We start from the raw sequence: 144,179 nt of genomic DNA, 5'->3' as shown, positions 1-144,179 counted from the left end.
TTAACCACCTCAAGATCTAAAAAACTCTCATCAGCACCAGAGTCAACAAGGGCTAACAGTTCATGAGACTGACCTTGGGTGGAAATCGTGGCATGTAGCTTGGTGCGAGGGCGAGGAGACAGGGGAATAGAAGTTGGACTCTCTAGAATACTCCTCCCATCTAGCGAGTCCTCCTGTTTAATGGACGGCTGGGGAAAGCTGCGAGGAGGTGACCAGAATCCCCACAATACAGGCAACACTGATTGGCGATCCGACGCCGGCGTTCATCTGGGTCCAACTGGTGACGACCCAATTGCATGGGTTCGACCTCTGGCGCCCTCTCTCGGCTACTCGTGGTTGCGACCACCTCCATTGGCTGGCGTCTCTCCCTCCTCCAATCTCTCAGTCGATTGTCTATGCGGATAGCCAAAGGTATCAGCTGATCCAGTGAAGTTGGCTCAGGGTACAAAACCAACTCGTCTTTGAGTAACTCACTTAGTCCTTTGATGAAGACGGCCTGTAGAGCCACTCTCCACTGCAAGCGTGCGGAACTCGATGGAATATTCCGTGACACTGAGCTGCCCCTGGCGGAGAGAAAGCAGGCTTGTGGAAGCGTCTTTACCGTTGATGGGATGGTCAAAAACCTTCTTGAGTTCGTTGCAAAAGACGCGTAGGTAGAAGCTGACTAGGCTTCCTCCTCCCAAACAGCTAAAGCCCATTTAAGAGCGTCTCCCCGTAGCAACCCAATGACGTAGGCGATTTTGGCTCAATCAGAAGAGTAGGAACAGTACTGTAGTTCAAAAACCAGACTGCACTGCAACAAAAAAGGCTGACAAAGTCCAAAATTGCCATCATACCTTTCGTGGGTAGGAACCATTGGTTCCCGTTCGGAATTAGCAAAGATCTGCTGACTCACGATTGGTTCGGCGGAGTGGAGGCAGTGAGGGTGGTGTTCAGCTGAGCCTGCAGGGTGGTGACGCAGGTGGAAAGAGCCTTGAGCTCCTCCATGACTCCCTGGAGGATATTTCTATGCTGGCCCAGAACCGAGCCCTGATTAGATAACTCCTCCCGAACTGAATTTAAGTCTGCTGGGTCTATACTGGCCGGATAGTACTGTCAGGATTTGTGACATGAACCCAGAAGCAGACTGAGACAGTTCGAAGTGATTGGAGATTGCCAGCAGCTGCGAGTAATCCAGGGAGTGGCCAGTCACACACACTGCACTGTGAGAAAGGAGAAACAGAGCGAGCAGAGGAGAGGGAGAGAGAGAGAGAGAGAGAGAGAGAGAGAGAGAGAGAGAGAGAGAGAGAGAGAGAGAGAGAGAAGCCTCCAGGGAAGCCCAGCTTGTCACTTCCCCACTAGTGGATTCGTGACAGTCCATTAACTAATACCATAAAGTTACATTAGAAGTATCACGCTAACTTAACCCAGCTGAATGTAACGTTACCTCTTGGTGGTACAGTTGATCACGGAGCTGTGGCTTACTGACAACTAGATATGCCGCCTTCCGGGTGTTTAAAATGATCTCATAATTCCGAGATCTTTTCTCGTAATTATGAGATATTTTCTCGTAATTACGAGATAAGGTGTTATGGTGAATGCAATACACTTCCGTAATCTCTGTAGTAGGCCTATTCTAAAACAATATCAGTCCCCATAGAATGTTGTTGTCACTGAAAACTATAGGTTAGGGTCCCTGTTAATGCTATTGTACCGTTGTATCCTTCAATTAATTGAGCAGATGAGATGGATATTGGAAGATATTTCAGCAGAGAGAAAGAGAAGCAGGAGATTGGCAGAGCAGTTGATCCTGAGGGAGCCGGTGTGATTGAGGTCAGTAGTGGTCTATAGGTTTAAGGATTGTTTTGTAACAATAAGCATTTTTTTGGCAGGCCTAAACTAAATTATTTCATTATATTTATTATATATGCTAGCTATATTCTAACCAATTTAACTTTCTTCATTAAATGGCTGTGATAAATTAAATAAATATGTAGATGTTGCCTAAATGTGACTAGGCTAAAGAGGAGCACATGCCCACAGATACCATGTGAAAATAAAATGAAAGCAATCCTACATACAGTACATACAGTATATAGAGTAATCATTACTCCAAATCTTTTATTCCTTCCGCCATCAGGTTATTGTATTTAGACAGTAGCAACTTTAAATGGGATCCGTATTAATAGCTTACATGATAAAGTATGCAGTGATGCCTATTATGCCTATTCTTTTCTTTTCATGTACTGCTGTTTGTCATATTTGTTTAACTTACCAGTTTTTGGACATTTTGGATGTTGTTTTATGTGACCAATTTGCATTTCAAAGTCATGAAATTAGCATCAGGGTTTTTTTATCTTAAATTATAAGACAGAAGGAACAGTAGAAAAGGAAGAAGAGGATATGTCTGTCACTTTTTACTTGTTAACATCTTGGTTTCTTGACTGGTTGTTGACATAAGTGTAGCTCTAATACAGTAACAAAAGATGTGAGTGCAAAGATTTTGCAAACGCAAGTTACAAATACCCTGGGGGCTAAGCCCCCCCTGTCTTTCAATCCTAGTGACGTCCCTGAGTTGAGGGATCCTTAGCATAAATATGTTGAAGACCCCTGGACTAGCGCATACTTGTGGCATGTAGGAGATATGGCGCAGGAAGAGGAGAAGAGATGTAACTGAAATAAGGACTATAGGATTAACAAAAATATCAGTAACATGTATCATAGGTGGAGGGAGAGGAAAAGGAAGAAAATGCATGTTTGAATCCTTGAGAGACTCTTGACTAATACAAAGAACATACTGGATGAAGAAGATAGAGTAATAGTTGAGCTCCAGAGGGAGGCAGCAATGCAACATTGCGGCTGCCGTAAATCATCACCGAAGAAGAAGACACGACGGAAGTGCAATGGAAAACATGGCGGCGTCCTCTGTTGACACATTTAGGGCAGTTCGATTACAGTCCCAGCCACTTTCCCAGTGTCCGCACTGACACTTTGGACACATCGCCGAAGCCACAGCTGGTGTTGTATGAAGTGTGTGGCAAGACAAGTCTCTAAACATGTTGACCCACTTCCAGCGCTGCTGCCTGCGCTGTTGTATAACGCTGCAGCCAGTGTTGAGGAGGCGGCCTGGCTGTAGATTCATGTCATCATCGGGACCCCCGTGGAGGCTCCTGTTCTTTGGCTCTGATCAGTTCGCTGTGGAATCTCTAAAACTCCTCACATCCAGCAGGTGCGAGTCCGACACAGAGCTCTTCTACACACCTTTCAGTGTTACACACTGCAATACACACTTCATTATACCACGTTTACGTATATGTAGATATATTAGGTGAACGAGACAAAGCGAGACATTAAAGGTTAAGATGCCTCAGTCAGTGACAGTCACCCACATTGAACAGTGAAATTATATATTTTTTACAAGGAACATGGGTTAGACTAGTTTTGTTTTTCTGATAGAAAGTAAGGGATTCTTAAGTTCTGAAGACTAGTTAGTCCAATCACTCAGACCACATTAGGAGATGGTCTGGGCTACATGGTTCCACACATTCTTATAGCAGTGAGAATGGGTGTGTCCTGGGCCACATTAAAGGGCAACTATTACATAGCATTTTCAGGGTAATACTTGTATTTTGTGTTTGTACTAGAACATGTTTACATGCTTTGAAGGTCCAATATGTAATATTTGTACTGTAATAAATCCCAAAATGACACCAATGCCTCATCAGATATTAAGGAAACATGTTAAACTGAAATACTATCTTTTCTGACAACAATGCTAAAGTCAGTATTTTTTCTTTTTGAAATTTACATTGCGTGACGGAATTTATGTTTATGTTTTGATCTGTGTGTTGGTATCAACTGCCCAGTTTGACAGCCAGGCCGGGTTGCCAGATATACCTGTAAAAACGTAAACCCAGCGCGCTACAGCTGTAACGGTAGTACAGCCATGAAAGCAGCACACAAACGAACAGGATCAACGGAGATAGATTCTACCCGACCTAAAAAAAAAAAGAAAACAGCATGTTTCTAACAGTTGCGTGACCAGAGACGTAACAACCCCCTGGTAAATATTGGAGATGTATTTGAAAGATGGAGACAGTTTAGATCCCAAAAGGACGCAGAATTGGCTTATTTCCTCCTGAACAGGTAAACATAGCTTCAGGCTAATTTATCACAGCCACTAGGGACAGGCATTTTATGTCATTTCAACATTTGTGTACTCACACTGAATTATATAGCTAGAGTACCCGAGTTGGTTACTCGCAAAAACAATTGAGACATAGCCAGTAAAGTGATCCCGACTGCTCCTGGCTAACGCCGCCATGCCGGCTGTTTACAACGTGTAGTTCAGCGTCTGGAGCCGACAAGTGTGAGTTATTTTAAGCCACGAGAGGGGGGCTGTAAATCGGGAAGAGAGGCCTGTGAGTTTGCAGTGTGTTTAGCGATTGTTGCCGTAATTCTAAGCCAATGAAGTGTGTTCCGTCGGCAAGGTAGTGGTATTTTTAGTGTTTCTTATTGTAATTCTAAGCCGAGGAAGTGTGCCCGACTGGCGTGTGGAGAGGACGGTTGTTGTGTTGTTAGCGGTTCATACTGTAATTTTAAGCCAAAAAAGTGTGTCTGTCAGTTGGTTACAGAGCTCTGCGTGAGCACGGGCTTTTATGACTGTCAATATAGCCAGCATCTAACGTTAGCTACTCCGCTGTGCTGTGGAGTAATGTCTGGCTATGTGAGACTAGCATCTAATGTTAGCTACTCCGCTGTGCTGTGGAGTAATGTCTGCTATGTGAGACTAGCATCTAACGTTAGCTACTCTGCTGTGAAGTAATGTCTGGCTATGTGAGAAAAGCAACATTGTTGTGAATGCTGCGGTCTCAGCCTGGCAACCCCCGTGAACTTCGAGTCTGGGCAGGAGGGAGCGGGGGAAACGACTCTCCAGTATTTTTAATTGGTAGTGTAGTAACTATTTTAACCGCTAGCTGCCAGTATTACATACAATATTACATATTGCACCTTTAATGTAAAAAACCCCACTATTTTCTCATACTGCCCATTGCTGCTGCACCTGTATAGAGCTCAACAGTCCCGCCCACAGCGGGTTCCGGAAGTAAAAATACAATGCAATTTCTCCATTGACAAATTGGAGTATAAGCCATAAAATGGTAACCGTCGATGGTAGACTTAACGGGGTGATAGAATGATTATATAGGGTATTTCACACTGTTCCTCCTATGGTCTCCTAATTGGGTATGTAACATTGGATGGGCTGAAAATGGCCTGGTTGATATTTTATTGGCCCTTATGCATCCCTGTGTTTTGGCCCTATTTGTAACAAGAGCTTTTCTTCCAAATATGATATGGTCATGAATATTTAGATGAGCTGCGCGCTGATTAGTTGAGCTAATCCCCCAATACACACACATTAGAGATGCGCGCTGATTGGTTGAGCGAATCCCCCATACACACACATTAGAGAAGCGACAGAATCTCATATTCCAAACACTGCAATGTTTAATTACCAAATTCACTTCTGAGTAGGGATGCACCTAAATATATCAATTTCAATTAAATGAATTTTGGTGAACACTAGCTAGGGGTTTCGTTAGCTGTGACTGTCCCTTCAATCTTAGCTATGTGTAGCTACAAATCACGGATAGTTAGCTTCATTTTCGGCGTAATTCGAGTATATTTATAGTTTGAATTTCGTCACGCCACTTATACAACATCTACCTAAAGATCTTATAAAGCTAACAATGGTGTCCGATTTCAAGTTAATGAATATTTGTGAACTGTAAGGGTTTCGTTAGGTGCGACCGTCCCTTCAATCCTAGCTATGTGTAGCTACAAATCACGGATAGTTAGCTTCATTTTCGGCGTAATTCGAGTATATTTACAGTTTGAATTTCGTCACGCCACTTATACAACATCTACCTAAAGGTCTTATAAAGCTAACAATGGTGTCCGATTTCAATTTTATAATTTTTTTGTGAATTTCAGAGGAATTCTAAGAGGAGGCTAGCTAGCTCTCATTGATAGAGCTAGCTCCATCCAGCCGCAGGCTCTATCAATGAGACTCGCGGACAAGAGGCGTTTATTTCACCGATCGTTTGTTTAAGTAACTCAACACATTATAATTACACACATTATAAGATTAACTGGAACCTGTGGTAAGAGATTGCTGACGTAACAAGCTCGCTGACCGCGCTCTCACTCACGCACACGGGGCATTTAGCAGGAAGAGGGGAGCTCTGTCCAGGCAACGCCGTTTGGTAGTCCATCAACCCACAAAACGGTGACTTTGCGCGGGTATGGAGTGCCGTGGGCTGCCAGCCATGATGGAGCTCAATCTACCTCACAGCAGGCCGTGGTCTGTGAAGGAAGGCAGGCCAGGCGGCGAGGCAGCTACACAGGCAGTACCGGCCACTGAACTCTGACACACAGCCGGACAAAATTTGCAATTGGACATACATTTTCGTAAAACGGCCCATATTTGACCTCTACATTGTTGATTTCTCGCATAAAAAAGTCTCAGAAGTGAATTTAATGGTAAAATAGCAAATGAACAATGTATACAATTTCTGAGATCTGCCCGACCTAGAGTCAGAAGACTAACTGATCTCAGGTCAGTTGTGTAGCCTATGCAAATGTTGGGGCATGACACAGAGAGAGACTAGAGCCAAATGAGGAGGAGCCGCCGAGTTGACGTCAACTAGGCGGCTTGTTGAGATTCGCCCGTTTTCAGAGGCAGTTTCAAATTGTGAGATTTGTAGAGGAAAGAGGTGTCAATGGGATTTAGAGGTTCTATGTATGTCCTAGTTACCCACTATACTGTCATTATTCAACTATGACAAGGTGAAATCGGTTTTGCATTCTATCACCCCTTTAAAACCAGCATGCCGATGTGACTAAGTGATTGTATATGCTCATATAGATGCCAAAAATCATGGGGCACCAACCTTGAGATAAACGTCTTTTATTCGCGATGTCTTGGATAAGTACTTCATTACCCACAATCCTGAACACTCCCACAATCCCACAGTGATGCCTCTGATTGGTGGAACTCATGCTGGGGAGGAGGGGGAGCTGCCTGCCCGATCTGTCGTGAGGACTTAAGACACTGCACGAATCACGATCTGTTCCACGCTTCTGCCGTTAGCCTCCGCCGGGAAGCTAACGTTAGTTTAGCTAACAGCTAATTGGGCTAACCGCTAGCCGACAGCTTGATTCAGTCTAAAATAACGTTAACTCAAACTAAACACTGGGGAAAGCAGGCTACAGCTGATGTAACAGCTGTTATATATTTTAATGGTTATTTTCAGGTAGGGCTGCTCGATTATGGAAAAAATAATAATCACGATTATTTTGGTCAATATTGAAATCACGATTATTTAACACGATTACTCATTAACCTTTGGATATAATGGATAGTGTACAGGGTATAATCTGTTAGTGTCCTTTATCTCACAGAAAGAGTCTTTGGATCAGAATAAAATCTGTTTTACTACTGTGAGTCAGTTCAGCTTTACAGATATCACACATAACGTTACACAGCTAATGAACAGTTCCACAGACATAACACAGTTTGCATCTCACATCACATGTTCACTCACTATGACCACTACAATAATGTCGCCGTCAGTGGTCTTATTTGCTAGCTAACCTTAGGAGAATCCAGCTCATAGACGGTACCTTAGAGTAACGTTACGTGAAACAGGTGATTTAACGTCCCTGCTCATTTACATACAGTTTAACAATAAAACTAAATGCTGAGGGAACATTACTATGTTTTTTCATTTTGTTTTTGAGCAGTATGCCTATGCACCCCCACTAAGCTGGACAAAGTTTTAAACAGTAAGTGAATACAGCGTGTCGGGGGAATACGTCTATAGACAGTATACTACAGCGGGGGGGCAAAGGCAGAGGGACCGCAGGGTTAGCCCTATTTTCAGGTTTTATTTTGAGGGTCTTTTAAAGTTATTACATACTGTCTCAGCTAGCAGTTAGCCCAATTAGCTGCTAGCTAAACTAACGTAGCTTCCTTTATTCAGTGGTGCGCGGTGGTTTATGGGATGAGTAGTTCCTTCGCTCTGAAATGACGATATGTACACAGTCTTGTACCTTTGAATTTTTTGGGATTTTCTGTTCGTTTATTCACTCGAAATTGTCCGTTGTATGCATATGAGTCACATACCATCTGGTTAGCCTAAGGCTTGATCTAAAACTCTTTATGTACGGATTTTTCCAGACGATTTTTCCAGACGTATTTAAATTTACTTCCGGAACCCAAGGTCTCTCAGAGGAGGGGCGGGACTGTTGAGCTCTATTCACCCTCTGTATAAGATGCTCTGTAGGAGTGCCTGTCTCTTTAAGCCCCCCTCCCGACAAAGCCCAGTCTGCTCTGATTGGCCAGAGTGTTCCTGGAATCTGAGCTTCGCCGCAGCCTCCGCTTTTGTTACACTAGCTAGCTAGTAGCAGCTGGAGCTAATGCAACGGAGTATAACGTTATAGCTTCATATATAATAAAAGGCAATAAAGGCTTCTAAACCAAATACTACACAACCGGACATGTCCCAGCAGTAATTTGACCCCGAAATTGGGGAGAAATGACCAGCATTGGCTGCCAAGATTACAGCTGTCTTGTGTTAGCATGCAACTACTTAATATTTAGCACTAGGCTAACGTTAGATTGTAATGGAACGAAGCAACACTTTCTACTGCCAAACATCGCAGATAAAGGTTTCTTCTGAACCAAACACTACTCAATCTGTGTATCATGTTTCAGCAGGAATGCGACCCGAAATTGGGGAGAATTTAACAAATTGGCAGCATAGATGACAACTTTCACTGCCGTTAGCATGTAGCTACTATAGTTACCAGTGGACACTAATAAAATTTAGCAGCACTTTCTACAGTCAATAATCACAGATAAAGGCTTTTTAACCAAATGCTACATAACCGGGAAAATGTTTAGGAGTAATGTGACCCGGAATTGGGGAGAATTTAAGAACACTAGCAGCCAAGATGACATGTCACTGCCGTTAGCACGTAGCTAGCTACATGCGACAATGTTAATATCACCGCAGTAGTAGAGTAAAAAAAACACTCCAGTCCTGCCTACCTGGAGCAGATGACCAATCATACCAGACCAGCTTAGAGTTGCTTAACACTTAGCCAAGAGTAGAAAAAATTGTTGAAACCGGAGCGTTCAGAACAGTTGGAAATCTGAACTCATGGGGATTTTCTCTAAAATACGTTTACCTCATTATTTGAGTTTTGGCCACGTTAAACATGAAAATCCGACATAACATTGTAGAAAGGTACAGAAAATGCAAATAAGCATAATATGTCCACTTTAAGGAGGTAGATGCTAGATCGAATCCGCTAAAAGTGTCGACATCACAGGACGTGCCTCGTTGCCTGCCTTATTCTGCCTCTGATTGGCTTACCCTGGTATTCTTACCCTAACCAATCCCCACGCCTAAACCTAACTACGTCGACACGTCTAGCGGATCCGATCTAGCATCTACCTATTAAGGACCGCCTACTCAACTGTGAGCGGAACTGCAAACTCGTTATCGCTGCCCACGTTTCCACGACGTCGGAGCAAGTCGGGATCAAGTTGCACACAAATCTGTATTTGCCAGCGATCGCCGGTGATCGATTCTTCAGGCCCCGCTCATCTCGAACGAGCCTACATTCTGTTGCCAGGTGGGAACACCTGGGGCACATTCAATCTCATAACGTGTACTGTTTTGCTGCGTTTCCGGGTTGAGCAACACGTTTCCTCCGAACGGTGTGAAACTGTGTGCAACGGCCTTTGAGTTATGTTTTCTCTCGTTTAGTGGCTGTGTCACAGGTGATACCCAATCAGTAGCTACGTGTATGTAAACTTGTGGTAGGCAGTCCGCTTGCGCATACAGCAGGGCCCCTATATTGCTTTTTTTGATTTTTCCCATAGTTTAGTGTGTTATAGAGTTTTTTATGTATCTAATAGATTTATAAAGCACAAAAAACACATTTCACTCCAAATGGAGCTTTCTCTCCCGCAGACAGCACTTTTTTCTCAAATGCCTTAAAATGCCTCGCCACATTCCGGTTTGAAATTCCAAAATTAGTGATGTCACTGATTGAGAAAGCCAGCCCAGTTTTTTATATGTGCTGCCCATAGGTGCTGCCTGAGCAAGCACAGCCCGCCCAGTGGCTTGTTTGAAATTGGTTGACCAATCACAACAGAGTGGGCCAGCTGACCAATCACAGCAGACTGGGTTTTTCAGGAAGGCGGGCCAAGAGCTCCGACAGAGTGTCAGGAAGAGGAGCTGCAGCAATGGCAGTATGAGAAACGTATGTTTTTTGAACAAAGCGTGTAAACCTACTGTAGTAGACCTCAAGAGTACAAATATGACGCTGAAAAGGAGTATAATTGGGGCTATTTAAATAAACAGTTTGCTAGGTTTTGACGGGGTTGAATGTGGCCCTGTACTCTTGTGATTGGAACACTTGGAACAGATGTTAAAACCAGGTCAAAAAAGGCCCCCAGGCTACTGTCAGAGATTAGTTTGTTTGTACAGGAAGCTGCCGTTGCAATCAAAGGCTTCTTGCATGTTCAATACATTTTCCCTGTGGCATTCCACTTTGTAGTAGTGATGGCAAGATGAAGCCTCATGAAGCATTGAAGCTTTCCAGCAAAGTGGTTCGCAAAAGGTTCATTTCTCGAGGATGCATTTGCTCACAATACCACCTGTTGATCAAAGAGTGTAAAACAGGCAGATATATTACAGACAGTGTTGCCACAGTTACTTTGAAAAAGTAACTTAGTTACTTTACAGATTACTTGATTTTAAAAGTAACGAAGTTAGACTACAAGTTACTTTTTTAGTTACATTCAGCAACTGCTGACAACACCCCCACAGCCTCAACATAAAAATGACAACCGGTTTACTGTGAGGCAGCTCGGCATTGCCAGTAGTAGGGATCTTGTTTATTATGGCACAAAAGAGAGCGAGTCAATGGTGTTTAAGGGCAGCATTTCCGCTACAACAGACTGCCCGATCAACTTCTTCAACTCTCCCCAACTTACTGGTTTTGCACCGAAGTCCATCTTTTGTTGTTTGGGTGGTGGGGGACCTCCTTCTCTCTGCTTCACACCTGGTGGGACTTGCTCTGTAAGTTTGATTGCAGTGCTGCGACTCCAAATGTTTCTTCAAATTTGACGTAGTGTTTTCGTAGCTAGATAGCACTTTGTCGCCATCAGCACAGAGTGTACAACGAAGCTTAATATTGCCGTCTTTAGCTGACACAAACTCAAAATAGTGACTGTATTTCCAGCTAGAAAACGTGCATCTCTCTCCTCCCTCCATTGTTGTTTACGTTTGTGTCGCTGCGTGGTACACGTGAACTGTCCACATGCTGAAAACGTGACTTGTCGCATTCACTCCCCGAGATGCAAGAAGAAAGCAAAAATATATATATTTTTACTAAGGAAAATGACAAAATTAGTAACGCACAGTGACTTGGATAAGTAACTTTAATCTGATTACTGGTTTGGAAATAGTAACGCGTTAGATTACTCGTTACTGAAAAAAGTGGTCCGATTAGAATAACGCGTTACCCAGTAACGTTACTGGCATCACTGATTACAGATGATCCAGTGATCTGTGATACACTGTATCAGATTGTTTTTGACTGAAGTTTGCGCCAGTAAAGACTTAGAAATAACGATGCCGGAAAAAATCTGGGCCCTACACTAGGGGTGGGGGAAAAAATCGATACAGCATAGTATCGCGATATTTTTTGTGGCAATACTGTATCGATACACAGATGCCAAGTATCGATCTTTTATGACATATGTGTTGGTCAGTTTGTCTGCTTGACAATCCCATTTTGCAGCAATAAAATTGAAGTGAGATGACCAAATATTGAAATGTATCTTTTTAGATAAAAGAGATGTTGACAAAATTGTCCTTTTCGGGACATCAAAAAAAGGTAATACATTGCAATATATCGCAAAATATTGCAATATGTTTAAAATCGCAATAATATCGTATCGTGGCGTAAGTATCGGGATGATATCGTATCGTGAGGCCTCTGGTGATTCCCACCCCTACCCTACACCTGGTGCAACACGGCGCAAAGCCCGACGCAAGTGTCTTTGCTATTTTAAGACCGTCCAGCGCCCACGTTGTTTAAATAGCAAATGCACCTTCGCCCATCTTTGCGACCATGGGCGTGCTGGTCTTACAGGGAGGTGTGTCCAGGTGAATTCTTGGCGTATTGCTATATAGCAAGCGGGAAGTGATCACGCCATTTACCAACAAAAACCTGGTCTAAAGTCCATAGCGCAGCATTTCATTGTTATTTTAACAGTAAAATGGGCCTAGGCCCGTGAACAGCGTGCGCCTAGGCGCACGCACAGGGACGCGCAGCAGCACACAAACATGCAAAAGATTAAAAATAAAAATATTACAATGTGAAATAGTATTATGATATGACCTGCTTTCAGATCTGCTGTGCGCTTTCACTTTACACAGCAGATCAGTTTCTTCTCTCCTTCCTGCTCAGCAAATCCACCATCATAATAGGGAAATATATAAAAAATAAAAGAGAATGGGAGATGTTACATTTTACATTTTTTTATTGAATGGGACATTCAATAAAATGGGAAACCATTGCGGCTAGCTAGCTACACTTTCGGCATAACTATAGTATATTTACAGTTTGAATTTCATCACGGCATTTATATTACAGGTTCTCCAAGGTCTTACAAAGCTTAACTAACACTTGTCCGATTTCGAGGTCTCGTTAGGAGGAGGCTAGCTAGCTCTCATTGATGGACTCCAGCTCACTGCGGGCTCTGTCAATGAGACTCGCGGACAAGAGGCATTTATTTCCCCAGTCGTTTGTTTAAATAACTCAACACACATATACATTATAAGATTAACTGGAACCTGCGGTAAGAGATTGTGGGCGTAACAAGCTCGCTGACCGCGCTCTCAGTCACACACCGGCCATTTAGCAGGAAGAGGGGAGGGAGAACAACGAGCTGCAGGCCCTGGAGATCTGTCAGGGCAGCGGCGTTTGGTAGTCCAGTCACCCAGAAAGGGTGAGTTTGCGCAGGTATTGAGCACCGCGGGCTGCCGGCCGTGACGGAGCTCAATTGAGCTCACAGCAGGCTGGGGTCTGTGAAGGAGGACAGGCAGGGCGGCGATGTAGCAACCCAGGCAGCACCGGCCGCTGAACTCCGACACACAGTCGGACAAAATTTGCAATTAGCCATACATTTTTGTAAAATGGCCCATATTTCAGCTTTAAATAGTTGATTTCTTGCATAAAAAAGTTTCAGAAGTGAATTTTGTAATGGAATAGCAGAGATCTGCACGACCTAGATTCAGAAGACTACCTGTTCTCAGGTCAGTTGTGTAAATGTTGGGGCGTGACTGTTCTCTTAATACATCCATGGGCGCGACAAAGGTACAGGTCCTGGGATGCTGACATCAACTTCTAGCTTTAAGATTAGCCCGTTTTCAGCGGCAGTTTCAAAATATGAGATTTTCATATTAAAGGGGTGTCAATGGGATTTTGAGCTTCTATGTATGTCCTATTTACCCACCGAGCTGTCGTTATTCAACTATGACAAGGTAAAATCGGATTTGCATTCTATCACCCCTTTAAATAATTGTCTAATTGTCAATTATTTTACATAATTGCGATTTCTTTGTTTTTCCACAATAATTGCTAAGATTAGCTTAGGTCTTAAGGTGTATGACTGGTAATTGTTGACAATTATATTGTTAAGCGCAAATATTTTTATTTTATTTTTTGGGGGCTTTTCCGCCTTAATTGATAGGACAGCTAGGTAAGAAAGGGGAGAGAGAGGGGGAAGATATGCAGGAAATCGCCGCAGGTCGGACTCCAACCCTGGACCTCTGCGTCGAGGCTAGGGCTGAAACGATTCCTCGAATAATTCGATTACAAAACATCCTCGATGCAAAATGACTTGTCTCGAAGCTTCGTTAAATCAATGTTACCAACGTTGTATCGCTGACGGACAGTGTTTCCGCTCGGAGCATTATTACTGTCGCACAGACGCGGCTCAGTCTGCTTCTGGCGACACATGCCAGAGCGTAAATAGCGAGGGGCTAAGAGAAGAGACAGGCTGGAGAAAACTACAGAAAGTGTCCAAAGTTTGGAATCAGTTCAAACGTAATTAAAACTAAAACTCTGTACAGTGTGTCTACTGCAAAATCAAACTAGCTTACCACGATAATAGCACGACACTCAGTGTTTTAGCATCTCAAGAGAAGTTCAAGGTGACGGTCGCCCTCGGTCTGGGGCTCCATGCAAGATCTCACCTCATGGGGCATCAATGATCATGAAGAAGGTGAGGGATCAGCCCAGAACTACACGGCAGGACCTGGTCAATGACCTGAAGAGAGCTGGGACCACAGTCTCAAAGAAAACCATTAGTAACACACTACGCCGTCATGGATTAAACGCAAGGTCCCCCTGCTCAAGCCAGCGCATGTCCAGGCTCGTCTGAAGTTTGCCAATGACCATCTGGATGATCCAGAGGAGGAATGGGAGAAGGTCATGTGGTCTGATGAGACAAAAATAGAGCTTTTTGGTCTAAACTCCACTTGCCGTGTTTGGAGGAAGAAAAAAGATGAGTACAACCCCAACAATACCATCCCATGCTGGGATGCTTTTCTGCAAAGGGGACAGGACGACTGCACCCTATTGAGGGGAGGATGGATGGGGCTGTGTATCGCGAGATCTTGGCCAACAACCTCCTTCCCTCAGTAAGAGCACTGAAGATGGGTCGTGGCTGGGTCTTCCATCATGACAACGACCCTGGATCCTGGAGTGGCCCAGCCAGTCTCCAGACCTGAACCCAATACAAAATCTTTGGAGGGAGCTGAAAGTCCGTATTGCCCAGTGACAGCCCCGAAACCTGAAGGATCTGGAGAAGGTCTGACCACTGCCAACCCGGCCTCGAGCGCAATTATTTCTGAAACAATTAATTGCACAGTAAATTTGGAATTGGTCTTAAATAAAGGTGTCGTTAGATTGCCAAGTCCCAATTTTCATTTCAATTCTAGTTAAAGGGAAACTTCACCGATTAGCATTAAGCTTTGTATCAGTAGAAACCTGGTAGTATTTTTGAATGACCATGCTTCCCTCCCTCATGTCCCCCTGAGAGGGGAGATCTCTGTATTGTGGGTCTGGAAAAAAGCCTCAGATGACGCAAAATGACGATTTTTGCGTCATCTGAGTTTTTTTTGCCCAGAGGCAAAAGACTACAGCCTGTACTAGGAGCCACTTCCGCATAGCCCAAAGGGGGTTGGACTGTCGGCTTTTTCCGGGGATTGCCGAGGAAAAAACGAGTGTCAGCCATCTTGAATCCTCACTTAGCTTCTCAGCAGGAGCAGAAACTGTTCATCCCGACGGAAATTTTAGAACAACAATTATGTGCATTCAAACTACCACACACGTGTACCACCGGGATACATTGGAACACATCGGAGAATATGCAGGACACTTTATTACAGACGCAATACTCGACACACTACGCGAGCTTTGCCTGCACGGAGACCAGCGGTGGTGCTCGATTCCTGTGGCCGGTAAAGTGACCTCATCAGCGGGGAGCGTTGAACGAGTTTGCCGGTGGAAAGCTAACGCTAGCCAGCCATCTGTTCACCAATCCTGCTTGCAAGTGTCCGCTCATTAAACAAACTGGACTACATCCAACTTCAACGAAACTCCCAACGCGAGTTCAGAGACTGCTGTGCTGTGTTTTTGTTGTTGTGGAAATATTGCTGTGGACAATCCAGCCTGCTGTCACCGGGTAAGACTACTAGTGGAGGTGGGCTGTGTTACCCCGGACTGCCAGTTGCAGAAATGGGGTGATTTGTATCCAACTAACTGCTAACTGCTGGTGGAGTTTGTGACTGTAAAATGCCGACAATTCTAGCTACATCCCACGCAAATGTACGGCTGCGTTTATACTCGATGTTTATACCACAGCCCACCAAGAGCTAATGCTAGTAGCTATGTGTTAGCCTTCTTTTATTACATGGCTTGGTTGAATTCTAATGTAGAATGCGGTCTGTTATTTCTTGATAACAGACCGTTGCTAAGGATAACACACCGTTGCCATGCATAGCAGAGCGTTGCCATGGACACAGTTCTGTTCTCTCTGGCGCTATCAATCAATCCGCTGAAAGAAGTCTGGATAATGTATCAGCTGTGGCCCAAAAAAAGCATGTTTTAAATGTGTAACACCACCATCAAACGTTTTTTCGTGTATATGGTTGAAATGACAATAAAACACACTTGTTGAGTTGATCGTCTCACTGTCTGTCTGTAAAGGGTAGGCGTGGCTTGGGAGTGGCCTCATACAGCAGCAAAGCAAGTGCATTCTGGGATTTGGTGTCTTTCATCCATATGAGCCAAAAACACATTTTCTGGCTTATCTCGGCCTAGAAGGCACCAATTTCAATTTTCTTTTCACATTTCTACTACATTAGTGACCCAATTTAAAGATATATATTCAGCTTTACAGCGGTGAAATTTCCCTTTAAGTCTAGTCACAGAAGTCTTAAAAACTGGTGACAATGGAATTTTTTGGACATCTTCATCTTGCAGCTCATTAAATGACTCTTGTACATAGGCTTCAACATGTTGGAATAAGGGAAGTGAGTGCATGGTAACTAACCTCCATGTTCTGTTTGTAGGATTTCCAGTGAAAGGATAGTGGAGTCCCTTGAAGTTGTTACTTTGTCTGGTAACGTCCCAGTGAAGAGGTTTGCTCAACAGAACCACCTTCCAGTCCACAGCTGGCCCCCTGACAATGTGGACGGACAGTTTGATGTTGGGGTGGTGGTCTCTTTTGGCTGTTTACTCCATGAGAGTCTGATCAACAAGTTTCCATAGTGAGCTTTTTTTTTTTTTTTTGTCTGTCTGTATGTTGTCTCTCAAATGTGATAACACCGTCCTCAGTACCTACTGAACCTAAACCCATAAGCTGTCTCATAGAAATCTTATACCTGCCAATGGAGGTCACTGAACCAAACTTTAAAGAAAAACTGCAACAATGTTTTATTTGGATATCTTTTGCCATTGATTCTATAGTTATAACATTGTGCACCAAAGAAATGGCAGACTTCAGTGTGTGACCACACCTCTGAAAATGGGTAAATGTCAGAAAATTACATCACTTTACTGTAATGTAGCCTTTCAAACCAGGAAAAGACAACACATGTCATATTACAATATCCAAAATTGAAGACGATATCTAGCCTCATATATCGATATAATATTGATATATTGCCCAGCCCTAATTTCACATCAGTATTACTGTAGATAATGGTCAAGAAGCTGCGATAACACTTGCATGTTATGGATTCAGTTTATAAAAAAATAACATAACACAGGCGTCTTCTTGTTCTTGTAACTACTGAGCTATTTGGCACTCAAGTGAGCGTGATGAGTGTGAACATTGTTTCATCAGTGCTAATCATTATTAGACTGTTGAGATGATCTGTCTCATCGGCGATATTATGTTACCTTACTGCTTTCTGCTTGTAGGACCAGTATACTTTCTAGTCAAGTAATCTATTTCCCATTCTGTGAGAGTTACACCATTGTACCAGAGCTTATAGCTTACATTTGGCTGGCTAGTTGACAAAAGTTAATTTATTGAGGGCTCGTCTGCTTTACTGTGTTGAATTAAGCCAGCTAGCTAGCTTGATAGCTACCAGTCACAATCTTTAAAATGATAAATATGCCCTTTGTTTTCTTAGACACCGTACAATGGCTGGGCAAAGGTAAGAGAAGGAGGAGGATATCTTCCTAAGTTTTCTCTTAAATATGTTCTTAAGAAAGTCCCTAAGAAAAGTCTACGTCGGATTCATGACGTGTTCTTAAACAACATAGCATGATCAGTCACCAAATAACGCAGTGTTAAAGTTTATGAGTGTTAAAGATATGAACGTGTGTTACGCTGCCTGGCGGAGGAGTAAATGAGTAAATTTTCACTTTTACCGGAGGCTGTATTACTGAGGGTTAGCAGCACTGCGCCTGGGCTCTGGACCACTGGAGCCGGCTTGGAAGCCGATGAAGGATCGGCGGTGCCCCATCAGGAAGACGTTTTGGCAGGGCGAAAAACTGATCAGAAAATGTAACGGAACGTTGGAGAAATGTAGTGGAGTAGAAAGTATAGACAATTGCTGCAAAATGTAAAGAAGTAAAAGTCAAAAGTATGCACTATTGATTCCACTTAAGTAAAGTACAGATAAGTACGTATACGAAAAATGTACTTAAGTACAGTAACGAAGAATTTGTACTTTGTTATATTCCACCACTGCATTTTGGCCCTATAAATAGCGTGATCAGTCACCAAATAACGCAGTGTTAAAGTTACTTTGCACACTATGATTTTTTTTTCAACAAATGATCAGAAATACATTATAGTACAATACTATCATTGTAATCGACTGTAGATTTAAATAAAATGCAGTAACCAATTATTTGGAGCAAATTGTCATCACTCAAATGTGTGTAAGAGTGCTCTTGAGTGTTCGTAGATCTTGTTCTTAGCTAAGAACAAATCCAAGATAAGAAAACATTAGTGAATGTCAGAATAAAGTAGAAGTAAAAAGTGCGCAAGTGGGGTTTAAGAACACATTTCTTCGTAAGAACGGTTGGTGAATGAGGCCCAATGTTTGTAAGGTTTGGCTACTCGCCAGCCTGCTGACTGATGCCTATCCCAGAGAGCTTCAGACAAAGACACTTCATTGAAGATAGACCGACCACCACGTGCAGTGGGTGCTTGGAACCCCAAAATACAATGTGAAATGTTTTACTGCAAAGCGTTTTTTTAATAGTTCTGCCATGTACAGACAGGACGTGAACATTGTATCGATAAATTAGACGCTGCGCCTGAGCCACATCATAAAACTACATAAAACAAAGACAGCTTTTAGTTAAATAAATTTTATGTTTTGTCCACTCAAGCTCCTTTGCCTGAGTGGTGGAGAGAAGACACCTGCCTGAAATTATTATCCAAACTGCGTTTGTGTGTTTGACCAACCGCTTTTTGATTGCAGCGGAATTTTGAATGTTCACCCCAGCCTGCTGCCTAGGTGGCGAGGACCAGCACCCATCTTCCACACCATCATGCATGGTGACACTGTGACAGGGGTCACAATCATCCAGATCCGCCCTCATAGGTACGTAAACGAAGGGAAAAGCTCAGTGTTCTTCCTGTTTTGTCCTTACAAAACATAAACGGATTAAGAATGTCTTCACATCGCAGGTTTGACGTGGGTCCCATTCTCCACCAGGAGCTTCATCAGGTCCCTGAGAACTGTACTGCTGAGGAGCTTGGAGCTTCTCTAGCCACGAAGGGAGCACATCTGGTGAGTTGCTGCTAGTGGATGGTTACCTTGTCCTCTTTCTAACAGGATTTAACATAGTTGCTGTATTTGTATTCTTGTTTGCAGCTGATTGATACGCTCATGACACTGCCTGAGAGACTGGCACATAAAAGGGAGCAAAAACAGACAGGTGCAACTTTTGGTACGTAGCTTTAAACTACATAGACACAGTCATGCTAAATATAAAACAGGAGGACTTCCTTTAACTTACACATTCATTTTCTCCAATAGCCCCGAAAATCAATGCATCCATGAGCTGGATAGTGTGGGAGGAACAGACTTGTGACCAAATTGATCGTCTGTATCGTGCCATCGGATCTCGGGTAATGAGGACTGATCTGGACTGACTCTGAGCCATGGAAGATGGTGTTGACTATCATCGTACTGATCCTTCTCTCTGCCATCAGATACCTTTGAAGACCACATGGATGGGCAGGACAATAAAACTTCTGGATTTTGTAGGAAAATGTCACATTTCATTATTAGGTAAGTTTGTCAGAATCAAATGTACCGGCCATGAATATATTTACAGTACATGTACAGTACACTGTTTTTTCAATTCAGGTTTTTGGAATATCCAGTTTGTAAATGTAAAAACCTGGTTTCAGAAAGTGAAATTAGCCTTAATCCTGTTACTGAAAGATTAATATGCTTTAATATTAAATATGCTATCTGATAGAAACTGGGATACTGTGACAACAACTATAAACCAAAAACCCGTTGACTTCCAGGTGAGGGAACTGGAAGTGCAAAAATGCTGTTAACTCATTTCCGGGTTTTAGAACTCGTTCCTGCAGCACTCTGTAAACAGCTTGGCTTAGCAGGGTGGCTGTGGTTTTGGAGGTAGTGGTTGCCCCTCAACCACAAGATTGGCAGTTCGATCCCAGGCTCCTCCGATCACATGTCAAAGTGTCCCTGAGCAAGACCCTGAACCCCAAGTTGCTCCCTGGATGTTGTATGTATATCTGTCTACTGCTCCCAATACTAAAGCCACCTACACATGATAAATGATTTGCTCTCTGCGCACCGCAAGGTAGGGTGCAGAGAGCAAAGCGCAGGTATTTTTCATCAAGGGTGGCATAGAAGCTATTTCCCGTTGCTAGATAACAACATGCTGTTATCTCATTGGTTGCGCTTTCAAAAGGTCAGCGGCAACTTTCGCTTTGTTCATTTCCAGAGGTTCAAGACGGTGTTTATAACAACTTTGAGTCATTCCATTTGAGTTCCATAGAGCACTGCAGTAAGCAAGGGTTTATACCCGATGAGGTGCATCAGACGATTCGTGCCTCCTCCGTCGCCCATTAATTCCTGACAATGGACACCTTGAAGGGCATTAACACTCTTATACCATGGTAACTTGCCAAATAGTTTGTTTTTAAACCATTAATTTATATTTTAATGCATTTTACAATCAAAATCTAAAGTTTTTTTCAAACAATAACTCTGTTTCCCTGGTTACACCTGAGGGTTTGACAAATACCTGGAACAATCATTTCCATCCAATAAGGTTCTTATGCAATGTAAATGTTTGCTGCTCCAGTAAATAGGATATATTTATAGTCCACTCAGCTCATAGAACCCTTAGCTCAGACAGCTACGAGCCAGAAAGCTAACGTTATGCTAGCAAGATTCAGAGTCAATGACATTGTGTATGGTTGACAAACCGTAATAGAATTTGACAGTATGTTTAACAACAAGACAAGCTAGCTATCAGCCATGTCATTGTCCCCAATTCAATATAAAGATTTTCAGTCATGTGGACTGTCGGCCGCAGCCTGAAGTAGCGACCTGAACAGCGACTGCCGTGAGAAATGATTGCTGTGGAACAAAGTCAGTTCAGAGTTTATTATTACTACTAGTGCAGTGCCCGTTGAAAATGTGCCTGTTTGGAATGGCCGATTGCTTGGCCTGTGGTATTGCTGCTTGTAGAATTCATCAAAACCAAATTGTAGCCTACCCCAAAATGACTTACAGAAGGACCCCAAACCACTTCAAATGCAACTCCCCTGTATACCCTACTACTGACTTACTAATCTACCTGACACAGAACGCTGCAGATTCAGAATGTAATCACAAAATATCACAATGAAAATGTGGAGAGTAATCAGACATTAGCAACATGGACTCATGGCAGTGCGCTGCCCACCCAGCCCATTATGATCGCTAAACAGCACATATCTGCGTTAATCACCACCAGAACCGGACCGTTTGTGTGTGCGCAGAGAGAGAGAGAGAGAGAGAGAGAGAGAGAGACCCGAGGTGGTACTCCTAACTTACAGATTTAACTGACAGAGAACGTTGCAGATTCAGAAACAAAATATCACAATGAAAATGTGGAGTAATCAGACATTAGCGTCATGGACTCATGGCAGTGCGCTACCCACCGGCCCTCCGCTAAACAGCACATATCTGCGTTCATCAACCACCAGAACCGGTGTGTGTGCGCGCGTGCAGAGAGAGAGTGTCATATGAGCGCTAAACAGCATGCGTTCATCATCCACCATAACCGGACCGTTTGTGTGTGTGCACAGAGAGAGCGAGAGATGGTGTTGTCTCGTGTCGTATGAGGGGTCCAAGCCCGAGGCGGTAGGCCTACTACTAACTTACAGATTTACCTGACAGAGAACGTTGCAGATTCAGAATCTAATCACAAAATATCACAGTGCATGCGTGCGTGCGTGCGTGGGTGGGCAGAGAGAGAGAGAGAGAGACGGTGTAGTACGTGAAAGATCCGAGTGAGTCACGACACAAACAGTGCTCAGTCAGTTTTTGCATACAGTGTGAGAGTGGGAGTGGCCAGCGGCTAGAGCATACCTGCCAACATTTGGTTTTCAAAATACCAACATTGCCATCTTGAGTTCAGCTTGCTTCATGTTTTCTGCCTCTGTCTGTTCTTTCATGATGAAGGATGAAATCGCCCGTGTGTCCTTATGTGCCTCTTCTGCACGATGGTTCCGCTGTGTTTTAATGTAATTTTCCCCGCCGTGCGCTCCATAAAAATCAATGCGACACACCTTACGAAAAGCGTGGAGGTTGTCGATCTGACTAGGTAAGATGCAGGGAATGAAGTTAACTTTTTTGACCACCAGCCACTTTGGCAGGTGGATTTTTAAATTCAATTTTTTTTTTATTACATTTTTACCAGCCAGTTTTTTTTTTTTTGCCTCATAAAAGGTGAAAAACAGGACTTGCTGTGTCTCTATGATCCTGTCCTATTCATGGTAGCCTACTCATGGACATTGCGCCGTCATCACGTGCTGTAGTAGGGGGGCCCGCCTTGATAATCCTGCATAGGGGTCCGGTGTTGGCTCGTTACGCCACTGCATATAAGAGATGAGAGGACTGACAAAATCAGGAGTAGCCTACGCGCACCACAACAACAAAAAAACGTTGCAACTTTTTTGTATAGTTCTTAAAAATAAAAAAATAAATAAAAAGGAAACTTGTTTTGGGGAGAATAATAATTAGTACTATTAATTAATTACTCTGGGCTGAGATTTTTGTAGGAACCTTACCAAAAAGGCTCAGGATGATGATGTTGGTATAATATGAAAACGGCTGGTGGATTTAAGACACAAAATAATAATTTATTGAATGAATCAAATATGAACATATCTGTCAGTGGCTTGTTGATCTTTACATTGTTAGTTCATTTCCTATCCTGGGCTGGGACTCACATTCATAAGGTTTCATATTGGACTTTAATTTATCATTGCACTTACAATAAAGTAGCTGTCCTCAATTTAGGTCATCCTGTAGGTCTCATCTGCGTTTTTTCCTGCATCCACTGTGTGTGTTTGTGTGTGTTTGTGTGTGTTTGTGTGTGTTTTGTGTGTGTGTGTGTGTGTGTGTGTGTGTGTGTGTGTGTGTGTGTGTGTGCGCGCGCGCGCGCGACTGACGCCTGGGACCTTTTCAGTCGCGGGGGAAACGGAGCAACAGCCCCGCCCGCTACAGACAGCTGACAAGATGAAACAGCAGCAAAGCAACTTTCAGAGACTTAAGAGTGAAAAATCGTAACAGCGTACATTGATGTTACAATGTATACATGTTGGCAGGACTGTCTGAAAAGTGTTGCACGGTCTTTCGCTGTACGTTTTGTTGGTAAATGTGAGATGTTCGAGTCACACACACGTCTCGTCTTCATAACATAAACAAGGAAATTAATTTGACCCGTTCTCCCTCCCGCTTGGTCAGTGGCTGCGCGATAGGGAGCCCCGGCTGTCAATCAATGTCTTCCAGTGATGCAGGCCCCTGATTGGGCCAGGCCCGTAAGCAACCGCGTACCCTGCTTACCGATAGTTACACATCTGAATCACTCAATTCTCATTGGCTACCCACCAAAGTGGCAGGTAGATTGACAGTGTTACCCGCCAATTGCAAAATTCACCCGCATTTGACGGCTGGGCGGGTGTTAATTTCATGCCCTGGTAAGATGCATGTAAATTGTTGCGCCCAACATGTTGAAATTTACAGCTATATTTTGATTTCTTTGCAGGAACACCACCTTCACCTGCCATCTTTATCGGCTCGCTTTCGGGTCTGAACTTTCCGCGAAGCTTGCGCAGAGATGAACTGCGCAACTGGGTTATAGGTTGCCAGGTTGACCAACGGGTTGAAAATTGTATATGGTGTTAGGATGCGTTTCATACAAGATCTTGCAACTGGTCAACATTAAACAAACCTATTGGTCTGATTATTTATAAAGGAGTTTGGGCCATGCAAATTACGGGAGTTTCCCGGGAGAAATAACAAACCAGGAGAGGTCCGGGAGATAGGGCTAAAAAACGGGAGAAACCCGGGAAAAACAGGAGTGTTGGCATCTATGGGCTAGAGCGGCAAAAGCCAATGTGTGCTTCTTTTTATATATATATATATATATATATATATATATATAGAGAGATAGAGATATAGAGATATAGATATAGATAGATAGATAGATAGATAGATAGATAGATAGATAGATATGCACTTAACACCCACACACACAGAGACAGACAGAAAGACGTTCCTGCAATTTATGGATGGATGGTTCGAAGGGGCGATGCAACTTACTTCTTTCAGCCTGTGTGTTAGCGCCATCCTGTGGTGTTCAGAGGACGAGACACTAAAGGACTACACTAAGTGTTGGAAAGAACAGATTCACATTTTCTTTTTCTTTTAATGTAGCACATTCATTCTGAATGGTAAACCGTCAGTTTGACTGGAACTCATTTAGTAGGTGTCCTATATCATTTTTTTTACAGCAAATCAGAATGAAGTATTCACCCAGACCTATGGTATAAGAAACATTAATATACACTTGATTGTATTTATTTCACTACTTGATGCACTCTTTTTGCCGACTGTTTATTTCTAACGTGACAGCTGCTCACTCTACAGCTCTGACTGTAGAGTCTGCTATCTGATAGATTAGGTCTGATGGTCTGACACTGTCCCATAATGGAAATCACTTTTTAAGCAAATAAAATGTTTTCTGTTGATTATATATTATCTGTGATAAATACCAATTGACTAACACATTTCTAACCAGTGTTGCTTAGATTTTCTGCATAGCTGTATAGGTTCTCGTTGCAAAAAAACCTGCACGGCTGTGTTCGCTGCCATAACTAATGTAACATTTCACCAGAACAAAGTTAACCTTTATAACGTATTTCCTCCACTGAGAATCTGTACTGCGTTTAGGGAATATCACCAGGAAAAGGCTAACGGATATATTCTGTCTCTAAACACTCTCCCTCCAAAGATGGTCTGAAACTCTAATGAGTAACCATGGCGACCTAGCCAGGTTAGAAGAGAGCCACATTTGTGACATTGAAAACTCTGACTTTAGGCTCAACATACCTCGCCAACCCACATATCCCGCTTCGTGGTACACCCTCAGGAGACTGCTGTTTGTCGTTAAAAGAAATCTAGTAAACTTTTGAATGGGGATATTTTCAGAACCAGAGGCTGCATCCTCTGAGCGATAGACTAGATGGCATTGAGATTTGACGTGTGTGCGTGTGCGGTTTCCCTATGCTACCCCAGTAATGTGCTTTGACCCTGAGCTGTCATCACATGTTTGCAGATCAAAGACGGAAACTGGTCCCTGGCACATTGAGCTATCAGAAGGAGTCCAACACTCTGGCTGTCTGCTGTAAGGTCTGTTAAACTTTGTTAGCTGTATTTAGTTTACTACTGATAATGACTTAAACCTGCACACCTGTCCCTCTTTACTCCAGCCCCAACACCATGTGAAGCATGAAATCATATAAATTCATTTGAATTTTTGTTTTTTTACATGATGTGTAAATGTCCTGAACAGCAGAATAATTCAGATGTGATAACTTGTGCAAATGTCCCACATATCACTCAAAATAATTTCACAGTAAAGCCTTTTTGACAAGCATGTTCATACTTTAATATATTAAAGCAGGGGTGTCCAAAATTTTAATCCCAGGGGCCAGATGGAGAAAAACACATTTCCCTTTTTTTTACTCATATTTTATTGATTTTTAGTATAAACAATAAAGAACACAGCGCAGCGTCAGTGGGGTACATGTTCTTAGTATTAATACTCAAATGTCTCTGACATCAAAGTTTTTGGTGGTGACTCTGTATTGTGATTGGTATTCTGTCAATTTTTCGCATTTCTTATCATATTTTGCTTGCTGGAGTCTCAATATATACGTCAGTCTTTCCATGTTGAGTATCTCCTCGACTACGTCCAGCCAGTTCCTCAGAGTGGGAGGGTCCTCTCTACACTATTTTCTGGTGATTGCCTTCTTGGCTGCAGCCAGCAGAATTTTAACCAGGTATCCGTCTTCATGTTGTACTTTTTCCCCTGTCAGGTTACAGAGATATAATATCTCACATGTCTTTGGTAGTTCACATACCAGTATTGTTTTCAATTCCACCCACACACCATTCCAATAATTTCTGATTTTAGTACATTCCCAAAAAACATGGGTATGACCTACGTTCTGCTCCCCACACCGTCTCCAGCATGTTTGTTGTGTAGATGAAAATGTGCTCTTTGTTTTGGGAGTAATAAAGAACCTGATCATATTTTTCCAGCAAAATTCTTTCCACATCCTGGAGTTGGTGGTGGTTCGCTGTACATCACATATGTTAAACCAGTCCTCCACAGTTATTGGTATTTTACTTTCTTTTACCCATCTGTCTCTTATATACAGTGTAGAAGTTCCTCTGTTCTTGTCTAGACCCTGGTACAGTGCTGAAACCACCTTTCCAATATTGTTTCTATATGCCTTACATAGTGTTATAGTTATGTTGTTCAGCTCCTGAGGAATCTCTGGTTTTATTTCTTTCTCAAAGAAGTCTCTAATTTGGTAATACCTAAACTGATCGTAATCCTCCAGACCATATTCCCTCTTTGGTTTTTGAAAGCTTTTAATTTTTCCCCGATCAATTATTGTGCATATTGCTGTAATTCCCTTGTGTATCCATTGTTCATAAATACTATCCATTGCTCCTGGTTTAAATTTAGAATCACAAGTCGGCCATCTCCTAATCACTGTAAACCAGATTTCCAGAGTGAATGGAGTAATTGGATCAAGCATATTCTTATACTTTTTAAACATGTCCCTTTTTGCAATCATACTTTGGATATGATAACCCTCTCTTTTTAATTCAATATCTTTCCTCCTTACAGTATACTCAGGATCACACCAATACACCAAAGGTCGGATCTGTGCAGCATAGTAATATTCTAAGTGGTTTGGTAAGCTAACCCGCCCCTGTCCCTAGGAATCTGAAGAGTTGCGTACTTTATCCTCGGCCTTCCACCCCATATGAACCGTGAGATTTTTTTGTTCCATTCTGTGAATTCTGATATGGGATTTCCGTTGGTAATGATTGAAACAAATATAAAATTCTCGGTAACACATTCATCTTTATGATTTCTATTCTAGAGCTGAAATCCAATGTTAGCGCTGACCATCTTTCCATATCTTTTTGAATGTCTTGATTTAGAGTCCCATAATTAATTTTGTACAGTCTTGTTAAGTTTCTACTAATAATTACACCTAAGTATTTAATTTTTTTGCTTCCCATTTGAATTTATATGCTTGTTGAATGGCTTGGGGTGGGGTATAATGTATGGTTAGTACCTGTGTTTTTGTCACATTGAGTTTATAACCTGACAAGTAATAAAATGAATCCAGTCTTTCCATAAGTCTTGGAAGACAAACATCCGGTTGTTTTAGACTGATCATAACATCATCTGCAAAAAGCCCGATTTTATGTTCTGTGCCCTTCACCTCTATCCCCGCTATACCTTCATCTTCTTTTATTGCTTGGGCCAAAGGCTCGATGAAAATCGCAAAAAGAGTTGGAGATAAGCAACAGCCCTGTCTCGTAGATCTTTCCAGTTTGAACCAGTTAGCAGCCATTTATTTTAATTCTAGCCTTCGGGTCCTGGTCAAGTGTTTTAATAATGTTTACTGAGTCCATTTCCCCATTTTCACAGAAATGTTGACGTTTGGTAAACTGTAGATAGTAAGTGTGCAGCATTACTCATTTGTCTTACGAAAAGTCAAAGCTTCACAACAAATTGTTTCATGTATGCATACATTTTTACTGAGTGCGGTTGATCTGAAAAAATTGCCATTGCTGAGCAGCCAGGCTAGCTGCCAATTGACCTATGGCTAAACCACGCCCCCAAACGCGATGAGCCAATCACAGTGGGCATAACTAACCCAATACACTCGGACATTCTCTGCTTCAACGTCCATTGAAATGCATTGCAGTTAGTCCGTTTTCATTCGTTTTTATATGTTTTTTTCGTGACATTTTAAGTTTAAAATGGTCAAACGGTGTGCATGGGGTACATGCAACTCCGATACTAGGTATCCCGAGAGGCTGGGCGACGGTGTCTATTTTTTACCCGTTCCAAAGCCACATCTCAACCCAGATAAGTGTCTGCTCTGGATTAAGTTATGCGGTAGACCACAACAACAACTAAACGTGAATAAAATCAACAAGGACGTCTACATCTGTTCTAAGGTAAGTCAACAACGTATTTGAACGTTATCTTTAACATCTCTAACGTAACGTTAGGCTAACGTTAGCATAACATTAGAAAACATTAGCCTAACGTTAGCTTCTAGCTGCGTTGTACATCATGTTACTTTGTTTCCTAGGAGTTCAATGGCCTGTTATTTAGTTTTTGTACTTTGGCAATCGTACATGATTGTTAGCTGTCTCTAGTTATACTAACGTTAAGGACGTTTTGGAGCTTAACTTCATTAAGTTATCTATAAATAACCGAGATAACAAATGTTAGCAATGTTGTTCTGAATGATTCATGTAAATACTGTAGCACCAAACTAACGGAGAGGTACTCTTGGTAACGATGGTAAAAAGGCTTGACCTGGAAACGTATGCAACTTAGACCTGTACATGTTTAATTTGATCATGAACCATTGATTTGTGCTGATTTAGTGTGAGTAATAACTCCTAATAAAATGCTATGTTTTGTTTAAGCATTTTGTCAATGGAGGGCCCAGCACTGAGTTTCCTCATCCTCACCAAGCTACAAGAACTGGATCTACTGTAGGACAGAAGTGTCGTCTATCTCCAAAAAAGAGGTACCTCAAACGCGTGTTGGGTGCACACATACATGAACACGAGGTTCAAGTCACACTTGATCATTGATGACATAATATGAAGCTGAAGGCAAAAATCAGAAAAAGGATCTGCACACTGTTAAAAAAAATCCCAGCAGCTTTAATAGCAGAAAACATTGGGTTTTAAGAAACATTTTATGACATATTATGAATCCACTTAATATTGATTAATCCATAAAATAATCAAAACACATTGATAATGAAAATAATTGTTTTTTTCAACCCAAATGATGTTATTTTTCTTTCATTTACAGGTGTGAATCAGCTCCCAGAAGGACCAAGAAGGACAGAAAAATCAGGAGAGGAGGTGAGACCTATTTCTTGGGACAAAAGTTATTTACATGAAATTCATGAAGCTTTGCAATCATTGAATTGATGAACAGGACATCTTTATGAACTCTCTCAATGTACAGATCTGCTCTTGTGTAAAGGACAAAATCACAGAAATCAAGTCCACTTAAAAGCAGCTGTCCTTGGATTTGATAATAGCAGTTGTGGCTTTTTGATACTTTGATGTCTTGTCCATTGTTGATGACATAGAAGTCTTTGATAGTTGAGGCAGCTTCTTCTATGGTCATGTATCTTGATCCAAAGGGGCACTTAATTTCAAGCAGTCCAGTTTCCCCATCATCACATACAATAGCATCTGGGGTTGCACCAAGAAACAGCAGCTCTGGCTGTAGCATTAGGCCAGCATTGTGTACATGTCTAGATGGATATTTCTCTTGGTAGAGCTCCTTTGCCTTTGGCTCACTGGCAGTGCCATAGCTCGTTGCCTTTGAGGTGAAGGGTTTGGGGTAGTACATCGACTGGATGAATTCCTCTGTAACTTTTTTTCTTTTCAATATTTTTCCAAAGTTAGAGGCTGTCAGCCTTCCCTCACGATCTTTATGCCATTTCTCACAGGCAGCCTGTGCCTTTGTCGCCACTTGAATTTTCCTTGCTTCTTCAAGTTTGAAACTCTGATTGACTTGTTCAGTAGGTGTTGGTAGAGAGATGTCTGGGGAGAGAGGCCTGGGGATGTTGTTGGAACAGGATACGGGCAGGGATGATGCCGGCTTGTTTAACACTGGAAGCTACAGGAAAAGGAAATTGAAGTTATGACAAATACAGAAACAGCAGATATTACAATATAACTAATAATAACAACATATGAGAGGGAGTGCTCGGTTGTGGTTATTGGCACTGGTGTGCTGCGGTCTTAAGGTATGCTATTTAGTCAATTCATAGTAAATCATTCATTTTTCCTTTTTTTTTCCAACACTATTTTCTCTTCCAAATTTTAAAAGCATTTATGTTCCATGGTTACACAGTTTTCATTGTTTTATTTGTTTCAAATATTATGTGCTCTATCATGTGTACACTTTAGTTGTAATCATTTTACTGATATGTTGGTTGGTTTGTGACATTTGGCTTGTACCAGAACATCTTTATGTTTTCCTTCATTCATTTTAAACCATAAATTTATATTTGCAGTGCCGCTAGAGGATGAGCAACCACCCGTGCAACAGCAGCCAGAGGAAGTGCCAGAACATCTGGACCAGCATCCGCCACTGGAGCTGCCCTCAAGGGAAGTGGAGCAAGAGCTGCTGACATTAAGGACTATGCTGGCCCAGAAGGATGCTGAAATTGAAGAAATTTAGCCCCCCTTTTGCTCAGTCAAACAAACAAATGTCTGCCGCTGATGTACTCAAAACAAAAAAGATAGCTGCTCACAGAGTTCATGTGGAGAGAGCTATTGCCAAAATAAAGAAATTCAAAATTGTATCGGGGAGAATACCCAACATCAGGGGCCTGTTTCACAAAAGCAGAATATCTAAATCCAGGATAACTGATAAAGCGAGGCTTGACCTAGTCTAATCTGTGCATCCTGGCTTGGTGCGTTTCACGAAGGCCAAGCCAGGCTGAGGAGGAGCGACTAGGTTGAGCCAGGCTGAAGTAATTCAGATAGATGCGCGTCCACTGCTTTCCTCAAAAGACCGCGAGGTCGATCACAGATTTAGTGATGCCAAAATGGAGAATACGTATTGTACATACTTTATACAGAGTGAGCAGCAGTTCTTGTGGAAGTATGATGACGTGAAACACGTAATTTGTATAAAAAGAAAACACGGCCGCTGTAGTAAAACAGCGAGAAAAGCGCAGCAGACGATCACGGACCGACTGAATGCGTAAGCAGCCTAAACATAACTAACCACTGCTCTGAATTGAAACCGTCATAATCATACCATTCAAGGATTAGGCTACTAATCATTTTCACAAATTAACAGTTGTACTCTTTGCCTTGAAATTTACCATCAAGATCAATTTTCTACAACGCTAAAATATGATGCGTAAATATCTCTTTCACTCTGTTCCTCTCTCTCTCTCTCTCTCTCTCTCTCTCTCTCTCTCTCTCTCTCTCTCTCTCTCTCTCTCTCTCTCTCTCTCTCTCTCTCTCTCTCTCTCATGGGCTAAAATATAAATTTCCTAAGTCATATTAACTTCCACTGCTCGCTTTTAATGCAAAGTGTAGCATACAACTGTTCGTTTTTGCAAATGACAGTGACTCATTGAATGGTTTCAGTTAAGAGCAGTAGTTCATAAATGGATATTTTTAGACTAGCATTCAGTCGGTCCGCTATTATCTGCCACGCTTTTTCTCGCGTTTTTTTTTATTTTTTATAGAGGACGAGTTTCTTTCTCTACATATTATATGCCTTGCTCCCTCATATACTGTATGGACATAGAAAATAAAGACACTGAAGAAATTGGGACTAAAATCTAGAAACTATAAAGATAATTAAGTGTTCCATTCATGTTTACAGTGTGTTATAAAAAATAATGGTCACAACTTTAACTAATAACTTTTCTTAAATGAACAGCAATATGCTGTATTTTAATCCAGGCTGATAATAACAATAGGGTAAAACCAGTGCTGGGTGAACAGAAAAGGTTCCAGGATTAAATAAATCCTGGCTGTTAGCCTGGTCAGGAGCAGGCTAGCTGCACAGAATAAATCTCCATGGTGATTTATGTGCTTCCGCTTTTGTGAAACAGAGTCAAGGCTAAATTGAGCCAGGATAACTGGGAAATCCCGGCTTAATCCCTTATCCTGGTTTTGTGAAACAGGCCCCAGGTTGGGCAACATAAATCAAATTTGGTATGTTGTAAGCATGCTCTCAAATTTTCAGCCTCACATATTATAGGCTAGTTATCCTGTATTTCTCTGTGTTGAGCAAGGGATTTAAAATGTCAAAAAGATGGCTCATCTGAAATAATTTTATTGTACGTGTGTATATATGTGTAAAGATTTTTTTGTGACTGGAATAGTTGTATTTGTTGATGATCTACTGTGATTAGCTGCAAGTGTTGCACATTTTGACCTCTGGGGGTCCCGCATACATCATTATGCGAAATGATGTAGAGGAATGCACATTGCTTGAATGTTTTCAATGTAAATAAAAATAAATTGATCAACTGTTAGCTGTCATAGTCTACTTATGTAGATATGAATATTTGAACCATCTTTCCTCCAGATACTGTGCAGTGTGCAGACTGTTAGTGTATTATTTACCTGGTAACTCAAACCACATCCGATTGGAAGTTCCTTTCCCTGTACTGTCACCCTAGCAGCTAACAGGTAACTTATTGGGGCCCCGGTCATGTTTTTTATGACATCATATACGTCTGCTCTCATACCTGACTCTTTCCTAAAAAAGGCAGCAAGGTTGTTTTAGGTAATGTATTGCAAGACATGAGCTTCATAGTCACTCACAATGTTACAGTCATACTTGGATATTGTAAAGTACATGCAGCATCACAAAGATGAAAACATGCTGTTTCTCTGAGTTCATGAAGAGAATATGAATGAATGAAAATAAAACACACAGACTGTTTAACTGCACAATAAGTACTTTGCCCACCACTGTGTAGGCTACTGTACATGACATCAACCTATGATTACCTGTTTGGGTTGTAGGAGCAGATGACCGGCTTCTTTTTCCGTTTAGCTTTTGCTTTGGCAACCACCACAGACGTGATAGGTTGGCCGCTTGTGATCCGCTTGCCTCTCGGCCAATGCCACTGCTGGGCCTGACTTGTACAGGACAGCTGATCTCTCCCCCGCAGCCGGCCAACATAGTGGAATAGACCAATATGGGAGCAGTAACCCGGTTCCCTATGGATTCATCCCAATGATGTGTCAGATCAATGACATGGAACTTGTTACTGTTAACAGATGTTTAGCAAAGCCTAGTATATTACAAAACGCTGCTTTAGCAGAAGAAAAATCTAGCTATGCTAATACGGAGCTTTACGCTAGGTTTAGATGAAAAATAAGCTAGTAGCAATTACCATAGCATATTTTACAAGTCAAGTTAGATTAATACATTGAAAGTAATAATAAATTAATAAATTGAAAGTAAATCACACTTCTTACCCTGCAGTGCATGAACAATGCTGATCCTCTATCTTGTTGTCTGAGATGGTGATGGCAACGAGATGCGGTTTATCACGTTTACACTGTGACCTGTACATTTTTGCCTGGAGCTGAAGCTTTTTATCGACCTTCTCAACAATAAAATCATTAATATAACCCTCCAATGCATAGTTAAGGCCCTTTTGGTGACTTCGAGATGATATATAATCTTTCTGTCTCCAAAAATCATCAATTGCCTCCTGAGAAATGTCTCCTACTGTGACAGTTGCCATAGCGACTGTCACCGAATGTTGATTGTTTGTCCGAGTGAGTGGAGGGGGCGTGGTTTAGCCATAGGTCAATTGTCCAGGTAGGACTTGAAGGACTTGTGTTTTGTTTCAAAATGTCTTCTTTCTTTATATTCCTTAAACACAGCAATTGTCTCTTGGCAAATTAAACAGGCACACTTCCTGACTTCAACTTTGTCATAAATAAAATTGCCACTGCCTGCCGATGGTGTCGCTCACCTCATTGGCTGGCTTGAGTCAATCCAAGACGAGCCAGTTCACACAGTTGCAACTTTTCCCTGCAACGTTCTAAAGCGGTTTTGTCTTATAACAAATCTTTAGTCTGAGCTTGGCTTTTCTCTGGTTTAAATATTATTCCACTTAATCATACTGCGTAATTAATTATATTATGCTGGGTAAATTGTTCCACACCTGAAGCCCGTTCCAGTCCAGCTAGGGACCTTTGTTGCATGTCATTTCCTATTTATCTCCCCATCATTTCCTGTCCTCTCTCTACTGTTGGCTAATAATGAAACAAAATCATCATAATGAACATTTCCAAAGCGTTTATTATTAGTACAATAACAAAGTCATGTCATAGGCTACTCGCACATAAGAAGCTGGGTCCAATCTGGTTTAATAATAGCCAGACAGATTCTTCTTAGAGGATGGAGGAATGAAGGGGTGCCTTCAATCCAGGAGTGGGCTTGTGAAATGCCTAGAGACAAGGGCAGACTGGCCATCTGCATACCAGGCACTTTCCTGGTGGGCCGATGTGCTTTTTGGGCCGACCGCCGACACTTTTTCTTATTTATTTATTTTTCGTCCAGCCTAAAAAAGAAATTCTGACAGACCCATGAAACGCGTAGCTCAGCGGCCCATTTGTTGTTTTCTTAATTGACACTGGACTGGCCCAATCATATCTTTAAACAGCACCCTCTTTGGGATTTCTGCCTGCATGCAGTTTCAGTGTGCATCTGCCAGGCTAAAATAGTGATGGAGATCATGGAGAAGAAACGCAAAGGAGGTGCAGAGAAGCTGCGTGAGAAAAAGAAACAGGCCCTTCAGGCAGACGCTGCCAAATGTGTCAAATTGACAGACATGTTTTCGTCAGTAGCAGGACCATCATCAGCTCCCGTGGCTGATGATAGTGGTGGTGGGCAGTGGCATGCACAGTGAGGAGGAGACTCGGGATGAGAGGGACAGAGATGAGGGAGTGAGGGTAGAACCTGCGGTAAGCAGAACTCCCCTTAAAACACTTTGCCCCTTCATAAACCTGAGCCAAAAGCAAGTGGTGGACAAACTGTCGATGATAACACTCTATATCTATTTTTTTGTAATGTCTTGAATATTATGGTTATTATTTCATCTAGTTATTATTACATCATTTTGTGGTGACGATGAGTGGGGTCAGGGTTGTGTTCATGTTATGAGGTGTATGTAGTGTTTTGTTATAAATCAAAATAAAAACTAATAATCTAACAAAGAAAGTATGGGGTTTAGAGCTGTGGAAACCAGACAACAGGTGAACATGAAGGAAGTGTAATTTGTACGAACAGCAAATTAAAACGAGCAAATGAGAAAAGAGGATTCTTACTAAAATATATTCAAAAAATATGAAAGAAACCAGGAAAATGAAGAATAATGGCCTATCTCTCATAAAATGTGTTTCAAATAAAAGCCTGGTTCTAACCCTGTAATGTTTTGAATGTAGCACTCCATTCCTTCTGATGTACATTATTTCTTTAGATTAGTGTCATTCTGACATTTTTTGTGGTTTTGTGTTTATCTATTAATTGCATTATGGAAATAATAATGTACATTTTCCAAAGATAATTTTCATTTGTTCAAAAGAGGAAACAGGTCCAAGGCACTCTTTTTGCAAAAACATACATTTAAAAAGCCTTTATTTAAATGGCTATTTCATACTGAAATCTTAGATGGGCAGCAACCCACGCGTAGCGGCAAAAAACTGCCTTCTTCAGGATGTAGCCCTCAAGACACAGTTTCCCCTTTAGTAGACACCTGGTAATTGTAATTGTAAACAGGCCTTGGACTGGTTAGCCATGAATGAGTCGATTATCATAAAACCAGCTGATAAAGGAGGAGCAGTGGTGGTAATGAATAAGGTCAAATATGTTGAATAGGCTTCACAGCAATTGGAGTACCCTGAATATTATCACAAACTGTCCTCTAATCCATTAAGTAACACACAGGAGACATTGAGAGGAATGCTTTCTACAGCTAAGGAAGAGGAGTGGATTACCAAACAAGAGCATGATTTTTTTTAATAGTGTGAACATCCCAGGATACCCGCTTTTACATGCTCCCCAAGGTTCACAAGAATCTTGAGTCTCCTCCAGGGAGGCCTATTATTTCATCAAATGGATCCCTTACAGAGCCTGCCTCTCAATTTGTAGACTTTCATATCAAGCACCTGGCTCAACATCCTTCATCCCTCCCTTCATACATCCAGGACACCACTTATGTTTTGAAGGTCCTACATGAAATGAGAATTCCTGCTGATTGTTTCTTATGTGTGTTCCATGTTCCAGGATGGCTGGGTGGGATTCAAGGCAGTGCTGCTGAAAAAAAGGCTGACAGCGGCTGATTTCTTTAATGGCTACCTGCATCAGACAATGCAGAAGAAGACACCCTATCAGACAGCCGAAGCTCTGTTTGTCAGCAGAAAACAAGCAACTGAAGAGCATCAGATGTCAGCGTCGTGATGCAACAACAATTTATTTTTTCCTTAATGTGAACACTGCAGACATGATTTTACCTATTGGAATTTACTGAAGTGAATGTGTTACTCTTGTCTGTTTTAAGACATCTGCATGTACAGTATATTTTCTGTATGTGTACTACACTGCTACAACTATACTAATCATTTATTTGCAATAAATACAATTGATGAAACTTTTACATTTTTTTGTTATAACAGGCATATCATGTATTGCAGTCGTGCAGCTAGGAAAGTAAAAACCAATGGCAGCTTTACCAACATTTGATATCACACTTGAAACGAGCAGAAGGCCTGTGCCACAGTTCTGAGGTTCGCATTTGATAAACGAGGTACTGAAGAGTAAGTCTTTATAGATGGGAAATACAATTTATATACATTTTTATATTATATTAATATATTATATATAAGCTAATTTGCAGCCAGTGCTGAGAACAGAGTGGTATGATGTGCACAAATTTGCTCCCGCAAATTCTGGTAACATCACTGGATTATGTACAGCCAACATGTATATGCTGAACAGCAATGGACCACTTGGGGATTCTACACGTTAATACAAGTTCCTTAGACACAGAGAAAGATGCTGCTCTTTTGGATTATGCAAATCAGCCAGGCCAATGCCTCAAGCCTTTTCATTACTGGGGCAGCTGTGGCTTAGGTGGTACAGCGGTCCCTACCAATCGGAAGATTGTAGGTTCAATCCCTGGCCCTGGCAGTCCCATGTCGAAGTGTCCTTGGGCAACACAGTTTCACTCCCTACTCATCAAATGTCTGACGCATGGTCAAGGACCCCTGGCATTAAGTTCTAACGAAAGAGGTGTACCTTTTGTGGGTTTTTTTCAACGTGGGGCTCTGTCAGATTGACATTCATGTCACCGTCTGATATAGACGAAAGAGAAAACACGGACCCTTAACTCAAACTCTGTGGCATTATTGGTATTTTTAGCCCAAAAAACGCTGTTTTAATCAACATTTATTCACGAGATCTTATTGGTCTAATTCGGCCAGAGAAGCTGGTTTGCTTTGTTTGATATTTTTAAAACTATAATGTTACATCAACATTTCTTTAGATGTTATCATGGTATTCATTTCTTTATTTTAATATTATTTTGGTCTTATTACCGGTGAAATATTACAGTATGCTGTAAAACGGAACACTACGATATGAGCCGAGCTGATCGCATTCAAAGCCGATATCCCACAATGCACTGCGGGCATTCATTCAGAGATTCTGACAGCGATCAGCGGGTCTTTAACGACAATATCGCTTCAATGTAGTATAGCCTAGAAATTAAATACATTTTGCTGATAATAATTCACCTGCTAAGAAGGATCCTATAGCCTAATTCTCCAAACTGACTTATAAAAAAACATTTAACAGTCCCTCCAGAAAAACGTGAATATGCCATCGCATAATTCAATGCATAATCTGCGTGAATATGCCATCGCATAATTCAATGCAAAATCTGCCAAAGTCCGCATATTTATACAGGGGCCGCATTTTTTCAAATACGCCGCACTTTCGCCGCATAAATTACCCGATTTCCGCACAAAATATGCGGGGCTTGCATGATTTCATAAGCCCTGCATTTTCGTTGCAAAAAAGTCACATATATCTTAGCAGAAAGTTGAAAAATGTTGCGTTTACTTCACACAAGAGCAGCCATTTTCCCCTGTTGCCATGGGAACATTATGAAGTGACGTAATTACGCGACGTGAACATCATCGAAAAGCAGGGTGTTGGGGGAATCACTTTCTTTTTCTCTTTTTCATCAAACCACAGTTTTTGCAAGTTCCCGCAATTTCATCGCATAAAATTGCATAAATATCCCGCATATTCCATCGCATTTTTTAAGAAAATGTGCCGCATAATCAAGAATTTTTGCCCGCAACAATCACAAATAAACACACAAACACACACACACCTGTTAACCTACAGAAAGAAATGCTGCTGTCAATGTCATCGCTTGTGTATCAGATAATAAAATGGTGACGCTATCACACGATGACTCTAGTGTGTGCCCTAATAAAATGAGTAATTGTGGCCGCTCCAGCTTGTGAAGTTACCACGAAATGTCACTACTTCAAAGTTAGCTGCCGCTGCCACAAATTTAGCTTGCCTGCTGGCTGTTTTCATCCTGGAGGAGTCGTTAACTAGCAGCTCCAGCTAGAGGCTACTATAACAAACCAAATGTGTTACATGTAGGGGATTAAAGCACCCAAATAAAGGTAAAGGTACTTTATTGTCACATACATATAAATGTAGCGAAATTCATTCTCTGCATTTAAACCATCCCTCAAGGGAGCAGTGGGCAGCCAATCACAGCGCCCGGGGACCAACTCCAGATCTGAGCCAGTGCCTTGATCTGACTGGAGATTAGTACATGTTTTTAATGGTGGGGGAAACCGGAGCACCCGGAGGAAACCCACGCAAGCATGGGGAGAACATGCAAACTCCACACAGTAAGGCCCGGAACGACCTGGATTCAAACCTAAAACCTTCTTGCTGTGAGGCCACAGTGCTAACCATTGGGCCACCATGCTGCCCAAATGCAGAGAGAGGCAGGCAGGCAGAAGGTTTGAGCTCAAGGGTTTAATGGCAACAAAAAGCGGCAGCACAGAGACTGGAAAAACACAGGGAAAAATCCACAAGGAAAAACTCTGAAAAGAACACAGGGAAGATTCCAAAAAACCACTTGACAGGATAAAGCCACAAACTAACACAAAACGATCTGACAAAAGACAAAGGGAACACAGAGCCTAAATACATGAGGTAATGAGCAAACAAGGAACAGGTGAGACAACAGGTGAAACACGGCGGAGCAGGACAATGAGACAGGCGGGAAAACACAGGAAGTAAAACTAGACGGGACAAGACAGAAAACCAGACTATCAAAATAAAACAGGAACCAGAAATAATCATCAAAGAACAGGAATACACATTACAAACAAGAATGCACAATCAAAACAGGATAAACAGAAACACACAATGAACAGGGAAATAAGGAAACGACAGAGAACAGAAATATACAGAATAAATATACAAAACAGGAAACCTACAGAAATAACAACAGGCAACAGAAATGTCCAAAACCACAACAAAATGCGCATTCATGCATGCATTCTCATTCACTTCAAAAGCCCACTTACCGGCACTTCAACTTCCAACATTCTCTTGCTCTTGCTGGCCGCTGACCACCGCCGAGTTGCGACGGACTTTGTGTCCAAGTGGCGCGCCAGGCAGAAATGCGGACATGCGTCACACTATAACCCTGGTCATCATGTGATATGAAGGTTTAGGTCGTTTTATCTAGCTAATTATTGTTGTTAAATATTCTTCTTAAACGGACCACTTGTGGGTCAACGTCAAAAAATATGGACAAAAAAATATGGACAAAAAAAAGGGCACTTTGGCCTAGAGGGCAAAAGGGGCAGGTGCTCGAAACACCCGTAGACCCCCTCCCTCCCCCCACCCCCTCTGCACGTGCATTATAACTGTATGTAACACCATGTGTGTGTAGTTGTAGTATTTGAATTACAATTACATTATTATCAGACATGCCAATGTTCTTGGTTTGTGCCACTAATGTCTGCCCCTCTGCACACAGGTGAGTACAGGGGGAACCAATGGGATTTTGAGTTGGGAGTGCTGTCTGGAACAACACTGTAGTGTGGTTATACAACACTGGTCTATGCACACAGTGCAGCTTTGATGCAGCTTAACAGGGGTACTTCAGTCACACCTGGAAGAAGAGAAACTGAAACAAAATACTCTTAAACTTCAGTTTGCTTTGTATTGATTTCATTAGGGTAAAAATAAATAACTGCTATTTTAAGTAGTGTTTTATTATAGTAGTGAAATTGTACTTACAACTTTATATACAGACTAATATGAATTTTATTATTTTTATACTAATGTTATAAGAATTTAGAACAATATCTGAAAAACATACAAAAGTGATGTAAAAACAGATACAAACAATACAGTTTCTTTTGTTTTTCAGTTATATTACGGTTTAGGTTTTACTATTGGCTCTAACATTTCTGAAATTATCCAAATTCCCAGGAACATGGTTACCAAATGAGGAAAAATATAAAAGTGGGGTCATTAAATACACACATACTGTCCGTCATATGTTGTTCAATCTAGCTAAACTAAAGAAAATCTATTTGTTTACGGACATCAAGTCGTAAATCTGTCGGAAATCTGTCCAAGCAACAACATATCTGAGTCCAAGCAGAACGTTTGAGCACAAGCAGAGCGTAATATCAGTGAGAAATGCTCTCAAATTGAAAGAATGTGCTCTTGAATAAAGATAGGAATATAACTCCATAGTTCCTCCTCATTCTCCAAACTTTGAACAACTGTGTTAGTTCAGTGATTACTGTGATGATAAGTGTGCTGTGATCTTTGATTGTTTCTCTGGATAGCTGTGGCTATAACGCTAACTTTACCGTTGCTCAGCCCATTTTCACATCACCTAAAACAACTCCACTGGTTTTCCATCTCCCACCGGATCACCTACAAAATCCTTGTCCTCACCTACAAAACCCTCCACCATCTGGCCCCCTCATACCTCACTGACCTCCTCTGCCCCTACCAACCCTCACGGTCCCTCAGATCCACCTCAGCCGGTCTCCTCTCCATCCATAAGTCCAACCTCTGCAGTCTTGGGGACAGAGCCTTCTCCAGGGCAGCTCCCAGGCTCTGAAACCCCCAAGAGATCCGCACCTCTGAGTCCCTCACCATCTTCCAGTCCCACCTCAAGACCTATATATTTACCTCTGCCTATCCTTAGCCCCACGCTCCCCTCCCTTTTCATTTGTGCCTGAATCTTGTTTTGTTTGGTTTTATTTTGTTTTGTTTTGCCTTGTTTTTGTTTTCTACCTTTCCCTGTAAAGCGACTTTGAGTCCTTGAAAAGCGCTATATAAATTCAATTTATTATTATTATTATTATTATTACTCTGTCATAGCATGCTTCAAGAAGTCAACCATCATTCCTTTTCCCAAGAAAACAAGACCAGCCATCCTGAATGACTACCGCCTAGTGGCACTCACCTCTGTAGTGATAATAATAATAATAAATTGAATTTATATAGCGCTTTTCATGGACTCAAAGTCGCTTTACAGGGCAGGGTAGATTATAAAAACATAACAAAACAAGTAGAACAAAACAAGATACAGATGAAAAAGGGAGGGGGGCAGGTGGACTATGGGTAGGCTGAGGTGAAGAGATGGGTCTTGAGGCGGGACTGGAAGATGGTGAGGGACTCAGAGGTGCGGATCTCTTGGGGAGGGAGTTCCAGAGCCTGGGAGCTGCTCTGGAGAAGGCTCTGTCCCCAAAAAGCGCCAGGTTGGACTTTTGGATGGAGAGGAGACCGGCTGAGGTGGGATCTGAGGGACCGTGAGGGGTGGTAAGGGGAGAGGAGGTCAGTGAGGTATGAGGGGGCCAGATGGTGGAGGGCTTTATAGGTGAGGACCAGGATTTTGTAGGTGATCCGGTGGGAAATGGGAAGCCAGTGGAGTTGTTTTAGGACTGGAGTGATGTGGTGCCAGGATTTGGAGCAGGTAATGAGGCGGGCGGCTGAGTTCTGGACCAGTTGGAGTCGGTTGATGTTGGTAGAGCTGATGCCGAGGAGAAGTGAGTTGCAGTAGTCCAGTCGGGAGGAGATGAAGGCGTGAATGAGTCTTTCAGCAGCGGGGGGTGTGAGAGAGGGTCTGATTTTGGCGATGTTGCGGAGGTGAAAGAAGGAGGTTTTAATGACTTGACGGATGTGAGGCTCAAGGGAGAGGGTGGAATCAAAGATAACGCCAAGGTTGCGGGCCTGGGGAGATGGGGAGACAATGGTGCCGTCGATGGTGAGAGTGGGGTTATTGGTTTTGCTGAGTGTGGATTTGGAGCCGATCAGAAGGAATTCTGTTTTGTCGCTGTTGAGTTTGGAGGAAGTTGTGTTGCATCCAGGTTTTAATAGCTGACAGACAGGAGTTGATGTGGGAGAGGGGAGGATTGTGGGGGATTTGGTGCTGAGGTAGATCTGGGTGTCGTCAGCATAGCAGTGGAAGTCCAGGTTGAAGTGGCGGAGTATCTGACCAAGAGGGAGGATGTAGATGATGAAGAGGAGGGGGCAAGCACGGAGCCTTGGGGAACACCTTGAGTGACTGTGGCTGTGGCAGAGGTGTGGTTGTGGAGAGAGATGAAATGGGATCTGTTGGAAAGGTAGGAGTGGAGCCAGCTGAGTGCAGCAACCGCCGATACCGAGGTCTTTGAGTCTGGTGAGCAGGATGTTATGGCTCACAGTATCGAAGGCTGCACTCAGGTCGAGGAGGATGAGGATGTTGAGGGAACCGGTGTCAGCAAAGGTGAGGAGGTCGTTGAGAACTTTGAGGAGAGCGGGTTTCTGTGCTGTGTAGGGGGCGAAAACCAGATTGGAGAGGTTCAAAAGGTTATTGGCAAGAAGATGGGTTTGTAGCTGTGAGGCGACTATGCGTTCCAGGGTTTTTGGACAGAAAGGGGAGGTTGGATATTGGGCGGTAGTTGTTGAGAGAGGAGGGATCCAGACCAGGTTTTTTAAGGATTGGGGTGACAGCGGCAGTTTTGAAAGCAGAGGGGACAGTTCCAAGGGACAGTGAGGAGTTGAAGAGGTTAGTGAGGTAGGGGCATAGGACCGGGAGGCAGGACTTCAGAAGTGGAGTAGGGAGGGGGTCAAGGGAGCAGGTAGTGGGTTTGGAAGAGCTGATGAGTTTGGAGATTTCAGGAGGAGTGACTGGGTTAAACTGGGAGAGGAGGAAGTGTGGAGGAGGGGTCGGGAGGTCTGGAGGGATGGAGAGAGGAGGGTCCAAGGTAGGTGCTGGAGTAGATCCTGGAAGGTCAGATACAGGGATAGGGATTTGTAAATGAGATTGATTTTGTCAGTGAAAAAGTGGAGGAATGAGTTGCAGAGATCCGGAGTAGAGGTAAGGAGGCTGTTGGTCCGAGGCTTGATGAGGTTGTTCAATGTGGAGAAGAGGGTTCTGGGGTTTTGGCAGGGGTCGGTGAGGATGGTGGAGAGGTAGGCAGATTTGGCAGCAATGAGGGCATCTTTGTAGGCGATGAGATGGGATTTATAGGCTTCATGATGGACTGTGAGGGATGATTTCTTTGTCAGACGTTCAAGTTGGCGGCCAGTTTGTTTCATTTTCCGGAGTGCAGGTGTGTACCAGGGTGAAGAGGTGTTAAAAGTGACGGTTTTTGTTTTGAGGGGGGCCAGGGTGTTGAGGGAGGTAGACAAGGTGGAGTTGAGGTGGTCTGTGAGGTCATCGGGTGAGGTGAGGGTTGAGTCCAGGTGGAGAGTGGTGGAGAGCAGGTCAGAGAGATGGTGGGGATTGATAGATTTGAGGTTGGCGGAAGGTGATTTCTCTGAGGAGGCGGGGGCGGGGTTGGAGAAGGGATGGTGAACCGTGATCACTTTGTGATCAGAGAGGGGAAAGAGGCATGGATGGAGGTCGAGCACTGGTTGGTTGGTGGAGCAGACCAGGTCGAGGATGTGACCTTTTCATGGGTGGGGAATGTGACATGTTGGGTGAGAGAGAAGTTATCCAGTAAAATTTTGAATTCTGATGAGAGCTTGCATGTGGGGGAGTCCATGTGGATGTTTAAGTACACCAGTAGCAGCAGACGTGGGAGAGAGATGAGGCTAGTGTGAGGAGTTCAGTAAAATCAGAGAGGAAGGAGGGATTTGGTTTAGGTGGCCGGTAAATGAGGATGACTGTCATGGAGGAAAGAGTTTTGAAGGCGGAGATATTCAAACGATGATACTGAGGGGAGGGTGAGTTCTGTGATCCGGAAGTTCTGATTGAAAATGACGGGGAGGCCACCTCCACGGTGGGAGGGGCGGGGTTTGCAGATGTAGTTGTAGCCAGGGGGATGCTTGGTTGAGGGAGAAGAAGTCGTTGGGTTGTTGCCAGGTTTCTGGTGAGCAGAAGGAAGTCAAGAGTGTTGTCGAGGATTAGTTCATGGAGGGCAGGGGCTTTATTGTTGGGCGCATCGGGTGTTGAGGAGGGCAAAGTTGGCATGGTGAGAGGGTGGTGGGATGGGGGCAGGCTGGAGAGATCTGAGGTTGTCCCGGTTAGCAGTGCGTGTGGTCGTGGGGTGTGGGGGTATTGCAGTTTGAGGGGGACAGTGAGCCGATTAGCAAATGATTGGAGAGTATGATTGAGTGTATGTGAAGTGGGGAAAGCACTGTAGTCCGGTCCGGGTTTTCTGTGTAGCCTGATGATGCGTTCAGCCCTATGTGAACCAGTGGGTGAAGCATTCAGATGACGTGGGACAGGTGCAACAGAGCGGGCAGGTGACCAGATGGATGGAATGGATTGTCCGTGGTGGAAGAAAACAAACTTGGCGGCGCAGAGCTTCTGTGGATGTAACGGCGCCGACGTAGAAGTCCGAGCTGTTTGATGACTGGGATGCAGGATGGAATGGAGTAGTTGACGAATTGGACCAGTTGCAGAGTTGAATATTTGATCATGATGCCGAAGCGGAGGGACGGAGAGCCCGCTGATAGTGGTTAGCCGTGGGCTAGGAGCACAGAGGTGGAGGTGGAGATGGATGAATGAGGTGATTGCCAAAATGATCCACAGCATGACCGGGGGAGAGGAATGTCTAGTCTTGGTCGCTCGCATCTGGTGGAGGTTGCCTATGAGGAGGAGGTCAGCACGGGTTAGCCGCCGGCAGCAAGGATTTGCCGCCACGCGTTTGGTGAACGGGGGCAGCTAGCTAGCGGCTAACCGACGAGGCAAGAGTCCGGTCAAGGAGCCCCAGGCGGCTTCGGGAACCAGCAGAGAGACTGTCCAGAGGTACAGAGGCTGACCAGAGGTAGGGGGTACAGTGAACACAAACACAAGAGAATAGCAGACGAATAGCAGACGAATAGCAGACGGAGAAGCAGCGAATAACCAGCGCCAGCGTCCTCTCACGTCGGTTGGAATTTGTGACAGAAATGCTTTTGAACTGGTCAAGGATTACATCTGCTCCTCACTACCCAGCACAGTGGACCCATTACAGTTTTCCTACCAACAGATCAACGGTGCCCTTAATATCAACAGGTCCTCAGGGGAGAGGATTGACAGCTGTGCACTAGTTAATCTGGGAACCAGCAAATCTGCTGACCTCATGTTTTATTTTCTCTGGAAGATAGTGATGTGATGGTGATACGGGGCGACTAGCTAGTGGCTTTGGTCTAAAACTGTGAGATAACCATGCCCCATACATTTAAAATTATTACACGGCTTGGTTGAATACTTGATTCTGATTGGTCAATCACGTCTGATAATTCTGCATAACAGAATGCTGCCATGTATAGCAGAGCGTTGCCATGGACACTGTTCTGATCACTCTGGAGGACATCCATCAATCTGCAGAAAGAAATCTGGTTAATTAATCGGCTGTGGCAAAAAGTGGGGAAAATCCAGGCAAGGCAAGACATCTGGTGAGCGCATATCGCTTCTTTTTCATACAGTGTAGGATCGCTACACAATAACTTCAGCCGTAGGGACAACGGTTACATTGTAACATCGTGTTTCCAAGTGTGTCAAATGCAGCGCCTGGGCAAGAACGAGATGAATGAGGACAGAAACATCCATATAAATATTGCCAAAGAAGTCCCATTCACTTTGTCTTTTAGGCTACTTCACCGTCAACGGAAATGTTCAGTTTAATGCCAAGTGTCAAGTGTACTTCGTTACCTTACTTAAAGGGATACTTCAGCGATTTAGCATTCAGCTTTGTATCAGTAGAAACCTGATAGTATTTCTGAATGACCGTGCCTCCCTCCCTCATGTCACCCTGAGACGAGAGATTTCTGCATTTGGGGCCTGGAAAAAATCTTCCGATGACGTAAAATGACGATTTTTGCGTCATTGGAAGATTTTTGGGCCAGAGGCAAAGGACTACAGCCAGTAGTAGGATCTACTTCCGTATGTTTTCAACACGCCCACAGGGGGTTGGACTGCCGAGTCTGGCCGAGGTATTTCCGATAAAACGACTGTCAGCCATCTTGAATCTTCGCTAAACAGGCTTTCGGTTTTCAGCAGAAAACATTTACAACAATTATCTGCATTCAAACTACCAGACGTGTGTACACCCGGATACATCGGTACAGATCGGAGAATATGGAGGAAACGAATTATTACAGACGGAATACTCGGCACACTTCGTGAGCTTACGCCTGCACGGAGACCAGCGGTGTCGCTCAATGCCGCTAAGCCGGCTAGGGGACATCCTCCCGGCTAGGTGGAAAGCTAACGCTAGCTGTCCACCTGTCCCAGCCATCCTGCTTGCAAGTGTCTGCTCATTAAACAACAAGCTGGACTACATCCTCCTTCAACGGAAACTCCTGCTGTGTTTTTGTTGTTGTGGAAACATGCCTGAACAACCGAATTCGGACCGGGACTATCCAGCAACGGCATCCGGGCGGGCGCGCGCCCCGTGGAGTTGGACTGGTGTAGAAATAAAAATAGCAACTGCTAACTGCTGGTGGAGCTTGTGACTGTTAAATGCCGACCATTCGACATTCCACGCTAATTCACGCCTGTGTTTATACTCCGTGTTTAGCTACACCAATGCTAGTATGCGTTAGCTGAACTTTACGGATCCTGCTTGCAAGTGTCCGCTCATTTAGACCACAAACTGGACTACATCCAACATGAAAACATGCCTGAATAGTGTACCGGACTGTCCAGCTACCAGGACTGCTAGCCCTCCGAGCTAGAGATGCTCTGTCGCCGGGTAAAAGAGGTGGGCTGTGTTAACACCGAGTGGTGCAGAAATGTGGTGATTTGTATCCATTTAACTGCTAACTGCTGGTGGGGTGGTGGCCTGTTACCGCCAATTCTACATTACACACTAATTCCACGGCTGTGTTTATGCTCGGTGTTTACAAGCCCACAGCGCTAATGATAGTATCGTTTAGCTGAACTTTCACGCAGCAGAAAAAGTGTGGTGTACTAAATGTAGCCTGTTTCGTTGTCGTTTTTATATAATTTCGTTTTTATATATGTTAAATGTGTAACACCACTTGAGTCACGATGAAACGTTGTTTTCGTGTATATGGTTGAAATGACAATAAAACACGCAGGTTGAGTTGAGTGCCCCTGTGCGGTCTGTCGTCGGTCCGGTAACGTGGCTTGGGAGTGGACTCAAAGCAACGAAGCAGGTGCATTCTGGGATTTGGTGTTTTTCATCCATATAAGACCAAAACACATTTTCTGGCTTTTCTCGGCCTAGAAGGCACCAATTTAAAAAAAAATTTGACATTTCTACTACATAAGTTACCCAATTTAAAGATATATTCAGCTTTCCAGCGGTGAAATATTCCTTTAAGTTGAAATTTTGGGTATGTATATTTTACTGGAGTAATTATTTTACAGCAGACGTTTTACTTCTACTCTTTACATTTTCACACAATTATCTGTACTTTCTACTCCTTACATTTTAAAAATAGCCTCCTTACTCCTATTTCAGTTCGGCTTGTTTTCATTCCGGCTTGTCATTGTTCAAAAACACACACACACACAAAAAAAACAACCTATTCAGATAAATTGCGCCATCCGGATAGAGTGAATTTGATTGTGGTTGGATGAGAAGTATAAACATATACCATTCCGACACCCTATTGGTTTGTACGCGATCCATCGCACCTGTACAGACCCGGTGCTAATTAGCACTAGTGCCTTAACAATAGCAACACGGATTTCGGTGCCTTATTAGGTGCCACTTAAATGACTGCGCTTCTCTCTGATGCTCCAAAAACGGACGTTAGAGGGAACTGAAACATCGCCGGACAGGACGCTAGTCAACACTAGACTCGACAGCAGGTAACATTAGCCTACCGTTAGCTTGCAGCTGGAGTAAACATGGTATTTATATATACATTATATTTTTGAACAGACAAATACAATTGAACAAGGTGCTCCTTTTTTAAATATATATATATATATATATATATATATATATATAGAGAGAGAGAGAGAGAGAGAGAGAGAAGAGATGTGTCACATTGTTCAGCCCTTCTGAGTTTGCAAGTATGATTTTAATATAACATTATAGTCATTATGGCCTTTAGAAAAATGGCCCAATTTTTTTATGAAGTTGGGGTATACAGGGCACTATAGGCCCCTGTGGTGAGGGCTAAGCTTTTTTCCTTAATGGCATTTTTTTCCCCTTACGTTACTTTTACTATTATACTTTAAGTAGTTTTGAAACCAGTACTTTTACATTTTTACTTGAGTAAAAAGCTTGAGTTGATACTTCAACTTCTACAGAAGTCTTTTCAAACCCTAGTATCTATACTTCTACTTCTACTAAACCTCTGGTTTAATGTGAATTATAATGCTAAGTAGCCTAGGCTACAGAGTTTACATTGCTATGGATGCAGTGTTCCAAACGTGGAGACAGAACTAACTATTTTCTTTAGAGCAAGCAATACAATCGTATTAAAAAAATAAAATCCTTTTTAAATCAAGTGTATGTCAAATTATTTAATTATTTGGTAAGTAGCCTCGTAATAACCTTTACGTCATGTAGGGTCCTACATCACCCTGTCGGTGTTGTATTTGCTATAATGACCGGCTCTCTCTACATTATCATATTTATTTAATTATGTATGTATTTATTTAATAATAAATGACATGGCAACCTTTGAAAGGCCAACTGATCAATTTTTTTTTTTTTAACCTGTCAAATGTATTTGAGGTTTATAATACAGGTTTGGTCATACCACACACTACTTCATTTACTGCATTTTATGTATTTGAGCCCTATTTGTCAATTTGTTCAATAGATAATATATTTGTTTTATTAGTAATGTTAAATGTCTTTATTGAGCTATTTCATTTCTAGTGAAGTTGATTGTTTCAAATGTTGATTGATCAAAACATTAGGCCTACATTTAAGTTATCTATGTATGTGTACTTATTTTTGTCCTTGTTCTGCTGCAATATACGAATTTTCCCTCTAAGCATCAATAAAGGCTTTTAGCAATAACACATAAACCACATCAAGAGCTTGTTGGAAATTAGGAAATGATTGCGCATTATGGTCTTTTTTTACAGTCTAAGGAAGGTATGGACTGTACCACGTTACACTTTAACCCAGGGAATTGTCACGTGCACTTACACCGACGACTCAAAGAACACTATATACCAATTATCGCTCATGTTTTTCTATTGATAAATAATCTTCATACAGCTATTAAAATATATCTTGAAGCAAATAGCACATACAATGTTGTCTCTTTTCCAGCCCCCTGGCCCCTCCACCCCCTGGCCCCAGCTTTGGTTCAGCAGGAGAGAGAGACTGCCATTTTACACAGCTAGCTAGCGAAATGTCTGAAGTGACAGACCACAAGTTACTCACCTATGTAGCTAGTAGTCGGCTTGTCTCCAAAAGTACAGCATGATTAACGATATATCCTAAGCAAACATCCAAAACGACATTTTGTTTTAAGCACAAGTCATATTAACAGTGGCGTAAAAACACGGGTAAGTTGGTCATTTGAAGTTATCAAACGCTATTCTAGCTAGCTAACGTTACCATACCATAACATACCCACGGTGCTTGTGTGGTCGATCATTTAGCTAGCACTAGTGCTTGTCCAGTCTCAATGTGGGCCGAACGGCAGTTTAATAATATGACAGTTTACATAGCTTACTGACAGTGATGTGTTTATGAAATTACGTCATGATAGTTTCTCTGGTTAAATAACGTTAAGCTATGCATGTTTCTGGTGCCACCGTTAACCAGCAACGGTACGAGCTGTGCTTTTGAAAGGTTTGCTGTTTATCCTGTATATCATACCCAAAAAGAGAATATTATGTCACTGGCACTCCTCCCACATATAGGAGGATCTGTCATCACTCGCATAAAGAAGGCTTGCTGGTAAAAGCTGAATCAAAAGACTTCTGGCAAAAGTTATTGGTACCAAAGTCTAAAGAGAAGTGGTGCTTTAAAGTGTATGTGTTTTTAATGTTGAGCAATCACATAATTATATAATTAACATGTAAACAAAAGAGGTATTAGAACAAATCTGTTTTTTTAGAGGTGGACAAATCGCTTTGAAATAGGACCATAATGTGCCCAACAGCACAGCCGCAGTAAGGACTCAACAGTAAAACTACAGCCTTTTACACAGAGATTCCGCAATACTGCTGTACAGAAGATCCGCCTATAGACCCTCTGCAAACCACGTGACCACGCCATGACGGACGACAGAATCACCGGAAGCACAAGTTAAACAGTGTATTAGACGGGCAGAAAGTTTCATTAGTTTCAATCAGTTTAAAATAAATAACACTAAATAATATAATAATAATACTATCTTCTTCTTTATGGCTTCTTCTATTGAACAACAAGTTGGCATGCCGTTATCAATCGAGGTAGGGCATCTGGTAGGTGCTCACAAAGAGCAGTATTTTGAGAAGTTGGAGATTGCAGGATTGGATACAGACCCTTACCTTCTTCCTCCCTCCGTTTTCACAGACCTCATTAAATCGCAGTCTTCTCAGCTTCAGTCCACACGATCTGTACCACTATGTGGAAAATGGGGTATCCCCATACACTGGTGCTGATCTCAAAGCTTTTAAACACATCAAGGATTATGGCGTTTCATAACACCGAGACAGTTAGCTGCCCTCTGAGCCAAGCCAACTACTGTATAACACAGCTTTGACTCACACGACAGATCATGATCAAACTCATGATGTGAATAACTTGTACTAACATTTGAATTTCCCTTTGTATTAAAAGCAACCTCTGAGCAGGCTAGTGTATTTCAACAGCTGACTTCGGGTATAAATAACACAAGTTATCTTGGAAGCTAACGTTAGCTAGCAATTACCTCTTGAGCTCAATGCAAAGTCTGCAGCCAGCAGCAAAGACAAACTCCCCTTAGAGCCACATAAAGTGAAATTGAAGGGAGGTTGTGCACCATTCAAATACGAAGACAAACTTAACTAAATAGGAGCGGTTTAGGCAGGCTAACGCGCTAGTATTATGTGGCTAATAGTTAGCTAGCTCTACGTTGAGAGTGATTTAATATGGGCCAGTTTGTGATACATTAAATATCGAAGGAACCTTAGAAGTGCGTTCCCCTTGTTAACACAATGACTCAAACCAGACATAACACAAAGCCTACAGAAGCCCACCGCACAACAAGAAATTTCATTTTATTATATGAGTGAACACTCAAACTGCTCCGTCTGCAGCATAGCTCTTCCGCCGTCCGTCATGGCGTTCATAATTTGTGTGAGTAGAGTGTGACGTCACGTGCAAAGGGTCTATAACCGGCGTTGCTTTTTTTTTTACACAGTTCCTAGTTTGGGTCAATGCAAGTACGTTTCCAAGATAAAGCTTGACATCTGGTGCGTTATGTCTGCTTTGCCCCTTCCCTTCCGCTCTTTGTATGTTGTCCTTGTCAAAACCCCAGTTTTTAAGAAAATTTGGATCGTGCAGGTGTAACGTGAATGGTGTAGCTAGGTGGCGAGAGCTAGCAGTTAGCCGGTTAGCTCAAAGTGTTGTCAGACAACTTTTTACACTGATACTTTACAACACAACATCGACCATACAACGCCAGAGGCCTGTACTACGAATCAAGATGCCCCGGATTTATTTCAGTTACCCGGCTTCACCTAACCTAACATCCGCGGTCCCGCATAAGCTGTATCACGACGGTGGTTAACAACTAGTTCAATCAACCCAGGGTTTCCCAATCCAGCGATGCACGCATTCCCATAAAAGAGGCGGTGTTTGCACACCATTACCAATCGCAAACATCTACCAGAGCCGCATATTTTACATAAGAAGAGCAAAACTATAATTCTACATAAATATTAGTGATGCACCGAAATGAAAATTCTTGGCCGAAACCGAAAACCGAAAAAAGAGGAAACCAAGACCGAAAACCGAAACACCGAAAGAAATTAAGCCAATTATTAGTACCATTGCATATATGGCTATGACTGTGTACTAACTTTACTAAAATCAAGGCATTGCAATTGTATAAATTAATATTAAAGTTTAATTAAAAAAATATCTAGCAGAAATATGGCTACAATCTGATAGTCACATACAGTATACAGTAGCCTAAGAACAGAATAGCTTACCTATTGTTGTTATTATTATTATTATTATTTGAGGCACTTTCTTGCAGGATTTCACTGAACATATCAGACAACGAGGGTGCATGCCCCTCATCTGGTGCAGAGAGACGAGTCTTTTTTTCTGCGCTGCTCCGTGCGCGCTCCGTCTCCGTTTCCAAGCGGGTTCTCCGCATCCATCACGGCCTGGATCATTTCTCGTGCGCCCTGCTTTATTTCCGCATCCAAGTAATGGTCTTTATAATGCGGAGCAAGTACAGTCGCGATGAAGTGCAGAGGATCTGAATAGATCTCACTGAAACGTGTGCTGACAGACTCTAAGAGCGTACTTTTCACTCCGTGGTCCGTCTCAACCTCTTTGCTTAGGAGACGCTTTGCAGGTGGATCGGGTACTGACACACGTGCAGGTCGCGGTTTCTGTTTGCGTCATCACAACATTTTCGGCTGTATTGTTTCGGTGATAAAATTATTTCGGCCGAAAACCGAAAATTTTCCGTGGCCAAATATTCGGTGCATCCCTAATAAATATGAAGAACACAGACACGATTTTTCAGGCAAAACGCAATACAGTCACTGCTTCCTAAAACAGGAAGGAAAGCTGGCAAAAAATAGCAGACGCTGTAAATGTGTAAATCACAAGGCTTATCAATAACACTTCCCCATCAGTCAGGCACAAGACCTGACCATACATACACTTGTGCTTTCCATAAACTGTCGTTGCTTTAGCCTATTATTTCAGTTGCAACCCTGGCACTGGTAAGCGATCGTGAGAGAAAATAAAAAAATATAAAAACATAATTTAAACCGATGTGCGCATTGGCAACGCATGGGTCAAGAAGCCAACAAATAGCCTATACGTAATTCCCTCTGCTGAAAGTCTTTCATAACAATCAGGGTGGGAAATTAACTTTTTTGCCCACTAGCCAAAGTGGTTGGTAGTTGGTGGAGGCCCAATTTTACCAGCCACTTACATTTTTTACCAGCCACTTTTTCCGGAATTCAAATTTATAAAAGAAAGTGCACTATTATACTTTTAATTGCTTTAATAAATTACTTATTATTAATACATATTTTATTAATATAAATTTATTTATTATGTGTCAGTAGCTTGTTGATCTTTACATTGTTAGTTAATTTCCTATCCTGGCCTGAGACACACATTCATACGGTTTGATAAAGGACTTATTGGACTTAAACTTATCATTGATCTTACAATAACAAGTGTAGCTGTCCTCAATTTAGGTCATCCTGTACGTCTCATCTCCGGTTTTTCGTGTGTGTGTGTGTGTGTGTGTGTGTGTGTGTCTCGTCAGTCGCGGGGTAGAACTGAGCAGCAGAGAGCCGACAGGATTAAAACGGCAGCAGCTCCTTAAACATCATTACATTGACGTTAAAATGTATACAGGTTGGCAGGACGGTCTGAAATGTTTTGCATGGTCTTTCGCTGTACGTTTGTCAATGCACCACTTGTTCGAGAAGTACCTTCTCTTTTTCTTTACTTGGCTCTCAACTGTTTGTACATCCATAGCTACTGCTGACTCCGCGGCGGGCCTCTTAACACCGGGGATATGTCGCCACATTTTTTAACAGATAATGTTCCTTTCGTCTGTACCTCAGCTCAGCTAGCTAGCTACATGTGTCACGGACTAGTGCTGAAAACTAGCTGCTCGACTATGCGTGGTCAAAGCCCCGGCTGTGAACAGTTTCATTTCCTGTAAGTTCTTCACAATAAAGGTCCTCCGTTATGTTGGTATTTGAATGTTTTTATTATGAAGCAGCAAAATCTGGACATTTTGGGGATTCATTAACAGTAACGTAACGCGACTCCTATAAGCATTGTGCATTCTTACTTAATAACAGCATTCTTTGACAAAAACTGTCCAATCCGTTACAAGGAATGTTTTACAATCCACCTGCCACGGTGGCTGGTAAACAAGGCAAAGTCACCCGCCACTTTGAAAAAATACCCGCCATTGGCGGGTGGCGGGTGCTAATTTCCCACCCTGATAACAATACCCATCAGGTAATGTTAACGGGGTTAGTCTCGGGGTCAGTCTCTGAATGTTTTAACTTTTATGAGCGCACCTCTCTCCGTGCACCGAGCTCTACCGGATCTTCTAAGAACGGTCATCAAACGAGTATTGATTGGTCAGTAGCAGGGTGAGAAATTAGCATCCGCCACCAGCACACACACACACACACGGTGGATGCAGGAAAAACCGGAGATGAGACGACACGATTACCTAAATTGAGGACAGATACGCTTGTTATTGTAAGTTCAATGATAAGTTAAAGTCCAATAACTACCTTATCAAACCATATGAATGTCTGTCCCAGCACAGGCCAGAATAGGAAATTAACTAACAATGTAAAGATCAACAAGCCACTGACACATATGTTCACATTTGATTTGAATAAATTATAATTTTTTGTCTTAAATCCACCAGCCATTTTCATATTATACCAACATTTGCAGCATCCTGAGCCTTTTTGGTAAGGTTACTAGGAAAACTCGGCCCAGAGTAGTTTTATTCTCCCCGAAACAAGTTTCCTTTTTATTTTTAAAGAACTATACAAAAGGGCAACTTTCACTGTCTCTCGCAACTTCATTGCAAGAAAAATACAAAAGACATCGCAACTTTTATCAAAAGCTCCCGCAAAATCAGGCATTTTGGGCCACAACAATCTCAAAAAAAGGCCGTGAAATCCTGGATGGACTGTTTAATGCTATGTTACTGAGAGATGAGTCAATATTGTTTTTGTTCATTAAACATGTAGGCCTACAATTACTGAAGAATATGACCAAACTGACCAAACACAATGTTACCATGGTCTCACAGGTGTTTTTTCACATCACTTTTTATTTGCCTGTATTAATAAAATATGTATTAATAATAATGTATTGAAGCAATTCAAAATATGCTAGTGCATTTTCTTTTATAAATTTGAATTCCGGAAAAAGTGGCAGGTAAAAAATATAAGTGGCTGGTAAAATTGGGGCATCCACCAGCCACTGTGGCTAATTTCCCCGAGCAGGTTAGGTGTTCAGCATAAGTTACCACAGCGATTTAACCCGGTAACAAGTAATCCACCGTTGTGATACACAAAACCCTGGGTTGAACCTGAAGTTACCTTCAGTGGTGTAAATCTTCCGGAAATCCGGCTTTTCCGACCTGAAAATGAGACTCTCGTAAATAATTTTTTTTAGGGGGGGGGGGGGTCCGCGCATGCCACTGGTCGGGTATTGGTAAACATAATGACCGGGTTGCAAAATTACGAATCCCACTATGGCCACGCCAGGGGTTGGGGTTAGGCATTTGACCTTGAGTGGTTAAGGTTAGGATAGCCGATTGGTCAGGGGATAAGACCTGAACAAATCGGGTTACGTTACCTTGCGTAAGCATGGATGCCGCCTGGCCAATAGTAGTGATTGAAGGGCGGATCTTGGCGTAGGAATCGTAATTTCACAGCCGGGAAAAAGAGCTCTACGCAGCGAACAGATGTGCTGGGCGAGCCGTCGGTGGAAGCTAACAGAAGCTAGCTGGCGTAAGCTGACAGCTGAACAGGTGTTTCAAAGCTACCAAGTGATCGGCGGAGACAGGGAGTACATGTACTTGAAAGAGTCCGGCAGTCATGACAGACGAAGGTCCAGTTGGGAGTTTGGATGGAGAGTCCACTGAAGTCCACTGTGGTCTGAAGGGATAATCCTCGCTAGATCACTAGCTTGCGGTAACAGTTAGTCGGGAGGTTGACAGCTAACGTTAGCCAGCTGAAGCTAACAGTTGATCGACGGTGAGTAACGTAGCTACGCTACACAGGCTGGCAGCAGCACAGAGTCCAGAATTGATAAGTCACAGCAGGGGATAGAAAGGTGTTGAGAATGACCAACACCTAATCTAAAACTTAGGGTACTTAATTTACTAGAAAACACAACAAAATATCAATTTCGCAGATTGTGAAGCGGTGATATTCACGTCAGCGTCCTCACGTCCAACATAAAAAAAAATTTAAGAGGTAAATAGCTACATGTTTCTGAGTATCTTCAAGGTATATGGACTTTTATCCCTTGTGTTGTCCTCGGATCAAATTTGACCCTTTTGAAAAAGTTTTTTATATCAGAAATATGGGTTTCAAACCAAATTGCAGAAAATTAACATGGATGCATGGATATCAGACATGAAAATCACTCACCTTTCGGTGAAATTCGCCGTTTTGAAACCAAAATAGGTGACTTACGTGAATCGTGTAGATTCGATGAGAAAATGTTTAAGGGGGAGGGGGGGTTAAGTACTCAGGCCTGGTGCCTGATTTCTGGCGTATGACTATTTTAGAAAAATATATAAATTAAAAAGTCTACATGGGATTTGTTTTGATGCGCTGGATTTAACCAATCATCGAACTTCCACCTACCAATGAAACGAGTTCTAGCCAATCGGATGCAAAGTAGGGGGTCTCTCGCCGAAATGAGAGCGGTGCCGGGGCGGGGGTCCGGGGGGGAATAATGCTTGCTAAAAGCTACAACGTCCGCTACTCTGAATAGTAGTATGTTATCGGTAACGTTCACCGCCACCGCGACTGTTCCTTTACTGACCAACCGTGATACAAACCAATACATGTGTGCACGTTCATAGCGGAACATGATTTGTCATTAAAGATGGCCACTGTGTAAAAGCTATCTGAAGCCCAAACTGCCTTGACAAAGCTGTCTGTTTGGAATTAGCATGGCAGGTATTTAAAGTCTAGACGTCTAGCTATATGAAAAGATAAACAATGCAATGTTTTTAATAAATGTAAATAAAGCAGCTAATATCAACATGGACAAAATCATGAATGCTAATTCGCTTTTTTGATGATGACCTGGCCAAAGTAGTAAAGTTTAGTTTTCACAATTATTCATTGTAGGATTATGATATTATTGCAATATGTAAATCCACATTGACTCTTTATTTAACATATGTTTGGAAGAAGTAAAAATGTATCCAAAACTTTTTAGTTTTTAAAAATTATGACTTTTATTATTGTGTAATGTCAGAAGAACTGTTTTGCCAGTCAAATTAACTTTAATGAGTGCATATTGAATATTACACTGTTGGTTGGCAAAAAATGCATCTCAAAATTCATCAGATTGATGCTTTAAAATATGGAATATTTAATATTTTCTTCCGGGGGAGCATGCCCCCGGACCCCCCTAGAGGGGTAATATCCTTCTCAACTTTTTCACCCCTGACTCATTTTCATGCCCGGGATATGTTTTATGGGTTCCATACAACATTATATGCAGATAAAATTAATGATAACGTTCATTGAATTTTGGTTTGTTATATTCAATTTTATAGCATTTGAAGAAAAAAAGCTGTACACCACCAGAACTAATGTTTTGTAGCTACTGGACTTTGTCATTGTACAGTAGAGAGAGAGAGAAATAAAGCTTATTTTATGATTGTTTCATAGTGGTTACGTTCTGAAGCACAAATAAATAACCTTACCTTAACAGATGATTTAGTGGAGACAGATGCTCTTTTCTCCTCTCCATTTCATTCATTGCAGCAGTAAACAAGGAAGTAGGGTTACTCTAGTACCGATTTATGACCATTTTAAGACGAGGGAAGAACATTTATCTTTGTTTGATTTAATTAAATGTAAAGTTAGGCTTTGCTGTCGGCTTCCCGCTGTTGTTGAGATGCCTGTGAATACCCAGCGTAAAGCAAAATCTATGTTGTTTTTTTTTCAAAGTGTGTGGCGACCTGTGACGACTGTGCCCCCCCCACCTTGCATTTCCAACCAATCACATAATTTGTCCCGTCCCGGTTGTTAGAAACCCTGGTTGTGTACAATTCACATTGAAATCGACCCTTGTCTGACCCTGGTCCAACTCACCCCTCGACCTGAGTCGTGAAGCTGAGTTGATCGATTTCAAACAGTCAACCCTGGTTGAACCCTGTGTATGAATAAACTTAAAAGAAACTCTTTATTAATCGTCACATACAGTAATATGTAGTGAAATGCAATTACTGCATTGAACCCAGTATTAGGAGCAGTGGACAGCTACATTTAGCGTCTGGGGAGCAACTCAGGGTTTAGATCTATCTATTTATCTTGCTCATGGACACTTTGACATGTGGCCGGAGGATAGGATCGAACCACCAATCTTGTTGTTGAGGGGCGACTCACTTTACCTCTAAGACAAAGCCACAAGGGGTATATGATAAATACATTGCATTTCCTGTAACTTCACAATTAAAATCTCCCAATGGTTTGCCAGTGGAAAGCTTTTAATGTGAGGCAGCAGCAGCAGAAATGTTTATATCAGCATTTTATATACAGCATTTACTATACAGTTCTGAACTTCTGACACATTTGAAAGCAATTACTAAACCATAAAACAATGCTTATATCTGAAAGTGCGAACAAGAACATAGTAGATAAACTAAAATCCAAAACCACAGAGATTTTGTGCTATCAGGTGTGAATGTTTATCTGATAAACAGGTGGCACCTTGTTTGGCAGCCTCAGCCACCAATGTGTAAAGCACTTTGAGTAGTCGTTAAGACTAGATAAACGCTATATAAACGCAGTCCGTTTACTTAAAACAGAGCTTTCTCTGTAATCCACAGCACAAGCATAACACAACCTATGGAGGCGGGACCATCATGGGTTGGTTATGTTTGGCCTTACAGCAGATCGGCTCCTTCCTTCTGTGAGCCACTATTGAAAACGCATGTCATCATAGCTTTACTTGGCATGGAAAGACCCTATAAGTTGAACTCTGTTGTGATATGGGCCCATGATCTTAGCGGTAGTTCTTCATCAGTCTTGTAGTAGTTAGATAGTTCCTGTTTTTTTCCACCTGTCTGTGTTCCACTTTAGCTTGATTCATGTGTTGAGTGTTACATGTGTAAATATTTGTTGTTTGTATTTATTTGTAATTGTTTTTGTGTGTCTGGTTCTGGTGTGTTGTGTCCTGTGTTTGTGTTACTAGTTGTATTACAAGGCCCTGATGGATAGCCTGGAGCCTGAAACCCTGTATGTGTCTCCAGAGCAGACTGGACAGCCCACACTCCCCCTTCCTTCCTCAGAAGTCTCCAACTTGGCACTCGGGGGGTAAGAAGCTTTAATAGCAGTTTGGGGGACAACAGGGGGTTATAGAAAATCTGTTAATACCATGCAGCCATATTTCTTTCTCACACAGTCCATCAATCTGTCGTAGTTAGGGATGGGCATTCGATAAAATTTTCTTCGTCGATCGTCGGGAGAAATAATGATCGACTATCAATTAATCATTAATATTTTTATATTAAAATTCATTATTTTACTTTTCATAAATAAAAAATGCAATGAAAATACAAAAATACAGCGTGTTTTTCCTCGATGAGATCTTAATAACAAGAAGAACAACTTGTGGCAGTTAAACTGGAGGTTATAGATATAGATTATAGATATATGCACTGCGGTGCGGCGCTCTGAAGCAGCAGAACCTGTAGCTGCGAGCCGGCGTTCTTAAACAGAATGTAAACTATCCAAGGCACGGGACAAAGCCTAATAAAAAATAACCAGTAGGCTAACTCAGATACAACTTCTGCACCAGTCTACTGATGTGTTTTGAGAAAGATAAGCATGTTGACATGATCTGGGGTGAGACACAACCGCTACCTGGTGACTGTCAGTCCAGCCGCCGAAAACAGCTCCTCAATGCTAACGCCGAGTTTATGCTAGTTTGAGACTGAGAGCAGGGTGCACCGCGGCCGCGACCGACATTAACAGGCTCGGATACACTTTGTTTAGTGGTAGGCTACATCATTTGAGTCGTGGCCGTGTTGTACTTATACACGGCATCTCAGTGTTTGCAGTGAACTAAGTTGTTTAAAAAAAATAAATGGTGCCACGCCACACTTCGCCGTGTCCTCTTCATGATTACTTTTGAAATCAAAACGGAAACTCTCAGCCAGGTAACTGAGTATGGAGTCAAATATTGCCCCCGAGTGGTAAAATGTTTAATTGCTGCCAATAATTAATGAATTGCTTCAACGCAACCAGTATTACAACCAGTATTAATTTAATCGATGACAAATTAACGTCATCAACAAAATTCTTAATAATCAGTTATCGATTGTTGATTAATCATGCCCATCCCTAGTCGTAGTTACTACCTGTTGTTAGCATGGCTCCATGGTTTCAAAACATGTCATGACCACCTAGACTCTAAATACATCTCATCTGCTATATTAGAAATTGGTTGTAGTGATTGTTTGAAAACCACAATAACTGAACATCCTCTAAGCCTGGCTTCCCTGCATCTGTGTAACGTGTGTATCTGTGAATTCTCAGGTATAGGACACACCTATAGCATACACAGGCTCGTACTCGTATTAAAACAGTTTGCCTAAAGAGTTAACACGTTTCGTCAGTCTTAGACTTTAATGTCCCCGAGAGGCAATTTGTTGTACAGTACAGGCATATTGACACATAATCCACAACACAAACTGTTTATCTAACACATACACACATTGAATAGCTTGTGTGACTTGAAAGTAGACCAAATGACCAGTTGAAGTCCTTGAAAGTGTCCAGATTTGTGTATATACAGGGCTCCAGACTAACTTTTAGCCTTGGTTGCACTGGTGCACCTAACTTTTTTATTTAGGTGCACCAGCACAAAATTTAGGTGCACCCAAATATTTCCTTGCGTCGCCATTAATGCTAAATGGCGATACACGATATATAGCTCTGTATTTTTTTTTTTTACAAAGTGGGCTAAATGTTCAGTTTTAAGTCAAAGCCAATTTTCACAAGCTCTTTTATTAAAACAGATTGTGATTAAAATAAAATGCAAAGACAGGGTTTCCTTTACCAGTTTGAAAATATACAGCTGCAACACATGTAAATGAAAGTTATCTGAAATAAATAGCCTAGGATATAAAACATATATATATATATATAATTACACATACATATATATACATACACACAGTACAGGCCAAAAGTTTGGACACACCTCATTCAATGTGTTTATTTATTTTCATGATTATTTACATTGTAGATTCTCACTGAAGGCATCAAAACTATGAATGAACACATGGAATTATGTACTTAACAAAAAAGTGTGAAATAACTGAAAACATGTCTTATATTTTCGATTCCTCAAAGTAGCCACCCTTTGCTTTTTTAATAACTCTGCAAACCCTTGGTGTTCTCTCAATGAGCTTCATGAGGTAGTCACCTGAAATGGTTTTCACTTCACAGGTGTGCTTTGTCAGGGTTAATTAGTGGAATTTTTTTCCCTTATTAATAAAAAAGCAAAGGGTGGCTACTTTGAAGAATCTAAAATATAAGACATGTTTTCAGTTATTTCACACTTTTTTGTTAAGTACATAATTCCATATGTTTTTATTCATAGTTTTGATGCCTTCAGTGAGAATCTACAATGTAAATAGTTATGAAAATAAAAAGGAAACTCATTGAATGAGTGTGGTGTGTCCAAACATTTGGCCTGTACTGTGTGTGTGTGTGTGTATATATATATATATATATATATATATATATATGTATATGTATATATATATATATATATATATATATATATATATATATATATATATATGTATATGTATATTTATCAAAGCTCCTTCACTTGTTTTCAACAACAATAACAGACCGATTAAAAGAGAAAGAGGACGCCCGGATAGCTCAGTCGGTAAATATAGAGGTTCGACTCCGACCTGCGGCCCTTTCCTACATGTCATTCCCCCGTCTCTCTCCCCTTTCATGTCTTCAGCTTTCCTATCAAAATAAAGGCCGAAATCTTAAAAAAAAAAAAAAAAAAAACAGACCGAAAGACATAGTGGGGGGAGAGAGAGAGAGAGGGGGAGTGCAATGGACTGAAACGTATGCTACTCAGAGAGTGACGGCTGACTCATTATGAATATGAAAGCGGCGTTACACCCGTCTTGTGTAGGCTATGAAATGTCTGTATCGTCACTGCATTTTTATGAACTATGATCCAGCAGGCTCCGTCTTACATGCCATTACTCAACGAACTGAAGCTAGTTGCATTTAATAACTTCTAATGTGTTTTTCGCCGTGGCGGCCGCAATAACAGAGAGTTACCAGCAGCAACACTGGTACCAATACAGGTTTCCCTCTAATACTTAACAATATACAGCTGTGTTAATAACAATTCAAACTGTGGACAAATGTAAGCAGTTTGGACCGGTGGCGCTGTGTCTCTCCATGTTGCAAGGGAGCCGTGTGTGAGTGAATGAGGGCGGGGCTGCGCGGAGGAGAGATCCAAACACAGGCACGGCTTAACAGAACCATATCGATATAAACGACATCGCTTCGTTCGTGGAGAGGCAGTGGATGCGAGGACGTTAGGTGCACCGGTGCGACCTAGGAAAAATCTTAATCGCACCCTTACAAATTGTGGTCGCATTTACGACCAAATTGGTCGCACTCTAGAGCCCTGATATATACTAACATCATTGACACCTTTTCTGGAACTCCTCCCATTGCATGCACAACCTTAAAGTGATGGTTTGGAGTAATTTCACCCTAGGGTAATTTGCACCATGACCTCGAGCCAAACACCCCCCAGAAGCTTTTTTCACCTGGGTCGAACATTGGGAGAGTTAGCATAGAGTAGCGTTATCAGCTGAATAGCTTAGCGCAGGGGCTAATAGATCCACATTTGTATCTCGTAAATGATCCCACTAATAATGCCCGAAATGATACCAAACTTCTACACTAGTACAAATAGGTTATGCACTCATAAAACGATGGATTGGAAAGTTTGTAAGTATACCAGAAGTTTATGTAAATAACACTTGCCTGTTGGCTTCTTGTCTCTGCTGCTGCTGCTGCTGTTACTACTGGGCAGTAAGAGTGCTTAGGGACGTCTACAAATTACAACACCAAAAAGAGATGCAACAAAAATATTTATTAATTTAATGATTAAATAAGGTAATGTCTCCAAACTTACCTCAATTATAACTTGTCTCCTGCTAGTTACACTACAGCACTTACTTAAAAAAAAAAAAGTTAAATTAATAAATATTTTTGTTGCATCTCTTTTCGGTGTTGTAATTTGTAGACGGCCCTAAGCACTTTTACTGCCCGTTAGGCAGCAGCAGCAGCAGAGACGAGAAGCCAATTTTTTTTAATATATATCAATAGTTTCTTTTGAGCTTAGGGTGCTATTACACATGTTTAATTAATTTGGTCCGGACCAAGGTTAAAAATTATACATGGTAATACATGTAATACATGGTTAACAGGTATGTTTTAGTTTTGGTCAGTTTCATGTTCACAGTGACAAACCAAGAGGAGTAAACAAAGTTACAGACTGATACTGATTGGACAGTTTCAGTGACTGTCATCCTGCATCATGAGGACTCACATGTGGAAGTCAAATTCTGGTGATTGCTGCTGTCAGTCAGTTATGCAGTTTTGCAGCACTTTTAATTCTCATGTATATTATGCTCTCTGGTGTTGCAAAGAGCTCACAAATAGATAAATAATTATAAACATTATTAGTAAGACTACTAATCGACCGCATATTATGAGTGATAATAAAAGGGTAAAGACGGTACGAAAAAGAGACGTCTTGTACAGCAATACTTAATGATCTGTCAAACTAAACGCAGTAGGATACAAACATGACAGACCACAGTTTTAACTGCTTTTGACTGATTTGATCAGGGAAAATCCCTGCACTCACGCACATACTGTATGTGTGTTGCCTACCACAGCTACTGTATCATGTCACATGATGACATAAATAATGGGCAGACCTCCACCCTCCAAAAGACATCTTTAGTGGTGGCTCTCAGTGTTTCCTTTAGGATTTTTTTTAGCAGTGGGGGCAGGTCCGAACACCGCCCCCCCCATGAAACGGAACTGACACTTCGCTGCAACACAAACAAATATATTTATTCACCTCTATTCACACACACAATGAGGCATATTTTCAGTTGTGATTGAACTGTATTTTTTGAGTTACTATATAGGCCAACTTTGATCTTGACATATAGGCTAAGCATTCTGTAGCAAATAACAATAAACCCACTATTAATTACATTATCTTAATGCAGTGTAACTACTTCAGCATGTAAATAATGCACCTAAAATACAAACGTGAGCAAGGGTGTTCAGCAATCGCTATTGAATCAACAGCCACGTGCAATTTAGCTAGCAGGTGAAGAATACAATTTGCAAGACCAGTTAAATGAACTGCCAACATAAGTTATGTTTTATTTATATATATATATATATATATATATATATATATATATATATATATATATATATATATATATACATACACACACACACAGTACAGGTCAAAAGTTTGGACACACCTTCTCATTCAATGTGTTTCTTTATTTTCATGACTATTTCAATTGTAGATTCTCACTGAAGGCATCAAAACTATGAATGAACACATATGGAATTATGTACTTAACAAAAAAGTGTGAAATAACTGAAAACATGTCTTATATTTTAGATTCTCCACCCTTTGCTTTTTTGATAACTCTGCAAACCCTTGGTGTTCTCTCAATGAGCTTCATTAGGTAGTCACCTGAAATGATTTTCACTTCACAGGTGTGCTTTGTCAGGGTTAATTAGTGGAATTTTTTCCCTTATTAATAAAAAAGCAAAGGGTGGCTACTTTGAAGAATCTAAAATATAAGACATGTTTTCAGTTATTTCACACTTATTAAATATGTGTTCATTCATAGTTTTGATGCCTTCAGTGAGAATCTACAATGTAAATAGTCATGAAAATAAAAAGGAAACGCATTGAATGAGAAGGTGTGTCCAAACGTTTGGCCTGTACTGTGTGTGTGTGTATGTGTATGTATATATATATATATATAGTAACTGATTACTGAAGTTATCAGAAAAATGTAATCTGATTACAGTTACCTGTCACTATTTTTTACACGCAGTCCGCTGAAGTGCTCACTCCCTTCATGCAAACTTGACGGAGAACTATAGGGTAAAAACAGCATCACTGCTTGAACCCAGTATTAATTTTAATATACATTTTTTAATATATATTTTTTAATATTAATATATAACACACCGAATCAGTCAGCACCTTGGCATGTTGTTGACTGCTGAGCATGTTTGTAACCGCTAGGCTACTGACAATTCTATCTTCACTTCAACTGACTTTAGCCGTTTCGATAACAGATACTCGATTGTCCTGCTGTTACAGAAGTGAACTAACTACAGACAGTTACCTTGTTCATGGACTTACTGCAGAATGAATAAAGGGGAAACACAATGGGTAAGTACCCATTGTGTTTCCCCTTTATTCATTCTGCAGTATCAATCAATAATGGATATAGAACAGAGGGTTTTTTTAATGCTAAAAAAGTACCCAAGTGGGTACTTTTTTAGCATTAAAAAAACCCTCTGTTCTATATCCATTATTGATTTCTATCCAAACCATTTACACTCACAAAGATTTAGTTTAAGCTTAGTTTAGACCCATTTTTTCAGTTGCTGAAAGTGTGACAGCTGTAGAGCACTTGTGGAAGAAGGTCAGTCTTTGTACACCTAACAGACGGTCGACTCCGGGTAACTAACACCTACTGGGTAGCTAGATTCAGAGTGAGTAGATTGGGCAAAGCAGGCTTTCACTAATTGCAGTGTCGGTATTTCTCATATTGTGTGTTATCACAGCAGTGTTGTGCTTTGGCCTCTTCAGCTCCCATTCCACTGCTGCCAGTTTTAGGAATTGTGCAACACTAGCTCAAGTATGCGATTCAAACACAGGACAAGTTTGCAAAAAAAGTCCTATCCAAGTTCCATCACCTAATGTGCGCTAAAATGATAATGTAAAGCTGGTTAAGCTGTGGTTAGCACACCATGTCTACCCATAAATTGTTGGATTCAGGGTAAATGTAGTTATTTGCTTTAAAGCCCATGTTGCAAGTTAACCACCACTGTTGATTAATAGGTACATATAGCACTCAATATATGTATATCATTGTTAAAAATGTCTCCAAATAGTGTTAAAGGCCAGTTTTTGTCAGGTTTTTGGTATTAGTGTTTTTTTTTCCGTAATTCGGTGATGACGTCACGTTGGGGAGACGTGTATCAGCCTAGTACTAGAACTATGGTGACTGACTGGGATCAGGAAGAGGGTTTTTTACTGTCCGTGAATAGCACCAAGTGAAAGTCAATGTTTTATTTATATCTAGTGACAGTGATCATGTCGTTAGTTCAGATAAGTACCGGTAAACTTATCTAGATCTAGAAAATACAAGGCATCATGCTAGCTATGTGCTAACTTGCCAGTCCCACCTGTGAAATCCTCCGATGGTTGTAAACACAGATATGATTGATATCATGATTAGATATCTCACGTTTTGATGGTAGCCTACTAGCTCCAGTAACAACATATTTGCCTGGTGTTTATTTATTACTTGGACGGGGATGCTGTTCAGCTTTTCACAAGTTTAGACAGCTAGCTAACGATACGCCGACGCTTCGCTAACGCGCAACAGCATTAGCCTAGCCGGCTAGGTAAATATTACAACTGCCTTCGGAGTTTCCTATATCTGCGTCCACGTTGTCAACATAAGACTTGTGGCGTTAGTGCTCCTTTTGTACCATAACTTTATTGAATGAAACGTTAAACTTCGCTCCTACGAGATGGTTTTTGTTAGTTAGTTAGTTATACACAAAGCTAACTGGCTATAGTTAGCCTGTACGTATGCTAGCGGACATTAGCTAATGTTGCATAGCCAGCAAGCAGCTTCGGGCGAAGCCAACCCCGAGCTAACACATCCATGTGTCTCCATTTCAAAACATCACTGCAGATTGACTGCTTTTAACAGCAGATTTAACAGTTGATTGTGGCCAACATACTGTCGCGGTTAGCTCGCCGAAACTACCGCCGATTGCCGGGTTGCTGGCTGGCTACGCAACGTTACCTAATCCCGCGCTAGCATAGCGACAGGCTAACTATAGCCAGTTAGCTTTGTGTGTAATGTTACAAAAATAAAAGTATGATACAAAAGGAGCACTAACGCCACGTCTTGTGTTGACAAACGTGGACGCAGCTCGAAGGGCAGTTGTAATACCGGTATTTAACTAGCAGTCTAAGCTAACGCTGTTGCGCTTAACGTTAGCAAACGTCGGCGTATCGTTAGCTAGCTGTTTAAACTTGTGAAAAGCGAATAGCATCCCCGTTCCGCTGCCTTCTTCACTTCCCCAAATATTATTATTCACATAATAAAGACACATTGACTCGGTCGGCACAAGAGCCATATTTTGCCAGATCAGTGGCAGAAACCGCGGACGGACAGTGAACCGAGACGGGGCTTTGCCTGTCGTCTCCCCAACGTGACGTCATGCAATGCATTGTGGGGGAAAGACAAACCGCTGTAAAATAGTACCTACTTTTTCGTGTTATATTCTGTTTTGTGATACCTAACAACATCAAATACATGAATACCAGTTTAAATGTTTATTACCAACAAGCAATTACCACAAATTCGTTGGAAAATTAAACTTGCAACATGGGCTTTAAAGCTATCCAGAAATCCTAATTTCTTTGAAAAGATTTAGTACAACGCCTCTAGAAAGATGTTTTTGTCATATCATAAATTTGTGTGTGTGTTATTAGAAATATGCTTTGCTGAGATGATTGAGTGCTGTCATGTCACAAACTAAAAAGCACCAGTCTGTGGAACAAAAGTAAAATTGATATACTAAAACTGAAATCAAAAACATTGTGCAGCAGTTAAGGGTTATGTTGAGTCCAGCCAACAACTACCTGAAGGCAGGTTAGCAGATACTGTATTCCAAGTGTTATCCCTGGAGTTTATCTAATTTCATAGGTGTGTGTGCACTGTGGGATGCACAATGACCAAAGCCAGTGTCATTTGTCCAAGGCTCCCTTTGGTTTTTACACACATTAATCACACACAAACCAGTGCAGCCTGTAGGACAACAGGGTAAACACAGCCCCCCTCAGGCCGGAACCTAATTGTTAGCCCCCTGGTGTGGCTAGTCCAGGGATTAGCTACTGGCTGGGGAGTACTATTCACTCTCTCTTTCATTCCCTCTGCCCACTGGGCCTTATCACCATCAATCTGACACCATGTTTATCTGACGCTGCAGCCAGATCTGCTGGCCTAGGAGAAATGTTCACAAAGGCCATGGATCATCAGCACTTTGATTGTGGGACCCCAAATGGCCATTACTTTCTCTGGCCCCAGTGATCCCAGCAGCTCTCCATGATCTCCATGCTGTGGTTACTCCCAGTCCCAGAACCTGGAAAGCCAACCTGAAGGCCTGTCACTTTGTGTCTGTTATTTGTCCTCTTCCATCTCAAACAAAGGCAGTTCCTCAATTAGATTTTGTTTGTTGTATTTGTGTTTCAGTCGTGGGTTCTCCATGTGCATTGGTTTGTTGCGGCACACTGTTTTTCTCTTCCTTTTGTGCACTGTCACTTGCCTTATTTTACCCTTCGCCAGGGACTTACCAACAAGTGTACCATCTGGATTTTACCACCGGCCTCTGATCACTGTGTCAATTTAGCTCCATTGTCGTGTTCTGGTCAAAGAAGAAGAAAGAAAAAAAATTCTCCATCATGGCTTCTTTTAAGTTGGATTTTCTCCCCGAAATGATGGTGGACCATTGCTCTTTGAATTCTAGTCCTGTGTAAGTAACTTGCTCTGGCCAGCTTTGTAAGTATTATATGTTCCCTAAAGTTGTCTTGTGTCTCTGAGAATCAACTTGAATGGATTGGTCTGTTTTAGGGTCTTTATTGTGATTTTGTATATAATTAGTAATAATCATGAGCAGCTGTGTTGTGTGTGTGTCAGGGTGATAATAGGCATTTTTTATCCACATAGCACTCCAGTGTACTAAGAGGTGGTGTGGTACCTTCCTATGTGCTTTATTTAAGGCTGGGTATTGTTATCAAATGGTATTCTTCTTAGGAGACCTGTCTCAGATTCTTGGCATATTATCTGTTCAAGAAACATCAAAGTGACACAAAGTCCTGTTCCGAGTAGGCTGCTCAAACAAACTAATGTTAACAATGAATGCCTCTCCCATTTAAGTCATTTTAACCACATTGTCAATATTTTACTTTCCCAAAATAGTCTTTTGAGCAAATTTCCTCTGTTGTCATCCCTGAAGACTGTCACAGTGCATTAATGCAGTAATTAATACTGATTATTTTGTCAGTATTGTGCATCCCCGTACTGACTTGTCCACTGGTTAGGGCTGGGTATCGTTCAGAATCTTTCGATCCGGTGCCAATTTCGATACCTCAGTTTCGATACCGATTCCTAACGATACTTTTTTTCGATACCATATGTTTTAAAATCCATTTCAACATCAACAAAAATACATTAAACACAAAGCTTTTATTTTCCACCTTAATTCAGAATTCCACCTTAAGAATCAAAAGAGTTATCAAAATTAAAAAATTCTGGTAAAACTGCTCACTCAGAGTAACATTAATAAAAGTGCATTGCTTTGCAAGCTCAGCCTGTCAGTCAGTCATCAGGGCAGAGAAACCACCGTTGTGGCTGCTTGTAAGATGAAGTGTAACGTCAACAGCACGGCGACCGCTTTCGGCTCGCCATTAATATCATATCGCAGCAAACGCTGTCTGCGTGAAGTTTTAAAAAACTGTAACCACACTTGAAACCAACCGTGACTCTCTGTGACTTCAACAAAACTGCAGACAGTTTACTCCGTCCGCACCTCTCCGTGTGCGTGTCGGTCGGAGCTCCGCTCTGTGTCAATATGCAGAGAGGACAGATAAGCTTGCGCTTACGTGCTCAGACGCTTTTGGAACCGAAATTTGGCACCGAAAGATAAAGAATTTTTCGATACTCATAGGATTGGAGTATTTTTTTCGATACCATAAAAGTATCGACGTTCGGTACCCAGCCCTACCACTGGTAGAGCTGACTTTTAGGCCTGTACGTTGGTTGCCTTGGTTTCACATTCCTAGACATGGAAAACTTAGATAATGAGGTGACACAGGGACATTGGTAGATATGAGGATTTTGTGAGAACAAAGACGTGTGTGTGTGTGTGTGTGTGTGTGTGTGTGTGTGTGTGTGTGTGTGTGTGTGTGTGTGTGTGTGTGTGTGTGAGTGAGAGAGATATATGTCTCTGTTGCTTAAGTTTATACTGGTATTATCAGTATATTTTGTAAGAAGAAAATACATTTTAAATGCATACATTTTATTTGTAGAGGACTTTTCATTGAGAAATCAATCCCGAAGTGCTATAGAGTAAAACAAGATTAAAAAGAGAAGTAGCTTTTTGAGTTAGGGAGAGGCATTTCCGTGGATGCCCTGATGGGTGAGTAAGGAGATTTTGTACGTGATCCTGTATGAGACAGGAAGCCAGTGGAGTAAGTGAAGGATGAGTGTGATATTTTCGTATCTTCATTAGGATCCTAGCAGCTCTGTTTTGGATGTATTGTAGTTTTTGAGTCCTGATGAGGAGAGCATTGCAGTTGTCCAGCCTTGAGAAAACAAAGGCGTGGACGTGGAAGTTTTTCAGCATGTGACAGTGTGTGTGGGACAGAATTTGACAATGTTTCAAGGTGGGGATAACACTGTGGAGTTCAAATGAAAAGATTGGTTGAGAAAAAAAACACATTTGGAACACAATTTATTTAAGTTGTTATGGTGAACTTATAGGATATGATATCAGGATACAGAGTTTAATGATTGTGCAAGAGCTGTCACATTTTTTTAAATTTTTTTAATACAAATCACAATTTATGCCTAGAAAGTGGCTTACACAACTGAGGCCCCAGGAGTGTATCCATACTTGTTTTTTTCGACTGGTCTGTATTTTATGCTGGCTTTTATTTGTTCGTCACAGCCACACCCCCAGTCACTATTTGAGACCCGGCCTTCATTCGAGAAAATATGGTAGTTTGACCAAGACACATTGCCGTGTACACCCTCCTCGTGCCACTTATTAATGCCAAAATATAAACAAGAAATGGTGGGAGCGGCTGTGGCTCAGGTGGTAGAACGGTTGTCTACCAATCGGAAGGTCTGTGGTTTGATTCCTGGCCCTGCAGTCCCATGTCAAAGTGCCTTTGGGCAAGACACTGAACCCCGAATTACTCCTGATGCTGCGCAACCAGTTTATGAATGTGTGTGAGTGGTGAATGGTACTGTTCTGTGCAAAAGCACTTTGAGTACTCATTAAGACTAGAATAGCACTATATAAATACTATTTACAATTAAATCCCAATTTGGGAAATGAAGAGGAAAAATGCAGCAAATAATTCATGGTAGATTTAATAAGAAAAGTATACCTTATTGTAATACTTTTTTGGAACATCTTATTGCTTTAAACAACATACAAAACATACAGTTTACAACATGAACACATCCCCTCCCTTCCTGAAAAGTTCCTGGACCTTATCACAGGACCATATGACATGAAATAATTGTCCGTGTCTTACATTTCCAACAATTTGGTGTGTCTCTTAATCCAAGTCTAAACAATCTGGAGGGAGTCCAATAGAAGCGATGCATAATCTTGAACTGAATAAGTGTCACCCTCAAATTGTGTGACATAGTTTTAATATTCTTACAAATTCTGTCCCTGTCCTCATTATCCAGTGTGATATTCAGATCCCTTTCCCATGTCTTTCTTAAAGGGCTGACCAAGCTCCATCCCCCAGGTTCTAAATCAGTATAGAATAATACCCAGAAGCCTCGTGACCTTTCCCATAGTTCATTAGCACCTTATTGAAACATTCCGGGGGTTGCAGGGATAAAGAACTGGATCCGAAAGTCCCCATTAACAGATTGCAATGTTGCAAATATCTGACAATTGAGACCTAGGGATTCCAAATTGCTGTACAACATCCTCAAAAGATTTTAAAATGCCACCAAGATACAAATTCCCCAACAATTACATTTTTTTCAACCAATCCCTCCAAAAAAAGGGACATGCATAACTGTGGCAGTGTTTCCTCTATGTTGATAGCATAGTGGCGCTGCGCCACGGTAAACTTTCCAGCGCCACGGTATCAGAAATGGGTCAGACGCACAACAGGGTTTCCGCTATGTACACCACGCACCACCGTTCCTTCGGCTGTTTATGAAAAGTGATAAAGTCGTAGAGCCGTCTGCTCTCCAGAACTTAAGCGAACTGTCATTCGCTCTCTCTCCCCCTAGGGTGAACAGAGCAACTGGAACAGTGACAGGACGTCATCACTTATGAAGTCATGGAAACCAAATAAACAACAGGGCGAGTACTACTTCACACAATAAGTGATAAACAGTGACAAAAGCCATGACATGAAATCCGCACTCAGCGCGTCCCGTGAAATTTGACAGCTACAGTTTATTGGAAAATAGTCTTGGGCACACTGACTTTGAATTTACTGTTTATCAGACCCCAGATGAGACAAGAAGCTCCCTCTGCCTCTGACTCCCGTTGCAGGAGAACGCTGTATTCCTCTGACACGCTGTATTAACGTTACTGTTTTAAAACCGTTTTCCAGGTTAGTGGGGGTGCATACCACTCAAAACCAACATGAAAAATGTAGCTAGTAATGTTCACTCAGCGTTTAGTTTTGTTGTTAAACTGTGTGTAAAATGAGCAGTGACGTTAAATCACCCTACGGTACCGTCTATTTGCTGGATGGTTTCAAGGTAACGGTCGGCAGCTAACATTAGCAGATAAGCCCGTACACTGACGTAAATTTCAATTCAAATTTCTAGAGGAAACACTGTGTGGATTCCGCCAAATACTTGATGAAGTATTTAGATATGGATCCAGTTCAAACAGCCGGGCCACTTTAGTCCAAATTTCTTTTAAATGAGAGATTATCGGATGTGTTTTTGCCTCGCCAGGCTTTGTGAGGGTGATAATGGGGCAAGAACAGATTGCTCAATACAATACCAGGGTGGAGTTCTCTCAGGAGAAAGTGACCAGTGGGCCAAATGCCTTAAGTTAAAAGCATAGTAGTAATACAACATCTTTGGTAGACCCAAAACTCCTCTATCAACCGGTCTTTGTAGTTTATTAAAATGTAGCCGAGTTTTTGCATTGTAACATTGATATTATTGGTTATCGCATTGGTGTCGGCTGCAGTTGTTCGTAATTTGTTAGAAATGGGTGTTGTGCTGAGAATAGACATTGCATGTCTATTTCTGGCGTAACATCACTCTGCTGCTTCTTGGTGACTTTGTAAACAAGAGTTAAATATATTTACTTCCAGCAATGACGGAGCAACGCTTTAAACGTAAGTAACAGCTTCCAACCAGTAGATGCAATTAAATCTGTATAAAAAAAAAACTGTGTTGCACAGTGAAATGTGTTTACAAAAATTGTTTTTTTATTTTTTTTTATTTTACCTTTATTTAACCAGGAAAGTCCCATTGAGATTAAAAACCTCTTTTTCAAGGGAGTCCTGGCCAAGAAGCAGCAAAAGAGTTTCAAACATACAATACAATTACATACACATAATGAAAAACAGTTACAAAGGATCGACTCAAGTGTTCTCAATCTGGACTTAAAAGCGTTCAATGAAAGTAATTCAGTCAATTTCCAGTCTTTTTGCAACATGTTCCATGTGTGGGGGGCTGAGTAAACAAAAGCCCTTTTTCCCAGTTCTGTACGGGCAAGTGGAACAGCAAGCAACAAAAGATCATTCGAACGCAAACAATGAGAGCTAACACTCCTCCGTGAGATTAAGTTACAGATGTAGGATGGCAATAGACCAAGCATGGCCTTATAAATGAAAGTATACCAGTGACCCAGCCTCCTGGAGGACAAAGAAGGCCATCCCACTCGAGAATACAGTTCACAGTGATGGGTCAAGACCCTACAATTAGTAATGAACCGCAGAGAAGCATGATATGCAATGTCAATCTTATGGAGACATTTAGCAGAGGCATTCATGTACAACAGGTCTCCATAGTCTAAAATAGATAAAAATGTTGCATTAACAAGGCGCTTTTTTGCCTCAAAAGAAAAACTGAATTTATTACGAAAGAAAAAGCCCAATTTAAGTTTAAGCATTTTCACAAGATTATCTATATGGGGCTTAAAAGTCAGGGAGTCATCAAGCAAAATACCAAGATACTTGTAGGTGTGAACCATCTCTATGACATTTCCCTCAAGAGTGGACACTAAGGGAGTAGATTGAGGGACCTTCTTAGTGTTTGAAAACAACATTAGTTTGGTCTTTTCAGCGTTAAGAACCAGTTTTAGCTGGATAAGTGTGAGCTGGACCACATCAAAAGCTTTCTGCAGAGATTCTACAGCTTTGGCAGGGTTCAATCCAAAACAGTAAATTATTGTGTCATCAGCGTAAATATGCATATTAGCGTCAGAAACGTCTTGTCCTAAATCATTAATATACATGATGAACAGGAGGGGTCCTAATATAGAACCCTGCGGCACCCCCTTGTGGACATTCAAAAATTCAGAACACAGACCATCACATTTAATACACTGGGTCCTGTCACTCAAATAATTTGTGAACCAGGAAACAACATGATTAGACAGTCCCAGACTTAAAAGCCTATGCTTTAAAATAACATGATCCACAGTGTCAAAAGCTTTTGACAGATCAATAAAAAGGGAAGCCCAATATTGTTTTTTATCAAGAGCAACAAGTATATCATTTATCACTTTTGTAGCAGCCGTGATGGTGCTGTGTTTTTTCCTAAAGCCGGATTGCAGTTTAGAGAGTAGGTCACTAGAGTACAGGAACTCTTTAAGTTGATCACGAACAAGAGATTCAAGAAGTTTTGACAAAACACACAAATATGATATTGGCCTGTAATTCGTTAAAACAGCTGGATCACCTCCTTTTAATAAAGGGGTAACAAAAGCAGACTTCCAAACAAGTAGAATTTCTTTGTTTTGGATTGAAAGATTAAAAAGGACCGTAAGTGGTTGTGCTACATAATCAGCTGCTATTTTCAAGAAGTAGGGCTCTATCAAGTCCGGTCCTTTTGGTTTCCTATGATCTAATGTTTTGAGAGCTTTATGCACTTCCTGCACAGTAAAAGGCACAAAATTAAATACTCTCCAGAAGACATTTGAAGCTCTCTGTAGGAAGTCACAGGGGCCACTCCTGTGGAGTCAAACAAAGAACCAGAAGCTACGAAATGGTTGTTAAAGCTATTTAAGACCTCGGTCCTATCGTAGACAGGGACAGAGTCTTTTAAGACATATTTTGGAAGAGCCTGAGGTCTTCTATTTACAGATAGAGACTTTATCACTTTCCAAAATTTCTGTGGATTGTTGAGGTTTTCTGTTGTGACAGATAAGTAATATTCTGATTTAGCCTTCTTGATAAGAGAAGTACATTTATTTCTTAAATGCCTAAAATTAGACCAATCAGATGGAGAATCGCCTTTTCTGGCTTTGGCCCATACCACATTGCGCTGATGGATGGACTCTGACAATTCTGGAGAAAACCAAGGGTTCTCTCGTCCCTTGACTCTGAATTTCCTAATGGGAGCATGTTTATTTACAATCTTCATAAAACTCTCCTTGAAATATGCCCAAGCCAGCTCAACATCTGGCAACAAACTCAATTGCCCCCAACTAACCAAAGCTAGATCATGATGAAAGGCTTGTTCATTAAATATTTTTAAATTTTTCTTACAAATAATACGCGGATTGCATTTGGGGATTTTAGTGTTCCTGCAAGTAGCAACAACGCAATGATCACTCAAATCATTGCAGAACACACCCACTGATGAAAACTTATGAGGAACATTTGTTAGGATTAAATCAATCAAGGTAGACTTATTAGGACTCTTTACGTTTGGCCTTGTAGGTAGGTTGACCAACTGGCTAAGGTTAATAGAGTCACAGAAGGATTTGAATTCACCAGAAACTGCATGTAGCCAATCCCAATTCAAATCTCCAGCCAATAAGAGTTCATTGTAATTTAATTTTGACAAAAGATACTGTAAGGATGATAATGCTTCCTTGATGGCAGATGGAGGCCTATAGCACCCCGCGACAGTTATAGACAGGGACTTAACTATTTCTACATTCAAAGCCAAAAACTCCATTTGCTTAGAAATAGATTCAGATAGAACAATTGATACATCAAATCTTGATTTTACATAAATGGCTACGCCACCACCTTTTTTAGGCCTATCTCTACGATAAACATTGTATCCAAATATGGCAATGTCATCATTAGAAATAGATTTGGATAACCATGTTTCAGAAATGATCACAATATCTGCATCTGTCAATTTCACCCAAGTTCCAACGCTGTACAAACTCCTGTCCAATATTAAAAAGCAAAGTTCATTGGGTACCCAGGAAACCAAGTGTGAAGTAGATCGGATGAACGGTTCATGAGATATTTGAAAGACAACACACACACACACACACACACACACACACACACACATACACATACACATAAAGAGATTCCCTGATTTATAGTTAGATGAGGGCACTTGTTTCGCACTTGCATCAGAAAGAACGCATTATTATAGGTGGGTGCATTCAATCACATCCACTACTTCCACCCCCTTTAGTCACAGAGCTCTCCTCCGACGCACTGATAGTTTGGAAATCCTGTGGACAGAGTATTGTATGTATTGTTGAATGGGACTTGGAAGAAAATTATTTTTAAACTTTACTTTTGAACGTGAAAAATTTCTATCACATGTTGCTCATCACAGACACACATCAACCTTTATTATAATTAAAAATGTTGAACTCCAAGCGGGATTTTGGCTAGACCCATTAAAATAATAAATAAAGATGACGTGCAGGTGTTTAGGTTTCAGGCGCCGGGTAAAAAGACTGGCAGGAATGCACAGTTCTAAAAGAGTTATAAGCGGAGCGAGACATTTTAAGATTCACCATGGAGTGTGCACTGTTCTGAATGTCTCCAAAACGCCTGTTTATGTGAAGAAGACACTGTGTAGAATAATTAATCAATACATAATGTTTAATGTGTAGCATACATAAACACAGGGGTTCTGTGGTTACTTTACAGCAATCTTAGGCTGCTTGCACAAAATGTAACCACTGGATCTGCCGTGCTTTATTGTGGCTTGGCAGTAGGGCTGGGCGATATATCGATATAAACAAATATATCGATATATTTTTAAATGAGATATGGAATTAGACCATATCGCATATATCGATATAGTTCAAATGTGATCCTTGCTCCCATAGATATGTCGCCGTGAGGTTCTAAACATACGTCAAAACCCGCCGCCATCTTGGAACAGGGGGCCGAAGCATTCAGATCAACGCTAAAGATGCCGGACTTTTGTACTGCTTAATTATGTTCGATAGAGGAAATGAAAAGAACAAACAGCAATGGATAACATTTAACAGGTGACAATGTGTTTTATGATTATATATGCCGCCTCGACCAGCAATCTGAGCTTCCGCCGCAGCGGAGGCGGAGAGCCCGTGGCCGGCCGCAGCGTCTCTTCCCCGGGCAAAACACAAGCCGCCTCGCTGCTGCGCCGGTCCCCGCTGATCCAGATCGGACCAGCCAAAGACAGAGTGGTGATCGGTAGGATCTTACACGTAGTCCAGGACGAACTGTATGTCGATATCGGCGGAAAGTTCCACTAAGTTTGCCGGCGGCAGGCGGACGGAAAGAAGCTACAGCGGGGCAGCGACCGTCTGCGGCTGCAGGATCTGGAGCTCAGTGCCCGTTAAAATTACATGTAACGCATAAATACATACAGAAATAAATAGTGGAGGAATGAGCCTGGACATTTCAGTCTGTTTAAACTTCACCTTGAAGCAGAAACTCTTAGTTCAGAAGGGTGAAGTTTCCGTTTGGACTCAGATCTGTGAACCGATCATAATAAATTTCTTTGTTTTGTAGTCGATAGTTCATCTTAAGTTTATTTAAGTGGAAGCAGTATCAAGTGGAAGAATGGGACTATAACCTAGGCTTACAGGCATGAGGCATTACATTTTGAACAAAGTAGATTATATTAATATCTAAAGCTTAATTGACCTTTGGAACGAATCACAAATAGCCTATGGAGCTTTGATTTCAAAAAAGGTACTCCTGTTATACAGTATTTAGGTTTACATTTTATTGTTATTTGAACAGCTGAGCATTTAATAATGAACCAGGTGAAGAAACCGGTTTATTATTTATTTGATTTTGCAACTGTTTCTATGAAACTACTTGTGACATGTCATATTTGATTTGGGCTTTGACTGAACATTTGCTCTCACTTCGCGGAAAAAAATATCGGGATATATATCGTATATCGATATTCAGCCAAAATATATCGGGATATGACTTTTGGTCCATATCGCCCAGCCCTACTTGGCAGTGACATCACTCCAGTTATGCAGACTGCAGATGGAACAGATACTTGCTGCCTTCAGATGGCTGGAAAGAGTCACATGTAAAGGAAAGGCCTTCTGTATTGTACTAATGCACCCCAGAAAACGTGTTATCCAATGTAAAACCCAAGTTGGTGCCCTTGTGTACATAAACCTTTAAACATATATACACAAAGTATGTGCAATGTCAGTGTAATTTGACTTTTTAGATATAGTGCAAGACTTGGGTTTTTAGTGGAAAAACTGTTACTTATTCTGCTGCCCACATGTGGCCAAAGTACTGCCATACCAGATGCTTAAAGGACAATTCCACAATTGCCATCCAAACTGGCATCATTAAGTCCTCCATCACCAATTCGTACGCTGCTGCCACCTCCAAAGGAGGGCAGACTGCAGAGTATCATCCGCTCCGCTGAGAAGGTGATTGAATGGAATCTGCCGTTCCTCAGGATCTGTACGTCTCCAGGACCCTGAATTGGGCAGAAAATATTCTGGGGGGGGAACAGTTTTCTTCCGTCTGCAGTGGGGATTGCCTGAACATGGATCGGGATCCCCATTGACCATGAATAACAAAAATAAGTGTAAAACTAGTGGTAATAAGTTGGTATTAGTAATCATAGTGAAAAATAGTGTCAAACGTTGAAAAAAGTGAAAAAAAAACATTTAAAAAAGTGCCGAAAAAATATACAAAACCGCTAGAAAATGTGTCAAAAACATAAAAAAAGGTCTTAATTTTCTATTTTGACCCGGTAGGACAACAAGTGCATGGTCGACGGGAAGACAACACAAGGGTTATTGTAATATAATTTGATAGGAACAAAACTGTTCAATCAAAATCCTAAACCCCTCACCCCCCCCCCCCTTTTTTTTTTATATGTTTAAAAATGTGCATTATCTCCTTATTGACAAGCAATGTATAGGGTAAAAAAACGAGACCAACCTGATTCATAGCTATTGGCATAACAAGCTCTGTATGGCCATGTAAAACTTACTGTCTGTGAATTGACCGCTGGCAAAGGAATCTATAAGTTATTGTTCTGCTTGTTCAAACAGGTGTATGATTTACATATTGTATACCTTACTAGAGGTTTTTCTTTTGGTTAAGTAAAATATAACCAAATGTAGGGGGCACTGCTCATGTTGCAACCTGCAGCAGGTGTGCTTGTGTCTGAGAGTTTTCTGTGTTCGCAAGGCCCGGTCTATATTAGACTGTACAGACCACCTCCTACACTCTGAGTTCGTAACACTCCCCTCAGGTCGCAGATTTAGAGTACCCCGGTTCAAGAGCATAGGAGTAAAAACTCCTTTGTTCCATGTGCAATAAATCGGCTTAATTTGCACATGTAATGTAGTACTTTCTTTTTTTTAAGTTTTTAGAGATTGCTCCAGTGGCGATAAATACCTACAGGAAACCTTTTTATATTCATTCAATATTCATTGTATTGTTGTCCTGTCTATTTGTATGTTGTTTGAGTGTGTTTATTTTTATCTTTCACTCATGACTGCATATCAAGTTTCCCCTAATTTATTCCATACCTGTATCTATTTCTCTTGCACATTCGTTCACTGAAAAATCAGAGACTTGACTAATTTACCCAGCATGCTGTTGAATTGTTGCAGTTAGTTGTTTTTTTTGGAGTGTGAAAAAGAGTAAAAAAAAAAAAAAAAGAGTAGATATTCTCAGAATTCTGACTTCATTGACCTTAATATCATGTTGCCCTAATCCTCTTCTGTATGTATGTATATGTGTGTGTGTGTGTGTGTGTGTGTATGTGTGTGTGTATGTGTATATATATATATATATATATATATATATATATATATAGTACAGGCCACACCTTCTCATTCAATGCGTTTTCTTTATTTTCATGACTATTTACATTGTAGATTTTCACTGAAGGCATCAAAACAATGAATGAACACATATGGCATTATGTACTTAACAAAAAAGTGTGAAATAACTGAAAACATGTCTTATATTTTAGATTCCTCAAAGCAGCCACCCTTTGCTTTTTTGATAGCGCTTGGTGTTCTCTCAATGAGCTTCATGAGGTAGTCACCTGAAATGGTTTTCACTTCACAGGTGTGCCTTGTCAGGGTTAATTAGTGGAATTTTTTCCCTTATTAATGGGGTTGGGACCATCAGTTGTGTTGTGCAGAAGTCAGGTTGATACACAGCCAACAGCCCTATTGGACAACTGTTAGAATTCATATTATGGCAAGAACCAATCAGCTAAGTAAAGAGAAATGAGTGGCCATCATTACTTTAACAAATGAAGGTCACTCAGTCCGGAAAAGTGCGAAAACTTTGAATGTGTCCCCAAGTCCCCAGTCGCAAAAACCATCAAGCGCTACAACGAAACTGGCTCACATGAGGACCGCCCCAGGAAAGGAAGACCAAGAGTCACCTCTGCTGCTGAGGATAAGTTCATCCGAGTCACCAGCCTCAGAAATCACAAGTTAACAGCAGCTCATATTAGAGGCCAGATGAATGCCACACAGAGTTCTAGCAGCAGACACATCTCTACAACAACTGTTAAGAGGAGACTGCGCGAATCAGGCCTTCGTGGTCAAATAGCTGCTAGGAAACCACTGCTAAGGAGAGTTAACAAGCACAAGAGATTTGTTTGGGCCAAGAAACACAAGGAATGGACATTAGACCAGTGGAAATCTGTGCTTTGGTCTGATGAGTCCAAATTTGAGATCTTTGGTTCCAACCGCCGTGTCTTTGTGCGACGCAGAAAAGGTGAACGGATGGATTCTACATGCCTGGTTCCCACCGTGAAGCATGGAGGAGGAGGTGTGATGGTGTGGGGGTGCTTTGCTGGTGACACTGTTGGGGATTTATTAAAAATGTAAGGCATACTGAACCAGCATGGCTACCACAGCATCCTGCAGCGACATGCCATCCCATCCGGTTTGCGTTTAGTTGGACCATCATTTATTTTTCAACAGGACAATGACCCCAAACACACCTCCAGGCTGTGTAAGGGCTATTTGGCCTGACCTGGCCTCCACAGTCACTGGACCTGAACCCAATCAAGATGGTTTGGGGTGAGCTGGACCGCAGAGTGAAGGCAGAAGGGCCAACAAGTGCTAAGCATCTCTGGGAACTCCTTCAAGACTGTTGGAAAACCATTTCAGGTGACTACCTCTTGAAGCTCATCAAGAGAATGCCAACAGTGTGCAAAGCAGTAATCAGAGCAAAGGGTGGCTACTTTGAGGAATCTAAAATATAAGACATGTTTTCAGTTATTTCACACTTTTTTGTTAAGTACATAATTCCATATGTGTTCATTCATAGTTTTGATGCCTTCAGTGAGAATCTACAATGTAAATAGTCATGAAAATAAAGGAAACTCATTGAATGAGAAGGTGTGTCCAAACTTTTGGCCTGTGTGTGTGTGTGTGTGTGTGTGTGTGTATGTATATATATATATATATTACACTCACCTAAAGGATTATTAGGAACATGATACTAATACCGTGTTTGACCCCCTTTCATCTTCAGAACTGCCTTAATTCTTTGTGGCATTGATTCAACAAGGTGCTGGAAGCATTCTTTAGAAATGTTGGCCCATATTGATAGAATAGCATCTTGCATTTGATGGAGATTTGTGGGATGCACATCCAGGGCACGAAGGTCCCGTTACACCACATCCCAAAGATGTTTTATTGGGTTGAGATCTGGTGACTGTGGGGGCCATTTTAGTACGGTGAACTCATTGTCATGTTCAAGAAACCATTTTGAAATGATTCGAGCTTTGTGACATGGTGCATTATCCTGCTGGAAGTAGCCATCAGAGGGTGGGTCCATGGTGGTCATAAAGGGATGGACATGGTCAGAAACAATGCTCAGGAAGGCTGTGGCATTTAAACGATGCCCAATTGGTACTAAGGGGCCTAAAGTGTGCCAAGAAAACATCCCCCACACCATTACACCACCACCACCAGCCTGCCCAGTGGTAACAAGGCATGACGGATCAATGTTCTCATTCTGTTTACACCAAATTCTGACTCGAAATCGAAACTCATCAGACCAGGCAACATTTTTACAGTCTTCAACTGTCCAATTTTGGTGAGCTTGTGCAAATTGTAGCCTCATTTTCCTATTTTTTGTGGAGATGAGTGGTACCCGGTGGGGTCTTCTGCTGGTGTAGCCCATCCGCTTCAAGGTTGTTCGTGTTGTGGCTTCACAAATGCTTTGCTGCATACCTCGGTTGTAACGAGTGGTTATTTGAGTCAAAGTTGATCTTCTATCAGCTGGAATAAGTCTGCCCATTCTCCTCTGACCTCTAGCATCAACAAGGCATTTTCGACCCCCAGGACTGCTGCATACTGGATGTTTTTCCTTTTTCAGACCATTCTTTGTAAACCCTAGAAATGGTTGTGCGTGAAAATCCCTGAGCAGATTGTGAAATACTCAGACCAGCCCGTCTGGCACCAACAACCATGCCACGCTCAAAGTTGCTTAGATCACCTTTCTTTCCCATTCTAACATTCAGTTTGGAGTTCAGGAGATTGTCTAGACCTGAACCACACCCCTAAATGCATTGAAGCTGCTGCCATGTGATTAGTTGATTAGATAATTGCATTAATGAGAAATCTTACAGGTGTTCCTAATAATCCTTTAGGTGAGTGTATATATATGTATATGTGTGTGTGTGTGTGTGTGTGTGTGTGTGTGTGTGTGTATGTATGTATGTATGTATGTATGTATGTGTGTATGTGTGTGTGTGTGTGTGTGTGTGTGTATGTATATATGTATGTGTATGTATATATGTATGTATATGTATATGTGTGTGTGTGTGTGTGTTAAGTTTTATATATATAAGTTATAAGTGTGTATTAGGAAATAAAGATTTGTTTCTAGCCTCCATCTAATGCTCTGGTATTTTGTCTTTGTAGTGGGAAGAAGATGAATGGTTCTCTGGACCACCCCGACCAACCAGATGTTGATGCCATTAAGATGTTCGTAGGACAGATTCCACGGTCCTGGTCTGAAGAGCAGCTTCGTGAGCTGTTTGAGCCTTATGGAGCAGTGTATGAGATAAATGTTCTCCGAGACCGCAGCCAGAATCCCCCACAGAGCAAAGGTCAGACCGTAGTATATAACGTATAATAACGTGACTTGCGCACACACACTGTAGTAGTCTAATATGTAACCTGTAAATTTGCAGTGCAGTATATAATTGAACTCGGTTGCAGTTTCTCTTCATTAACAAAATGTATTTGGTAGCGACTAAGAAACTAGGTGGACTTGGGTAATATTACATTATCGGTGTGTCAAAAACTTGCTATGGAAAAAAACTTTCCAAACTCTTCTTGTTGCCTTTATAAAGAACCCCTGTATTCAACTCAGAAAATGTTTTGGCTTATGTTTTTTGTGTTCAGTTGTTCTTTGAGGAAAGGGAAAAATATAAAATATATTCTCTTTCTTTTTTTATTAAAAGTTTTTGGATTGATGGGGACCTCATAATGACCTAGTGGTAATGCCAAACTGTTGTTGGCCCAGCATACCCTCCACATAGCAGATGAATGAGCTTTACAGACCACATCTAGTGGTCATCCACTGAGTCAGGTGTGTGACACAGGTGTCTTTTTCATTCCCCGGCAGGCTGCTGTTTTATAACGTACTACACTCGCAAATCAGCCTTGGAAGCACAGAATGCTCTGCACAACATGAAGATTCTGCCAGGGGTAGGTGGCAGCCTCTTTAATCTGTCCTTTCAATGCATGCTGGTTGATATAAAGCCATGAGCTCTGTTTTGACATGGTATTAACTTCAAAGCCACTTGTCATGTGTACTGAGTAGGGCTGGGCGATAAATCGATTTTATCGATTAACTTGAATGTGTAGTTAACATCGATTTGTTTAAATGAAAATAGTTTTCTCCTTAACATCCGCCAACGCTCCCCTCTGGGCTCCCGTAGTTCCGAACGTACGTTTGCCATAGAGATACACAAACAACATAGCAGCGACAGGGACTAACATTAGTTCTTTTCTTAACTAGTCGTTTCATTACTTACTTAACCGTAATCTCCACTGAAATGACCAGCAGCTCGCGGTGCTCTGTCCCCGGCTGACAGTCACCTATTCTCGGATAACTGAACCACCAACTAAAGCCTGACCTGACGGAGCACCAGAGTCGGTGTTGAGGAACTCTGTTGCAGCTCAACACATCTACTAAATGCCGCTGATATGACCAAGCTGTGACGGAGGTCTGTCGCGGCTTAAACAACTAGCAATCACCGCTCTGTAGCACGGAGCTCCTCTTCAATGTTTTTTTTACCGCTAGTTAATATGAAGGAGCTTGCTACAGGTATGCTACATTCATGAGACCATTGGATGTTAATGTACGTTACTCAGCAACAGGTGAAAATAGGGGCAAGGTTGCGCGACTAAAGTCAAAATGACTTGAAGTGAATTACCTGTATGTGTGAAAACAGCTTTATCTCGTGCATCCATTTTATTGTTATATTTCCCCAAAATTGACATGAATAATCATAATGGTATACATGTCCCGTGTGTGTATGAGTCAAAACAAAATAAAGTTAAAACTTGTTTTGAACAATTCCTTTGCCATCTGCAGATTGATTTTAAGTAGAAAAAAAATATATCTATTTAAACCTTAAATCAGATTTTTTTGTGAAAAAATCGGGTATTTTTTTTCTTAGGCCATATCGCCCAGCCCTAGTACTGAGGCTGAGGGACAGTGAGGTTGGTTATCCTCCGCAATCAGGCTAATTGACACAAGATGATCTATATTCTCACTATGGTTATGGTTAACAGTGGTTAGAGGACTTGCTCTTCATCCACTTGGTTAATGGCCTAGCTCCTGCTTGGTACATATTTTGATCCCATACTGAGTGGTTAAGCATTTGAACAGGATAAGTTATTTCTGCCAAAGCTAGAACGGAAGACTAGATAGTTTCATTGCTCATTTCATTTCATTGCAACTTCAAGAGGTTGAAAGAATAGAAGAAAGGATAGTAGGCTAGTAAGTTGACATTCTCTTTTTTTACCAAAACTGTAAAGCCCTACTTATGGCCCAGGTCAATTTATGCATTAAATGACAAACTCTTAAAGTCTTAACATCCAATTATGAAAATACAAGAACTTGTTACTATAATTTGCTACTGGCTATAGCTTTAATGTATTAAAAGCACTGATATAATAAGTTAGTAATTGGTAGAAAGCCAAACAAGGCTGCATACAACATATCATAAGTGGCCCTCCTTTACTATGACTCTATTCCCCAATCATGATTCTATCTTATGAAACTATTACCAAGGACATGGAATCTCTGCCAATATTACTGAAAAACATCCACAACACAGATGTGCATATTACAGCATTATGAGTGTTAATGTGTTGTTGCCTCGTTCAGATGCACCACCCAATACAGATGAAGCCAGCTGACAGTGAGAAAAACAATGGTAAGGATTTTCTAGCATTTTCATCTGTCTTCTCTTTCCATAAATAATACAGTAAACAGGACAAATAATGTTTACACTGATGCTGTTTTCGAGGCCTCCGTCTGGCGGAGCGCATCATTTTAATATGGGCATTATATACCGTAGCATAGTGTTTTATATAGTGTTTATTTTTACACCTTTAAATGGTTTGTTTTATTTTTTTTTTAAATGTTTGTTTTTATTTTAAAGCATGTTTTAACAATTTTGAAAGGTGCAATAGAAATACAATTTTACTAATTACTATATAGGCCTACAGTACAGGCCAAAAGTTTAGACACACCTTCTCATTCAATGCATTTTCTTTATTTTCATGACTATTTATATTGTAGATTCTCACTGAAGGCATCAAAACTATGAATGAACACATATGGAATTATGTACTTAACAAAAAAGTGTGAAATAACTGAAAACATGTCTTATATTTTAGATTCCTCAAAGTAGCCACCCTTTGCTTTTTTGATAGCGCTGCAAACCCTTGGTGTTCTCTCAATGAGCTTCATGAGGTAGTCACCTGAAATGGTTTTCACTTCACAGGTGTGCCTTGTCAGGGTTAATTAGTGGAATTTTTTCCCTTATTAATGGGGTTGGGACCATCAACACCATCAGTGTTATGCAGAAGTCAGGTTGATACACAGCCGACAGCCCTATTGGACAACGGTTAGAATTCATATTATGGCACGAACCAATCAGCTAAGTAAAGAGAAACGAGTTGCCATCATTACTTTAACAAATGAAGGTCAGTCAGTCCAGAAAATTGCGAAAACTTTGAATGTGTCCCCAAGTGCAGTCGCAAAAACCATCAAGCGCTACAACGAAACTGGCTCACGAGGACTACCCCAGGAAAGGAAGACCAAGAGTCACCTCTGCTGCTGAGGATAAGTTCATCTGAGTCACCAGCCTCAGAAATCACAAGTTAACAGCAGCTCAGATTAGAGACCAGATGAATGCCACACAGAGTTCTAGCAGCAGACACATCTCTAGAACAACTGTTAAGAGGAGACTGCGCGAATCAGGCCTTCGTGGTCAAATAGCTGGTAGGAAACCACTGCTAAGGAGAGGCAACAAGCCCAAGAGATTTGTTTGGGCCAAGAAACACAAGGAATGGACATTAGACCAGTGGAAATCTGTGCTTTGGTCTGATGAGTCCAAATTTGAGATCTTTGGTTTCAACCGCCGTGTCTTTGTGCGACGCAGAAAAGGTGAACGGATGGATTCTACATGACTGGTTCCCACTGTGAAGCATGGAGGAGGAGGTATGATGGTGTGGGGGTGCTTTGCTGGTGACACTGTTGGGCATTTATTCAAAATTGAAGGCATACTGAACCAGCATGGCTACCACAGCATCCTGCAGCGACATGCCATCCCATCCGGTTTGCGTTTAGTTGGACAATGACCCCAAACACACCTCCAGGCTGTGTAAGGGCTATCTGACCAAGAAGGAGAGTGATGGAGTGCTACGCCAGATGACCTGGCGTCCACAGTCACCGGACCTGAACCCAATCAAGATGGTTTGGGGTGAGCTGGACCGCAGAGTGAAAGCAAAAGGGCCAACAAGTGCTAAGCATCTCTGGGAACTCCTTCAAGACTGTTGGAAAACCATTTCAGGTGACTACCTCTTGAAGCTCATCAAGAGAATGCCAAGTGTGCGCAAAGCAGTAATCAGAGCAAAGGGTGGCTACTTTGAAGAAACTAGAATATAAGACATGTTTTCAGTTATTTCACACTTTTTTGTTAAGTACATAATTCCACATGTGTTCATTCATAGTTTTGATGCCTTCAGTGAGAATCTACAATGTAAATAATCATGAAAATAAAGGAAACGCATTGAATGAGAAGGTGTGTCCAAACTTTTGGCCTGTACTGTACGTGCTCCATGCACAGAACTATTTGTCATTTACATTTAGATTAATTCCGACACGTGTAGCTTTTTAGATACAATCAAGTAGATGGGTATAAAAAGGCATGCCATCACAATGCGTAATGACGCATAATGGCTGATTTTGCACTGTTGGAATATGGGCAAATGGAAGGATTCGGAGGTAACGAATCTTTAGACAGCAAGAAGACTTGCTGGCAAATGAGGACGAATGGCTTATGAGGCGGTTCTGACTTCCTCGAGCTGTCCTGTTGGAGATCTGTGCTGTTTTAGGCCCAGCATTACAGAGAGGAGCACTCGGAGAAACCTCGCTGTGCCAGTCCCACTTCAAGAGGGGTCTGCTCCGGTGTCCCGTGGGAACACATTCTCGATGTAGCGCTAGACGCTTTTTTACATCAACTTTAATTTAATTATTATTTAATTATCGGACAATTTCTCACTGCCTGACCTTCTGAGGTTGTGGCATTAACTGCGTCTGCAGCATGCGCTCTACAGCTTTTTGGCATTAGTAATGCCCACACTGTGCCATCCAAACATTTTCTCCTCTTTTCCACCTCTCCAACAAGAACTTTAACTTCACATTGAGTGAAATTCCTTTTTTTGTTTTCCTCTCTGCTCATGTCGGTATGAATGAATATTAATCAGGTGCGTTATATGCAGCTGTGGGCGTGATATGAATCCGCAATAGCTGCGCCATATTTAGAGTGGATTGTGATTTTTATTTATTTATTTTTTTTTAAAGTGAAACCGGTGTAGGACGTGCGTACGCACGGTTTTATAAATCAGAATATTTCCATGCGTATGCACGTCCTATGTTTCGTCCGTATGCCACTTTTGACGCAAATTCGCCGCACCGTTTCATAAATGAGGCCCCAGATCTGTTGAATTGGGATTGTATGAGCTACTTCTCCATAGCTAGTGTGTTAGCTACAGTAGATGGCAGTCGGCACGACCCCAGTTTGGAGAAGCAGGTCTCTAAAATCCATTTAGCTCCTGCCCCTGTCCACAGCCATCTACTGTAGCAAATAAACTAACTAATGGAGAATTACCTCATATAGCCACACTTCTAAAAATCTGAACTATCCCTTTAATGACTATAGGTTTGAGGAACAGTTGTGACAAAGTAGGCAGGTAGATGAACACTCATAATTCTTAAAGCTTTAGTGCGTAACTTTTGTTATAATGATGAACGTCACACTCAAGCCATTGCCAAATGAGGTGATACAAAGTTAATTAAGACTATCACCTCCACACAACTCCCTCTGTATATCTCAGTATGGTTGTGTTTAGAAATTGGTGTTGTCTGCCGACTTGTAGAAACTCGAGTAAAGATAATTTTTTAATCCTCCGTGTCCTGCTTGGCTACTAGCAACTGTGTGAAGTAGGGGTGGGGGTGAAGTGCGATCACAGAAGGCTTGCGTCATGTGGATGCACCGACAGAATTGTTGTCATTACTTAAAATTCCTCATGGGGGTGACAGAAACTACGCACTATAGGCTTAAGTTACTATCCCTTTTGTTTGAGACACAATACAGGTTGTCTGCACCAGCCAGTATTTCATTGCATTGAGATAATGTCCTTGTTCAACCCACAATTGAATAATTTACAGCACGTATATGTGGTAATCTGAATGGGACAGAGGCTGTGGGTGGTTGTTAGACAAGTGGGAAAACATTAAGTACTATTTCTGCCTCTAGATAGGACAAATGGCTTCTGTGCATTCAGCTGTGCTTGTAGCTGAGTATGATGCAGTTCAAGGTTATCATGACAAGGAATAATCTTTCTCTTTTAAAAATGTCTTTGAGTTATGCATGTTTTTTCATTTGTTCTCCTTTAGTAGATCTGAGCTGTGTCCACACTATGGATACGTTAGAAAACATATCTTTCAAGTTGACTTTCTTCTACATGCTATAGTTCCATTTTCTTTTTATCTTAAGTATAAGTATAATGTTTATCAATATAAGACTGGCCCTTTCAAATGTATCCACTCTAAAGAGCTGCATTATCCAAATGATCCGCTATCATGTGGGCATGACTGTACACATATTCATACTGCTGAGAAAACAAGTAAAGTGCCTTGTAAGTATAGGGTCACAATTTCACAAGTCAAGTAAAAACAATAGTGAGGTGCCTACATGAACATTGAAGGATAACATAAGTTGCAAAAGAGCCACAATTAAACATATGTGTATGTTGATGTTATATTTCACCATTTACCTTGACACAAAGCAGGTGTGTTTGATGTTGTGGTTTGTTGAATACAGCAGTGGAGGACAGGAAGCTGTTTATTGGAATGATCTCCAAAAAGTGTAACGAGAATGACATCCGACTGATGTTCTCACCATACGGACAGATAGAGGAGTGCCGGATACTTCGAGGCCCTGATGGACTCAGCCGTGGTAAGGCATATTCTGTTCTTACACTCACAAATGCAAGCTCTTGGGGTAATTATCGGGTCTCTATAAATTATAGTGTGTTCTAAACATACTCTAATCCTCAAGTGTCCTGAGATAACGTCTGTGGTTGTTGCAGCAGCACAAGGACAGCAATACAGATGAATAGAGAAAGTAAAATAAATAAATAATGAGGTATATAAAACTAGAGCATTTGGAGACAAAAATTACAAGGTAAAGTGAAAGTGGTGTGATAGTGGTAATAGTACCACTGTCAGGTCAAGTCTATGTTAATAGTGTACACCAGACTTTCTTTTTTAATTTTTGGGCATTTCTCCTTTTATTGGATAGGAAAGCTGAGATATAGATATAGAGAGCGGGGAAGACATGCAGGAAAACCGTCACAGGTCGGACTTGAAACCTGGACCTTCTGCGTCGAGGAATAAACCTCTGCATATCTGCGCCCGCTCAACCATCTGAGCTAACGGGCCACGTGTACACCAGACTTGAGCGGCTATAATTGATTTGTCGTTAAATAACAATGTATCAAATGACAATGTAAAAAAAACAATATGACAATGTTAAAGAGGTCAGTCATAGTCACGAACTTTCAGAGAATTATCAGCTGAATTTGCAGCTCCCCTTAGCTTTAACAAGCTATATAGGAAAATCCAGCTCATTCTTTAATCCCGATTTTAGTCAATTTTATTTACATAGCCCAATATCATAAATCACAAATTTGCCACAATGGGCTTTACAATCTGTATAGCCTACAATATCCTCTGTCCTTTTTTACCCTTGCTCAAATTGCTTACTGCTTGCTTTGAAGAAAAAAAAAAAAAAAAAAAAGCTGTATTGTATTTATTTGGAGCAAAATATCCACCTGATGACAGGCACTGGCAGCATGGAGGGAGGACAGGCCCTGTAATCTGCATGTAAGCCTACTGTGCTGCAGTAACACAGAGGACAGCCTCGGGCATGCATGGAACTCATGGTGTGAGTGGGACCGGAGTGGGATAAAAGACGACTCTTTTTCTTGCTGATTGTCACGTTACTGAGAATACAGCTATTAAAAGGTAATATATGAAGTCAATGCTAACTCTGACAGCTGTAGGGCAGCTAACATAAACTTTAGCTGTCTCCATGAAGCTCCCAGCTAAGCTCCTATAAGTCGCAACTTAGTTAGAAACAAGAATGAGCTAACTAATGATAACATAAGCATTTTGGCTCGGAGGGTGTCGATTTTAAAGTCATGTTAAAACAATTTCCCATCCTTCTTCCGATTTCCAGTGAAAGCACGATTTCAAGCTTTCGACCTGTCACTTCCCCTGTGCGTTATGGATCCCACGCAACTTCTAGGCAAGTCCCGTCCTATGAAGCAGCCCGATTGGTTGGGGTTAGGCATTGACCTCGAGTAGTTAGGATAGCCAACATATTTATAGTAAAATCACATTCGAATAGTAATTTCAGCTTTCGAGTAGAATTGATTTTTTTACCATTCAAATTATGTTCGACTTTCAGAATTCGTTCCAACAGCACTAGTATGGGCCAGGTTTGTGTCTCAGCTGACAGCTGAAAAAAAGAGACCAACAATAAAAAATAAAAAAGGAGTAGTAAAAGTCCACAGTATACAACAGCCTCAGGCTAATAAAAGAACAAGCACAGTTGAACAACACTGTTGGATAAAGGCACTGGGATGTTGACAAAATAGAATTTTGTGATGAGTCATGTTACATTGTTTCTCTCTTTCAGGTTGTGCATTTGTGACATTCACAGCGAGACAAATGGCCCAGTCAGCCATCAAGTCCATGCACCAGTCTCAGACCATGGAGGTGAACTTCAACTTCACACTAAAAACAATATGTGATGTTGTAAAATTGTGACCCTGATTTCAAAACTGGTGGATTATAGTTTCTCCACTGTTGAAATATTACGAAGAAAAAGCATTCAAAGCAGCAGAGCTTTTTCAAATAGTCTCAATTATTTGACAAGCTCTTAAGTTGCAATTTAATTATGTTTTAATCAGTATCAGTACATCAAGCTGCCACAGTACAAAACATTTCCTTTGTCCGTGTTTAGGGCTGTTCATCGCCTATTGTGGTGAAGTTTGCGGACACTCAGAAGGACAAGGAGCAGAAACGCATGGCCCAACAACTGCAGCAGCAAATGCAGCAACTCAGTGCTGCTTCCATGTGGGGAAATCTCACTGGGCTCAACAGCCTGGGGCCACAGTACCTAGCAGTGAGTGTGTATGTTTATGCAAAATGTAATGCGTAAACTGTTGACAAAGCAATTCCCCATTTCACACTTTCCTGTCACTTCCACTTTATCATATTGTTTCTCATATCTCCTGGCTTTAGCTCTACTTACAGTTGCTGCAGCAGTCAGCCTCCACGGGTAATGCACTCAACAACTTGCACCCTGTTTCAGGTACACACTCACACTCATGCCTTAACAGACATTGTACAATATCTTGCAGTCATGTTAGAATTAGATTTGAATATGTAAATATATATTGTTGACTAAATAGTCATCTCACTCGTGGCTGCTGTGTTTGGAAGAAGCTCATATCATCCCTCTGAATGCTGAGGAAGTTTTCAATGTCCGGTCTTAAACCCGTTCAGCTTCAGGAGAGACACGTCCCTATATAGTATTTCTATTTACAATCGTGCTCAGAGGAAGGGGTGGGTGGAGTATTTAACTTAACCGTGTGTGTGTCTGTCAGGTCTTAATGCCATGCAGAACCTGGCTGCTTTAGCAGCAGCTGCAACTGCCACACAGGCCACTCCTACAGGCTCCAGCGCCATGACAACATCTAGTAGCCCACTAAGTGCACTAACAAGCTCAGGTAAAATGACAACTACAGTACTGTTTTATAGGGAAGGTACAAGCAATAGGGCTTAGTGGTATGGTAATCTAGGGGTGTCACGATTATGATTTAAATCAAATTGATCGAACTGAGCTTTCGATTTCGACTATCAAAATCAAAAGCAGGATCTGCAATTCCCCCAAGTTTTTTTCTCTCCTTTCTCTCTCCTCTCTACTTGTGCATGTCCAAGGAAAAAACAAGAGACACAGCACAGCTTAACGGCTGGAATTATGCAGCTAAAGACACAGGCAGTGTTTCTTAATTTGGATACCTACATATAGTAAACTGTGTACACTATGTACTCACTTGTGTAGTGCGTACATTTTGACAGGGTAGTGTTTCAATCACGAACGGCTGTAATGCACTGACAGGAAATTACCCTTCATCTTCTTCTGTTTAACGGCAAATTGCAGCCGGGCCGAACATTACCGCCACCAATTGTCGCCCACTAAAACATATACTAGCTTGTTTTCTCACTATCTGACTGCAGTATAATAGTTATATCGGAAAAACACATGTATAAATTACATTTGTATAGTACAGTTTTTGCCTTTCCAAAGTAACCGCTGCAGCTCCCTCGCCTGCTATATTCACAAGTTTGAAAATATGTTGGTGGTCCCGCAGCTTCTGCTCCGTAGCAAAGATGGCAACTGTTGTGTGCGAGTAGTGTCCAGCGTCCACACTCAACAGTTTGACCGCTTTGAGTGCAGCATCCGGGTATTAGTAATGCACTGCATTTGACCACACTTCGTCATTGTGAACGCACCCAAAAAAGCAAATGTACGTACAGAAGTGTGCGATTTGAGACACAGCAAGGTTAACGTTAGCTTAGCAGTAGCCTGCAGCTGCTTTTTTCCAGACACCATGGCCACTGCTGGAGTCGGAGATAATGAAAAAACTAAAAACTGGAAAATCTTTCTGCTTCCCTTAAGTCCCTGAAGGCAACATTTTGCCTTTCACCCTGAGTGAGTTATGGAAACAAACAATAAAGGTAAAGCATGTGGGCTCCAACAGGTGCTTCCAATTGCGCTTCGGTCATTTTGAAAAACGCAAACTGTTGTTGTAAAGTACACTAATGCCATCTAGTGTCTCTTAAAGTGGCATTGCTGTCACTGCTGAAAAAGAAAAGTTTAAATCTAATTTAATTGTGACCTTAAAACCGAAAGTCAAATCAAACTTTTGAACTTTTAAATTTTGAGAAACGTGACACCCCTACTGAAATCCATGTGAGTCCACATAAACCTCTAACAGATCCTACTCTCACTGTTATCTGTACAGTTATTTACCACTATATATCAACTATATAGTGTGTGTGTGTGTGTGTGTGTGTGTGTGTGTGTGTGTGTGTGTGTGTGTGTGTGTGTGTGTGTGTGTATATATATATAGAGAGAGGGAGACAGAGAGAGAGAGAGAGTACGGTGTCCTTGAATGCCGAGAAAGGCACCTTTTTAAATAAAATGTAGTAGTATTATTATATAATATATAAATAAACTATTTAAAAAGCCGCCAAGATTCAACATCAATTACTTACACATTAATTCTCCAAACTTTACTTTCTTCAGATTGCCTATTTTATGATTTCTTTAGATAGACACACTATCATAAATTGCAAATTGTGAGGTCAAAATGAAGTGAAAATGTTGACATTGCTGAGCTCTAACACAGACTGTAGCACTGTAAAACAGCTTTGTCTAATATTTTCCCAGTTGTGTTTACATTAACATTAACAGTAAATGTTCCCCAAGCAGGCTCCTCTCCCACCTCCAGCAGCAGCTCATCAGTGAACCCCATGGCTTCTCTCGGGGCCCTGCAGTCTCTGGCTGCTGGTGCTGGAGCAGGCCTCAACATGGGCTCCCTGGCAGGTACTTACCCAAAGATGGACCTGTACATTTCCACTAAGTATGTAGATAGATGTAAATCATTGTCTTAAAGATTTTCAGAGCTGACAAGGTTGTCTTGTGAATGTAATCTAATGTGCGTTGATGCTGCCAGTACAACAGCAAGAAATCATACAGAGATGAAAGTATTGCCTCACTCAAACGTCTATAGCTGTTTATAATTATGAAAGTAAAAGAAACCTGATAGTTGTAAGATATGTTATTTTGGCTCAGATACTTAGATTTTAGGGGGAACACCACTGCTTCAGCTGAATTTGATTTGACTGTTCTTTACATTGAATGCTGCTTAGTGGCACGGACTGTTTATTAATTTATACACTGTGAGAACTGATTTCAATATTGATGTACTGAAATTAAATCCCAGTTATTATGTATACAGTATATTAGGTTATTTTTTATTTTTTTATTATTTCATGTAAAGCATCTTTGAGTATCTTGAAAAGTGCTTAATAAAGAAAGTTTATTATTGTTATTTAACTTCTTCCAGACAAAGGCTTGGTTCACCTTGTCTGTATATGAATGAACAGTGGCCCTGACAATGGCTCTTGTTACTTACTGTATTTTCCTCTGACTATTTTTATGTTTAATTGAACTTCAGTTTGAATGATAAGATTTTACCTTTTCACCCTAACTGTGATGCAGGCATGGCAGCACTGAATGGCAGCCTTGGCTCTGGAGGCCTGTCTAATGGCTCAGGAAACACCATGGAGGCACTGAGCCAGGCCTACTCAGGCATCCAGCAGTATGCTGCTGCCACCCTTCCCAGCCTGTACAACCAGAGCCTGCTCTCCCAGCAGAATGTCTCAGCTGCAGGCAGCCAAAAGGAAGGTGGGTTCTCTGGGCTGATAGTAAAAAAAAAAAAAAGAGATGACATGGGGCTGTAGAGATGAAATGACTGGAGCAGGAGCTATGGGCTTTTTACTATATAACCTCTGTATGAGCATGCTTCATCAAATTGACCAAACACACAGGGAAACAAAAAACATCAATAGCTCCAGGCTAAAATCTGATTTGGAGTTTAGAGTACTTTTCTTAATATGCCTATTTTCATATAAAGTACCTGTTCAATAGGCTGCCATAGGCTCCCTTTGCAGATAAAAGAAAGAAAGCTAACTGTGTGCAAGCATAATCTATGCTTGCGTCTTAACTTGATTTGAAGTACTCTAGTGGGTGGGTTGGTAGAGATGTGTGTTTGCTGTGTGTTGATCTCACCTTCTGCTAAGGATTCTGTCTTGTTTTAAATCTGCTGCGTCAGCCAGCGACAGTCGCAGCTCCGGTAAGATGTCACCACCTTCTCTCTAACACGGCCTCAGATAATCATGTCATCCTCCGTAACAGGAGGCTTGTCCTTGTTTGTGTGTTCATTTTAATACTCTGACTTATTTTCATTTAAATATTAGTGATAATTGATGTCTTATAAGATACTACAGAGCCCCCCCCCACTCCCCCCAGTCCTGGCAGTTCTGCTGAGTGCTGAGTTCAGATAAAATACTTATTCCAAGGTCATGACATCGACAAAATAAACAACAACAAAAAGAGAGAAGAAAAAGAAAGTTAGAAGCAACAAAAGTTTGTGATATTCAGACAGCCAAAGCATCTGCTACCACATCTAGATGAGCTACAGACTTTTATTTATACTTTATACTTATTAAACCCGAAAAATGTCAGCAAAACAACTCTTGACTATATTATAACTGTGGCTACTAAAGAACAGACCCTCCTCTTGTCAAACGTTTACCAATCCCAAGTGCACGGTTTACCAACGCACAGATCAAACAATTCATTGCCTACAGTTTGATAATCTGTTGTCACAGATTTTCACATGAGCCCTGGGAGGGTTAGTTGAATTTATTGATTTGTGTGTTTCATGTTTGTATGATCAGTAAAATGGACTAACTGATTGGCAGGTCCAGAAGGTGCCAATTTGTTCATTTACCACCTGCCTCAGGAGTTTGGAGACCAGGACCTGCTTCAGATGTTTATGCCCTTTGGAAATGTCATCTCTGCTAAAGTCTTCATTGACAAACAGACAAACCTCAGCAAGTGTTTTGGTGAGTTCAAGCAAACTACTATATACATATAGGCCATCTTATGATCAAGAAAATATTTGAATCAGTCCCCATAACCTTCCAGTGCTGTGTTGAAACTATTGTATTTGACTCTGCTGCAGCTTCAAACGTTTAAAGACTGAACACCAGCACAAGCAGCCCTCTGATAGTTTCCCTGTCCTTGAAGTTATCTTTGCCTGTCTGTGTGGCAGCACACGACAGAGATGCAAACAGTTGGGAGGTTCATTCAGATAAGGCAGCACAAAGCCAGTTGTTGGCATCTTGGTGGAAATGGGTCTTTAAAGCGCCCATATTATGCTCATTTTCAGGTTCATAACTGTATTTTAAGGTTGTACCAGAATAGGTTTACATGGTTTAATTTTCAAAAAACACCATATTGTTGTTGTACTGCACAGCTCTCTCTCACTGCTGCAGATCCTCTTTTCACCTGGTTTCTGTTTTAGCTACAGAGTGAGACATCTTTTCATCTTCTTCTTCTGTACTATCTTTGATTGCACTCGCACATGCGCAGTAGCTCAGATGTAGAGCATGTCAGCGAGCTAACTCTAGAGACAGTAAAAGAAAGCTGTTTCTTCTTTGGTCAGTTACAAGGCAGGATTAGCTGGGAGACTTCTAAATGAGGGCGCACATGTAAGTAGTTCTTTTGTAGATTATGGTGAACTTGTGTGTGTTGTAGCAGTGCTTTGCTATTGAGACGACGCGTAACGCGTACGTTGCCGCTAACGCTAACGCTACGAGCTAACGGTTGTGGTTAGCCAGCTCATTTCGGACTGTGACGTCACAGTCCGAGGCCGATTTTGAACAGCTCACTAGGAGACTGAAAGCAGGACACATTCAGAAACCTGTATCTCACTCAAAACAGCATGGATGGATTTTTTTCAAAGTTTGTATGTGTGTGGAAGCACCAGAGACACAAAAGAACACCCCAAATCCCAGAAAAAGTGTTTTTTTCATAATATGGGCACTTTAACATTGTGTTGACAGCCTGTTTTTCTCCCCTGCTGTGGCTCCTCTGTGTCTGTGTGACTGGTAGAAGGGTGCACGCTTTAAGTTACACTACTGGTCAAAAGATTTAGAACACCCCAATTATTCAAGTTTTTTATTTAAATTTTAGCGGTTCAAGTCCAATGAACTGTGGTACCATGCCCTCGTGAGCATTATTTGAACAGTATTGTACTGCAGAAAGTAGTGTGTTGCCATGAAAATGGAATGGAAGAGAGACAGACCATCATAACACTTAAGAATGTTGGTCTTTCCTACAGAGAAATTGCAAAGAAAGTCAAGGTGTCAGTGAGTACAGTATTCTTCACCATCAAAAGGCACTTAGAAACTGGGGGAAACTCTGACAGGAAGAGGTCTGGCAGACCCAAAGCCACAACAGAATCAGAAGACAAGTTTCTGAGAGTCAACCGCTTGCGTGATAGGCGGCTCACAGGTCCACTTCAAGCACAGCTTGATCGTAATAAGCAAGTCTCAGTTTCAACTGTAAAGAGAAGACTTCGAGCTGCAGGTTTGATAGGTCGAGTTGCAGCAAGAAAGCCATTGCTAAGACGTCACAATAAGAAAAAGAGGCTTGCCTGGGCCAAGAAACACTCCCAATGGACTGAAGACTGGAAAAAGGTGTTATGGACTGATAAATCAAAATTTGAAATCTTAGGTTCATCACGCAGGATTTTTGTACGCCGTCGAGTAGGCGAAAGGATGGTTCCTCAGTGTGTGACATCAACTGTCAAACATGGAGGAGGAAGCGTGATGGTCTGGGGCTGTTTTGCTGGATCCAGGGTTGGTGATTTGTACAGAGTGAAAGGCACCGTGAACCAAAACGGCTACCACAGCATTTTGCAGCGCCATGCAGTACCCTCTGGTATGTGCCTAGTTGGTCAGGGGTTCATCCTACAGCAAGATAATGACCCAAAACCTAAGCTATGACAGAACTACCTTAGCAAAAAAGAACAAGATGGTAAGCTTAAAAACATGGAGTGGCCAGCACAGTCACCAGACTTAAACCCCTTTGAGCTGGTTTGGGATGAACTGGACAGAAAAGTGAAAGCAAAGCTACCTACAAGTGCCACACATTTATGGGAACTTCTGCAACAGAGTTGGGAATAACTTTCTGAAGAATATTTGATTTCCATTGTAGAAAGAATGCCACGAGTGTGTTCAGCTGTTATATCTGCCAAAGGGGGCTACTTTGATGAGTCAAAAATTTAGAATACATTTTGGTTTATAAATTGATTCCATGATTTCTTTTTTAACTTCAATTATTTGTTCTATTCTTTAATTTCAGAGTACAATAAGACATTGAACTGCATGAATTTCAATACAAACTTGGAAAAATTGGAGTGTTTCAAAACTTTTGACCAGTAGTGTATGTTAACAGGGTACCCGCGGGGTCTTAAAAGCATTGAAAAAGTCTTCAATTTGATAATCTCAAATTAAGGCCTTAAAAGCCTTGAATTTGGTATACAAAGTCTTGGATTTAGTTACAAAGGTCTTATATTTTTTCCTTTCCTAGGATTAAGTTCATACCATAACAAAATTAACTCTTACTAATGTATACTAATTAAAAACTGACCAGAGCCCGTCGCTGGACGCACCGGAGGACCGAGACGCAAAGTAAACACGCCTCTCTGACCGCTACTGGGGGGTTAGCGGTTAAACTGAGCGAAGAATGTGCGGAATGTGTCGGGTGTTTCGAGCCTGGCTGGCCGCTCGGCGCCTTCAGACAAAGCTCAAGATAACAGGCTAACGGCTTATTAGCTAGCCAAACACCAAGCGGCTCCATTAATCTGCTTGGTGCGTCTTATAACAAACAGAGCGAGCAGCCGCCGGACTCTAACATTTGTTGATCCGTGCAGGATTTGTTTAGAGACCATGTGATCGGCAGGTAACGTTAAAGGTTCGCTGTTACTGTAGCGGAGCTGCAAGTAAACCAGGGCTCTCAAGTGTGACAGTGGCTCATTTTGGTCTTTTGTCACGCACTCCCACCACACATTGTATTTCTCACCCAGAAAAACTATTTATAATTTATTTAATATGCCGCAGCGCCCATAATTTTTCTGGCGCGCCGCTCTCACTATGGAACTGACAGGAATCAAGCGTGTCTCCCCTGGATTTCTTAGTCGAGCCTGCCACTTATCAGCCAATCAAAAGAAAAAGAAAGGGGCTACACAATATCCAATCAGAAAATAGCACTATTGTATCTGACAGTAATGTTACACATCGCAGATCAAATTCTTCGTAAAAGTCGTTATATTGTTTTGGGGACAATAACATGGCTGGATAGCTAGCTTGTCTTGTTGTTCAACATACTGTCAAATTATTTTTACTGATTGCCAACTGTACACAATGTTATTGACTTTGGATCTTGCTAGCATAGCGTTAGCTTTCTGGCTCGTAGCTAAACTGAAGGGTTCTATCAGCTGAGCGGACTATATAAATATCTCCGGTTGCTAAGGGAGGCAAGTCGTATCTAAGGTTCTTCCTAACTCCTGGTGGAGAGAACAGCGTTTGCATTGCATAAGAACCTGATGGATGGGAATGATTGTTCCAGGTATTAGTCAAACCGTCAGGCGTAACCAGGGAAACGGAGTTATTGTTTGGATAAACTTTAGATTTCGATTGTAAAACTAATTAAAATCTAACTAAAAAAAACTATGTTATTTGGCAAGTGACCATGGTATAAGCGGGTTAATGCCCTTCGAGGTGTCCATTGTCAGGTATTAATGGACTTCGGCGTCGGACAGTTCACGCCTCGCCGTCGACCATTAATACCTGACAATGGACACAAAAAAAAAAAAAAAAAAAAAAAAAAAAAAAAAAAAAAAATAAAAAAAAAAAAAAAATTTTTTTAAAGGGGCGATAGAATGATTATATAGGGTATTTTACACTGTTCCTTAAAGATGAACTGAACTGGAATTTGAGTAAAGGTGATATAACAGATGTACAGTACAGGCCAAAAGTTTGGACACACCTTCTCATTCAATGCGTTTCCTTTTTATTTTCATGACTTTACATTGTAGATTCTCACCGAAGGCATCAAAACTATGAATGAACACATATGGAATTATGTACTTAACAAAAAAGAGTGAAATAACTGAAAACATGTCTTATATTTTAGATTCTTCAAAGTAGCCACCCTTTGCTTTTTTATTAATAAGGGAAAAAATTCCACTAATTAACCTTGACAAAGCACACCTGTGAAGTGAAAAACATTTCAGGTGACTACCTCATGAAGCTCATTGAGAGAACACCAAGGGTTTGCAGTGCTGTCAAAAAAAGCAAAGGGTGGCTACTTTGAAGAATCTAAAATATAAGACATGTTTTCAGTTATTTCACACTTTTTTGTTAAGTACATAATTCCATATGTGTTCATTCATAGTTTTGATACCTTCAGTGAGAATCTACAATGTAAATAGTCATGAAAATAAAGAAACACATTGAATGAGAAGGTGTGTCCAAACTTTTGGCCTGTACTGTATTTTACTTTGCTACAATGATTAAAATGGCTGAATTTGTTAAAAGGGATAAAATGGTACATTGAAAGTGTTGTTGTTTATTGGGCGCCGCCATGTTGGAATTCCACAACCAGCTACGTCAATGGCATGGTAAGCAGCCATAGAATGTAAACAGTCTGTGGCTAACGGACATGGCTGAGGAAACGGCAACCAACAGGTCTGGGGGTCTTACTGTATTGCCCCTGGCTGCAGTAATGAATTGTATAGGCCTAAGGCAGCTGGGGTTACAATACATTTCCACAGGCTACCTTTGACAAGGAAACCAGTCCTCAACTCATGGCTAGCTGCCTTAAAACTGGCTAGCCCTCCAACAGCCCCTGGATTTCGAGTCTGTAGCGACCATTTTTTAGCGACAGACTATTTAGAGAGCTGTACTTTTGATATAACAGGGTCACTGGTGAGGGTTAAGTCCAACAGACTGAAACCTGAGGCCATACCCTCATTCATCGACTTTTCAGGCTACAGTACAGGGCAGACCGATAGACCAACGGCAAGTACTAACACCACCAATGCTATCTGCTGCAGAGACGGGGCGCTGAAACACTCACATCAGGCAGAGGACAGAGAGGTATGTTTAGTTGTTATCCAGCATGCTAGCAAGTCTACTAGGCAAAGGGCTGGATGTAAAGTTGTTGTCACATACACAAAACACGTACATATTCACTTACACGCACAAATAAAGCCTAACGTGTAGGCTTTATAGCGTCCAACCAAACTGAGACTGACACACTGGGCATTCATTGAAATTGAGTCACAAAACCAAGCTAGATACCACATGCTCCAACCTAGGGAAAGGGCTAGCGGCTAAACACGTTGGTAACACTTATGTCAAACTCCACAAGCTAGCACTCCGACCATAGTCTGTATGAATAAATCCTGACTCCGACGATATCACAGATCAATAATAATGTGTTACTAGCTGCTAACTAAACCACAGCAGGTCTGTAAACAGAATCCAATGTCCCTTTCTACTCACCCTGATGCTAGCTGATGTTCACCGCCTCAGGGCACATCGTTGATGCAGAGGGAGTTCAACTCACAGAAAAAGCTGCTACTTCCATAGTAAGAGGTATCTGTGCAGTATCCATTTGTGTAATATCCATCAACGACCACAAGGAAAAAATCTGCCAACTCTACACTAGCCTAACATAAACGGCAAAACTTGTGAATCCTCTGTGCATCTATGGTCAACCTGGGGTGACTCTCCTACGTGCAGCGAACTTTTTTTTCTTTTTTCAAACTTTATTTATTTTGGTTTTAACATTTTGCGTGCAGGTAACTTAACAAGCGATCCCATTGGATGAATTCGTCCAATCACAGATGGATTCAGTTGCAGTGTCCATGCTCCGGCAGCACCCACACACACACCAGTCACTTCCCCCCACACGATCCTGTACTGTAGGTGGAGCCTGAAACTGATCATCCTCCATGTGGTGGTAGTCAGACACTGCAGGCCTGTCCCTCACAGGCTCAAATGCGTAACCTATGCCATTAAAATTACTCATTTTCATGTGTATGCTGCACTGTAGCCTATATACCTTCGCAGGTCCTACCATGCCAGTGACGTCATCGAAATTATCAGCGTTCTAATCCTAACAAACGTAATTTTTGTGTTGCTTAAAAAAGCTATATTGATTTTTTTAATTCAAATTTTTAGTGTAATTCATTTTTATTTATCATAACCAACACGTTATCAAAGCAGATTATTTCAGTTCAGTTCATCTTTAAGGTCTCCTAATGGGGTATGTAACATTGGTTGGGCTGAAAATTGCCCGAATGCTATTTTATTGGGCCCTTAACTACCCTGTGAATATGGCTCTATTTGGAACAAGAGCTTTTCTTCCAAATATGGTATGCTCATGAATATTCAGAATGAGCTGCGCGCTGATTGGTTTGCGCAAACTACATAGAAACACATGGGAGACTCGACAGCAGGTCTCATATTTCAGACACTGCAAAGTTATACATTGTTTGTCGGGCTATTTCGTTATTAAATTCACTTCTGAGACTTTTTTAAGCGAGAAATCCACTATATAAAGCTCAAACATGGGCCATTTTAAGAAAATTGATGGCCAATTGCAAATTTGGTAAGACTGTGTGTCGGATTTCAGCGCCGGTGCTGCCTGTGTTGCTGCCTCGCCGACCGGCCTGCCTTCCTTCACAGACCCCGGCCTGCTATGAGGTACTTGGAGCTCCGTCACGACTGGCAGCCCACAGCACTCAATACCCGCGCAAAGTCACCGTCTTTTGGGCTAAATGGACAACCAAATGTTGCTGCCCTGACAGAGCTCCAGGGCCTGCAACTCGTCTCTTACTGCTAGCTACAGTAAATGGCCCGTGTGTGAGAGTGAGAGCGCGGTCAGCGAGCTTGTTACACCAGCAATCTCTTACCACATGTTACACACGTCACGCCACTTATACAACATCTACCTAAGGGTCTTATAAAGCTAACAACGGTGTCCGATTTCAAGTTAATGAATATTTGTGAAGACTTAGGTGTTTCGTTAGCTGCGACTGCCCCTTCAATTCTAGCTATATGTAGCTACAAATCACGGATAGTTAGCTTCATTTTCGGCGTAATTCGAGCATATTTACAGTTAGAATTTTGTCACGCCACGTATACAACATCTAGCTAAATGTCTTATAAAGCTAACAACGGTGTCCGATTACAAGTTAATAAATATTTGTGAATTTCAGAGGAATTCTAAGAGGAGGCTAGCTAGCTCTCATTGATAGAGCTACATCCAGCCGCAGTCTCTATCAATGAGACTCGCGGTCAAGCCCTGGAGCACTGTCAGAGCAGCGGCGTTTGGTAGTCCATTAGCCCAAAAACGGTGACTTTGCACGGGTATGGAGTGCTGTGGGCTGCCAGCCTAACGGAGCTCAATTGAGCTCACAGCAGGCCGGGGTCTGTGAAGGAAGGCAGGCCAGGCAGCGAGGCAACAACCCAGGCAGCACCGGCGCTAAACTCCGACACACAGTCGGACAAAATTTGCAATTAGCCATCCATTTTCGTAAAGTGGCCCATATTTGAGCTTTACATAGTTGATTTCTCGCATAAAAAAGTTTCAGAAGTGAATTTTGTAATGGAATAGCAGAGATTGAGAAGACTACCTGATCTTAGGTCAGTTGTGTAGCCTATGTACATGTTGGGGCGTGACCGTTCTCTTAGTACACCCATGGGCGTGACAAAGGAACAGGTCTTGGGAGGTTGACGTCAACTTCCAGCTTTGTTGAGATTCGCCCATTTTCAGCGGCAGTTTCAAAATATGAGATTTTCATAGTAAAGGGGTGTCAATGGGATTTTGAGCTTCTATGTATGTCCTATTTACCCACCGAACTGTCGTTATTCAACTATGACAGGGTAAAATCGGTTTTGCATTCTATCACCCCTTTAAGGAAGATGGTTTGATATTCGTAGTTTTATTATTAAAGGTTCACAAAGTCTATCTTACAACAATAGTCAGGTGCCCACATTATATGTACTGTGTATAGTATACCAGGGCTCTAGAGTACGACCAATTTGGTCGCAAATGCGACCAAAATTTGTAAGGGTGCGACCAAGATTTTTCCTAGGTTGCACCGGTGCACCTAACATCCTCGCATCCGCTGCCTCTCCACGAATGAAGCGATGTCGTTTATATCGATATGGTTTAATGTTGCGTTACAGGACTCATTCCTTCTGTAAAGCCGTGTCTGTGTTTGGATCTCTCCTCCGCGCAGCCCCGCCCCCATTCACACGGCTCCCCTGCAACATGGAGAGACACAGCGCCGCAGGTCCAAACTACTTACATTTGTCTACAGTTTTAATTGTTATTAACACAGCTTTATATTGTTAAGTATGAGAGGGAAACCTGTATTGGTACCAGTGTTTCCGCTGGTAACTCTCTGTTATTGCGGCAGACACGGCGAAAAACACATTAAATGCAACTAACTTCAGTTCGTTGAGTAATGGCGTGTAAGACGGAGCCTGCTGGATCATAGTTCATAAAAATGCAGCGCAGTGACGATACAGACATTTCATAGCCTACACAAGAGAGGTGTAACGCCGCTAATGAGTCAGCCGTCACTCTCTGAGTAGAATATGCTTCAGTCCATCGCACTCCCCCTGTCTTTCGGTCGTTCTTTTTATTTTTTTTTTAAGATTTCTGCCTTTATTTTGATAGGAAAGCTGAAGACATGAAAGGGGGGAGAGAGAGAGAGAGGGGTGGGGGGGGGGAATGACATGTAGGTGTAGATGTATCGCCATTCAGCGTTAATGGCGATGCGAGGAAAAATTTGGGTGCACCTAAATTTTGTGCTGGTGCACCTAAATTAAAAAAGTTAGGCGCACCAGTGCAACCAAGGCAAAAAGTAAGTCTGGAGCCCTGTATACAGTACAGGCCAAAAGTTTGGACCCACCTTCAATGCGTTTTCTTTATTTTCATGACTATTTACATTGTAGATTATCACTGAAGGCATCAAAACTATGAATGAACACACATGGAATTATGTACTTAACAAAAAAGTGTGAAATAACTGAAAACATGTCTTATATTTTAGATTCCTGAAAGTAGCCACCCTTTGCTTTTTTGATAGCGCTGCAAACCCTTGGTGTTCTCTCAATGAGCTTCATGACGTAGTCACCTGAAATGGTTTTCACTTCACAGGTGTGCCTTGTCAGGGTTAATTAGTGGAATTTATTCCCTTATTAATTGGGACCATCAGTTGTGTTGTGCAGAAGTCAGGTTGATATACAGCCGACAGCCCTATTGGACAACTGTTAGAATTAATATTATGGCAAGAACCAATCAGCTAAGTAAAGAGAAACGAGTGGCCATCATTACTTTAACAAATGAAGGTCAGTCCGTCCGGAAAATTGCGAAAACTTTGAATGTGTCCCCAAGTGCAGACGCAAAAAGCATAAAGCGCTACAACGAAACTGGCTCACATGAGGACCGTCCCAGGAAAGGAAGACCAAGAGTCACCAGCCTCAGAAATCGCAAGTTAACAGCAGCTCAGATTAGAGACCAGATGAATGCCAAACAGAGTTCAAGCAGCAGACACATCTCTAGAACAACTGTTAAGAGGAGACTGCACGAATCAGGCCTTCATGGTCAAATAGCTGCTTGGAAACCACTGCTAAGGAGAGGCAACAAGCAGAAGAGATTTGTTTGGGCCAAGAAACACAAGGAATGGACATTAAACCAGTGGAAATTTGTGCTTTGGTCTGATGAGTCCAAATTTGAGATCTTTGGTTCCAACCGCCGTGTCTTTGTGCGATGCAGAAAAGGTGAACGGATGGATTCTACATGCCTGGTTCCCACCGTGAAGCATGGAGGAGGAGGTGTGATGGTGTGGGGGTGCTTTGCTGGTGACACTGTTGGGCATTTATTCAAAATTGAAGGCATACTGAACCAGCATGGCCACCACAGCATCCTGCAGCGACATGCCATCCCATCCGGTTTGCGTTTAGTTGGACCATAATTTATTTTTCAACAGGACAATGACCCCAAACACACCTCCAGGCTGTGTAAGGGCTATTTGACCAAGAAGGAGAGTGATGGAGTGCTGCGCCAGATGACCTGGCCTCCACGGTCACCGAGCCTGAACCCAATCAAGATGGTTTGGGGTGAGCTGGACCGCAGAGTGAAGGCAAAAGGGCCAATAAGTGCTAAGCATCTCTGGGAACTCCTTCAAGACTGTTGGAAAACCATTTCAGGTGACTACCTCTTGAAGCTCATCAAGAGAATGCCAAGAGTGTGCAAAGCAGTAATCAGAGCCAAGGGTGGCTACTTTGAAGAAGCTAGAATATAAGACATGTTTTCAGTTATTTCACACTTTTTTGTTAAGTACATAATTCCACATGTATTTATTCATAGTTTTGATGCCTTCAGTGAGAATCTACAATGTAAGTAGTCATGAAAATAAAGGAAACGCATTGAATGAGAAGGTGTGTCCAAACTTTTGGCCTGTTCTGTATATGTATATTTCATTCTTTCTGTCCTCGTTCTATACGTATAAGTATATTCCAAAGTATATCTGAAGCTAATATGAGGCATCAGCAGTCCAAGACAAATATTTTTTTGTTTGTGTCTGTGCTGAGCTGTGGTAGAGGGACAGAACCACAAAGAGGGAATTTGGAACTAAAAGGCTGTACGATTGATTTGTTTATTTGAGTGTCCTGCACCATGTGGTGCCCAGCCCATATGTGTGATGAGTCACTGGACAGCAACAACAACCAGGATGGCCACATGACCAATCATAACATACAGTTCTACAAATTCAAAAGGAGAAACATGTCAAAATGTTTAGTTTACATAACAAGAAGGTTTTATTATTTTGCATACAGTGTTGCTTCCATGCAAAAACCTTTAATTAAAGGAGCCAGCTAAACATATTACCTTCAGACAACCAAAACTAATCAGTGTGTCTCGACTGCATTTTTTTTTCAAGTAAATAATTCTTCCAGTCAGCGATGATGGCAATGTAACACATTCATCATCCTCAACAACACGAAGATCACAGAAAGCACAAACGCTGCTCTTCGGGAATGCCTTTGAATCTGCCTACCTCAGTGGCAAGGTGCCAGTTCTCAGCTGAACAAACTGGGATCGTTGCCATGTCTGTAATGTCATTTTATTCAATTGAATTTTAATTTTATTTATAGTGTCATCATAACAGAAGTTATTTTAGGACACTTTACAGATAAAGTAGTTCTTGACCACACTCTATAATTTATACTCTATAAAATAATAATCAAGAAAAAACTTCCTTTAAACCTGGCAGAAACCTCAGACAGAACCAGGCTCTTGGTGGGCTGCTGAGAGTCTACACCAGTGCTTCTCAACCTTTTTGGTCCGAGGTACCCCACAGCCCTGTCAGATGAACTCACGTACCCCTTCATCGATTCCCAATGTGTGTTCCAAATTTATAACACTATTTATTATATAAAACAAGTTTTCATAAAATGTAACTGTCAATAATAAGGTTGGTATGGTCAGCAATACTACTACTAGCCTACTAGGCTAATTAGAGTGAAGTTGAATATTTCAACCATTTATCCACAAATTTTTCTTTTAGCTAACCAACATGTATCAAGTACATTACTTATAAGTTATCATTTGAACTATTTAGCCATTACTTTTAGCTATCTGTTTAAACTTATGTGCTTGCTTGCTAGCTAGTTTTCTCTTACCTAATTGCACATACCCCTGGTTGGGAATCACTGGTCTACACTGTTCTAGTTATTTAATAATTATCCCATTTGGAATCCTAAACACGGCACTGAGTGGTCAGGAATGTCTTCCACGATTGTCAACAACTTAATACCTTCATTTCTGACAATGTCGACAGGATCAGAGGGTGTGTAAACGTTCAATTCAAGACATGCTTTTAGATCAACATGTGTTGTGACAATGTAATCCACAGCAGCTTTTCCCTGTCTAGATATATATATTATTATAATTTTCTTGGTTTAACCTCCCAATAAGCACTCAGCTTTTACAATCCTTCAGAAATTCAATAAGGGTCTCTCTGTGTTTATTTACACCCGTGTCCAAACCAACTCTACACATCTAATTGTAATTTTGGACTTAAGTACCAAACGCCCTGGAAGTGTCTGACGTGTGTGTTTTGAAGTACACCTATCTATCTATCTATCTATCTATCTATCTATCTATCTATCTATCTATCTATCTATCTATCTGTATCTATAAATTGCAGGAAGGTCTGTCCTGTCTGTCTGTCTGTCTGTCTGGGTGTTATGCACATATCTCTCGAACCATTAGTGCGATGGATTTCAAACTTGACAGGTGTCTTGCTACGGGCACGAGTAAGTGCTGTGCCAAGTTTGACGTTGTTTGGATTAGAAATGCAAAAGATAAAAGGTAAAAGAAGCACACATTGGCTTTTGGCGCTCCAGCCGCTGGCCACTCCCCCTCTCACCCTGGGGACCAGATACTTTGGCAGCTAAAATGTCCTTCACTCAAATGTCCTTCACTCAATGCGAGAAAATCTCAGAGTTGAACCGGGCAAACACATCAGTTTTCATCAGACTCACCCTGGGTCGAGTTAATGAAGTCGCTAAAATAACCCCACAAATCAAATCCCCTACTTCACCGTTAACTGTCAAGCCACTAAACCTGTATGGAAATGAACACCTCTGCTGAAATGTTAAATTCGTTAACGATCTGACACGAGACAACACCGTCTCTCTCTCTCTCTCACTCACTCACTCACTCACTCACTCACTCACTCACTCACTCACACACACACACACACACACACACACACACACACACACACACACAAACACACACACAAGGTCCGGTTCTGGTGGTTGATGAACGCAGATATGTGCTGATTAGTTCTCATAACGGGCCGGGTGGGTAGTGCACTGCCATGAGTCCATGAGGCTAATGTCTGATTAGGCTACTCCACATTTTCATTGTGATATTTTGTGATTACCTTCTGAATCTGCAGCGTTCTCTGTCAGGTAAATACAGTAGTACAATGTCTTCCTCTGATGTAGAAGTAGCCTACACTGTAAGTCAGTAGTAGGCTATAAAGTAGAGATGCACATTACGTGGTTTGGGGTCCTTCCGTAAGTCATTTTGGGGTACAATTTGGTTTTGATGAATTCTACAAGCAGCAATACAGGCACGTTTTCAACGGGCACTGCACTAGTTGTTTTAAATGGCTGAACACCAAAAGCGTTATGATCCACGTAGACTACTACGACCTTGTTTGGAATTTGGAGCATCAAATGAGGACCCAGCGCAACCAAAGCGCCTTTTACTGTAGCCACACTACGTTTGGAAAGAGTTACTGTAATGATGTCATTGGAATCAAAATTTATATTAATTAATTTATATTCATGCGCCTTACTGCCTGAAACTGTTGTGCACTCTCACTGCATGTCTGCCTCTATGTCTTTCCTCTCTGTCTCACTGACTGACTGAGGTCACTGTGAGTTGTCAAATCAATTAAACTGGTCACACCAGGTGTGAGAGCAGCGCCTTAGCAGTGCATATACACCACGGAGATTGGCTCTACAAACTTCTATTTATATGTTTTATGGTGAAACACGAGAGCAGAGGATATTTATGATTGTGTGAATCAAGCTCATAATTTCGCAGCGGCGGTGCGCCTACATACCTTTGCAGAATGTCACGGCAGTGTCTGGAAGTTTCTTTAAAAAGCCCAAGAATATTTGTGACGCCGTTCATAAACAATTTGACAAATGGAGGGATTAATGCGGTGGAGGATGGACAAGCAACTAGGGGTGGGAATCACCAGAGGCCTCACAATACGATATCATCACAATCCCCCATCCCCCATATTATAATGTAAATATTTACAATGTTTTAGTGGCCTCCACTGCACTGCAGAAAAATAAAATCAATCATGTGTTTCATAATGAAAAGTGACTTTAGGGTCAGCGCCTCTGGTAATCTAGCCTATTACCTTGTTCTCTAGTCTATATTAATTATTTAAAAAGTGAAAATAAATGAATTCAAATTACATGTCTTAATATTAAAAAAATTTAATGAATTTAATGGGTAGCTCACCTGGTAGAGCAGGCGCCCATAAATAGAGGTTTACTCCGCGACACAGCGGCTGTAAGTTCGACTCCACCCTGCGGCCATTTGCTGCATGTCATTCCCCCTCTCTCTCCCCTTTCATGTATTCAGCTGTCCTATATAAATAAAGGCATAACATGCAAAAAATAAAATCTTTTAAAAAAAAAAAAAAAATGAAAATGAAAGGTAATAATAGGCTAGAATATGATGGAAGTTTTACGGCCATGTCCATCATGGGACAAAGTTTAATGCAACCACTGATAGGGGTATCTGTAAAATACAAAACATTTGCCTAAATATACTACTGGTTCTGTGGTGTTAGTACTTCAAATCTGATGCCTGCAGTGTGCCATAGGAGCGCCAATTATCTCTTTTGGTGTGTTTGAGCCTTAACTCAGACTGATGAAGCCTCAATCTGTATTAGCATTAGCTAAAGTTTTGAATGTATTATTGCACAGAATGAGGAATGTGGATTTTGTCCCCATCACTTACTGTGCTAACATTTCTTTAGGAAGAAGAATACTTTTCAGGGCAAGTGTGGAAAGGAGGAGTACAGCAAGCAAAACAATTTCAATTGTACATATAGGCACCTGACTATTGTTTTGAGACTGACTTGAAAAATGTTAACCCATCATTTAATACAGGAGTGAGAGTTAGGGGTGGTTATTGTCAGGAGGACTGGAGAGAATTTCACGCTCCTGTGAACAGAGGTGTCAAAAGTATTCACATTCATTATTCAAGTAGAAGTATAGATACTAGGGTTTGAAGACTTCTGTAGAAGTTGAAGTATCAACTCAAGCTTTTTACTCAAGTAAAAGTGTAAAAGTATGTGTTTCAAAACTACTTAAAGTATAAAAGTAAAAGTAATGTAAGGGGAAAAAAATGCCATAAGGACAAAAGTTTAGCCCGCACAGGGGCCTATAGTGCACTACCCCACCTCCACAAAAAAAAGGAAGCACCTTATTCAATTGTATTTGTCTGTTCAAAAATATAAAACAATAAAAAGTTGATCTATAAAAAAAAAAAGAGCACAAGGCGACATAGAACGGCTTGTGTATTGCTAAGGCCACAGGGTCAAAATTAAAAATGTAATAACGATAACTTATAACAATTACTTATTTCAGGCTGAGTCTGTTTTTCAGACAACGCTAGCTACAGTCTGGTGTTAGAATCCTCTCCAGTGAAATACAGACACACTTTTACACCATTTAGCTGTCAGCATTTTTGTTTACTCCAGCTGCTAGCTAACGGTAGGCTAACGTTACCTCAATTCAATTCAATTTTCAATTCAATTTTATTTATAGTATCAAATCATAACAAGAGTTATCTCGAGACACTTTACAGATAGAGTAGGTCGAGACCACACTCTATAATTTACAAAGCCCCAACAATTGCAGTAATTCCCTCAAGAGCAAGCAGTGCGACCAGTGCGACAGTGGCGAGGAAAAACTCCCTCTTGGGAAGAAACCTCGGACAGACCCAGGCTCTTGGTAGGCGGTGTCTGACGGTGCCGGTTGGGGATGCGATGAACAGTGGCGATAATAGTCACATTAATAATAGAACAGTGACTTCAAATGGTAGTCGTAGTAGTTCATCTCATATCAGGGCGCTGCAGGGCATTACAGGATGTAGCGTGGCCCAGCAGAGCATGGATGGACGTAGCAGGAAGCAGCAGGGTTTAGCAGGATGCAGGATGACATTGCAGGGCACCGCTGAGCTCAGCAGGGAGTGCAGCAGGACCACGGCGACAGCTGCAACCAGGATCTTGGTGCCAACGTTCTCCAAGGAAATACGCTGGGGGAAAAAACATAAGGACTCCGGGGAGTAAACTCCCCAGAAGCTAGGATTAATAACAAGCATTTCTGGAACGGGATCCACACAAATGGTAATAGAAAGGGAGAGGAGAGAGCAGCTCAGTGTGTCAAAGGAAGGAAGTCCCCCGGCAGTCTAGAACTATAACAGCGTAACTAAGAGAGACAGGTCATAAGGAGAGGTGGCCTGTTCGGGCTTGAAACTCTCCCCTGCCGGATTGGGCTGTGCTGGCCTGCCTCCCTCTACTTTTGTTATATATTATTAATCTAACAATTATGAAGAGAAGCAGGTGGGCCAGTTAGGTGGACACTGCAACTCCTCACTCCCTAACTATAATCTTTATCAAATAGGAGAGTTTTAAGTTCATTCTTGAATGTGGTGACAGTTTCTGCCCCCCGAACCCAGATTGGGAGCTAGTTCCATAGGAGAGGAGCCTGATAACTAAAGGCTCTGGCTCCCATTCTACTTTTAGAGACTCTAGGAACCACAAGTAACTCTGCTTTCTGGGAGCACAGTGCTCTAGTGGGACAATAAGGTATTAGGAGCTCTTCTAGATATGATGGTGCTTGACCATTTAGAGCTTTGTAGGTCAGGAGAAGGATTTTAAATTCAATCCTGGATTTTACAGGAAGCCAATGCAGAGAAGCTAATACAGGAGAAATATGATCTCTTTTCTTAGTTCTTGTGAGAACACGTGCTGCAGCATTCTGGATCAGCTGGAGAGTCTTAAGGGACTTATTTGAGCAACCTGACAGTAGGGAATTACAATAGTCCAGCCGGGAAGTAACGAATGCATGGACTAGTTTTTCAACATCGTTTTGAGACAGGATATTCCTAATTTTGGCAATGTTACGAAGATGGAAAAAGGCTGTTCTTGAGGTTTGTTTTAGATGGGCGTTAAAGGATATATCCTGATCAAAAATAACCCCTAGATTTCTGACAGTAGTGCTGGAGGCCAGGGCAATACCATCCAGAGTAGCTAAGTCTTTAGATAATGAGGTTCGAAGGTGTTTAGGGCTAAGCACAATAACTTCAGTTTTGTTAAGAGTTTAACATCAGAAAATTATAGGTCATCCAGGATTTTATATCTTTAATGCACGCTTGAAGTTTACCTAGCTGATTGGTTTCGTCGGATTTGATTGACAAGTATAATTGGGTGTCATCCGCATAACAGTGAAAGTTAATTGAGTGTTTCCTAATAATATTACCAAGAGGAAGCATATATAAGGAGAATAGAATTGGTCCAAGCACTGAGCCTTGTGGAACGCCATGGCTAACTTTAGCGTACTGGGAGGATTTATCGTTAACATTAACAAATTGAGATCGATCAGAGAAATAAGACTTAAACCAGCTTAGAGCGATTCCTTTAATGCCAACTAAGTGTTCCAATCTCTGTAACAGGATTGTATGGTCAATAGTGTCAAATGCAGCACTAAGATCTAGTAGAACAAGAATGGAGACAAGTCCTTTGTCTGCAGCAGTTAGAAGGTCATTAGTAATTTTCACCAGTGCCGTCTCTGTGCTATGATGCTTTCTAAATCCTGATAGAAAGTCATCAAATAAACTATTGCTATGTAGAAAATCACATAACTGATTAGCAACTACCTTCTCAAGGATCTTGGATAAAAAGGGAAGGTTAGATATAGGTCTATAGTTTGCTAAGACCTCAGGATCGATGGTGTTTTTTTTTAGAAGAGGTTTTATAACGGCTACTTTAAATGACTGCGGTACATAACCTGTTAATAAGGACATATTGATCATATGTAGTAATGAAGTGTTAACCATGGGTAGCGCTTCTTTGAGTAGTCTTGTTGGGATGGGGTCTAAGAGACAGGTAGATGGCTTAGCTGAGGATATCTTTAACATTAATTGTTGAAGGTCTATAGGATAAAAGCAGTCCAAAAAATATGTCGGGACTAGTCGTTCTTTCTAGCGGTCCTGCGTTTAAAGGTGAACCGTTAGAAGTTGAGGGCAAAAGGTGATGGATTTTATCTCTAATTGTTATAATTTTATCATTAAAGAAGCTCATGAAGTCATCACTACTCAGAGCTAGAGGAATAGATGGCTCAGTAGAGCTGTGACTATCTGTCAGCCTGGCTACAGTGCTGAAAAGAAACCTTGGGTTGTTCTTATTTTTTTCTATTAGTGATGAGTAATAGTCTGATGTGGCCTTTCTTAGGGCCTTCCTATAGGTTTTGAGACTTTCTTGCCAATCCAAATGAGATTTGTTCACTTTGGTGGAATGCCATTTACTTTCTAGGTTTCGCGAGATTTGTTTTAATTTGCGAGTTTGGGAGGTGCTAGTTTCCTTTGCTTCATCATCTTCTTTTTGAGGGGAGCAACAGAGTCTAAAGTCATCCGTAGGCAGGTCGTAGCACCGTCTACAAATGTATCAATATTGAGAGGGACTAAGGTTAAAGGAGAATTCCGGCCAATTTTTATGTTAATCTTGATTGCTATAGCTACGCGAGTACTTTCGATAGAAAAAACCCTGACCCGAATCAGTGCAGGTAACACGGAGAAGCTGCAGCTACGTACGACAAGCGTCCCCTGAGCTAAAACGGCAGTGCTCGGGGCAAGTTTTAGAGTGCCTTTGTGCCTCTTAACAGGCACAAAATGCAATTAATATGTCTGTGCCACATGAATAGGGCCCTTACGTGTCAACAAGATGCGTTTTCAACTCAGACATTGTTTAAATTCACCTACCCTGGTCCCTGTCTCGATCCTGCCGGTAGCTAGCTTGCCCTGCTAGCTGATAGCCGTTAGCTGCTAGCTGCCGTCCGGTGAGTGTATTCAGACAGGCTTCTGTGATAATCATCCCAATAACAATCCACAGAGCGGTGGTGGTGTGGCTATGTCCTCCAGAGGACAGGTCATGTCACGTCTTGAAGTGTATTCCCCCCTAAAAAAAACAGTAGTGCGGTAGTAGCTGTTAGCTGCTAGCTGCCCTCCGGTGAGTAAGTAAAATAAATCAATTTTATTATCTGATATCAAATCGTTTACCAATACTGCTTTGGAAGACAGAGATCTAATATTTAATAGTCCACATCTAATTTTCCTGTTTTGTTCTATCGTTGCAGTCGTTTTAATTCCAATTAGGTTGTTAAGTATAGCGCTTCTTTTGTTTACTTTTGATTTAACCGATCTGAGCCGGGGGACAGACACCGTGCTTATTAGACTATGAGTGGGCGACTGCTCCAACGGAAGCACAGAGGGGCGCATTGCACTGCACCTCTGATTACTAATATCAAACTTGGGTTGTCATGGTTTATGGACCGATAATAGACTCGGTCAGATTTTTAGAAATGAGAGCGGCTCCGTCCCAGGTGGGATGAATGCCGTCTCTGAGAAACTGTTAGAGAGGCGAAGATGCTCCGGTTTAGAGCGAACGTCATCATGTGCACTCCCTGGTTTAGATCTAACGCTACGCTTCCCTCGGACAGTCACCCACTCGCCCGGCTGCTCGGGGTCTGCCGGGGGACAGCTAGCAGAGGCTGCAGAAGCTACAGTATGAGCTACATGGCGCTGGCTAGCTACGGAAGCATATGATTCTGTTTCCATGGTGCGGAGCCGAGCCTCAAACTCACTAAGCCTTGCCTCCAGAGCAGCGAATATACTACATTTATTACATGTATCGTTATCACTAAAGGAGGCAGAGGAATAGCTAAACATTTCACACACAGAGCAAGAAAGAGGAGGAGAGGGAGAGGAATTAGCCATTGCTAATGGCTAAGCTAAAGTAGCTAACAGCGTTTTAACAATTGTAAATTCAGCGAGTCAGTCACTGTAAGTGAAGCTAAGTATAAGTGCTTGAGTAGAACAATTGTAATTCAAATGCAATCCAGGCAAATAGCTGCTAATTTAAACAATAAAGCAGAGTTGAGTACGTTTTTGCTGGAGCAGCAAACTAGCGTTTGTAACACGGGAACACCGGAAGTGCTGTCAAGTGTACTGTTAACTAGCGTCCCGTGCGGCGATGTTTTAGTTGCCTCTAGCGTCCGTTTTTGGAGCACTAGAGAGAAGCGCAGTCATTTAAGTGGCACCTAAATAAGGCACCGAAATCCGTGTTGCTATTCGGTCCGGTAGATAACGGTCGTTAAGGCACCGGTGCCTTATTAGCACCGGGTCTGTACAGGTGCGAACCAATAGGGTGTCGGAATGGTATATGTTTATACTTCTCATCCAACCACAATCAAATTCACTCTATCCGGATGGCGCGATTTATTTGGATAGGTTTTTTTTGTGTGTGTTTTTTGGAATGACAAGCCGGAATGAAAACAAGCCAAACTGAAATAGGAGTAACGAGGCTATTTTTAAAGGGGTGATAGAATGATTATATAGGGTATTTCACACTGTTCCTTATGGTCTCCTAATGGGGTATGTAACATTAGTTGGGCTGAAAATGGCCTGGTTGATATTTTATTGGCCCTTATGCATCCCTGTGTTTTGGCCCTATTTGTAACAAGAGCTTTTCTTCCAAATATGGTATGGTCATGAATATTTAGATGAGCTGCGCGCTGCTTGGTTGAGCCTTAGCCCCGTACACACACATAGAGAGCGGCTGATTGGTTGAGCGACTTCGCCATACACACGCATTAGAGTTCGGTGTGCTGATTGGTTGGGGCGAATCTCCAATACACATACATTAGAAACACGACAGAATCTCATATTCCAAACACTGCAATGTTTCCTTACCAAATTCACTTCTGAGACTTTTTATGCGAGAAATCAACGATATAAAGCTCAAATATGGGCCGTTTTACGAAAATGGATGGCTAATTGCAAATTTGGTAAAACTGTGTGGCGGAGTTCAGCTGCCTGTGTTAGGGCTCGCCGCCTGGCCTGCCTCTCCTCAGACCCGGCTTGCTGTGAGCTCGATTGAGCTCGAACGGCTGCTGCTGCCCACAGCACCTCATACCCGCGCAAAGTCACCGTTTGGGCTGGTGGACTACTACCAAACGCCGCTGCCCTGACAAAGCGCCAGGGCCTGCATCTCCTCTCTTCCTAGCTAAATGGCCCGTGTGTGAGAGCGCGGTCAGCGAGCTTGTTACACCAGCAATCTCTTACCAAATGTTACACACATGTCACGCCACTTAGCTATACAACATATAACTATATGTTTTATAAAGCTAACAACGGTGTCCGATTTCAAGTTAATGAATATTTGGTAGGCGTACGGGTTTTCGATTAGCTGCGACTGTCCCTGCAATCCTATGTGTACAGATTGCGGCTAGTTAGCTTCATTTTTGGTCGTAATTTGAGTATATTTACAGTTTGAATTTACGTCCCCACTTATACAACATCTAACTATATGTTTTATAAAGCTAACAACTGTGTCCGATTTCAAGTTAAGGAATATTTGTGAGCTGTAAGGGTTTTCGTTAGCTGCGACTGTCCCTGCAATCCTATGTGTACAGATTGCGGCTAGTTAGCTTCATTTTTGGTCGTAATTTGAGTATATTTACAGTTTGAATTTCGTCACGCCACTTATACAACATCTAACTATATTTTTTATAAAGCTAACAACGGTGTCCGATTTCAAGTTAATGAATATTTGTGAATTCCAGAGGAATTCTAAGAGGAGGCTAGCTAGCTCTCATTGATAGAGCTCCATCCAGCCGCAGGCTCTATCAATGAGACTCATGGACAAGCGGCGTTTATTTTCCCAATCGTTTGTTTAAATAACTCAACACATTATAATTACACACATTATAAGATTAACTAGAATCTGTGGTAAGAGAATGCTGGCGTAACAAGCTTCGCTGACGCGCTTTCACTCCACATACACCGGGCATTTAGCTAGCTAGCAGGAAGAGGGGAGTTGCAGGCCCTGGAGCTCTGTCAGAGCAGCGGCGTTTGGTAGTAGTCCACCAGCCCATAACGTGTGTTTGACGTTTGAGGTGCTGTGGGCTGCAGCAGCCGTGCGACCGAATCGGGCTCACAGCAAGCCGGTGTTACACCGGGGTCTGTGGAGGAAGGCAGGCCAGGCGGCGAGGCAGCAACACAGGCAGCACCAGCCTCTGAAGTCCGACACAGTCGGACAAAATTTGCAATTAGACATCAATTTTTTCGTAAAAGCGGCCCATATTTGACCTCTAAGTAGTTGATTTCCGCATAAAAAATTCTCAGAAGTGAATTTAATGGTAAAATAGCATATGAACAATGTATACATTTTTCGAGATCTGCGCGACCTAGATTCAGAAGACTAACTGATCTCAGGTCAGTTGTGTAGCCTATGTAAATGTTGGCGTGACCGTTCTCTTAATACACCCATGGGCTGACAAAGGTTCCGGTTTTGGGAGGTTGACGTCAACTTCCAGCTTTGTTGGGATTCGCCCGTTTTCAGCGGCAGTTTCAAAATATGAAATTTTCATAGTAAAAGGGTGTCAATGGGATTTTGAGCTTCTATGTATGTCCTATTTACCCACCGAACTATCTTATTCAACTATGACAGGATAAAATCGGTTTTGCATTCTATCACCCCTTTAAAATGTAAGGAGTAGAAAGTACAGATAATTGTGTGAAAATGTAAGGAGTAGAAGTAAAAAGTCTGCTGTAAAATAATTACTCCAGTAAAGTATAGATACCCAAAATTTCTACTTAAGTAAGGTAACAAAGTATTTGTACTTCGTTACTTGACACCTCTGCTTGTGAATCATGTGGTTCTTTTTATTTGCAATCATTCTTATTGTTACAAGATTGCAAACTTCTTTAGGGAGTATTTAAAGCTGTCTTCTATTGCCATTCAAAGTGTTTGTTTTTCTCCTTCAGGCTTTGTGAGCTATGACAACCCTGTGTCATCACAGGCAGCCATCCAGTCAATGAATGGTTTCCAGATCGGGATGAAGAGGCTGAAGGTGCAGCTGAAGCGTTCAAAGAATGACAGCAAGCCTTACTGAAGGTGCTGAGGCACTGCAGACTTAGTTAGGCAGGGTGGTGTTATGGTAAGTGGAGTATGAATAACCAAGACTGGTCCACTCAGAAACTAGTCTATGCATTACAGGGTGATGTCTGCTGCGCTGCCTCTTCTGCTCATTTTAACACATGAGCTTAAAGCTACATGCCAGATTTTCCAGGCTAGACTGGGTTCTTCCTGTGTTATGTTGTGGTTTATGCACTTTGTCCTTTGAACAAACAAGAAAACAGGTGTCTTTTCATTTAAGTTGAAATGTTTGCTGTGGTACATAATACACATATGAGTTAATTGTTAGGTTGTGTTGCACATTGACAGTCAGGTCACATAGGTGCCAAATCCTTCTTGTTCCCCTTTCCCCTCCACCACTCACACCCATCAGGCAGCAGCTGGAAAAAGACAGAGCCACATATGATTAGGCAGCAGAAATCATTACCAGGTTTTATTTGACATTTTCACAAACCAAATGGGTGGTTGTCCCTACTTTCGTATTAGATATCTGTATTAACTCTTGAAATGGAGCCAATGCATGTGATATACACCTAAATGAGTAGTAGGTACAGAAGTGTCTGTTGTTTACCAGGAAGAGCTCCACTTAAAACATGCACATTGCATCTAGACTATTTGTCCTCATTCTGCATTTGTAAAGTGTGTGTGTTGGTGCGAGCGTGCATGCGTGTTGTGAGGGCAGAGTCTAGATCAGCGACTGTGTGAACATCTTGGTGTTTCCACTCTGAGCTAAAGTCACTGAAGTCAGGTTTAACCTCCTTGTTGCTAGAGGGAGAAAGGAGTCTGCCACCGGTTTCTGAGCTACATCTAAAGATGACACATTAATGCTTGTTTAAATGGGACTTGTCTGTCTGCTGCAGCTGTTGCATGGCTTACACTTATCAAGTGGCCTCAGGTGGATGGCTGCACATTTGGGTATGGGTTGTGTTGTATACAAACATTGGCTGGAATTGATTTCTGTATGACATGAATATAATACGTCTGTCATTTCTTGTATTTTTCTTTATGTGGAGGTTAGTAAGACATGTTTCTAATGCAGTTCAAATTGCATTAAGTATAGACATTTTTAGAGAACTAAACACAGCATGTTTCAGCTATAAGAGGCATCAATACAAACCAAACACCACAGGCTCGTTTCACTCATCTGCCTGATGCAGATAGAATGCTTTGTATAATACATGTTATGGTTTTAGCTGGTTTTTACCTTGAATCCAGGTGTTTGGTAAAAATTCATCAACATCCCTCAGCTACTGTCCTGCTAGCTAGCGGCTAGCTGATCTCTTGAGGGCTACACCACTGTGTCTCTCACTGAATCTCTTCTGTGATTGGACAATTCATATATGTGTCAATTGCTCAAGGCAAACCTGTCAGTTGCTTAGACTTGCAAGAAATCATGTTTTTTTTTTATAGAACTAGATGTATATTTAAACTATTATGCCTTTTCTATTTTTATATAGGTTTTATACTTCCCCTGTGTGTTGGGGAACTATTTATTGCCTAAATTATTTTACTGAATTGAAATTATTTTGAAAGACAAATGTAAAGTCCAACAACTCCATTTGATCTCCTGATGTGTGTCCTCTCCTTGCCTGTTTTGGTGATGTGTACTACGTGTCTGTGTGGCATGGCTGTGTGTGTAGGATCCATCATAAAACCCCTCCCTGTCATACATGCCTTCATCTGAATAAATCACTAATTTTCCAAAAACACAGGGAGCATAGTTTATTCTAGAAGTCAATTTCAAAATGTGTCTGTTTGTCCTGTCTTTCTATGTGAATAAATAGTGACTTTATGTGTTGTCCTGGGCATATTTCTAGTACTAGAACTAGTTTTAAAACTGATCCCAGGTCTAAGTCCAAAGATTGAGTCAGAGTACAACCATGTTTGATGCAGGTATGAATCTGTCACTGTTCCAGGGTCATTTACACCAAAATCACCCTGTTGCGTGTAGTATTGTCCCATTCACTCACTTTACGTCAACACTGGAAGGGTCTTGGTATGTTGTATACCAAAGCATGTTTGCTATTGCACAAAAATCAAGATTATGTATCAGGGAGTGTGTGTGTGTGTGTGTGTGTGTGTGTGTGTGTGTGTGTGTGTGTGTGTGTGTGTGTGTGTGTGTGTGTGTGTGTGTGTGTGTGTGTGTGTGTGTGTGTGTGTGTGTGGGAGCGATAGAAGTAATGCCTGAAGTAAAAATGAAACAACTGTTGTTGCTCTTAGGGGGAACTGTTTGGGTCTTTGTAAATCATAGTGTGGTCTAGACCTACTCTATCTGTAAAGAGTCCTGAGATAACTTTTGTTGTGATTTGAATTACTAGTCGTAAGGTTATAATGAGTTGCGTGTAAGCCATTTCTGGCTATGGCAAGCCATTTTACCATTTAATATCTAGACTGGATCAATCAAAGTTGTAGATATCATAATACACAATTTCTACTAGTAAGAATGTTATTGTGGATATCTTTCATTATTGTTTGGACTAGAGAAAATATAATTTGAACTGTTACAAATGCTGTTATGGATATCTAAAATGTAATTACAGATAGGAGTGTGTTTCAATTAAATGTTAAAGTGGCTTTCCATACTGGCCTGAACAGGATCTGCTGTTAATCACCACACAGTGTTATAATGGATGTTACATTGACAAATGCATCGTTACATTTGTTAATGTAACCTTTGAAGTTTGTTATGTGTTGACATCAACAAACCGTAGCCATTTGACGCCACCTTCCTGTTGGTACCTTTTATAAGTTAATGAAGATCACCTAACTAACTTTCAGTTTTTGTAGTTTTACCTAGGAACCTACCTCTTCATAGGACATGTCCTTTCACTCACTCCATAGGTTACCAGTTGGCCAGGGACAGTTCCTGTTTCTTCTCTGTGGGCTGGACCTTGTTTCATTTTTACTGTGGCACACTGGCTGCATGTCTTGAAAATAAGACGTTTTAAAGGCCCAAGTAAAAAAATAAAAATAAATAATTCTATGAAAAGACCAAAACCGACAATGCGTTAGTCTGTCTCTTAATACTCTGACTTCCCTACTTTGTCTGATTGTGGCTCTCAGCCCATCGGTTCTTACTGAAGATGTACATCATGTAAAAAAGGGCCCCCAAACATTTAGTTTTATTTAAAATAGATCTACCATTTCCTTAAACAACTGGCCACTAGTTTTTTATTAAAAAAAAAACAGGAGGAAAGGTGCATTTGTCAGAGACTATTTTCAGTGGCGGATTAATCCACATTTGGTGCACTACAGTAGTGAGTATTCGTTGCAGCAAGATGGTGTGTGTGGAATTGATAAATAAAAATAAAGTACTGTGTGTGTGTGTGTGTGTGTGTGTGTGTGTGTGTGTGTGTGTGTGTGTGTGTGTGTGTGTGTGTGTGTGTGTGTGTGTGTGTGTGTGTGTGTGTGTGTGTGGTGTCTATGGTGATGAAGGAATATGTCACCCAGTGCAACAGTGGGGCTCATTGATGTGTTTTATGACATGCTATACCAGGCTATGATACACATAATACTTGTTAGGAGGATCTGGTCATTGTTGCTTTTAATCTGCACATGGGATTTGTTGACTATAAAGTATAGAGAATATCACCAGACATATCCTTTCATTTGTGGATAAAACAAGAGGCAAAACATCCATATGTAAATGGAAAGTAATTCTTTCTTAAAAAACTTAAAATGTATACTTTAGATTTTACTGACCATTTTCAAACGCATGATGTGTAGTTTCAGGGATTTTACCCTTCCGTTAGGCAGCCATTGGTTTTCATTCATTTCTTGAAAACTGCTCAAATGCTCTAATCCCTCAGTTTGTACATCAGGTGTGCATTCCTCTTTGTTGTCAAAGTTGCATTTCCGTTGTGCAGTTAAGCAATGCAGACTTATCCAAGCAATCTGCAATATTAGTGCAAAACTATACTGGTATGGTACTTTAAATACCTTTTTGAAAATCATTTTCCAAATCCATTGACAGTATGGAACATTTTACTTTTATACTTAGTTTTTTAATTGCATAATTCAAGTGCCAGTTAACACTTGATAATTGATAACTGGTCAGTATAACAAAGTCACAACTCCATGATTTTTGTAGAGCTGCTGTTCCAGACCTCTGTGTGCCCTGCATGTTGTCGCTGACTATGTGCTGCTGCCATTTTATTCAGGCTGCTATGTGTTGCTTTTGTTGTCATCCAGCTCAGTTCCTGGTAGCATGTGGCTTGTCCTCACTCTGTCCCTGACTGACTGTTGAGTGTTTAGACAGTAACACACAGATGATCATTCTTGGTTTCTCTACTCTCTCCTGTGTGCGTTCCATTGCGGTTTAACCTAGGTTTGTCTCCCTGTTGTGTTTTTCTTTTTGTTTTGTTTTCTAGATCTCTTCCTGTTTGCCCTAGCATGTTGATGTGGCATCACAGTTCATCGTCCAGTCCTTGTCTTCTGCGCTTCTCTGATGCTTCCAATTTCACCATTGACCTTATGTTTGGCATTGATTACCGAGAGGTTTTGTTTTGTTGTTTCCCATACGTCCTCTGTGCTGCAACAGGGGCACTAGAAAGACTGCCCCTGAACATGTTGGAAAGTTACATTACACGTTACAGAATCTATTTTTCTAGAACTGACTTACATAACCAGTAGATTTTTGCAAAATCAGTCTGACACAAGTTTGACCTTTCCCTTAGTTTGGATCTCCTGTGTTGTGGAGCAGTCCTCCCAGTGCCCCTGTCCTCTGGTGGTGTTGTGTTTTTTTGTGTGTAAGCAGCTAATCTTTCGTGTGTGCGTGTGTGTGTGTCCTGAATTAGAAACACTTTTAGTGATCACATGTTGTTAGATATTAGTAATTAGACTAGCTAAGGGTTCATCTTTGGGAGTTTCCATTTGAGTGATGTTATGAGGAGGTAACATTTATCGTCAGTGTAAAAAATCTGTTTTTACTTTAAGCCTATCGACTGACCACCGCATTCACATGATGCTGTTCTGCTCTTTTGTGTGGAGAATCAGACCCACAATCCACAGAGGAGAGACTTTTGTTACAGTGTATTTAGTATGCATGATTTTTTTTTTATATATATCTGCACTGAAATTCTTGGCAAAATGTGATCTTGTTTGTGTTAAGTTAAATTATGAATAAACTAGTGCCAGATGTTTTGCACAAATCAGCCTTTTCCCCTTTTATTGGTCAGACTAGTTGTAGAAGCAGAGGTCACTGAAATGCCTGCGCTGCCCTCTGGTGTTCCAAAACGGACATTACAGGCAACGGAAGCATCACTGCACATGGCGCTTATTAACATTACTCTTGGCAGCAGGTAACGTTAGCTTACTGTTAGCTAGTAGCTAGCTTCGACACAGTTAAAATGGAGGATTTCAACACCGGGACGTCCAACATTCTGCAGCTGAAGACAGAGGAGACTAGCTGACCTTTAAGACACCATAGACACTGCCCGGAGAAACACCACCGACGGGATGCAATGCTGCTTCCAATTGCATCTCATAAGCTTATGCTGCATTCAATCTTGTTGTAAAGTACCCTTCTGCTATCTAGTGATTATTTTTGTTGTTTAATAGCAATTGACTGGTGAAATAAGTCATTGTTGCATTTCAAATAAATCTGTTAAATTTTACCATATGGCCTTAGCAATAAGCAAGCCGTTCTTTAATGTCACTAACTGTCGTTTTGTGCTCCATTTTAAAAGTATCGTTTTAGCACCGGTATGTCAGAAAGGAAAAAAAAATATACTAAACACTATACAAACGGAGGTGGAGGGTGATCACAGACCAGTATCAAACACCAGTGGCCAACTCATACTGTGTTTGTATTCATTGAATACAGGGTCCTTACAGGCTGTAGTCTGTTTCCCTGACCAGTGGACCAACATTGTGAACAACAGCCATGATCTCATCCTGCTTTAGTATTTTGTACTTTATTTATTAGGGCCCGAGCACCAACCGCGGCGAAGGCCCTATTGAAACTGAAGGAATTATTATTATGGCAAACAAATTGCCTTTTTGAGGGGCTTAACATATTCAAAAACTCACCAAAATTGGAGGTCGCATCAAATCTGATGAAAATTTACGTATTTTAAGGGATTCGGGAATAGGCGCACAAAAATGGCTCGCTAGCTCCCCTACAAAGTAAAAAAAAAATTGAGCCCTTACAGTACGTTTAACGTAGACTAACGAAACTTGGTACACATATGTAACATGTCAAGACGTACAAAAAACCTCATTGGAGCCTTACGCTAAACCCAAAAGGAAGTCCACCATTTTTAATTGAAAGTTCGAAATTAGTGCGATTTTGGCCATTTCCACGTCGTACTTTAACGAACTCCTCCTAGAGATTTCATCCGATCAACTTCAGATTTGGTCTGTTACATCTTAAGACATTAAATATGAAAAGTTATTAAAAGAAAAACTTTTCGTCATAGGGCATGGCTGTGGCTGTGGCCATTTTGTGCGTTTCGCCATCGAAACAGGAAGTGGGTGTAACTCGAGTGTACATTGTCCAATTGGCTCGAAACTTTTCAGGATTCATAACACTCTAACTCTGAGGACATTTACAGGACAAAATTGACTCAAAGTCATAGCGCCCCCTATAGGCAACAGGAAGTCGGCCCAAAACTATATGTGCTATACTTTAACAAACTTCTCCTAGAGATTTTATCCGATGGACTTCAAACTTGGTCTGTACCATCTCAACACCTTAAAGATGAAAAGTTATTAAAAGAAAAACTTTTCGTCAGACGGTGTGGGCGTGGCGTGGCGGCCATTTTGAGTGTTTAGCGATGAACAAAGAAGTTGTTGTAACTTGAGTGTACATTGTCGTATCTGCCCGAGATTTCTCACTATTGACAAGGGTCCAGGCCTGAGGACATCTACAGGCCAAAATTGACTTTTGGTCATAGCGCCCCTCGCTGGCAACAGGAAATGCGCCTTATATGACAAACATCATCTGATTTACATGAAACTTATGTGTGGTCTACATGTGATACTGAGCCGCCCCCTATACTTTAACCACGCCCATTTACTCAGGCCACACCCCCTTTCATAACATTTGAACCGTTCAAGGTAGAGTCTTGTGTGAGGTGTCATTGAACTCAGCGGAGCGTTCCTTCTTCATTGGTGATGGTTTGGCCCGCCCCCTATGTTTAAGCCACGCCCCTTTTATAACTAATGATCCGTTTGATGTAGACCTTTGTGTGAGATTTCATTGAACTCAGCAGAGACTTCCTTTTTAGTTGGTGATCGTCCCCTATGCTTTAGCGCCGACAGCAGCGAAGGCCCTATTGAAACTGAAGGAATTATTATTCTTTCTTTCTTTCCTTCTTTCTTTCTTTCTTTCTTTCTATTCTTTTTCCCGTCAAATGAATTGGCTTTTTGAGGGGCTTAACATATTCAAAAACTCACCAAATAATAAAAATAATTGAGTCCCTGCAGTGCGTTTAACGTCCGGAATCATGTAAAAAATGTAAAACATTACACATGTTTGTACAAAAAACAAATAAAACCAAACCAAAACCCAAAAACCCCTTTGATTTCAAAGTTCGAAATTAGTGCGATTTTGGCCATTTCCACATGTCGTACTTTAACGAACTCCTCCTAGAGATTTCATCCGATCAACTTCAAACTCTGTCTGTGCCATCTTAAGCTGTTAAAGATGAAAATTTGTTAAAAGAAAAACTTTTGCTGCTGGGGCGGCCATTTTGTGCGTTTCGCCGCCGAAACAGGAAGTGGGTGTAACTCGAGTGTACGTTGTCCAACTGGCTCGAAACTTTTCAGGATTCATAAGAGTCCAACCCTGAGGACAAATAAAGGCCGATATTTACTTAAAGTCGTAGCGCCTCCTAGTGGCAACAGGAAGTAGGCCTAAAAGTCAGAGATTTCATCCGATGGACTTCAAACTTGGTCTGTATCATCTCAACACCTTAAAGATGAAAAATTATTGAAAGAAAAACTTTTCGTCAGACGGTGTGGGCGTGGCGTTGCGACCATTTTGAGTGTTTAACGATGAACAAAGAAGTTGTAACATGAGTGTACGTTGTCGTATCTGCCCGAAATTTCTCACAATTGACAAGGGTCCAGGCCTGAGGCCACCTACAGGCCAAAATGGACTTTTGGTCATAGCGCCCCCCGCTGGCAACAGGAAATCTGCCTTATATGACATCATCCGATTTACATGAAAGTCAGAATGTGTGGTCTACATGTGATACTGAGCCGCCCCCTATACTTTAACCACGCCCACTTACTCAGGCCACGCCCCCTTTGATAACATTTGAACCGTTTAAAGATGAACTGAACTGAAATAATCAGCATTGATAACGTGTTGGTTATGACAAATAAAAATGAATTACACTAAAAATTTTATTAAAAAAAAATCAATATAGCTTTTTTTAAGCAACACAAAAATTACGTTTGTTAGTATTAGAACGCTGACAATTTCGATGATGTCACTGGCATGGTAGGACCTGCGAAGGTATATAGGCTACAGTGCAGCATACACATGAAAATGAGTAATTTTAATGGCATGGGTTACGCATTTGAGCCTGTGAGGGACAGGCCTGTAGTGTCTGACTACTACCACATGGAGGATGATCAGTTTCCGGCTACACCTTTGGATCGTTTGGGGGGGAGTGACTGGTGTGTGTGTGGGCGCTGCCGGAGCATGGACACTGCAATTGAATCCATCTGTTGCAGAGAGGTCAACCTGGACCATTTACTGATGGATGTACAATGCATCACCATGCATAGGTCATTTCGGATGCTGTGTGGTGAGAGAGAGGTGTTGGAGGTGGCTATGCTTTCTCTGAGGGATGTCCAAACTGAGACGCTGGAGCGCCCTGTAAGTAGCAGGTAGGTAACATTCTATTTTACGAATTGGCGATTGTGCTAGGCTAGGTTAGCCTAGGCTAACTCGTTATCTGCATTTCTCATACTGTTTAGGTTGACAGCTTACCAGCAGTTCACTCTTTGGGCGAGGGGGCATTTGGGAAGGAGGAATAGGATTCCGATCCCATCCTGTGCTGTCAACTACATCAGGGATCTTTTCCCCTCAGCCCAATATCAAGGATTCGAGTATGCTTTGGACTTGTAAATAAACGTATTTCACACAATATGTCAGACGCGTCATGTACTCATTGACGTTTTCAACACCTGTCTCCCGTAATGTCACTGATAGTCTCTATAATATATTAAACACTAGAAATCACGACTATAATAATTTTATTGACAAGGCAGGGGGTAGAGAGAAAGCTAGCTAAATACAAGAAACAGCAAGCTAGCTTAACCCTTTAAGCGCCAAAGTCGCAAATTTTGCGACAGGACGCTGTACTGAATCAAACCAAGGGGGTAAGCTTCGCTTCAGAACTCGAGCCATCATGGCGCCATTTTGTTGCTAACTGGCCATCACCTCCTGTTAGCATTTTCACCGCCATTTTTTTTTTACGTCACTTGACTGAGAATAACTTTACATCCGAAGCGTTTAAAGACTCGATTTGTCCATTGTTTAGTTCTAAAGAAACACGACAACGCATAAAAGGCTCCATTACCTTGTATCTCACGTTATGGCTCCGTAGCAGACGTTTTTGTAAAAATAGGCTAACGATTGTGTCATAACCAAGTGACTTACTGTCGCACAGTAGAGGAATTACCGTATAGTACAGGAGAAGCTCGCAGGCAGTTTCGACTTACATTAGCTGTTTAGGTTTAATTACTAATGTTAACTAGCATGTTAGTTAGCAATAATTAGCCTGTGCTTATGTTATCTCCTTGGGAATGATTGAGATTTCTCTTGGCACAGCTACCAGAACACTTACAACTTTCAGACACGTTGCTCACGTCACATTTACACTGTCTCTCTCAGTTGGAGGCTGCGCAGTAAAGCTGGCCATCACCGGAAAAGTGCTTCTAATAGCCTTCACTGGTCTCCGTCCAGAGCAACAGGCTCTGTTGGTCCATTATATATATGTCAATGAATCAAACAGCTGTTTTCTCTGAATAGAGTGTTATATGTCATTCACACTCCCCTCCACTAGTTGGCAGACATCCTGTACTAAGACTTTAGCTCAGAAATAGGCTACATCATGCTTCAATGCAAAATGTTCGAGGAAATCAAACTTGACTTTTTTGGTCAAAAGCGACTAGCGACTTTTTCTGGTGTTATCAGAGACTTTTGAGGTGTTTGGAGACTCGTGAAAGCACATATCACTCTACAATTACTGTGCAGGTGCTGTCGTGAGCCCCTCCCCCGTTCAAAGCGCATAGCGGTCAGTCTCTCAGTAGCCTCGCGCAGCACCCCGGCCTGCCGTCAGAGCAGAGATGAGACACACAGCACTCCGCGTCCAGGCTGCATTGAATCATGTATACGCCGCCATTCTTGCCCTGGCTTACAGAGCAGGTGTAAATGTAAATGTTTCTTCACTCTTACACAAAATAATTAGGGACACGACGCGGTACTGAATCAAACAGCTGTTTTCTCCAAAAAGAGTGTTATCATTCTGCAATTACTGTGCCCAATAAGCAGCGGTGCTGCCGTGAGCCCCTCCCCCGTCCAAAGCCCTTACAGGCGGTCAGTCTCTCAGTAGCCTCGCACAGCAGTCCCAGCCTGCAGTCAGAGCAGAGAGGAGACACACAGCACTCCACTACTTAGACCTTAGCTCAGAAATAAATACGTCATGCTTCAATGCAAAATGTCCGACGAAATCCTATCCAAACTTGACTTTTTTTGTCAAAAGCGACTAGCAACTTTTTCTGGTGTTATTGGAAACTTTTGTGATGTTTGGAGACTCGTGAAAGCACATATCACTCTACAATTACTGTGCTCAACTAGCAGCGGGTGCTGCCGTGAGCCCCTCCCCCGTCCAAAAAACAACAACAAACTAACAAAAAAAACGCCTACTGTTTACATGAGTTTTGTGGCGTAGTAATAGTTCTAGTTTACGACTGTTGGCTTACAATTTACTTTTTCCCTGTTCATGTGATATGTGGACAACATAACAAATGGATGGAGGGGGTAAATCTGATGAAATAAGTTCAACTCTCTTTCAAAATATCAGGTATTTCATGGAAATTACATAATCCAATATGGCTGCCGCCATATGACGTCATAATATGCAAATTAGATGGAAAAATGTACTCCCTAGATAAACGTTAGGTCATTCTGAATATTTGTTTCATTTACACTTTGTCTTTATCTCAAACCATTTTCAAGCCAGAGCCTTCTGAAATTTAGGTGTCAAAACCTAGTATTTTTTAAAATAAACAGCTAGCTCTAAATAAACAGGTTAACAGCTAACGTGCTAAATACAAGAAACAACCAGCTAGCTTAATACACAGGCTAACAGCTAGCTCTAAGTAAACAGGTTAACAGCTAGCTTGCTAAATGCCATATATATATATACTGACAAACAGAAAGCTAGCTTATAACATTGTCAATTACAGATTTAATTGATAAAACACACCAAGGCTACACTTTCTAGTCTTTCCAGGAGCAGTTTCAGATTAGAGAGAGCAAGTATGAACTGAGGGGAATGTGCATGTTCACAAAGATAACGATTAGAACAAATGTAAAACAAAGATGTATATCAGCAAAAGGAGTAAACTTGTGGAATCTTTTAGATGAGGAAGTAAAAATGTGTTACACGTTACAAAGATATTAAAAAAAAAAAACTAAAAAGTCGGATGACTAACAATATAAAAGTGAGTCATGAATGTCAATGTGTATATGAATGGGAATGTATTTTATTTTTTATTTTTGCACGTGTGATAATATGTATATAAATACAGAAATTAATGATAAAACATGTTAATATAAATTGATAATATCCTGAGGGACTTAAGAACAAAAAAAGAATAAAATAAAATGTATATAGGGTAGGTGTAATAAGCTAATGCTTCAACACACCTCAAATACACCTTTTCGATCTGTATTGATTGAACGATTTAAGATGACACTGCATGAACTACACTTCGTGACACTTTTTTTTTGAGATGTGTATTTATGTGATTGATTTAAATAAACTAAACTACTAAGCATGTAGAAAAAAAAACACTGTTTTGAACTGATATTGCCTAGAGGAATATGGTTATACAGTAGGCCTATTATGGATAAACAGAAATATTGTATGTAGGTACAAAATGAGTATAGATAATATATGTAAGGGTTAATGCCCGACGAGGTGTCCATTGTCAGGTATTAATGGACGACGGCGAGGCGTGAACCGTCCGATGCGCAGCGGAGGGCGGTTCACGTGGTTGCCTCCGCCGAAGTCCATTAATACCTGACAACACACTAAAAACTCCTGGGTTAAAAATAACCCATAATGGGTTATTTTTGACCCAACTCCTGGGTTAAAAAGGAACCAACTAATTTCTGGGTTATTTCAACCCAGAAAATTGGGTTATTCTTTTTGACCCAACTTCTGGGTTAAATATTTGACCCAAATCTTGGGTTAAAATAACCCAACAGTGTAGTTAATATAACCCAACTTCTGGGTTAAATATTTGACCCAAATCTTGGGTTAAAATAACCCAACAGTGTAGTTAATATAACCCAACTTCTGGGTTAAATACCTGACCCAAATGTTTCGTTAAAATAACCCAACTTCTGGGTCAAAAGAACAACCCAATTTTCTGGGTTGAAATAACCCAGAAATTAGTTGGTCCCTTTTTAACCCAGGAGTTGGGTCAAAAATAACCTAACTTGGGTTACTATGCCAGTATGCCTTATTTCAGAAAATAAAACATTTTTACATTATATTACACACTTTAAGCACTTTTACATTTGTATTGCATTAAATTAAATTAAAATCTATATAAAAAGGAAAGAAACACACACACTTCCCAGTGAGCATTTGATGTCAATTTAACATCAATATGACATCAAACATTGACGTCAAAATTACGTCAAAATGTATTGACATATTTTGATATGATTTCAATGTCAAGCATCACTCAATTTCAACCTAAATGTACAATGACTGACAACATACACATAGATATATGTGCAAATTATTTAATTTATGTAAAACTTAGACATTAGAACATACATCATGTATTATGTAGTGGTTTCAAAATGTATCAACGTACAAAATCCCAATTCCTGTAGGGCATGGCTAATGTACATAATGTTTGTTTTTCTCCCATAGAAACCATTGATTTCTTTTGTGTGCATTACTGTATTTGATTAATATCACTATGCATCTTATCAAAATGCTATAAAATGCCCCCCTCCACTCCCTTGTGAATCTATGCCTGTGTACCTTTTAGTCTGGGTTACACAAGGATGGCAATATCCCGACCCGTCATAAATGGTCCTGAAATGTCAGTAAGAACCCATAGTAATGGAATATCCATGTTGTTTTATTCATAATACGTTTGGTGTACTGTATAATCCAGCTCATACAAAAGCAAAGTATTAAAAACAAAACTTATTTTCCGGTGTGGCTGAAGACATTTCCCATCACACGAGTTAGGTTGAAGCACACTGGCGTGTTCACGAGACTTCTCGGGCCTTCTGTGGTGTCTGTTGAGGAAACACAAACACAAAACACAGAGTGAGGTCTGGTGTAATAGACATAAATGGACTGAGTCTTTAAAGTACATATCTTAGAGTTTTACTTACATTTTGCAGCCTCGCCATAAACTCCCTCTCCTTCTCCAGTCCCGAGGTCCCTGACTCCTGGTAGGGGGCAGGGGTTTTGTCTTGGAACTGGAGGAGGACTCAGGCTTGCGGTAACTCTTCCTGGGGGGGGAGGAGGAGGAGGCTTCTGGTTGCTCCGGTGATTGCGCGGTGTGGGTGAGGGCCTAGCGGAAATGCTCCCTCATCCTCTTTGACTGGGCCACGTTCAGGCTGAGGGCGTAGAAGCAGTCAGCGGTGGCCATGTTGTGGCACATAAAGGTGGCCACCATCTTCTGCTGCCCGACAGAAGGTTGTTCTTGACCTTAAAACAGTAGAAGAGAAAAGATTGCTACGGTTAGTTAAGCCAGAAGAGTTTTAATGAAATCCAGCATGAACAGATAAGTGACTGAGGAGAACTTACATGAGCAGACACAGCGGTCCTCAGGTCAGTGAAGTTGGGGGACCCTTTAAGGCTGATCTCCGCCCACGCTACCTGCAGGTGGTGCAAGAAGTTTTAGCATGGGCCCTTCCCAGCCGTGAAGAAAACCAGCTTGTTCGGTGGCTTGCTGGCCACCCGCAGCTGCAGCCACCTCTCCAGCCATCGAAACTCGTCAGTCTCTAAGAACATTTGGGCCACCCCAAAGGACTTGTTAGTCTTGTGTTCCCTGATCTGCAATACACAGAAAATGGACGGACTCTTTCAGAGGAAACATTAACAAAAACAACAGACTCACAAGCAGTGATGACAACAGGACACAGATTTTTATACTTACAGAGATCACAAAACCAACGCCACGCCTGGGCGGCGCCTCTGCGGCCTCTTTGACCTCGCAAACCCGGAGGTTACCAATCCGCCTGGGCAATGACCGTAATGGAGGCTGTGAAAGCCGCAAAGTAGCCGTAAAAACGGTAACGCGGCGACGGTGTGTGGTTCTCCTCCAGGGCGTCTGAAAGGAGAAAAGAAAAAGTATTTCAGCACACGAAGGGGAAGAAACATACACAAACAAGGACATATCACTATGGAGATGGACTATTTTCACTATTTTGGAAAGAGGGATGCACATTACCCAGCAGCTCTGGGATCCTCAGTGTGGCCCCCTCCTGACACCGCTTCAGGTCCTTGCAGGATATTATCCTGGCCTTCTTGTGGCTTTTCACTGCCAGCTGGTGCAGGACAACGTTCCTGGTTGTGTCTGTGATGCACTTTGTGACGGGGCGCAGCACGCTCACCACATCCATCGCAGTCAGGTGAGACTGGGCAGGCAGGGTTTCCCGAAAGTATTTGAGGAACTGCTGTATGGTTCTCAGGTAGAAATGTGCCGTTGTGATGGTCTTGCCTGGGGACTGGAGGTGGGATGTGTATCTGCAGAAACATAGGCTTTGAGTTAGTCATTGTTCACATCGGTTGTGTGTCATAACCACTTCACAATAATTCACATGGAAAGTCACACTTACTTTTGGATGCCATCAATGTTCCTTAAAATAGCAAACTGAACAATACAGTCTGTCCCTTTGCCAGGTAAAATATAAAAGACCTGACCCTCGACACTTTGGACTGTGCATTTTCCAGCTGCTTGGAAGTGGGGCAGCTGCCCTCATGGTACCGCTGGTAGTCCTGGAGGTCTTCTGTGAACACATATTTTAAATAATCTGAGTAACATTTAACATTGAGGTAGAACACATATATTTGTACTACTTTTCTTTCTTACCAATTGAAGGAGGGAATTTCAGGTTCCTTATTCCAGGGCTACGTCCACTGCCCCGGAAGAGGTTTTTCAGGTTTGTTCCTGACTCTTGCTCCATTTCCTGCTGGTCCAGCAGCATGAACGGAGGCTGCTCCCCAATAGGGTCTAGCTGCTCCTGTGTGTGTTGAGGAGGAGGCTGATGCTGCTGAGGCTGAGGGCTATTTTTCTTCTTTCAGACTATTACAAAAAAACAGATACACAATTACATGTTTATTTTACCCTGTCTATTTGTTTCCTTCTTCTCTATATTGTTAAGGTTTTTACATTAGGGATTAATTCATATATAATTCAAAGCCTGATTTATGTAAAAGGTTATACCTAAAAAAAAAAAAAATAGTTTTTCCTCCCAAATTTCCCTCCCTCTTAAAAACGAGTGTAATCTACTCTACAATTTTTTTCTGTATATTCATCCTTAAAAATAAATGTACAGAGATAACTTCCAGGGAGTTGTGTATAAATCAGAGGTACACCCACAGCCCCGGCGGAACCGGGCGATTTGTCAGCATTACATTTTTGCATTTTTTATTTAAAAGGAACTACATAAAGTACTTAATACATAACTTTTAGTAACGTTAACAAACAATTAAAAATACATCCAACGTGGAAACGTGAGCATTCAAAATAGGCTACGTCATAGCTGAATACAAATTTCCCTCCTTTTTCTGTTCACTTTTCAGCAAGAAAATATCCAATAATAATAATGTCCGTACATTTACGGTCGGTGGATTAGCTATCGTTAGTAACGTTTTATTCATAAACATCTTCTTAAACCGAGTTAAATCAATGTTATCTACGTTTTAGCGTGCTAACATTTGTGGTATCATTAACCTGGCTACATTGGCTGGCTGGCTAGCTAGAAAACCGATAACTTACTTAGCTACTTAGATAACGTTTATTTTAATGTGCAAACAGACATAGCGCTAGATAGATAGATAACAACGATACAGCATTGACATGTCTCCATTAACAACTCCTTTGAAAAAACGTAAATGTCAGTTACTCTTCACAAGCAAGCTAGGTAGCTAGCTAGTTAAGTTAGCTAATGGAACGTAAGATAGTTTATTTTAGAAGCATGGTTTAAACAAGCACATTTTCTGCAACAAACTACCAGTAAGATGAAAATGCTTACCTCGCCTCCCTGCCCCAGGGACCAAAGTGTCGTTTAGAGGAGAAAATAAGCTGGTCCGATGTCAACTAACAACTAACCGAAAATTACATTGTAGAGAGAGAGAGCGCGCGCGAGAGAGAAAGCCAAGCCTATAACCCAGAACATGGGTTACTCTTTGAAAAATAACCCAGAAACCCAAACAACCCAGGCAATGGGTCAAATATTAGCCCTATAACCCAGAAAATGGGTTACTCTCTGAAAAAATAACCCATAATTTTAACCCAACACAAATAACCCAGAAACTGGGTTGACAAAATAACCCAGGAGTTTTTAGTGTGAATGGACACCTCAAAGGGCATTAACCCGCTTATACCATGGTCACTTGCCATATAACATATTTTTAAAACATTAGTTCATATTTTAATTAGTTTTACAATCGAAATCTAAAGTTTAGGTTCACGCCTCGCCGTCGTCCATTAATACCTGACAATGGACACCTCGAAGGGCATTAACCCGCTTATACCATGGTCACTTGCCATATAACATATTTTTAAAACATTAGTTCATATTTTAATTAGTTTTACAATCGAAATCTAAAGTTTATCCAAACAATAACTCTGTTTCCCTGGTTACGCCTGACGGTTTGACTAATACCTGGAACAATCATTCCCATCCATCAGGTTCTTATGCAATGCAAACGTTGTTCTCTCCACCAGGAATTAGGAAGAACCTTAGATACGACTTGCCTCCCTTAGCAACCGGAGATATTTATATAGTCCGCTCAGCTGATAGAACCCTTCAGTTTAGCTATGAGCCAGAAAGCTAACGCTATGCTAGCAAGATCCAAAGTCAATAACATTGTGTACAGCTGGCAATCAGTAAAAATAAATAACAAGCTAGCTATCCAGCCATGTCATTGTCCCCAAACCAATATAACGACTTTTACGAAGAATTTGATCCGCGATGTGTAACGTTACTGTCGGCTGGAGCGGCGCAGCCTGAAGCAGCAAGCTGAACAGTGAACGGGATGTGAGATAACGTTATTCTCTGTGAAACAAAGTCAGTCCTGAGGGCCAGTATAACTTACTTCTTGCAGCCTGTGTGTTTTAGCGCCATCCTGTGTTGTTCAGAGGACGATTTGGAAATAATAAATCCACATTTCCTTTTTGATTTAATGTAGCGCATTCATATAGAACAGTAAACAGTCAGTTTCCCCGAACTCCTTTAGTAGGTGTCCTACATCACTTTTTAATGGACACCCTGCAGCCAATCAGAATCGAGTATTCACCCAGACCATGGTATAAGTGTATATCTGTGTGTATGTATATATATATATATGTGTGTGTGTATATATAATATTAAATATTATATATAACATATATATATATATATATTATATATATATATATATATATATAATATTTAATAATACATGTATGTTGTAGGGATTATACAGTATAGGTTAAATGTGATTTTGATTGGATTTGGATTTGACGGTTTTATTTTTCCTACTAGGTGAACCGGCTAAGGGGTTTTGCCACAAAATGCTCTTTGTCCGGTTTGGTAAGCCCTCTGTGTTGGCCCAAGGTAGGGTGAGCTTCCTGTTTCTGTTCCTGTAAGGTAGCCTGTATGGTGCTAGACTCCCTCCGTCTTAAGATGGCACCATTGACGATGTCCTTTCGGAAACTGTAGGCTTTCTGCTCTTTTATTTGTGCCACACCGTACTGACCGGCAGCCTTTGAAAATTGTTGCCTGAATCTGTGACCACCTGCTTTGGTTTTGGCCCTCTCTCCCTCTATGTTGTTGTTGTTGTCCAGGCGAAGATGAGCTTCAAAGCTTTCATAGCTGAAGGCCTTTCTCTTCGTTGCATACTTATTATAAAGAGCATGAACACTCTCTAATTCACCTGTGTGGATACCCTCTGTCACCCTGTCAAGGTTTTGGAGGAGCTGCCTGTTCAGGACAACCTTTTGGAGGTTATTAAAGGCTGCAGAGTCAGGACGGAGCCACGGGCGCCTGCTCTCCTCATCTGGGGTGTAGGGAGGGTGGTCACATTTTGTTATTGTCTCATGAACTCATGAACATTTGTTATGTGGTGTAGCAGAGATATCCACTTTTCTTTGAGTCTTACTTTATCTCCTCCACAGGAGGAAACCGAATACCACAAGTGGTTAGTTATCATCCGGATTCACTCACTCAGGTCAGGATTTTTGCATCTTAAAATGTTCTTTTTTACATTTTTGACAATGTGCCACAGATCATACTCGTGTTTAATTTCCTGGTGTTTCTCTCTTAGTACCTTCTGCACAGATGGGTGGCAGTCGGTGGCCAACATAGAGATGGAGACTCTGTGGTTCACATCAGTCACCCGCACAGTTTCCTGAGCCACGATCATCTTGGATTCTGTGTCACGCAGTGAGTAGGTGCCAAAGGTTGCGTTATAGCCAGGGCTGTCATACCGTGCATCCCCTGAGACAGTGATTGGCTTCTCACTCAAAGGACTCATGACCCCCTCTTTGTGGATAGCCCAGGCATAGTTGACCTCCGGTATGACGTAGGCTTTCTATTTTTCAATTCAATTCAATTTTATTTATAGTATCAAATCATAACATAAGTTATCTCGAGACACTTTACAGATAGAGTAGGTCTAGACCACACTCTATAATTTACAAAGCCCCAACAATTCCAACAATTCCAGTAATTCCCTCAAGAGCAAGCAGTGCGACAGTGGCGAGGAAAAACTCCCTCTTGGGAAGAAACCTCGGACAGACCCAGGCTCTTGGTAGGCGGTGTCTGACGAGCCGGTTGGGGGTGTGATGAACAGTGGCGATAGTAGTCACATTAATAATGGAACAGTGACTGGATGTAGCGGGAAGCTGCAGGGTTCAGCAGGACGCAGCATGACATTGCAGGGCATCGCTGAGCTCAGCAGGGAGTGCAGCAGGACCACGGCGACAGCTGCAACCAGGGTCTTGGTGCCAACGTTCTCCAAGGAAATACGCTGGGGGAAAAAAAAGCATAAGGACTCCGGGGAGTAAACTCCCCAGAAGCTAGGATTAGTAACAAGCATTTCTGGGACGGGCTGCACACAAATAGTAATAGTAATAGTAACAGTAATAGAAACAGTAATAGAAAGGGAGAGGAGAGAGCAGCTCAGTGTGTCAAAGGAAGGAAGTCCCCCGGCAGTCTAGGACTATAACAGCGTAACTATAACAGGTAACTAAGAGAGACAGGTCATAAGGAGAGGTAGCTTTTTCGGGCTTAGAACTCTCCCCCTGCCGGATCTGGCTTGGCTCTGGATGTTATCTAAATATAAAAAAAAAAAAATCCTACATCAAGATGCATTTACTACACAAGTATGAAAAAACACCTCCAAATTAAGTGATTCTTTGCTTAAAACAAGCTACATTATCTTCCAATGGGGTAAGAAAAATAATAGTTTTAGATTTAGCTTGTTTTAAGCAAAAACACAAAAACAATCACTTCATTTTTTTTTTTTTTCAGAAAACAAGACATAATTTCTTATGCCATTTTACTTGTCTAGTAAATGTATCTTGACTTAAGACTATTTAGATATTTGAACTGTAAACAAGTAAGATACTAAGTAAGAAAAGTATTTTTTTCAGTGATAATGTTTGCTTATTCACACACTATGGTACAACAGCAGCTTACCTGTGTCTTTCACAGTGAGAGCATTAGTCTCTTCACAACTGGGTCCTTGCTATGTTTCTGACACAAAATGAAATTTTTTACATTTATTTCTCACCACAAATTTTTTTTTTTTTACAAATCTTTCAAATCAAGTTATGTCAGTTTCATTAATGTATTGCTGAATCGTATCATTAATTATCTCAGGGCATTTTTCATTGAAGAGGGCTCTTCACTATTATTAGTTCTTCTGAATGACAATCCTACCTGCCTATTCTGGTGTGTTGGGCTCATAACTGGAGCTTGGTAACGTTACTGGGCCTTGCTCTTCACTGTTAGCAGCAAACCGGACTAGAGGCGGCTGCTGCTGAAGAGCTACAAGAAAAAGTTTGATACATGAACGGTGGTTTGCAGACAACAACGTTGTTTTGCACGGTCGCTAGCATCTTGCACTGCTCTTAACTACCTTAACGTTAGCTTACTTACCGTCCTCGTCGTCTTAACTTGTTTTTTTGTTTCCAAAGCTTTCTTCTTTTTTATTCTAGCCTTTTCAGCGCCACCTTTGCGCTTCCTGCTATCCATTTTTATCTGACTTTTTTTATTTTGAGCAACTTGCAAGGTGCCGGGGCTGGGCCAGGGAGTCAAAAGATAATCACGTCATCATTAACCTGCAGGCTGCACTCTGCGAGACAATATTAAATAAAAAAGAGTGGGACTGCGGTAAAATAATAAATAAAAAGAGTGGGGCTGCGGTAAAATAAATAAAAAAGTGGGGCTGCTGTGAGTGCAGGCAGCCTAGGGACAGCATTCCTTATTTCAACCCAGTGCCATGACAACAACGGCCCTCGCGGCCAAAAAAACAGACCGGCCCACCAGGAAGGCTGAGAGGTTGTAGGGCTGTAGCCTACTGTCATGCACTTTCATTTCATTTATTGTATCCAAGCACATTATGCATTTTAGGAAATAGAGACATTAAGAGAAAATAGAAAAGGTCCTGTGCGTTTTAGAAAATCGATGCAGATAAATGGAAAATGTGATTGGACGAATTCAATCAATGGGATCGCTTGTTAAGTTAGCTGCACGCAAAATGTTAAAACCAAAATAAATAAAGTTTGAAAAAAAAAAAAGTTCGCTGCACGTAGGAGAGTCACCCCAGGTTGACTCTAGATGCACGGAGGATTCACGAGTTTTGCCGTTTACTTTAGGCAGATTTTTTCCTTGTGGTCGTTGATGGATATTGCACAAATGGATACTGCACAGGTACCTCTTACTATGGAAGTAGCAGCTTTTTCTGCGAGTTGAACTCCCTCTGCATCAACGATGTGCCCTGAGGCGGTGAACATCAGCTAGCTTCAGAGTGAGTAGAAAGGGACATTGGATTCTGTTTAAAGACCTGCTGTGGTTTAGTTAGCAGCTAGTAACGCATTATTATTATTATCTGTGATATCGTCGGAGTCAGGATTTATTCATACAGACTATGGTCGGAGTGCTAGCTTGTGGAGTTTGACTTAAGTGTTTCCAACGTGTTTAGCTGCTAGCCCTTTCCCTAGGTTGGATCGTGTGGTATCTAGCTTGGTTTTGTGACTCAATTTCAATGAATGGCCAGTGTGTCAGTCTCAGTTTTGTTGAACGCTATAAAGCCTACACGCTTTATTTGTGTGTGTAAGTGAATATGTACTGTTTTGTCTATGTGACAACAACGTTACATCCAGCCCTTTGCCTAGCAGACTTGCTAGCATGCTGGATAACAACTAAACATACCTCTCTGTCCTCTGCCTGATGTGAGTGTTTCAGCGCCCTGTCTCTGCGGGAGATAGCATTGGTGGTGTTAATACTTGCCGTTGGTCTATCGGTCTGCCCTGTACTGTAGCCTGAAAAATCGATAAATGACGGCATGGCCTCAGGTTTCAGTCTGTTGGACTTAACCCTCACTAGTGACCCTGTTGTATCAAATGTACAGCTCTCTAAATAGTCTGTCGTTAAAAGATGGTCGCTACAGACTCGAAAGCCAGGGGCTGTTGGAGGGCTTGCCAGTTTTAAGGCAGCTAGCCATGAGTTTAGGACTGGTTTCCTTGTCAAAGGTAGCCTGTGGAAATGTATGGTAACCCCAGCTGCCTTAGCCCTATACAGTTCATTACTGCAGCCAGGGGCAATACAGTAAGAACCCCCCCTAGACCTGTTGGTTGCCGTTTCCTCAGCCATGTCCGTTAGCCTCTGACTGTTTGTATTCCATGGCTGCTTACCATGCCAGTGACATAGCAGATTGTGGAATTCCAACATGGCGGCGCCCGTGTAACAACAACAACACTTTCAATGTACCATTTTATCCCTTTTAACAAATTCAGCCATTTTAATCATTGTACCAACGAGAAGAAATAAAATACATCTGTTATATCACCTTTACTCAAATTCCAGTTCAGTTCATCTTTAAGGTAGAGTCTTGTGTGAGGTGTCATTGAACTCAGCCATAGATATATACACTAGATGTCGCCTTGACTACGGCAGTTCATTGGAACGAATGCGTCAACAGAGCCGCCATCTTGGAACAGGGGAGTCACTCCTCTTTAATGCATCAGTGTCAATGTAGGCAAAGGTCTAACGGAAATAAAATCACCATAAATCGTCATGAATGCGATTTTCTAGTTTTTGTGGTTCGTTCCAAAGGTCAGACATGTATTTATGATCGAGTCCAGAGAAAAATTAAGCTTTTGATATTAATATGATCTACTTTGTTCAAAATGTAATGCCTAGTGCCTGTAAGCCTAGGTTTATAGTCCCATTCTTCCACTTGATACTGCTTCCACTTAAGTAAACTTAAGATGAACTATCGACTACAAAACAAAGAGACTAATTAATGTGTTAATACAAATAATATTTATTATGATCGGTTCACAGATCTGAGTCCAAATGGAAACTTCACCCTTCTGAACTAAGAGTTTCTGCTTCAAAGTGAAGTTTAAACAGACTGAAATGTCCAGGCTCACTCCTCCACTGTTTATTTCTGTATGTATTTATGCGTTAAATATAATTTTAACGGGCACTGAGCTCCAGATCCTGCAGCCGCAGACTCTGTTGCCCCGCTGTAGCTTCTCTCCGTCCGCCTGCCGCCGGCAAACTTAGTGGAACTTCCCGCCGAAATCGACATACAGGTCGTCCTGGACTACGTGTAAGATCTAAGGTCTTTGGCCGGTCCGATCTGGATCAGCGGGGACCGGCGCAGCAGCGAGGCGAAGCGGCGTTTTTGCCCAGGGGAAGAGACGCTGCAGCCGGCCACGGAGCTCTCCGCCTCCCGCTGCCGCCGGAGCTCAGATTGCTGGTCGAAGGCGGCATATATATATCATAAAACACATTGTCACCTGTTAAATGTTATCCCTTGCTGTTTGTTCTTTTCATTTCCTCTATCGAACATCAATAAGCAGCACAAAAGTCCGGCATCTTTAGCGTTGATCTGAATGTGGGAAAACTTCGGACCCCTGTTCCAAGATTTGACATATGCTTAGAACCTCAAGGCGACATCTAGTGTATATATCTATGGAACTCAGCAAAGAGTTCCTTCTTCATTGGTGATGGTTTGGCCCGCCCCCTAAGATTTAGCCACGCCCCCTTTTATAACTAATAACCCGATTGATGTAAATCCTTGTGTGAGGTATCATTGAACTCAGCAGAGACTTCCTTCTTCATTGGTGATGGTTTGGCCTGCCCCCTATGTTCAAGCCACGCCCCCTTTCATACATGCTGACACATCTA

At 41.5% G+C, this 144,179-nt stretch overlaps 3 protein-coding genes and 1 long non-coding RNA gene across 24 annotated transcripts; 3 read left to right on the top strand and 1 right to left on the bottom strand.

Annotated features, from left to right (window-relative positions):
• The first annotated feature begins 2,854 nt into the window (after nucleotides 1–2,854).
• mtfmt (mitochondrial methionyl-tRNA formyltransferase) lies at nucleotides 2,855–36,649 on the top strand. 4 transcript variants are annotated; one of them, XR_005638773.1, is made up of 10 exons: nucleotides 2,856–3,208; nucleotides 16,707–16,904; nucleotides 19,080–19,202; nucleotides 19,289–19,391; nucleotides 19,476–19,551; nucleotides 19,641–19,732; nucleotides 19,817–19,895; nucleotides 25,477–26,203; nucleotides 27,064–27,132; nucleotides 36,280–36,391. XR_005638773.1 is itself a non-coding variant. In XM_039795126.1 (9 exons), exons 1-9 carry the CDS (start codon nucleotides 3,036–3,038, stop codon nucleotides 36,451–36,453), a joined length of 1,092 nt encoding a protein of 363 aa, XP_039651060.1. In that variant the 5' UTR covers nucleotides 2,856–3,035; the 3' UTR covers nucleotides 36,454–36,649. The 4 variants fall into 4 exon arrangements, 3 of the variants coding, with proteins under 3 accessions (XP_039651062.1, XP_039651060.1, XP_039651061.1); XM_039795126.1 differs by lacking the exon at nucleotides 27,064–27,132 and having other exon boundaries at nucleotides 25,477–25,550; nucleotides 36,280–36,649; XM_039795127.1 differs by lacking the exon at nucleotides 27,064–27,132 and having other exon boundaries at nucleotides 25,477–25,545; nucleotides 36,280–36,409.
• A 13,145-nt stretch (nucleotides 36,650–49,794) lies between these two features.
• Nucleotides 49,795–125,478, top strand: celf1 (cugbp, Elav-like family member 1). Of its 18 annotated transcripts, XM_039794604.1 has the most exons (16): nucleotides 49,795–49,984; nucleotides 59,577–59,698; nucleotides 83,837–84,024; nucleotides 84,546–84,628; nucleotides 86,319–86,367; nucleotides 90,547–90,681; nucleotides 92,428–92,507; nucleotides 92,755–92,916; nucleotides 93,036–93,105; nucleotides 93,401–93,523; nucleotides 95,290–95,406; nucleotides 96,085–96,270; nucleotides 96,698–96,718; nucleotides 97,350–97,493; nucleotides 120,175–120,347; nucleotides 124,696–125,478. In XM_039794604.1, exons 2-15 carry the CDS (start codon nucleotides 59,595–59,597, stop codon nucleotides 120,300–120,302), a joined length of 1,590 nt encoding a protein of 529 aa, XP_039650538.1. In that variant the 5' UTR covers nucleotides 49,795–49,984; nucleotides 59,577–59,594; the 3' UTR covers nucleotides 120,303–120,347; nucleotides 124,696–125,478. The 18 variants fall into 18 exon arrangements, with proteins under 18 accessions (XP_039650538.1, XP_039650540.1, XP_039650539.1 ...); XM_039794606.1 differs by lacking the exon at nucleotides 124,696–125,478 and having other exon boundaries at nucleotides 90,550–90,681; nucleotides 120,175–122,117; XM_039794605.1 differs by lacking the exon at nucleotides 124,696–125,478 and having other exon boundaries at nucleotides 95,293–95,406; nucleotides 120,175–122,117.
• A 3,305-nt stretch (nucleotides 125,479–128,783) lies between these two features.
• On the top strand, nucleotides 128,784–129,655 carry LOC120555675 (P2X purinoceptor 7-like). The gene is made up of 2 exons (XM_039794601.1): nucleotides 128,784–129,166; nucleotides 129,257–129,655. The coding sequence occupies exons 1-2, from the start codon at nucleotides 128,817–128,819 to the stop codon at nucleotides 129,405–129,407; spliced, it is 501 nt and encodes a 166-aa protein (XP_039650535.1). The 5' UTR covers nucleotides 128,784–128,816; the 3' UTR covers nucleotides 129,408–129,655.
• Nucleotides 129,656–133,654: 3,999 nt separating this feature from the next.
• On the bottom strand, nucleotides 133,655–134,720 carry LOC120555674. The gene is made up of 4 exons (XR_005638742.1): nucleotides 134,705–134,720; nucleotides 134,353–134,601; nucleotides 133,935–134,253; nucleotides 133,655–133,835 (listed from the first exon to the last, which is right to left on the bottom strand). It is a non-coding gene; the product is annotated as an uncharacterized LOC120555674 (long non-coding RNA).
• Nucleotides 134,721–144,179: the final 9,459 nt, after the last annotated feature.

This window comes from Perca fluviatilis, chromosome 3 (assembly GCF_010015445.1).
Source record: "Perca fluviatilis chromosome 3, GENO_Pfluv_1.0, whole genome shotgun sequence".
Lineage (NCBI taxonomy): Eukaryota > Metazoa > Chordata > Actinopteri > Perciformes > Percidae > Perca > Perca fluviatilis.
Note: the sequence above shows the minus strand (reverse complement) of the source record. Positions and strands in the feature narration are given on the sequence as shown.

Bases quoted from the DNA above. Each gene is read 5' to 3' on its own strand.
- mtfmt (XM_039795126.1), top strand. From the start codon at position 3,036: ATGTTGACCCACTTCCAGCGCTGCTGCCTGCGCTGTTGTATAACGCTG. The intron at 19,203-19,288 runs GTACGTAAACGA...TTCACATCGCAG, and splicing joins ATCCAGATCCGCCCTCATAG to GTTTGACGTGGGTCCCATTC. The intron at 19,733-19,816 runs GTAATGAGGACT...CTCTGCCATCAG, and splicing joins ATCGTGCCATCGGATCTCGG to ATACCTTTGAAGACCACATG.
- celf1 (XM_039794604.1), top strand. From the start codon at position 59,595: ATGGATAGCCTGGAGCCTGAAACCCTGTATGTGTCTCCAGAGCAGACT. The intron at 84,629-86,318 runs GTAGGTGGCAGC...TGCCTCGTTCAG, and splicing joins ACATGAAGATTCTGCCAGGG to ATGCACCACCCAATACAGAT. The intron at 95,407-96,084 runs GTACTTACCCAA...ACTGTGATGCAG, and splicing joins CAACATGGGCTCCCTGGCAG to GCATGGCAGCACTGAATGGC.
- LOC120555675 (XM_039794601.1), top strand. From the start codon at position 128,817: ATGAAAATGAGTAATTTTAATGGCATGGGTTACGCATTTGAGCCTGTG. The intron at 129,167-129,256 runs GTAGGTAACATT...CATACTGTTTAG, and splicing joins GAGCGCCCTGTAAGTAGCAG to GTTGACAGCTTACCAGCAGT.